Source organism: Benincasa hispida, chromosome 9 (assembly GCF_027475165.1).
Source record: "Benincasa hispida cultivar pf3 chromosome 9, pf3_genome.v1.1, whole genome shotgun sequence".
Classification (NCBI taxonomy): domain Eukaryota; kingdom Viridiplantae; phylum Streptophyta; class Magnoliopsida; order Cucurbitales; family Cucurbitaceae; genus Benincasa; species Benincasa hispida.
In genome coordinates, this window is record NC_143486.1 from 60,956,217 (window position 1) to 61,100,395 (window position 144,179).

At 37.9% G+C, this 144,179-nt stretch overlaps 2 protein-coding genes and 2 long non-coding RNA genes across 6 annotated transcripts; 2 read left to right on the forward strand and 2 right to left on the reverse strand.

The window, feature by feature from the left end:
* Window positions 1-5,529: 5,529 nt before the first annotated feature.
* LOC150033980 (uncharacterized) lies at window positions 5,530-7,356 on the reverse strand. Its single transcript, XM_090317165.1, has 3 exons — window positions 7,198-7,356; window positions 6,108-6,502; window positions 5,530-5,728 (listed from the first exon to the last, which is right to left on the reverse strand). The coding sequence occupies exons 1-3, from the start codon at window positions 7,354-7,356 to the stop codon at window positions 5,530-5,532; spliced, it is 753 nt and encodes a 250-aa protein (XP_090173291.1).
* Window positions 7,357-17,213: 9,857 nt separating this feature from the next.
* Window positions 17,214-36,678, reverse strand: LOC120086749 (uncharacterized). 3 transcript variants are annotated; one of them, XR_016532357.1, is made up of 6 exons: window positions 36,353-36,678; window positions 34,257-34,667; window positions 33,895-34,171; window positions 25,549-25,627; window positions 18,040-18,154; window positions 17,214-17,528 (listed from the first exon to the last, which is right to left on the reverse strand). It is a non-coding gene; the product is annotated as an uncharacterized LOC120086749 (long non-coding RNA). The 3 variants fall into 3 exon arrangements; XR_005484309.2 differs by having other exon boundaries at window positions 17,214-18,154; XR_005484311.2 differs by lacking the exon at window positions 36,353-36,678 and adding an exon at window positions 35,480-35,540 and having other exon boundaries at window positions 17,214-18,154.
* Window positions 36,679-58,515: 21,837 nt separating this feature from the next.
* LOC120085440 (strychnine-10-hydroxylase-like) lies at window positions 58,516-61,208 on the forward strand. The gene is made up of 2 exons (XM_039041401.2): window positions 58,516-59,596; window positions 60,427-61,208. The coding sequence occupies exons 1-2, from the start codon at window positions 58,622-58,624 to the stop codon at window positions 61,048-61,050; spliced, it is 1,599 nt and encodes a 532-aa protein (XP_038897329.2). The 5' UTR covers window positions 58,516-58,621; the 3' UTR covers window positions 61,051-61,208.
* A 947-nt stretch (window positions 61,209-62,155) lies between these two features.
* Window positions 62,156-62,642, forward strand: LOC150033981 (uncharacterized). The gene is made up of 2 exons (XR_016531870.1): window positions 62,156-62,284; window positions 62,397-62,642. It is a non-coding gene; the product is annotated as an uncharacterized LOC150033981 (long non-coding RNA).
* Window positions 62,643-144,179: the final 81,537 nt, after the last annotated feature.

Consider the following 144,179-nt stretch of genomic DNA (forward strand, 5'->3'; position numbering starts at 1 on the left):
TGAACAACATTATTCTCTTAATTTCTAAGTAAATAAAATGTTTATTTACAAGAATGGAGTATTAATTTTTTGTGCTAATCTTGAAGATAATTTTGTACGTGTTAAGACCGTAGCAACTAAAGCCCACCTTAATACCGAAATGCTTAAAACTACCGTAACACAAAATAAAAGACTGAAAATTTGTCCTAAAGAAAATGCCCGTCTTTGGCACCTAAGATTTGGACACATCAATCTCAATAGGATTGAAAGAATGGTCAAGAATGGACTTCCAAGCGAGTTAGAAGAAAATTCTTTATCTGTATGTGAGTCATGCCTTGAAGGAAAAATGACTAAAAGATCTTTTACCGGAAAATGTCATAGGGTCAAAGAACCCTTAGAGCTTGTACATTCAGACCTCTATGTTCTAATGAATGTTAAAGCAAGAGGAGAGTTTGAATATTTCATACTTTTATTGAAGATTATTCAAGATATGGGTATGATTATTTAATGCAACCGAAATCATAAGCCTTTGAAAAGTTCAAAGAGTTTAAGGTTGAATTTTAAAATGCATTAAATAAAACGATTAAAACATTTTGATCGGATCGAGGTGGAGAGTTTTTGGATCTTATATTCTAGAACTATTTGATAGAACATAGAATCGCATCCCAACTCTCAGCATCTGATACACCTCAGCAGAATGGTGTATCAAAAAGGAGAAGTCGAACCCTGTTTGACATGGTTCGGTCTATGATGAGTTATGCTTTCTTGCCTTACTCGTTTTGGGGTTATGCAATACAAGCTGCAACATATATTTTCAATTATGTTCCATCCAAGAGTATTACCAAAACATCTTTAAAATTATGGAATGGTCATAAAGTAGTTTATGCCATTTTAGGATCTCGGGTTGCCCAACACATGTTCTTGAGACAAATCCTATGAACTGGAACCTTGTTCAAAATGGTGCCCTATTTGTAGACTTACCCGAAAAGAACAAGAGTTTGTTACTTTTACGATCCTAAAGAAAATAAAGTGTTTGTGTTGACAAACGCTACATTTCTAAAGGAGGACCACATTAGGGAGCAAAAACCACATAGTAAGATTGTGTTGAATGAAATTTCCAATTAAACTACTGAACCTTAAATGAGAGTTGTTGAAGAATCCAATACCTTAACAAGAGTTGTTGACGTTGGTTCATTTAGTAGGTCATGTCTACCTCAAGCGTTGAGGGAACCTCGACGTAGTGGAAGGGTGTTAAACCCGCCTATCCATTACATGGGTTTAACAGAAATATTGGCTATTGTAGCTGAAGGAGATGTTAAGGATCCATTGTCCTACAAGAAGGCAATAGATGATGTTGACAAAAATGAATGGATAAAAGTTATGGATATCGAAATGGAGTCTATGTACTTCAATTCTGTTTTAGATCTTGTAGATAAACCTGATGGGGTTAAAACCTATAGGTTGCAAATGGATCTACAAGAGAAAACGGGGTGCTGATGAGAAGGTGAAAACCTTCAAGGCTAGATTTGTGGCAAAGGGATATACCCAAGTTTAGGGAGTCGACTATGAGGAGACTTTCTCATATGTTGTCATGTTAAAGTCTATCTGGATCCTTCTATTCCTTGCCTCATATTTTGACTATGAGATTTGGCAAATGGACGTCAAGACTACTTTTCTGAATGACAATCTTGAGGGGACCATTTATATGAAAAAGCCTAAGGGATTCATATCCCAAGGTCAAGAGCAAAAAGTTTTCAGGCTTAATCGGTCAATCTATGGATTGAAGTAAGCTTATCGATCTTAGAATATAAGATTTGATACTATGATCAAATCTTATGGCTTCGATTAAAATGTTTATGAGCCTCGTATTTTGATCAAAGCTCGAGATTTATCGTTGCTTATAAACCCTTAATGACCAAATAAAATTTATAAATTTTTGGACAAGACTAACAAGTAGTACAAGTGGAAAGTCCGGATCGATCAATAGATAGTTGGTTTAGATTTTATAATTTAGAAACTTATAGGAAGGGGAACATAACAATTATATTATAAAATAATGAAAACATGTATATCCATTCATCCAAACTATATATTATAACAATTATATTGTAAGATGATGCATGAGCATGTTATTAATGCATGCAGTCATATAATATAACAAACATATTTTGTACAATGCATAAGCATGCTTGATAAAATCATACAACTATATAATATAACACTTATATTAAAATTTATGCATGAAATAATATTTATCCTATGGTGGGATTTTTATACTATATGGCATATAAAATTTTATATAATTAAATAAATCATACATCACATGTATAGAATAACACAAGCAACATTGGATCGAAAATTGGCATCCTAAACATTAATTAAATTAATATAACCATTATATTAATTCAATTAATGAAAATACAAATAAATAAATTAATAATTAAATAAAGCAAAAATTGCCTCCAACTGCATGCCAGGAGACTCGAAGCCACGATCTGTAAACCATCTTATATGCGTGCAGACCATTTTTGAAGTGTAACGACGCTCAGTGCATCATCGTTATGCTTGCTTTTGCTTTGTCGCATAGTAGCCCTACGCTACATACAACATCGCTACACTAACTTTTGAGCTACCGTAGAGTAGCTTTATGCTACATGCAGCGTCGCTACGATTCGCATCAGCACTGCAATACTGCTACCGAGCGTAACTATGTTGGTCATTATGCCTTATAGTTTAATATACAATATCGCTACACTCCAAGGCAAAATGCTTCCTCCATTTTCATCTTTCATCCGTTTTGCTCCGCTCTTACTCCAAAAAACTCCAAATTGAAACCGAAAACTCACCCCGAGTGACACGAACTGTTATAGACTCAATCGCAATAAAAAAATGTCCAAAAAATACACCGACCTTTTACAAATCGACTAAAAAAAATAATAAAGCTAAGCCTATTTTCGAAACATCCAAGTGTCAAAACCAACATACATTCATATTCCGAATTCAATGGTTTATGAAGATGATATATGTATTTGCATGAAAATTAAAGTCTGCAAGTGAATTAAAATGTGTGGAGTGAGTTAAGTGAATTTTTTGTAAAAACAATCAATCGAACAAAACACCTAGCTTGGGTTAACTTCATTTATTCCATTCCCTTTCGATTCTATTGTGGACTTATACGAAAGATCAATGCAAGAATTTCCAATTAAAACTTAGCATACTCGATTAGAATCCTAACCGGTAGTCCTTACGAATGAGTTAATTAAGAGAATTAGCGAGAATCCTTTACTAATCAATAAATCAACAAGCATTAAGATTAAGGGAAATGCTAAGCGAAACAATCAATTTCCATCGTCTCATCAATTATTGAGCGAGATAAGTCTAGGTTAGAAAGTAATGTGTATTAAATGGGATCCCAATTTAACTTCACAATCATACTTAGCCTTTGCCTCTAGGTGATTAACTACCTAATGATTACAAATTAGGGCTAATCGAAGTAATCAATCAAACAATTATAGCTAATTTGTCAGATTGTCCATGAAATATCGATTGAAGAATTATTACAAGATAAAATCTCTATAAACTAGAACAATCCTCAGCAAAATACAACCAAATCTCAAGTAGGAATGGAAATAAACTACAATCCTAAGCTAAGTTCTTACCTGTTAGCCACAAATCATGCACTAAGTTTAGTAATACCCTTCAATAATGCTAAAAGTGGCAAAGTATTACCGGAATCTGAGGAAAAGAGAAGGAAAAATCGAGCTAAAAATGGAAAACAGTGTTATGACCAACGTTTCGGACGAAATTTTGATATATAGTAGCTATTACAGCATTGCAACACTGCACAAGGCATTGAAACACTGTGCAGCACAGTACCCATGTCCGCCTCAAATTCAAAGTGTTGCAACGCTACATATAGTGTTGCAACGCTGCCCTGTTGCTTCATGGAATAGGTCGCTTCTATCTTCTAGCATTGCAACGCTCTGGCTCGGGATAGTTTCATAATTCCTTGGCCTTCTTTCCCCTTTTGTGCAATTTAGCTCCTATCTTGGCTATTTTATCGTCTTTTCATCCTGAACGCTCCATTTGACCTCTTGTGTACTCGTGACTTACAAAATCATCAATTAGACACATTAAATAGCCTAACGATCTCGAATTAAGAAGTGGGAGATAGCACATTTTTGGTGCTATTAAACACCCCCAACTTAGCTCTTGATCATCATCGAGAAAGGTAGAACAAGTAATCATAGAAAAATAATTAGTTCACTATGCTACAATATTCCCTACTCAAGCTTTAACATTCAATTAGAATCATGCGTGCAATCCAGTAGGCAACCAAAAAGTATTCAACCATTCCAAAACAAATTTGGAAATTCATTTCAAGTTTTAATCATGCATACATAAGTACAAAGTTATCTATTTTGAACATGAGTCAACCCGTAACGACCTTATGAACACTCAGTTTTTTTTTCGCCTACTCTGGCTCGAAAGATACAGAACTGGGTTCCCTATGTTAAAAGTGATAATGTAAATAAATTTAAGTGATCAAAATCAATCCACTCCTCACCTTTTATTACATATCTTCTTTTCTTTTCTTTTTTTTTTTTTTTGTTCATCAACTCTCCTAGAGGGAAACTTTATTAAGGAAGATGGCTTTCATTTTGGCTTGCCCACACGGGTTACGTGAAAGACATCCAACTACGGGCCAACTTCCCTTCAAAAGTGCCAAAGCTTACTCATTCCTTTGTGGCAAATTAGCTAAAAGGAAAACTACAAGTGTCATAGTCGCCTTAAGTTAATCATACCCTTCAAGAAGAAGAGTAAACCCTTCCTTATTTCTACTTCTTTCATATATATATATATATATATATATATATATATTAAGGTGAATAGTGATGTCAATAAACTACGTTTCAAGACATGCATTACTAAATTGAACCTTGGAAAAACTAATATCTATCACTAAGGTCTTTCAAAGTGACAACAAACCTATGGCCTCATAATTCGATTCTAAGGATGCAAGGGTCAAGATAGACATGTAAAGAGCTTGAAGACGCATGAAACAAAAATCAAGCAAAATTTTAAAAAGTGCCAACAAAATCATGAATTCTTTCATCTGATCTATTTTCATGCAACATAGAATTCATACAAGTGTGTCATAGGCCGATCATAGCAAGGAACAAAACAACAAGGAAAACAACAACAAACAAGCTCATCATACAAGCAAAGTTTGACCACAATGCTCAAGGACCCCAATTAGTATCATCATCCAAAATCCAAAACACCCCATCCTCAACATTTAAATCACACATTATCCCCAATGTGATTGAAGTTAAAGCACAAGGGAATCATAATACTTCCCTGAACAACGGAGTGAAGGGGGGATCTGGGACACTCAAATTATCTCTTCTTCATCAACAATCCTAAGAAATTCAAGAATGATTGAAATTATTAAGCTTAATAATATAGGAAAAACCTACAGAAATGAAATCTAATCTAGGAAAGCGAATAAATTTTTAGGGTCGGTTGCTCAACTGTGATGGCTCATTGTCAGATGTAAACCGGTGAGTCCAATTGGTAGATGATGTCAAAGCAATCTAAAGACTCGTCATCGTGAAAGACCTTTAACCTATGGCCGTTCACTTTCAAAACTTTTCTTGTCTCAAGATTAGTAATGTCTATTGCACTATAAGGGTAAATGTCAGAAACGCCAAATGGCCCAAGCCACTTGGATCGAAATTTTCCAGGCCTAAATTTCAAACGTGAATTGTAGAAATACTTTTTTCCTACCTCGAACACCTTTGGTGCAATCATATGATCGTGCAATTCTTTTGTTCTTTCCTTATAGATCAAACAGTTGTCATAGGATTCTAACCTGAGCTCTTCCAATTCTTGGATCTGTAAAAGTTTAGCTTCACCAGCTATTTCAAAATCCTAGTTGCACTGCTTAACTACCAAATATGCGTTATGCTAAATCTCAACTAGAAGATGGCAACCTTTTCCGCAGACCATCCCATAGGGTGACATCCTAATAGGGGTCTTAAAAGCCGTTTTGTAAGCTCAAAAAGCATTGTCAAGATGGAGGCTCCAATCCTTCCTTCCTGGGTTAACCACTTTCTCTAAAATACTCTTCACCTCCTTCCTCCGCCTGCCCAATCTTCTGAGGGTGGTAGGGCGTGGCAATACGATGTTGTATACCGTACTCTTTCAGCAAGGAAGCAATGACTGGATTACAAAAATGTGATCTTTGGTCGCAGAAAATTGCTTTTGGGAAGCCATACCTACATAAGATGTTAGACTTCAAGAACCCTACAGCAACCTTAGCATCATCAATAATGGTGGCCTTTGCTTCCACCGATTTGGAAAAGTAGTTCACTGTCAGCAAAATATACTCAAACCCACAAGAGAAAGGACCTATAAAATCTATCGCCCATATATCGAATATCTCACAGGAAGGAATATGGACTTCTGACATTTCATTCCTATGGGACAGACCTTCTGACTTTTGACAATGTTCATAAGTCTTACAAAGAAAATATGAATCTCTTAACAAAGTGTCCCAATATAGACCATAATCTAAGACTTTTTCAAACAGTTCTTTTGGGATTAAAGTGTCTACCACATGCATGTTTATGAAAGAATTCTAAAATGGAAAAGAACCCATCATTAGGAACACACCTCTTATTAGCTTGATTTCAAAACAATTTCCAAAGGTAAGGTTCTTCTAAGACATAATATTTTGACATACCTTTGATTTTATCATGTCTATGCTTCTTCAGTCCATAAGAAAAAATCACCAATGGTCAAATAATTAACGAGGTCAGCATACCAGGGAGTCATGGAAATACCGTTCGCCTGCTTCACTGTATGGTCAAGGAAGTCTCCATTAGATTTGAGACAACCACCTTTACCCATGAGCTTACTTAAGTGATCGACAACAACATTTTCACATCCCTTTCTGTCTTGAATCTTCAAGTTAAACTCGTGGAGGAGAAGAACCCACCTCAATAATTTGGGTTTGGACTCCTTTTTTGACATTAGATACCGCAAAGTTGCATGATCAGAAAAGATAACTACTTTGGATCCAATAATATAAGAACTAAATTTTTCAAGAGCAAACACAACAGTTAAAAACTCCTTTTCTATCATGAAGTAGATGTATTAGGCCGGATTTAGGGTATTTGAGTTGTAAAAGATCACATGATGTTTCTTATCAACCTTCTGGCCCAAAATCGCTCCAACAATATGGTCGCTTGCATCGCACATGATCTCAAAGGGGAGATCCGAACGAGGAGCCTGAATAACTGGAGCACACAACAAAGTGTTCTTCAGCATGTTAAAGCTTGCCTTGCATTCATCACCAAATTCAAAAGCCATGTCTTTTTTAAGATGAGAGGTCATCGACTGAACAATTTTACGAAAATCCTTGACAAACCTATGATAGAAACCTCATACCTAAGAAAAGATCGAACCTCCCTCACTTTTGTAGGGTAAGAGAGCTTAGAAATAACATTAACTTTGGCAGGATTAACCTCTATACCATGCTAAAAAAATAATATGTCCTAGTACAATTTCATGCGAGGCCATAAAATGACATTTTTCGAAATTAAGCACGAGGTTAGACTCAATACATCGTTCAAGCTCTCTAGAAAAATTTGACAATCAATCATTAAATGAGTCTCCATAAATAGTGAAATCATCCATAATAACCATCATGCAATTTTCAATAAATTCAGAGAAGATACTCATCATGCCGCGTCGGAAAGTGTCAATAGCGTTACATAGCCTGAACAACATCATTCTGAAAGCAAAGGTGCCATAAGGGAATGTAAAGGTCATCTTCTATTGATCTTCCTGGTTAATCAAGATTTGATAGAAACCTGAAAGACTAAGAAAATAGAAGAAAGGCTTTCCAGCAATCTATGAATGGAATGAGGAAGTGGTCCTTTCTAGTGACAGCATTTAACTTTCTAAAGTCTATACACATTCTCCATCCATTTTGAACTAGCCATGGACCTGAAAATGGAATCTATGTACTTCAATTTGGTCTGAGAACTTGTAGATCAGTCGAATGAGGTAAAACTGTCACACCCTGCCCCAAGCCCGCACTTCTGAGCCTAAGGAGAGGCCTGAGGGACCGTAAATACCACCCTTTTGTGATACCTACTGCCCATCTGAATCTCTGTGTACTCAATAAACTTTAAGTCAAGGAGATAACAACAACTAACTAAGTAGGCCCATTTTATTACTTAAATGTAATGTTTATACAACTCCAAGACTTAACTACAAAGTTTACAACAATAACTATAAAACCCTAGAAGTGTAACTGTGGCTTGTGGCAGACCTTGACCTTAGCAGCACCCTGGAACTCCTCACCTTTCGCTACCTGGGAAGAAAAAAATTTGAAACGGGGTGAGGTTACTAGCCCAGTGAGTGACAAGAAAACTGATTCTTATGTAAAAGAAGTACCATCATGCCTTAGGTATTTTTGCTCAGATACCTTCTTAAAATGTCCTTCAGTATCGAGCTGCTCGGATACCTTCTCAAATGTCTTTCGGTATCGAGTTTCAAGTAAAACTAGTCATACAACGACTTTCTTTAAAAAAACATAGAAAACATGTCTTTATCTGAAAGATTTTTCTTTAGAACATGGTTTCTTAAAACATTGTAAATATTTAGTTACTCACCTTGATCGTTTAGGAACCTTTCTCTCTAGAAGTTCCTTGATCACCTCGGGCTCCCTTTTAAACCCTAAGATCCAGATTCAATTTAAAGCTCAGATTACTCTTAGTTCTAAGCCTTATCTCGAGATACTTCCTTCTACAAACATGCTATAATGTCTCAAGAAGCTTACCACAAAATCTTAGCTCAGAACTCCTCGTGGTTTGGCCGGAATCCTCAAAAAATCAAGATTGGCCCAAGCTTACCCGACAGCTCGACCCTTCTGCCTTTTCCTCATTCTCTAGCCCAATTCCTTGGAGTTTCTTCTCTGACAGCCCTACCCTGAAAACCAGACTCTCAGAGATTTCAAGTGGCTTTGAAATCACTCCAAATGCATGAGTATTCTAGAAGATATTCTCATCCCAAGTTGATGCTACTTCCAGACTTCATTGTCCGACAGCATCTCCTTCTCTTGGAACTTCATGACCGACGCATGATCTTCTCCTAACGCATGGTCTCTTTTAAATTCATCTTCTAATACTCTTCCATACACTTTTTGAAGAGGATTTAGCTTATGAATGGAAGAAAAATTTGCGGTGGTATTTATAGGCGAAAGGAAACGATCCTTGTCATCTTTACCAAGCCTCAAACGCATGACACCTCCTACTTTGGGGTATTTGCACCATGTTTTGCCACCACCTACTCCATTGACATTCACCTACTCTCATGCCATACACTTATTTGAGTTTTTCTCCTCATGCATAAGACTTCCTTTGCATGAAACTTAATTTGTCCAGCTCTTACTAACTCAAGTCTACCCATCTCTCATTATAGACATTTGTCTAGATGAGTTCATCAATCCTGCATAACGCAGGCCTCAGCACCATTCCATCGTTTAGTTCCTGAATCTATCGCTTAGCTCTAAAGGCCTATCGTGTAGCTCAATCATTTAGCAAACGATCTCGCTCTCAATGATCTCGCACATAGCCTATCGTTTAGCTACCGCACCCATCATTTACCTCCATCGTTTAACACTGACGCCTTATCGTCTAACACATCCGCCTATCGCTCAGCGTCATCGCTCAGCGCCTGCATCTATCGCCGAACGCCTATCACTTTGTATTCTGCATATCGTGTAGCACCTCTGTTCGTCGTCTAACGCAGCACAACTATTGTCTAGTGCTCACGCCCATCGCGTAGCGCCATCATGTAGTCTATCGCTTAACGCTATCTTCTGGTGCTATCATTTAACACTATCATCCAGCTTCTACGTTTATCGTCTAGCGCTTACACTAATCATGTAGTACTTTGCCTATCGTATAGCCCGATCGTTTAGTGCCTCACTTCTTATTGTTTAACGCCGTGCACATCTACACGATCGTCTAATACATCGCTTAGCTCGGCGCATTGCTACTCGATCATCTAGTGCCCGCCTACATGATCGCCTACCTCATCATGTAGCTCCCTGCTTTGCTACACGATCGTCCAGCGCTCGCCTACATGATTGCCTACCTTATCGTTTAGCGTCGCTCACTTACTATATGATCGTCTACCTCATCATGTAGCACTACTCATTTGCTACATAATCGTCTACCTCATCGTGTAGCATCGCTCAGTTGCTACACGATCGTCTGCTCAGCAACTTGCGCTCTTGCTCATACAAACTCAACGCATGAGCAACTCTTAACAACGCCTCTTGCCAATACTTCGGCCAATCATGCATCCAACCTCACAAATGCATGGTTTCCTTTCTACTCATCTTATGCATTAATGTCTCTCAATGCATGGTTCCTTTTTTACTTTACACTTAGCCAAATTTCACCAATTAAGGCTTAACTCAAAACTACTCAAGGAAAATCTATTCAACACATAAAATTTTCTTCTCTCCAATATAGGATTTAACTCATACTTAGTTAATTCCCTTAGTTTCCTATTTAAGTAGGAAAAATGGAAATCCAGGTTTCACAAAAAAATATTGGTTTTAAATGGACCTACAAAAGGAAACGAGACCAAGCTGGTAAGATATAGACATTTAAGACTCGACTAGTGGCAAAAGGTTATACCCAAAGAGAGGAAGTGGACTATGAAGAAACCTTCTCTTCTATTGCCATGCTAAAGTTGATTAGAATACTCTTGTCCATAGCCACATTTGATGATTATGAAATTTGGCAAATGGATGTCAAGATGGATGGTGTTGACATTCAATATGCAGAACAAATTAGGATCTTAAACACTCTAATTTCATCAATTTTAACAAAGAAGCATGCAAGATTAAATAAAAATATAGGTAGGGTTTCTGAAAATCATACTTATATTGAACTCTCCAATTCTTGAATTCCAACTCGAATTTCTTTACCAACAAGTTATAGACCACCACTTGATCTTCCCTACTATCCTCTAGGACCTTAGATTGGGTGGTGGAACCCAAAATGAGAGATCAATTGAAGGGATTTTATTGGAAGGTTATCTAAAAAAAAAAAAAAAAAATTAAAAAAAAAAATTAAAAAAAAATAAAAAATCTTATGAGAAAACACTTTTTTCATCAGAATTTCTATATAAGTTAGAGTTATAAACATATTGACACTTCGTCCCCATGAACTTTGAGTGGGCGAGGTGTTGAAATAGTGAGATAGGTGGGAAAAACCCATTATCCATTATTTCGTTATTTTTTAACTTTTTAAAAAATTGAAATCAAAATGAATTTTAAAAAAAAAAATCATGTCATTAAATTAATTTTATCTAAAGTTAATTTAAATAACTAATTAAACAAATTTAATTTATTAAAATAATTTAATATCAAATATTAAATTTTAGAAATACAAATTCCTTACGCATGAATCCCTATTTATGTAATTAATATTTAAATCAAATTTAAGTAGTATCCAATTATGCAATTTCATTTAGTTCGATATCTAAACGTATAATTATATCGTATATAATTATTGAATCACTTAAATCAAATTTGAATGTTTCAAAATTTCTCATCATACTATTCTAAGGTTTAATCCATTTGTGAGCTAGTAGGGGGACCTAATGGACCTACAGATCATGGGCTCCATCGATCCGAAGTTAACTGACTAAACTCTTTAACCTAATTAACCAACATTCGTTAACTATCGGGTATCTCCACAAAAGCCCGGTAGTTGCACTTCCTTCACTGTAGATATATTTCTGTCCACTCGATATAACCATAATCAGTAAGTCGACCCTTCACAAGTTGTTAGTAATATCAACTGAGTCAAAAGTTTTTTTACCCCTAAGATTACATCTTGTTTCTTAAGTCCCACTAATCCTCTAATCAACAATATGTTTGTGATCCAATCACCAAATCGAATCCTTTTTGGGCCAATGAGAGAGTGGGGTCCTTGTTCAAGACCCAGAGTCAGTACTTAAGGGAACAACCTCTCTATTATCCCTAAAAGCGGGTAGAAGTGAATTCCATCTTATACCCTATGTCCCCAACTATCTACCCGGTCTTACCCCTAAAATGGGAGGCTTACTGAGCTGGAGTTGTTGAGTAAACCTTTGTGCATACAAATCTAAAGATAATCCCGAATAAATAGGAGTACATAGTTAGGTCAGGATTAAGGTCAAGTTACCAAGATCATCGCTTTGAAATAGTCAATCTTAAACACTAAGCAGTGTTATTAAGTAAGACTGACTTATTTCTCAATCCGATCTTATGCAAAATCTTTGCATAGGATGCCCCCACTAGCATGTCTCCACATGAACAATTCAAGATCACATCGTTTATACTAAATACAAAGTGGGGCATACCCAATAGTGTTTTCAAAATAAGGTACCTAGCCTTATCTGTAAACTATAGACTGTTTTGGCTATCTACGAACTTGATCCACTCTTATGTCTCCATATAAAGTCCAAGTACTCATGTAATAGCCATGGATCTTAGTTTATTGGATTTAGTTTTTACAAGGGTAATTTACATATTCAATAACAGTTTTATTGAATAAACCCCAATAACTTTTTTATTACAAATAGAATATGTTTAATTTTACAAACCTCGAGTTTTAGGACATACAACCCAACAAACTCCCACTTTGACTAAAACTCAAGTGACTTTACATACATACAAATATATACAATGTCGAGAATGAGAGAATAAATACAATAAACTAGGGCATTAGATACTCATGAATTGTCCCACTTGCCATATATTTATCTACCTCATAGTCCTAGTTGTACTAGGTGACCCTAAAACACTTTAGTCAAGAGGGCCTTTGTAAAAGGATTAGCTAAATTTTGTTATGAGGCTACCTACGTGACAATCACGTTTCCTCGGTGTACTATCTCCCCGATGAGATGGTACTTGCGCACGATATGCCTTCCGCGCTTATGGCTTTTTGGTTCTTTGAAATTTGCCACTATTTCACTGTTATCACAATAGAGGTTGATCGATAGATATATATTTGGAACCACTTCCAAGTTGGTCAAGAACTTTCTAAGCCATATTGCATCATTGGCTGCTTCACATGCAACTACATACTCTACATCCATAGTGAAGTTAGCAATATAACTTTACTTTATACTCCTCCATTTAGAGTGAATACTGATCTTGAAGTTGATTTCCTAGAATCCACATCGGTCTGAAAATCAGTATCAGTATATCTTATAAGGATCAGATCCTTAATACCATACACGAGCATATAGTCCCTAATTCTCCAAAAATACTTTAGGATGTTCTTAACGGTAGTCCAATTATCATATCCAGGATTGGACTGATATTTGCTGACTATTCCAATTGCATAACATATGTCGGGACGTGTACACAACATGACATACATCAAACTACCAACTGCTGATGCATAGAGAATTTGTTTCATAACATATCCTCTTAAGGTGTCTTAGGACACTTTTCCTTAGACAAATGAATTCCATACCTGAAAGTTAACATACCTCTCTTAAAATTTTGCATTTTATATCTAGAGAACATCTTCTCTACATAAGATGCCTGAGATAATCCTAGTGTTTTGTTCTTCCCATTTCGAACTATTTGGTTTCCAAGAACATATTGTACATCTCCCAAATCCTTCATTTGGAATTGTGAAGCTAGCCATCTCTTAACGTCAGCTAAGGAATTCTATTTCATTTCCAATGAGTAGAATATCATCAACATATAAAACCAGAAAAGCCACAGTCTTGTTAACAATCTTCTTGTAAACACAAGGTTCGTCAATGTTTTGTTCAAAGCCATAAGATTTTATCACAATGTCAAATCTCATATTCTAGATCGAAATGTTTTTCTCAACCCATAAATGGATTTTAAGCTTGCAAACCTTTTGCTCTTGACCCTTCTCTATAAACCTCTCTAGTTGAAACATATAGATAATCTATTCAAGATAGCCACTCAGAAAGGTTGTCTTGACATTCATTTGTTATATTTCATAATCATAAAAAGCAACAATGGATAAAAGCATGTAACGATCAGGATTTTGAACAACCCTCTCACTATGTCGAGGCACTCTCAACTGTTGAGAAGGAATGAAGTACCATTTCGATCAACAATTCTTGTTGAAGGACCTGCTTGATCAACAACTTTTGTTGACTTATCTATAGCTTCTATAGATATTTCATTTAATACAAGCTTATTGCGATGTTAATGATGCTTTATGTGATCTTCCTCTAAGAAGGTCGTATTTTTCGATACAAAAACTTTATCTTCCTCTATAAATAGGCAAAATTTTAATGGCATTCTAATTTCGTTAGGTGTTTTATCAACACATGTGTTGGGCATCCCCAAATCCTGAAGTGACATAAACTATCTTTACGTCCTCTCTATAACATGTGAGATGTTTTCGAACCACTTTTCAAAGCATGTTCAAAATATACATAGCAGCCTCTACTGCATGTCCCCAAAAATAATTAGGCAATTGAGCAGTTTTGTTTCTCTTTTCCACTAACCCATTCTGTTGAGGTGTACTAGGTGCTGTAAGTTGCGACTGAATTTCATGTTCTATTAAATAGTCCTAGAATCCTAAGTTCATATACTCACTACCTCGATCTAATTGAAATGTTTTAACCTTTTTACCTAATTGATTCTCAACCTTTGTCTTATATTCCTTGAACTTTTCAAAGGTTTCGGACTTATGATGTATTAGGTAAAAGCAGTCAATATCTAGAATAATCATCAATAAAGCTGATGAAATATTCATACCCTCCTTGAGCATTAACATTCATTGGGCCACAGAGGTCTGAATGTATGAGCTCCAAGGGTTCTTTGGTTCAAAATCTTTTATCGTAAAAGATCTTTTGATAATTTTACCCTTAAGATAAGATTCACACAGTGGCAGAGAGTTGTCTCTAACTTGTTTAGGAGTCCACTCTTAACTAATCTCCCAATCCTATTGAGATTAATGTGCCCAAGTATAGGCATTAGGATAATTTTTTCGTTTTTTAATTTTAATTTAAGCTGTTTTAAACATCTCTATATTCAAAACATCTTTTACCTCTATTGGTTTTTAAACACGTATAAGTTATTTTCCAGTTTGTAGAACATATTTTAATACCTTTTTGAAATAATGAACACTTCATTATCTTCAAAAGAAATTTTGTACTTTTGTTCTAACAAATGTGAGATAGATATTAAATTCTTCCTCATGGAAGGAATGTAATAAACATTTTCAAGTAAAATGAATCTATCTTCAACAAATAACTTCTTATCTCTCACTGCTTTAGCTGAGACAACCTCCTCGGTCCCTACCTTAAAAGTTGTTTCACCTTCTGTAAGTTGCCTTCAAGAACTAGTTGTCGCAAATATGATTAGCGGCACCTAAATCTAATATCCAAGTTAATTTATCATTTTTCACTAATCATGTCTCAATGACATGTAAATCATATTTACTTTTTTGTGTTATCTTAGTTTCCTCATTTATGACATTCGTATTTATTACTTTTAACATATCCAGAGCTTGTTCATTAATAAAGGTTCTATCCTTTATGTCATGCTTTTAAACATCTTCAAGAATATCATTCCTGACAAAGTGTTCAAACAATGTATGTAACGAATCCATGATTTCTTTAGCAGAAACCATGTTCTTGAACTTCTTAGCTAGTATCTCTGAAATATTTGCTAAGATACGGATTCAGGCCTTTTCGTTTGCCTTAGTCCATCTGTCATATGCATTCTAAACTCTTTCGTTTGTAGATGAGCTGGGAGATAGAGGACATTCCTATGTTAAAACAAATTTTAAATCATCAACTTCTAGTATTGCATTTATATTTGATGTAGAAAAATTAAGACTAATAAACTTGTCAGAAGCGAGTAATTTAGAATAAATTGTCATGCTGAAAATATAGACGAATTCTAATCAGTAAATTACTTTTAAATCAAAACAAATTTGAGCAAAAGTAATAATGTACCCAAATTTCATTATTTATTTTCAATGATACTTTAGTGAGTCAGAAATGCTACCTAGGGGTAGTCAAATACTCTTTCACTAAAGCAAGACATTCTTGACTAAATACTAATTCCAGAATAACTCTTATTCTTATTATCATTTAGTTACCCTTTTTTTCAATAACTTAATAACATTTAGTAACTCTTATAAGTGTAACCCTCCATTTCCAGACATCAGAGGTCGGGCACAACAATGCTACCTAATTGGAAAGTCAAGGTTGGGAATAGGCCTAAGAAATCTTATCCATTTATGGAGTTTGAGTTATTCCGAATCCCATGTTACAACCCTCTGAGGGGATAGCCGCCATAAAATAACTAGCTTATTTTGCCTAAAAATGATAAGCAGTGCAACATAGGAATCTCACGGTCCAAACTAATGAAAGAGACTATAGGATACTTTGACACACATCCTTCGCCCACTTACTATGAACTACTTCCTCTACTTACCTTACTATTGACCCATGTAAACACTTTTTGAATGAAGGTCACTCCCAGGTTAACACGAAGCCGAGCATGAATGTCACTGTGTGAACTCCTAGGGACGTAAGAGCTACGGACAACATATCGTATATGTTATTAATCTCCCACTGAAGTGTTCTATTTATTTTGGGTAAATATTTACTTAGGTATATTCCGGCTAATAAAACAACCTAAGTCTAAGTGATTTTCCAAGTATAACGTTTATATTTGGATTTAATCTACGATGTCTAGGTGATAAACCAATTTTAAAACCTCACATCACTCATTCATGCTCATAAAATCGGGTTAATGACACTCAAGAACTGGCTAAAATCCCCAGGTAGCAGGTGTTCTGTAAACCGTCAACTTAAGTATCTTCAACCTTGGACAAGATTTTTAGCCCGGATGAGTTTGTAACCAAAGTTTTACAAGATATCGGCCTATTTTAACTCTTTAAAACAAGTTGTTATTTGTTAACCCTAAGTGAGCATGCATCTTATCTGTGTTATGGATTTTAAATGTCTAAACCATTTTTATAACAATTTATAAAACTGTAGACATGCTTTTCACCCATAACAAACACCAAGTATTTCAACATTTAATACAATTATTTATATTAAAAGTATAAAACCCTAAATCATGCATACTATATATTATAACAAATTATAACATACTTTTAATGCATGATACATGCTTCCTATAGTGGAATTTTAAATCAACATGTTATTTAATTATAACATACATTCATAATGCATAAATAATTAAGTACACACTGATATGAACCAATTTTGGCATCCTAAGCAAGCAAACAATCTAAATTATTACAATAATAATTAAAAAGAACCTCAAAAGCCTTTAGACTTCACGAACAGACCTAAACCAAACCTCCCGGGCTCCAAAATGGGTTGAATCGGTCTAAAACTGGCTGAACTAAGCCTCATTGACTCGAACTGGTTGAACCGGTCAACTTCAACCGTCGGTCTGTTCGCACGCCTGCCTTTTGGCTTGGGATAAACTGGTTGCAATGCTATAAACCCAGTGTTACAACGCTATAAGCTTTTGCTTCTTTTGAAGGATATCTGAAGAATAGCGCTGCAACGCTCTAAGGCTGCAAAGCAGTAGTTTCTTCTACTACAACCAACTGTTGAACTTACTTCGATTTTTATTCAATTACAACCTAATTTCAACTCTATCAACTCTAACAAATTACAGACACTTAATTACATATTTAGGCCCATAAAAAAGAGCCAATTACAACAATTAACATTGAATTGAATAGAAATCTAATGCCAAAATTGAAATTATCCATATCAGCACCCTTTTTCATACAACCTATGAAAATCACCCACCAAGCTAAAATTAACACGAACTAGGTGCCTAAATGATGCTCTGATACCAATTGATGGTGTTGACATTCAAAATGCAAAAATAATTAGGATCTTAACTACTCTAATTCTATCAATTTCAGCAAAGAAAGATGCAAGATCAAATAAAAATACAAGTAGGGTTATGATTGAAGATCATACCTTTGTTGTACTTCTCAATCCTTGAATTCCGTCTCGAATTTCTTAACTAACAAGTTGTCGATCACCACTTGATCTTCCCTACTATCCTCTAGGATCTTAGATTTGGTGGTGGAGCCTAAGATGAGAGATCAGTTGAAGGGATTTTATTGGAGAGTTATCTATGAAAAAACCTTATGAGAAAACACTTTTTTCATCAAAAATTCTGTATAAGGCTACTTTTTTTTTTTTCCTCAATTTTTTTTTCTTTTATTGAAGATATACATGCGAAGTGAGAGATATCAACCGATTGACACTTCATCCTCATGCACTTTGAGTGAGAGAGGTGTTGAAATAGTGAGATAAGTGGGAAAACCCCACTATCCTTTATTTCCTTATTTTTTAACTTTTTCAAAAATTGAAATCAAAATGAATTTTAAAAACAAAATTTATTTCTTTAAATTAATTTTATCTAAAGTTAAATTTAATAATTAATTAAATAAATTTAATTAATTAAAATAATTTAATATCAAATATTAAATTCTAGAAACACCAATTCCTTAAACATGAATCTCTGTTTATGTAATTAATATTCAAATCAAATTTGAATATTATCCAATGCTCTAATTTCGTTTAATTCGATAATTAAACGTATAATTATACCGTATACAATTATTATTTCCTTAATTCAAATTTGAATGTTTCAAATTTACTCATCACGATATTCTAAGGTTTAATCCGTTTGTGAGCTAGTAGAGCGACCTAATAGACCTATAGATCATGGGCTCCAACGATCCGAGTTTAACCCACTAAACTCTTTAACCTAATTAAAAAATATTTGTTAACTACTGGGCCACTCTACTAAAACCTAGTAGTTGCACTCCCCTCACTCTAGATATATTTCTATCCACTCCATATAACCATAATCAATAAGTCAATCCTTCACAAGTTTTTCGTAATATCGACTGGGTCAAAAGCTTTTTTACCCCGAGATTACATATTGTTCCTTAAGTCCCACTGATCCTCTAATGAATAATTGGTTTATAATCCAATCACCAAATTGAGTTCTTCACGTGCCAATGAAAGGGTAAGGGTGGGGCCCCTTGTTCAAGACTTGAAGTCAGTACTTAAGGGAATAACCTCCCTACTATCCCTAAAAGCGGGTAGGAACGAATTCCATCTTACACCTTATGTCCACAACTATGTACTTGGACTTACCCTTGGAATGGGAGGCTTATTGAGCTGACATTATTGAGCCAACCCTCACCCATGCAAATCTAAATATAATACCGAATAAATAAGAGTTCATAGTTAGCTCACGATTTGTTAGGGATGATGCCCTACACTCTCATTAGGTCCTTTAGTTTATAAACACAATTTTGAATAAACGCTTGTGTTGTATAATATATGTTATTTTCTTCAATTTTGTCTATGCAACATTGGATGTTTTAATTGCTTCACCACAAACCAATAAACTAAGATCCCTAGTTGTTATTTGTAACTTAAGCATGTACGTGGAGACATACAGGTGGATCATGTCTTAAGTGATAACCAAAATGGTCTGTAGTATATGGATATAGGAGGGAAACCTTATCCTGGTAATGCTATGGATGCGGCTCACTTTGTAGAATAGTTACAAGTGTTGTGACTTGCTACAGATGGTCTGAGCTTGATCATTCATGTTGAGACATGCGGGCAGGAGCGTTCTATACAAAGGAGTTTATATAAGACCGGACCACGAAATGTTATAGTCTCGTTAAATAACATCGTTCATGACAGAGACTTCACTTCACTAGGATGACCATAGGTAACATGACCTCAATCCTGAGTGAGTTGGGAACTCCTGCTTTGGAGGGCAGTCCTTTGATTTGCATAGGTGCGAGTGGCCAGATCGCCGACTAAAACCTATAACTTTGGGGATTCGTCTGATTTGAGAGTTGGGAACTCAGCTACACAAGATGGAATTCACTCCTTCCTCAAAGCAGGGGCAAGTAGATAGATTGCTCCTTTAAGGGCTGATTCCAGGGCTTGAACGATGTGGTGCTACACACCTTCTCATTGCCTGAGAGGTGTCCACACATAGTAGGACTATGTTGTATTGTTCATTAGAGGGATCAATGATACTTAAGGAGTTAGATGTAACTACATGGGCAAAATGGTAAATAAGCCCAACTATACTTACAAGCATCTATGAAGGGTTTTCGTATTGTTGATTGGTTATATCCGATGAAACAGAAATATATCTGTGGTGAAAAGAGTGTATTGTCGGTCTTTAGTAGAATTCCTGGTAGTTAACAGATGGTGGATCTCGTGGCTAAAGAGTTTAGTCAGCTATTCACGTACCATTGGGACTTCGAGCCATAGGTCCATAAGATCCCCTTGGTAGCTCAATGGATTCAAGTTGAGAATCAGTTTTTAGGTTAATTTGAAGTGTTCAAATTGACAAGAAAAATTTCGACTATATATGATATGATTGAACTGGTCAATTATATATGATATGGTTGACATGATGTATGAAATATATTAATTGGAGGAAAATTATATAAATATGATTTATATCTAATGGAGGAGAAAAAGACTATGGTTCATGTATTGCATGTGATGTGATATTAAACCATAGGTTATAAATATAATAAGATTATATTTATTTTTTAATTTAACAATTATGGGATAATTTTGCTAGCTTTTTCTCCGTAACCGAATGAGTTAGTGGGAGGTTGCATTCAGTTTTCATAAGTGAAGGATAAAATGAAAATTGTTCTCATTTTGCAAAAGAATCAGACATTGGCTCACCAAATTGTGTATACTGCCTATCGCATGGTAAACCAAGAGCATACATGATAGCTTAACGTTTCTAAACGATTATATACACGCATGCAGTTTACTAAACGATCGCATAGATTTTACTAAATGATTGTCTAGCTTTTTCCTACACGATCGCGCGCTTGAGCATTTAGTAAACGATCGTCTATATGATCTCGCCCCTTTTACTACACGATCGTGTTGGAAATGTCCTAGAACTCACAATTCGTGTTAAACATTCTATTTAGTAACTTATTCAATAAAGTTGTTGATTTTGCATTCTATTGTGAAAATCTAATAAATATATCCATGATTATAGTGTGAATACTTTAACTTTATGTGGTGACATACATAGGATCAAGTTAATAGTATATAGCCTAAATTGTCTAATAAGTAAAGGGATGAAATTAGGTATCTCATCCTGGTAACACTATTGGATGCGGCCCATTTTGTAGGTAGTACAAATGATGTGATCCACAAATCATTCATGTAGAGAGATGTGAGTGGAGGCATCCTATACAATGAGTTTGCATATAGACTGAACCACGAAAATAGTCCCTTTTCTTTATAATGACCGTTTACTGTTAAAACTAACTATTTCATTATTAAGTAACCCAGGATAACTCGATCTTAATCCTGAGCTAGCTATGAACTCTTGTTTGTTCAGGATTATCCTTTGATCTGCATGGGTGAGAGTAGTCCAATAATACTACCCAATAAGCCTTCCATTTTGGGTATAAGACCGGATGAATAGCTGGGGACATAGTCCTGAAAGATGGAATTCACTCCTACCTAATTTAGGGTTAGCAGATATGTTGTTCTCTTAAGTACTGATTCCAGGTCTTGAACAATCGGAGCCCCGCCTTCTCTTGATAAAGAAAAGACTTGATTCCTAACTATTATGAATCAAAATTGTTCATTAGAGGGTCAGTAGGAACTTAAGGAACAAGATGTATTCATATGGGTAAAACGGTGATCTTGACCCAGCTGTGATTACGAACGACCTGTGAAGGATCGACTTACTGATCATGGTTATATCAAGTGGACATAATATATCTACAGTGAGGGGAGTTGAACTATGGGCTTTAGTGGAGTGATCCATTAGCTAATGAATGGGGGTTAATTTGGTATAATGAGTTTAGCCAATTAATCTCAGATCGTTGGAGCCCATGATATGTCGGTCCGTGAGGTCCCCTTACTAGCTCGTAAATGGATTAGCTTTAGACTAGCATGATAAGTTGATTTGAAATGTTCAAATTAGAATTAAACGAAATTGGAGAATTTTTATTTAAATATGATTTAAATATATGAAGGTGGATTTGTGTAAAAATTAATTTAATATTTGATATTAAATTAATTGGAATTAATTGAATTATTTAATAATTAATTGAATAATTATTTATTAATTTTATTAGAAAATTTATTTATGAAATTAATTTTATAAAATTAATAATATTTTTAATTTTAAAATCAATTTGATTTTGAAATCATTTGATGAAAAATTGAAAAATTAGAAAATATACACAAAATGAAAAAATGGATTTTTCCATTACCATCTTCAACTAGCTCACACAGAATCCATGACGAAGAACAGCTGCATGCTCACTTAGGTTAACAACTAGTTTTAATCATTAAAATAGATTGTTACCTTATAAAATTTGATTACAAGCTCAAATCGTTTTGTAAAACTATCTAAGGCTAGGGGTACTTAAGTTGACGGTTTATGGAACACCTCCTACCTGGGGATTATGACCGAAAGATAGAGCATTGATTAATTGATTTTATGAGCTTATGTGAGCAGTGTGAGGTTTAAAAATGGTTTAAACACTTAGACTTCGTAGGTTAAAATCCAATTATAAGTGTCATACTTGTATAAACCATATAGACTTAGGTTGTTTAAATCTATGCATTTTATCCCTAAGTAACTACCCAAACATATAAAACACTTCAGTGGGAGATTAACAATATACTCGATATATAGTTATTAGCTCTCACGTCCTCAAGAGTTCACACCGTGAGATTCATGCTCGGCTTCGTGTCGCTTTTACCATGACTGCTCCATTCGAAAAGTATTTGCATGGGTCAATAACAAGGTGAATGAGGGGAGTTCATAGTAAGTAGATGAAGGAAATGTATCAACATTGTCCTACGGTCTCCTCCATTAGTTCGAACCGTGAGATTGCTATGTTATGCCTGCTGTCGTTTTTAGGCGGTACTAGCTAGTCGTTAACCACGAAGATCCCCTCAGAGGGTTGTAAGATAGGATTCAAAACAACCCAGACTTAAGTAAAATGAACAGGGTCTTATAGTTCTGTCTTCGGTATTGTCTTCCATTTCGGAGGCATATTCATACCGTTCTATAAGATTTGAAAATGGTAGGTTACACTTACAAGAATTACTAATTGTTAGTAAAGAACTTGACCGAAAACGAAAACCAAAAGAACTATAGGAGTAAAGAGTTATTCTGATATAGTATTTGGTCAAGAATTGTCTTGCTTCAGTGAAGGAATTCTTTACTGTCCCACGGTAGCAATTGTTCTAAATCACTAAAGTATCGTTGCAAATAGATAAAGATTTCTAGGTTATTTATTATTTTGCTAAAAATGGATTTAGATGCATAAATATTTAATAGAATTTGTTTATATTGTTTCAGCAATGTCGAATTCAATCATACAATTGCTAATTTCCGACAAATTTAACAGTGAAGGATATTCAAACTGGAAATCCAACATCAATAAGATAATAGTTATGGATGATTTGAGGTTTGTGTTGACGAATGAATGTCCTCTAGTTCCCAGTACAATAGCGAATCGAAATGTTTCGGACACCTATGATAGGTGGGTAAGGGCTAATGAGAAAGCTCGGGCCTATATCTTAGCAAGTATATCTGATGTGCTTAATAAGAAGCATGAGGTTATGTCCACTGCTCATGAGATAATGGCGTCACTTCAAGAGATTTTCGGGCAACCGTCATCCTTTGTTGGACATGAAGCCATTAAGTATGTTTACTTTACTCGCATGAAAGATGGAACCAACGTTAGAGAACATGTTCCCGATATGATGGTCCATTTAAATATTGTTGAGGCTCATGGGGCGATGATAGATGAAAAGTGTCAAGTAAGTATGATATTGGAATCTCTCTCGGAGAGTTATCTGCCATTCAGAACCAATGCTATTATGAACAAAATTACTTATAATCTGACCACGTTGTTGAACGAGTTATAGACATATCAGTCGATGATGAAACTGAAGGAAAAAATAAATAAATGTTATTTCTAAACCTAAGGAGTTTTTCAAAGGGTCTACGTTTGGAACCAAACCCACTGATAATGAGAAGTCTATTCCTTCTTCTTCGAAAGACAAAACCGTACAAATGAAGAATAAAGAAAAAGGGAAAAAGAAAACCACTGCTAAGAAAAACAAAAACAAAACTCCCAAAGGAAAATGTTTCCATTGCGGAGAAGATGGGCATTGGAAGCATAACTGCTCAAAGTATTTGGCTGAAAAGAAAGCGGAAAAGGCGAAACAAGGTAAACCACTGTCAAACATTTTGGCATATAAGCATCATACATCACATGTATAAATATAAATGTTGATGAACTGGGTAAAATTGCCTTAAAAACACAAAATTAAAGCTAACTATTACAAAGACAAGAAGTCTCCAAATCAAAATGGCGAACCGGGTCTTGAACCACTCGGACAAAGCATCGCATCTCCAACCATCGTGTACTAAACTCACCACAGTTGTCTAGACGATAAAACAAACGCTTTACTCCATCGCTTACCAATGCTTAATTACTACATGATCATGTATCTTTTACTAAGTGATGAAGCTTGAGGTACGAGATCGTTTAGCACGCTCCGCTCAACGCACGCCTTTCGCGATCGTCTAAACGACTACGATGCCACAAAGCACCATCGCCTAAGCGATTTCTTAGCTAGCGCCTTCGTATCATATACGCGCGATCTTGTAGGGAGTAACTAAGCGATGAGGCTTGTTAGCTATACAATTGTCTAGCGTGCACCTTTTACTAAACGATGAGCATCACATGCTCCCACTATGATCATCTACGTCCAACACCTATGCGATCAGACAACCAATGCTACACGATAGAGTAAACGATTTACCCCATCGTTTAGCATTAGCTAAACGATCGTTTAGTAGATCGTCTAGAAAAATCTACATGATCGCTTAGTTAAATCCCAATGATCATTTACCTGAGGCTACATGATACGACCAATGCTTGGTCTTCTTCTTCGTTGAGAACCGCATCTCCATGCTTCGAAACTTCATCATGAATGACTCGACTAACTCAAACTCTTTTAATTACAAACTCTATTGCAAGTTAATTACGCCCAAAAAACACAGGGGCTTTTACAAATTAACACTTTGTAATTGAAGAAAGCTTTAACTAAAGGAAATTAAACCTGCAACATTCATCAACTTCATCTACAAATGCACTTAACGATTAAACACAAATGCAGAAACCCACCTCCACTGTAAAATGGAGATCGAAATAGACTTGTAATTTGGAATATCAGAACAACTTGACTCTGATACCAATTGAAGGAAATCGATCACGAGGATTTCCATGAGCAGCGAAAAGATCATTCCAAATTACAATCATGTATGAACATTACAATTATAGTCAACCAGAACGATACAGTTATGCATTCATTATAGAAATTATAGTATGATAATACAATGAATAAAGGAGAAACTCTACGCACCTTGGTAAACTCATCGCCAATGCTCCTTGATCATGACCACTTAAGCAATGCAACCTCGAACACTCGAACAACTCAACCGCTACACAGCACGAACATCACATATTCGAACTCAGCAATAGCCTTGGTCACGAACACCCAAACAAAACGAACAACCTCCACAAAACCTCGTCGGTGTCGAGTTGAGTATGACACCACCAAGAAGGCTACCTTGGTATTCTCAGTGTGAGAATCCAGAGGATAGGCTCTGTGTCGACTTGGATTAAGGCAGAAGAATGGAGGAAACAACAATTGTGTAAACGATTGAGCAAGTGGGAGATGACTGAACCTATCGTATAGGTCGATGCCCAATCATTTAGAAAAAGCTAAGCAATTGTCTAGCAAAAGCTAAGCAATTGTTTACCTCAACGCCTAGTTATGTGTCTGTCACTTACAAAACACTACACGATCGTTTATCTTTGTAAAGTTGTTGCTTAGTAAATTTTATTTACTTGACAACTTCCGTGAGATTCTTTTTTTCGAGAGAGAGAGAATTCACAAAATCTCGAATTTCAACATTACTAAAATTAGGAAAACAATTTTTCTTTTATCTCACGGTTACCATGAACAACCGATAACCTCCCACTCAATTTGTTATTAGAGAAAAAGATTTTATTCTACAATAATTAATATTATTATAAATATGAATGTTAACCAACTTATCATACTATATTTATAAGCTATAGTTTTAATATTTCATCTCATGAAACATATAAAACATAGTTCTTTTTCTATTCCATGGTACTTAATGTAAATCTAATTTACATCAATCCTCCACTAGATGTATCTCATACATCATACCGATCATATCATATATAATCGAATTACCTCTTGTCAATTTGAACATTTCAAATCAACACCAATAACTGATCCTCAACTAAATCCATTGAGCTACCAAGGGAACCTTATGGACCTGTAGCTCGAAGCTTCAACGGTACGTGAATAATTGACTAAACTCTTTAGTCACGGGATCCACCATCCGTTAATTGTCAGGCAGTCCACTAAAGACTGACGACTGAACTCTTCTTACCACAGATATATTATGTGTTCATCTTAACTAATTAGAAGTGCGACAACCCTTCAAAGATCGCTCGTAAGTACAGCTGGGCCAATAACCATTATGCCCCTGTAGTTACATTTGACTCCTTTAGTACCACTGATCCCTCTAATGAACATAAGTCATAGTCCTACTATGACTAAGCCCTCTCTTCCAAAGAGAAGCTGTGGCCACTATGTTCAAGCCTTAGAATCAACCCTTAAGGGAGCAATCTCTCTACTTATCCCTGCTTCAGGAAAGAAGTGAATTCCATCTTATGGATTGAGTTCCCAGCTCCTAGATTAGACAAGTCCCCAGAAAGGTAGGCATGTTGGGTTAGCAATCTAGCCACTCTAACCTATACTAATCAAAGGACCGCCCTCAAAGGCAGAAGTTCCCAAAACACTCAGGATTGAGATCGTGTCACTTATGGTCGTTTAGGTGAGATGTCAGACTCTATTATCAACGATATTATATACAGAATCTAGTCATCATGTGGTCTGGGTCTTATACAAACTCTTTGTAAAGGACACCCTCGCTCACACGTCTCCACATGAATGGTCAAGATCTACCATTTGTAGTAGTTTACAACACTTGCAAATCTCTACAAAGCGGGTCGTATCCGTAGTGTCACCAGGATCAGGTATCTCACCTTAATCCTTATACTACAGACCTATTTAGGTTATCACTTAAGGTATGATCCACTTGTATATCACATATACATGCTTAAGTTCACATAAGATAACCAAGGAACTTTGTTTATTGGATATGAGTAAATACCAGAATGAAATAACAATTATTTTAGTCATTACTTAAGGTATGATCCACTTGTATATCACATATACATGCTTAAGTTCAAACAACGAGACTCCGGGAGAATTAGGACACCAATTCCAACAATCTTCCACTTGTCATAATTACTCGGGAGACTAATGTACAATACAATATAAAAAAGTACAATATACAATAACCTAGAGCATACCCCAGTATCATCTCCCACTTGCCCTGGACAAGATGCCGCATGTCTCGCAGACCTAGACTCTCTAGGTGATCCTCGAACACTTTAGCCGTAGGGCCTTTGTAAAGGGATCAACAATGTTGTGCTCTGATGCGATCTTCGTGACTATCACTTCACCCCGATGCACAATCTCCCTGATCAGGTGATATTTCCATTCTATGTGCTTACCCTGATGATGACTCCGAGGCTCCTTTGAATTTTCCACAGCCCTGCTGTTATCATAATAAAGAGTGATAGCCAAATCCATATTTGGAACAACTTCCAAATCTGAAAAGAATTTCCTCAGCCAAACAACATCCTTAGCTACTTCACAAGCGTCTACATATTCGGCTTCCATAGTGGAGTCCACGATGCATCCTTGTTTGTTGCTTCGCCACACTACAATCCCTCCGTTCAGAGTGAACATTGACTCCGATGTTGATTTGCGAGAATCTCTATTGGTCTGAAAGTTAGTGTCTGTATATCCTATAAGGATCAGATCCTTATCTCCATACACGAGCATATCGTCCCTCGTTCTCTGAAGATACTTGAGGATCCTCTTGATCGCTGTCCAGTGATCAAATCCTGGATTGGACTGATATCGAATGAAAATCCCTACTACATAGCAAATGTCGGGTCTGGTACACAACATTGCATACATCAAGCTTCCTACAACATAAGCATAAGGATTTCATCTCATCTCCTTAACTTCTTGAGGTGTCTTAGGACATTGATCCTTAGACAAAACGATTCTATGCCTGAAGGGTAACAAACCCCTCTTGGAATCTTGCATCCTGTACCTGATCAATATTTAATCAATGTGCAATGTCTAAGATAGGGCTAACCGTTTGTTCTTACGATCCCGAATGATCTGGATCCCTAAAACATAATGTGTCTCACCCAAATCTTTCATTTGGAACTGGGCAGTTAGCCATTTCTTAATATCAGTTAGATACCCTACACCATTCCCAATGAGTATGATATCATCCACACACAGTACCAGAAAAGCTACTGAGTTGTTGATGATCTTCTTGTAAACACAAGGCTCGTCAATGTTCTGATCAAAGCCAAACAAATTGACAGTAGTGTCAAATATGATGTTCTAAGATCTAGATGCTTGTTTCATCCCATAAATAGACCTATTAAGCTTGCAAACTCTTTGCTCTTGATCTGGAACTATGAACCCCTCTGGTTGAGTCATATAGATGGTCTCCTCAAGATTACCATTAAGAAAGGCAATCTTGGCGTCCATTTGTCATATTTCATAATCATAAAATGTGGCTATCGACAGGAGAATCCTGATAGACTTGAGCATGACAACAGGTGAGAAAGTTTCCTCATAGTCAACTCTCTCAACCTAGGTATAACCCTTTGCCACGAGTCTAGTCTTAAAGGTTTCCACCTTTCCATCTACACCTCTCTTTCGCTTATAGATCCACATACACCCAATAGATCTTACCCCATCAGGTGAATCAACAAGCTCCCAGATGTTATTGAACTACATAGGCTCCATTTCCTAGTTCATGACCTTAACCTATTCATCATTGTCACCATCCACCATTGCTTTCTTAAAAGACAATGGATCCTTGACCTCATCATTCATAATGATGTTTTGGGCTTCAGTCAAACCTATGTAGTGATCTGGTGGGTTCATAACCTTCCCATTACGTCAAGGCAGTCTCAACTCTTGAGCTAGTAAACTAGATGTTTCGACCTCAACAACTCTTGTTGATCTGTCGGCCTGTTCAACAACTCTTGTTGAACCCTCAGCAGTCTTAGTCTCACTAGAGATCTCATGAAAAACGAGCTTATTTCGTGGCTTATGACCCCTCATGTGGTCTTCTTCCAAGAAGATAGCATTTATATAAACAAACACTTTGTTCTCACTCGAATCATAGAAGTATCCACCTCTCGTTTTCTTGGGGTAGCCTACAAAGAGGCAAACCCTCGAACGCAGTTCCAACTTCTTTGGGTTAGTCATTAGCACATGTACCGAACAACCCCAAATCCTAAAGTAGCGTAAACTACCTTTACGGCCTCTCCATAACTCAAAAGGTGTTTCAGAAACACTTTTCGAGGGAACGTTGTTCAGGATATAACATGCAGTCTCCACTGCAAAACCCTAAAACGAGTCTAAAATATGAGCATAACTCATCATAGACCGAACCATGTCCAACAAGGTTCTGTTTCTCCTTTCAAATACACCATTCTGCTGAAGTGTACCAGGGGCCGAGAATTGGGATGCAATCCTATATTCTATCATATAGTTTTTGAATTGGAGGCCTATATACTTTCTACCACGATCAAATCGTAGTGTTTTTATCTTCTTACCTAACATGTTTTCAACTTCAGCCTTATACTCCTTGAACTTGTTAATGGCTTCAGACTTACGTTGCATTAGGTAGAGATACCCAAACCTTGAATAATCATCTATGAAAAAGATGAAATATTCATACCCATCCCGAGTTCTAACATTCATCGGGCCATAAAGGTCTGAATGTACAAGCTCCAAGGCTTCCTTGGCTCTGTAACCTTTTCCAATAAAAGGTCGTTTGGTCATCTTGCCTTCGAGGCATGATTCACATACCGGCAAGGAGTTTTCTTCTAAACTCTTTAGAAGTCCACTTTTCAACAACTTCTCAATCCTATTGAGGTTGATGTGACCTAACCTTCGATGCCAAAGATGGGCCTTTTCTTTAGGAAAAACATTTGGTCTTTTAGTTGTTGTTGCCGTACTGAACATTTCAGTGTTAAACAAGGCTTTTTAACTAATGACCTTAGTACATATAAGTTACTCTCCATTGAACCATAACCAATCTCTATTCCATTCTTGAAAATAAAAATTTTATTTTCAGAAAGGGAGACGGTATAGCTTTGTTCAATAAGACAAGAGGCCAAGATTAAGTTCCTCTTAATATGAGAAACTACAAAAACATTATTCAGCAACAGATAACATTTTTTGTCAACAAATAACTTCAGCCTACCAACAACAACAACTGAAACAACCTTACCAGTACCGACTCGAAGAGTCATCTCTCCCTGTGACAGCGTTTGCTAGGAACTGAATCTTTGGTAAGAAGAATTGACATGATTGGTACCACCTGAACCAAGGATCCTGGCAGAATCATCATTCTCTACCAAACACGTCTCAAAGCCCAATAAATCAGATTTACTGTCTTGTCTCCTTTTATGGAGAGTAGTGAGATCGAGGTCGTTTGCCACGAAATACGTTTCACATGATTATTTCCATTGTATGTAGTCGGTCATTTTAAAAGCACTAAACAGAAATACTAATGAGTTGCTTAAAAGAAAAGCACATTGACCTACGTTAGGTTTTAAGCAAATACCCGTTATAGAACAAAACAACATCCAATGAGGTTTTAGCAAAAATAGTATGAACCCCATATGACATCTAGTTTCGCAATGACACTTCAAAGGTTTAGGACAAAAGTTGTCAAAGGCAGGTCAGTTATCCCTCCTTTGAATTGAGAAGTTCTCAATCAGCCATTAATACTATAACAACTTTTGCTCCTATAACGACTAGCCATCATTTATTTGGCCAAGAGATCATTAACTTACTTAACAATCTCCCATAAGTGTGACCCACCATTTTAAGTCCTAGAGGTCTGCCCAGAAGGCCAATCCGAAGGAAAAAAATCCGATTAGGGCAAAACCTAAAGCGACCCTATCCATTTCTGGAGTTCACCTTGATCTTGACCAACTACACAAAACCCATCCAAAAGTGGACGCTCCCAGGGCACTACGAGGGAGTACATAATGATCTCACGGTGTGAACCAATGACAGAGACCATAGGACATGTTGACACATACCCTTCACCCACTTACTATAAACACTCTCTCCGTCCACCTTGATATTGACTCATGCAAACACCATCCGGAGAGGGATGTTCGCAGAGCACCACGAGGCCAAGCATGAATATCACGTTGTGAACATACAAGAGAAATGTGAGTGGAATCATAGACATATCAGATACATATCTTCCTCCCACTGAGTATTTTATAATCTAGGGTTTAGCTTACTTAGAAAAAACAAGGCTAGATATTTTAACTAAGTGACTTTTAGGTTTTCCAAAGATTAACTTTTACCTTGGATAGTTAAACAACTTTTGATCATCATCCATTAAACTCTTTAACGGAGTCTTTGACCAAATCGTCGCATGCTTATTGAAAATCTATCTAATTCACCTTTTTAGATAGGTTCCTAGATAGGGATGTTATGTTTCTGTTAACTTAAGAACCTCAGTCTAGCCAGAACCCGCCTTAGACAAAAGGTCCCTTATAGATAGATTTACAACAAATTTATTCTTTTATGCTAAACAATTTTATCCTATTAAGCCGATTTTAAAAGATTAATCTAGGTTACTAAACTCTTTAGAACCACTTGAACTTAGGTCTATCTCGATCCAATTTTAAAACCCTTTTAAAAAGCTTGAGTTCACCTAAGTCCACATGAAACTCTTTCTTATTGATTTTAGGTCTAACTTCCTTTATAACACTTATAAATGGAAACCAACACCACAATGCGAAGCTAACACATGCAAGGCATTCATAACGTTTATAAACAGCTTAAGTGTCATGCTCAATGCATTGTTCATTCATTGCTACTTCTTTTATGTAACATTTATACAAAACAGCAATGAAACAAGCAAAACATACTTCCATTCACCCTTAGACTATAACACTTATAACAAAAGAATGATGCATGATAATGCTCACTGCATGCAAAATATAACTCTTATATTTCATGATGCATGCATATGCTTTCAAGTAATTTCTTCATGCTCGATTATAACATTTATAATACATGATGCATTGCACAACCTAAGGTGGGTTTTAAACTATATGTCAAACACTTTGGCATATAAGTACCATACATCACGTGTATAAAAATAAATGTTGATGAACCGAGTAATGAGTACCATTGATCCCTCTAATGAACATAAATCATAGTTCTACTACTATGATTGAGTCCTCTCTTCCAACGAAAAGTTGTGGCCACTATGTTCAAGCCCCAGAGTCAGCCCTTGAGGGAGCAATCTCTCTACTTATCCTTGCTTCGAGAAAGGAGTGAATTCCATCTTTTGTAATGAGTTTCCAGCTCCTAAAGCAGACAAGTCTCCAAAAAGGTAGGCATGTTGAATTGGCAATCTGGCCACTCTCACCCATACTAATAAAAGAACCGCCCTCAAATGCAAGAGTTTCCAAAACACTCAGGATTGAGGTCGTGTCACCTATGGTCATTTAGGTGAGATGTAAGTCTCTAGTATCAACGGCATTGTATACGAAGTCTAGTCATCTCGTGGTCCGGTCTTATACAAACTCTTTGTATAGGACACCCTTGTTCACACGTCTCCATATGAATGGTTAGGATCTACCATCTGTAGTAGTTTACAACACTTGCAAAGCTCTACAAAGCAGGTCGTATCCATAGTATCACCAGGAACAGGTATCTCAGCTTAATCTTTATATTACAGACTTATTTAGGTTATCACTTAAGGCATGATCCACTTGTATATCACATATATATGCTTACATATGATAACCATGGAGCATTGTTTATTGGATATGAGTAAATTTTCGAATGAAATAACAGTTATTTCATTCCAAACAATGTGTATTATTACAAACAACGAGACTCCGGGAGAATTAAGACATCAATCCCAACATTATGGTCGTTTAGGTAAGATGTAAGTCTCAAGTATCAACGACGTTCTATAAAGAGACTAGTCATCTCATGGTCCGATCTTATACAAACTCTTTGTATAGGACACTCCCGTTCGTATGTCTCCACATGAATGGTCAGAATCTACCATCTGTAGTAGTTCACTTGATTTAAGGGAGCTCGAATCCTATATAGACAGAATGACCCTTCTAATGATGAAATGTATGGTTATGTAGATGTTGATTATGCAGGGGACCTAGGTAAGAGGCGTTCACTACCAGGATATGTTTTCTTATGGGGAAATAACCTAATAAACTGGAGGGCTAGCCTACAATCTATTGTGGCCCTATCCACAACAAAAGCTAAGTTTATAGCATTGTCTGAGGCAGTCAAAGAAGGCTTATGGCTGAAGGGATTACTAAATGATTTCGGCATTACACAACCTAAAGTGAGAATCTACTTTGACAATCAGAGCACTATCTATTTATCTAAAAATCAACAGTTTCACAGTAGAACTAAACACATTGATATTAAATACCACCTCATCAAACAAGAAATTGAGAAAGGGGAAATAGAGGTACTCAAAATACATACCTTAGACAACGCGACTGATATATTGACCAAGACCGTTCCTCAAAGCAAACTTTGTCATTGCTTGGACTTCCTTGGGTTCGAGTTATCTGAAAAGGGTTAGCTCAAAGTCAGCTCTAGAAGCAAAAGGGAAGGTTCTCTGGATGATTACAAAGGTGGAGATTGTGATAGAAAGAAATGAGATAAAAGAGTAGTAGATAGCTTATCTTTAATTCTTCTTTCTGTTTTGTTTGTTGTAACCACTAGCTCACTATGAGCTTTTTCCATTGAAAATGAGAACCTATAAAAAATGGGAAGAATCTGAGAGTAAGGCAATGAATTCATTCTGTAAAAGAAAATTCAAAGAAGAAGCAATAAAAATATACCCTCCCTTTACATAGTGGATGTAGGCCCTTAGCCGAACCACTTAAACTTCTTGTATTCTTTCTTCCTCATCTATCTTCTTCTTCCTCTTTGCATCTCCTACACAATTTTTCTCACATGCAGGTGAACCATTGAGATTTGAAGCTCAAGAACATCGTCTTCCCTTCTGAAACCCTCAAGTGTAAGTTGAACATAAAAGAAATGGTTTTCTCTCTCGTATAGCCTTCAGACTTCTCTCTAATTTTGCATTCAGAGTGATTGACAATCTAAATTGAATGCTCTGACCCAGCTGATACGTGGCACAGAAGGATCATCATCAGGCTAAAGCTAATCTTTCCTAATTCCACTGACTCAGCAATCATGGGCTGGTGTTTTTCCACCGAGTTGGGTTGTCTCCAACATTCAACTTGGGCCTGCTAATGAAGAATAGTTAGTCCATTGGACCTACAAAGGCCCAATTAAAGATTTGGATAACAATTAGACCAATTCCTCAAACAAACACAAAGAAACTCCACATAACCCCACATATTTTGGCTGCCTTCCAGTCACTTTTTTGACACTTCAGAATCAAAGTTTAGATAGGGAAGCAAATATTAACCCACCGTCTCACTCTCACTTACCGAAAACCCTTTTTCTATTATAAAAAATCATTTTCTATTGTTTTCAGAAACTCCATTAAAAAAAAAAAAAAAAAAAAAAAAAAAAAAAAACCTCTCCTCGCAGGCGAAAGATACCAATTGAAAAAAAACCAGGTTACTCTGACTACGTTTTACATAATGTTACAATACTTCCGAAGACATAGTAAATCACATAGACATAACACAAGGTGCTACAAAATATAGTTTCACTATTATAAATTCAAGCAATTAAAATATTGTACTTATCTGTAAACAAATGATAATTACACTGACACATGAACAATCTAACTTAGTGATTTGATCACTTTGATTTCCTATAAGTGTGAGACTCCGTCTCAACAAGAACTTCTATCTTTTCACCTTCAATTGAAGACCACTTTACTTGGAATACTTAAGTTTTCCTAAATAAGAGAATTTCTACTCAAGTTACAATAGACAATTCACTAAAATATAGAGAACCACTCAAGACCAATAATAGTAGAAACTTCACAGACAACACAATGAAAATCTTCGTAAGTAACACAAACAGCTCAAAGATGTCTTCAAAGTCATAACATCAAAACAAACAATACAACTCATATACATACACGACAGAAAAAGATAAACAACCCCAAGTCAGCTAGCCGAGCTCCTTGAAGGACAGAATCCTATAGGAATAATCTTTAAAGAAAAAATAATTAGACAATCAACATTTTGTGAAACATCTTGTGGGACATACCATACCATGGAAAAAAATATTAAACATATATCTCGTGGAACAAGGAGAACCACAAGATTACCAATAACCACAATACAATTAAAAAAATAGTCAACATCAAAGCTGTAACACCAATAATAGGGGAGCCGTTGTATATGATCAATACTTACAAAAAAAAGAAAAGTTGGATGGTTGAAAATGTGAGGCTCAAAATATTAACCGGTATAACACATAAATAAAAAAAAATAAAAAATCAAAACTTAGATTCAATTCTCGAAGTCAAGTATATGTCGCTAATAAGAGTTTATCATTAACAAAAGTCTATAATCGATATAGTCTATCATAAATAAATTTTGCTACATTTATAATTTTTTTTAAAATATTCATTAAAAATATAATTATTAACCCTAAAATACTAACATTACAATTACCCAAAAATACTCGCTTCCATAAATACGAGATTGTTAGGATACTAATTCTTGAAATTCTTTATTAACGTAACAGGTTGGTATAATCTTCCGGAAAAGCAAAAACGATAAAAGTCAAACAAGACTAAACGGTCGCTTATAGTTGATACCCGATCGCTTACCAAATACTAAACGATCGTTTACAAGTTCTACACGGTCGCTCAGTGTTACTAAACGATCGCTTACAAAATACTCCGCGATCGTTCACAAACTCCTACACGAATGCATACAATCTATTACACGATCATTTACTAGTTTCTATACGATCACCTACTAATTGCTATACGATCGCTTACCAAATGCTACACGATCGTCAAGTGGAGATAAACGATGAGCGGTACACTGCGATGGCTTCTTCACGGTAGCATCTTCTGAACTCCTACTCTCGAGAACTCTTCCTCATTCCTAATATTCAGAATTCACTATCATTTCTTTTCATTTCCTTCTTCTTTTAAACCTCCACTTCTCCCAACGGAATTGGAAGGCGTTCTTAATCAATTCAATCTCCTCTCCTCTATTCCTTCTTTCTTGATATTGCCACATAATTGGGTCCTATCATTACGAGATATATCTTGAGGTTTTAAATTTTTTTTTTAAAACAGTGAAACCGTCTCGACGGAAAATGTGAATTAAATGTTTGAAGAAGCTATCACCATCGATGGAAAATTATGTGCGAACAGAAATTTTGAAGAAAACGAAAGTCGTAAATAGGGACTGCGATATTTTTAAGAGAGAAGAAGAAACTCCCATTTCTATAAAATTATTCAAAATATATATATATTTGAAATGAGGGAGAAATATACCTTTTTTTTCAAGTTGTGTAAGTTTGGGTCAAATTTTGGTTCATATTTACGTAGTTACCATGTGTATTAATAGACGTGTGGTCTGCATAAAGTTCAAGTTGACATCTGCAATATTGATCGAAGGTGTTGGAGAAGTTCCGACCCATTACTATCTTCAACCATGTGATGCCTCGCGGCCTCTTCGATAAAGATGAAGGTGTTTGATTTCTTTTAAATTTAATATTATCTTTTAATCTGGTCCATGTACATTATCTATTATTTTATCGTTTAGTCTATTCTTTTATTAGACCAATTAATTAAAAAAGTAATTTTATTTAAATAAAAGATAATTTTTTAATTAAACACCCTAATGAGGTATCTATATAAAGATAAAACTCTACGGATTGGTCATCTCTCTCCCTCATTAAGTAGTTCTTTTCTCTCATCAACAAACCTAACTAAGTTCTAAAGAACGCCAAAAGAGAGAAAATTCAACCATTATTATGGATCAAGACATGTTATTCTAATTAATGTTATGAAAATCATCTAGTTTTAAGATCATTATTTTATACAATATTAAAATTTTATTGTATAATCATGAAGTTAAAATGCACTAAATAAATCATTGTTTGTTGCCGTCATTCCTACTTTAATCTATGAATTTAGATTTAATGTATCATTATTTTTTGCTGCAAATGATTATAGTTATTTTTCTTTAATGGATTTTTCAATTTGATTAAGGTTTAGTTTTGACTAACGTGAGAAAGAAGCGTTGGTTAAAAAAAAATCATTTTTATTTATCCTTTTGATAAAATTTATTGAAAATACTTTTCAAAAGTTTATCTGAGTTGTTGTCAAACGTTTTTTTAAATGATTTATTTTTTAAATTAAACACTTAAAATGTATTTCAAACATATAAAAATTATAAAATTTATGTACGCCAGCTACTCTTTTGAGAGTTCATCCATGAATACCTAAGCACAATCGTGAGGCAATTATTCTACTATCAGATTTTAGTGCCTAGGTTATCGTTTTGTTTATCAATTGAAAATTTTTTATATTGATATCGATATTATGTGTTAATATTATTATTTACCTAGAATAATCATGTTTCTACTAATGCTCCTTTAACAATTACGTTTTGTTTTTTAAAGCTTTTAAATTGTATATAATTGAGTTTTAATGTTCTTTCGGTAAGCTTCTTGATTATGGTATTAAGGAAGTGAAAGTTGAATCTATGATTGATCCTGGATAAATTTAAAAGTTATCTGCTATGAAGCATCCTTGATTTCATGAGTTTATCTCTTTATTTAATGTGTTGTGTAATATGTATATCATGACAATGTTCTAAAGCATGCAATTATTCTTGTGATTTTAATTACACAATTTTGAAAGTACGAAGTTTAACTTTCATAAATATTCTATTATTAATATTTTTTAAATTGTAAATTATTTGGGATCATTTTATTATGACATCTATAGTATGAATAATTTGTTAGTCACCAAAGTGACCAAATTAGTAAGTGTAAGTTCTATAGATATTAAATTAAAATTAATTCAATTACTCATGTTTATGATTGTTTTATTGTGATATACACATTACAAGAATTCTCGATTTTAATGTCAGTTTAAAACCGACATTAAAGGGTTTTAATGTCGGTTGAGTTGGTTTTATTGAGTTGGTTTTGTTTAAGTGATCTCTTGTTGGCTTGTTGACATTTGAGTAGTGATTTAGTTGAAGTAGGAGCTTTTTAATGTAGTGAATTCGTGTTGGTCATAATGCATCCCCCTTCCCCTTCCCCCTCTCTTAAATGAACTTTTTATTTTATTTTATTTTATGTTCAATGCTTTATTGGGTTGGTTTCGTTTAAGTTATCTCTTGTTGGCTTGTTGGCATTTTAGTAATGATTTAGTTCAAGTAGAAGTTTCTAAATGTTGTGAACTTGTGTTGGTTATAAGCCACCCCCTCCCCCCAATGGCTCATTGGCTTCTTGGCATTTGAACGATTTCATGCATTTTTTTCCTAGGAGCGTATTGAAGAAAATCGTGTTGGAACGTCTCGTTCAAATAGTATAATTGATGATGCAATTAGTAGAGTTTTCGGTACCAATCATGACCATGTACGAGGATTAGGATTCGGTGTAACTTTGTCGAAGTTGTCTACATCAACTCAAAAAGATGAAACTATTGCATCTCTTGAAAGAAAATGTAACAACCTAACAACAGATGTAGATGAACTGAAATACATGATAGCTTCCTTAATAAGGGACAAGGTAAATTTTTCCTAACTCTCTTTACCTATTGAAATTGTGTTTTATATAATAATTTGAATATGTTGTTTCTATAGGAAAGAATGAAGGAACGAGATTCTAATAATCTTGTTAGAGAATCAAGATTAGCAAATAATCCAGTTCCAGTCCTAAATTCCCCATAGGTAAATCCTATTTACTACACGACCATATACCTTCTTCTAAACGATCAAGCATTGTCTATATGATAGACTCTGCCCTTCTCCCACTAGCTTGGTCGTTGTATACGATCTTCTTTTCTCCTTCCCTCTACAAAATTCCAGTAGAGCCCATTCTTTGGATTCTCACATTGAGAATACCAAGGGTTCTAAGTGGTGGTGTCATCCCCATTGTTGCAATGTTCGTGTGGAGGCCGTTCGTGAGTAGACGACGGGAGTTTCGGTGAACGATTGCTTGGACGTTCCAGTGAGAGTGAGAGGATTCATTCCTTGGAGAGAGCGAGATTTCGATGAAAAAAGTTCTTCAACTGGTACGTATTCTTGTTCTCTTGTTATTTATTATTCTAAGCATGTCGGTAATTATTGTATAATGCATATCTGTTTTGTTTGAATGTAAATGTGGTAATTCTATCACAATGTATTTGGAACAATCCGCTTTCGCTCAGAGGTATTATTGTATAAGAGTTCCTTTAATTGGTATCAAAGCCAAGTTCTGATATTCCAAATTCATTGATGCAAAGAATTGCATTTACTTTCTCGGTAGATAAAAGCATGTCTACTCTCTGTTTAAGCATTAAATCGTTTGTGGATGTGGGATTAATTATGTTTCTGAGATGAAGCCTCAGATTGTTTAAAATTCTTTTACATTTGAAGTTAATTGTAAAGGTCTCTGTGTTTTTGGGCATATTAACTGCTATCGAGTCTATAATTTCGAAGAGTTTGAGTCTGTGAATCGTTTGTGAAGAAGCTTCGTAGCAAGGGTTGTTGTTCTTCGAGGATGAAGACGACCAAACGTTGGTCGGGTCGTGTAAACGATGGGGTAGACGATCATTGAGTATCGGATACTCGAGAGCTGGTTTACGCACACGCACTAGATGATCGTGTAGCTCAGCAAGCTTCATCGCTTAGTTACTGACTATACAATCGCGGGGTAAATCGTTTACCTATCGCGTGTTAAGTGATCATCTAGACGATCGGGCTTCGCAGCTTCATTCGTTTAGCACCCGCATGTTTTTGTCTTGTGCGCTAAACGATCGTATACCTGGCCGCGTTTACTAAACGATAAAAACTTTGCCCGGCGATTCAAGACTCGATTTTCCTGTGAACCGATTTGTTTAATGGAAAATGTAATAGATAGAATTTCCATTCTGTTTTTTTTAGGTGGTTCATCCCGGTCCATTAATTATTTCTATATGTACATAGGATGCATGTTTATTTATATGTCATATGGTATGCCATATAGATAAATCCCACCTTATGTTATGCATTGGTCATGCATCATCTCTTTATTATAAGTGTTATGATTTAGAGAAGTATGATTTAAATTACGTAAGAGCATGCCCATACATCATATAATATAAGAGTTATATTTATGCATGCATAAAGCATTGACATGCATCATCTTTATATTATAAGTATTGTAGTATAAGGGTGTATGGAGCATATTTGCTTGGTTCGTTACTTGTATGTAAAAGTTATGTATAGTAATGAACGGACATTGCATGAAGCATGACACATAGGTTAAATTTATAAGAGTTATAAATACCCATTTGCGTGACAATGTATGATTTTATTTGTTTTTTTTATAACAGTTATAAGGAAATTAGAACTAAAATTTATAAGAAAGACATGCATGCCAACTTAGGTTTAAACCATGGTTTTAAAAGTGTTTTAAAACTTGGTGGAGATAGACCTAAGATCAAGGTTCTAATATGATTAGCATCCTTAAGATTTAATCTTTTAACCAATTTAATAGGATTAAATTGACTAACAAAAAGTTAAAGTGTAGCAAATCTATCTATAAGAGACCTTTTGTCTAAGGCGGGTTCTGTCTAGGCTAGGGTATTTAAGGTGACGGAAACGGAACATCCCTACCTGGGAACCTACCTGGAAAGGTGAATTAGATAGATTTGATGCATGCATGCAAGATTAAGGACAATCCATTAAAGATTTAATGTGACGACTTGAACTTGTTTCATTTTAAAGACAAAAGTTGTTTTTAAGCGGATTAAAAATGATTTAGACTAAAAATCAGTAGCCGGATTGTCTAGGTTAATGAACCCCTAGGTAGAACATTCAGTGGGAGGTACTTGGGGCATCTGATGCTTCATTTAAACCTCTCGCGTTTCTTCTTTATTGTCCACACCGTGAGATCTATCCTTGGCCTCATGGCACCCTGGGAGTATCCCCCTAAAGGATGGTGTTTGAGTAGGTCAATATCAAGGTGGATGGAGAGAATGTTCATAGTAAGTGGGAGCGGGAAGTGGGACAACATATCCCATGGTCTCTCTCGTTAAGTTGAATAAAGTTTCCGCACATCGCCTCGAGGCACCCTGGGAGTGTCCCCTATAGAATGACAGTTTTGTACATTTCTTTATTTGATCTCCTGTATAGAATAAGGTTAGTCTCCTGTCCTAATCTACTTTTTTCCTACGGTGGGTGCATTAGGATGGGACTCTGGGGCCGAAAGTGAGGGGTTATACTTACGCGGAATTGTTAAGGGTTAATAGTTCTGGACGGAACAAATGGTGGCTATTAGGTTCAGTTCAAAAAGATGGTTTTGCCTAATGGTTGAGAGTGTCTCATCCCAGTAAAGGGGCATCTGATCACCCCACTGGTGACGTTTGTCCTGCCTCGTTGGGGCATCATTACAAAATAGAATTCTTAATCACTTAGGGTACTTGGTAACTGTTTTGCTAAAACTAATTAGTGTTAAAATGTGGTTTAGCAAAAGACATATAAAAGTTTGTTCGTTTTTCAGCAATGGTTTTAAAATGGCTACAACCACTATTGCTTTACTAAGTGTTGACAAATTAACTGGCGATAATTATGCTAGTTGGAAACATATGATCACGAAATACTAATCATCGAGGATCTTATGTTCACCCTTACAGAGGAGCATCTTCCTATTCCAACTCCAAATGCCGTTTGGAATGTTCGGGAGGCGTACGAGTGATGGACACATGCGAACGAGAAGGATAACTGTGTCTGGCTTTGTATGTTAGTTCTTTCTATCACAACTTTTAAGTCAGATATAGAACAATGAACCTAAATGTTGGGAATTTAAAATTAAATATAAGTAAAATGTGAAAATTAAATTGTATCTAAAATTTACAGGAGCCAAAAAAGATAAACCATCATAAATTACTAAAATAATTAAGAGGAGAAAAAAGAATAGACACCGAAAATATTATAGTTTGCCTTAAACTTGAGATTACGTCAAATCTTCTATAACTACCTACTATGATGAAGATTGTAAAGTTCCAAAACTTATGTTACAAAACTCTCTCAAATAGTCCAACACAAACTATTTGATTCTTTATACCACATTTCGGTATTTTAGAATTAACAACGAAAAGAAATAAAAACCAAAACAACACTAACTTTCAAAATATTCTCACTGCTGCACACGATTTGAAAGGATTCTTCAAAACTCTTAAAGTAACCGCTTCTGCCGCAAGAAATGCACCGCCGATTTTCCATTTTTTCAATTTGCCGTCAGCGTTCTTTTTCTTTAAAACCAATCCGTCACCCAAAATCATAGACATATATATATATATTATTATATATGTGTGCGCTTGGAGAAAACCTAAGGCAAAGAAACAATAATTCCCTTCAATTTTGACTTTGGTCAAAATTGATTAAAATTAATTAATTAATTCATTATATTTTTATCATGGACTTCTATGATTGGGTCTTATGGGGTTTTATCTATACAATCCCGACACTAAATTGATAATAGGATGGATGTTCCCACTTCAGTCTATTATTTAGTTAATTAGTTGAGTGACTGAACATTAATTGTATTTTCTTTTACGAACACATATTTTTTCTCACTTTTTTCTCACTGTAAGGAAATTAATTAGATAAAAAATATACAGTATGGAAACATTACAAATGGATGGGTATACTAAATATAATATGTTTATTTTTGTTATATTTAATTTGTAATTTTTTTTATTTTTTATTTTTTTGGTAGATAGGGGGAAAATGGGTGGTAGATAGGGAAGAAATGGGTGAAAATATCTGGAGGCATTTAAGAAGAAATTCAAATCATGATGATAAAGAACATGAGATGACAGATCTCAAATCATGATGATAAAGAACTCCTGATGATAAAGAACAAGAGATGACAGAAGGGTACATATAATACCGACCACACATTTATTTAATATATATATCTCGAAAGCTTCGTAAATTTCGACTATATAACCCTTTTAATTCATCAATATATCGGATAGAGTTTTTTCACAAGTGACCCCACAAAAAATCCAGTCTATATTAGTTCTGTTCTCAAGTTGTGTTGAGTTAAAACGATTTTTATTTTTATCGGGTCGAGTAAGGTCTCATGTTGAATAAATTTTTTGACTTCCTATCCATATAGTCTAAATAAATAGACTCAATTACATAATTATCTAAATTTTTTCCGTTTATTACATAAATCGCTAATGAATCTAGGGGTGATCATTGAAATCGTAAAAATCGAATAATTTCTAAAAATCGAAGCGAACCGAAAATTTAGTAAAATTGAAAAATGCGGTTTGGTCCGGTTGAAGAAATTTTGAAACTTAATTAATTTGGTTTGGTTCGATTCGATTTTAATTTCGAAACCGAATTTGAAACCGAACCTAATCATTTTTACCTAATACATATATATATTTATTTATTTATATATCTATATATTTTTTTCAAAAAAAAAAAGGAAAAATCAAATTTAAAACCCAATGGTTTTTAATTTAAAGAACGAAACTGTATTTAAACCCGAATTGTTTTTAATTTTAAAAAATATAATATGGAACTTTTTGAATACCAAAATCGAATTTAAAACTGAATCGAACCGCATATATGTGGTTATGCAGTTCAGTTCGATTTGAGGTATGAGTGAATTATATTCTGAGAGGCTGGTCATCGCAAAAGAAAGTCAGAGGGTGAATATTGAATTTCTTGAGTATAAAGCATGCTTGAGGACAAGCATGATTCTAAGTTTGGAAGTGTGATGACTGGCAGAAATGTACATCATTATAGGTCTTTTATTTAGAATTATGAGGGTTGTTAAGTAGAAGATACGGCGATTATACTTATAATTCATGAGAAAATGAGTTTGCGTCTATCGACATTAAGAATCTCGGCTAACCTACTATTATGCATTATTATGCATTCAATTGTTTATTTTTGTAGCTAACGCAGGGATCGATCGCATGCACAGGAGCCATGCTATCGCAAGGATGGCCGCATGGGAGGAATCTCTCCATCGTAGAGGCGAACGCATACGTTCGACGCATGAATATTGCGTCCATTAATCGCATGCGGTGATCGCATATGTTAGTTGTATGGGTGTTGTAGTTATCAAGCGAATGCGATCATCGCAGGGAGATTGAGGCTACAAATTAATAACCATAATAGAGGGATGAACGCAAGGTTGGTGGAATGCAAGCATGAACGCATACATGGAATTATAAAAAAGATGATGTTGACATTTCACCTACCACGCCGTTAGCAGCAGAGATTCAGAAAAGGACTATCACGTCGCGAGTGTTAGATTTAGGGCAGGTTCATTAATACTGTCGGCGATTAAGCTCTATAAATTGAAACCGTTGAGCAGAACTTCAAATTGTCCAAGGTTTTCCATCCAAGGTGCTCTGCCTTCGGGTATATCCTTGTGATCCAGACGAAAGCATGAGAAGATAGCCTTGAGAGTTCTTCATCCCCTCAACAATTCTGAGTGACGATTGGAGCCTTCGTCGGAGTTAAAGCTCGAGAGAGTCTACTCCACCGCCCATCCTTGGCACCACTGCGAGCCTTGACACACATCTGATGGAAGCAAGACATTGGTTCCATCCACCCCTCCATATCACTTTTATCCTTGTATTGTATCGTATTTTGGCTTAAGGAATTAATACATTTTGTGATCAATGCATTTCTATATTTTCCTTCGATTCCATCTCCATCTTCATTTACTTAGCATCCTTCACTTTTATTGCATCACTAAGTAAGACTGCTAGAGTATTGCATACTCAGTCATACGGCATAGAGATATGAAGCATGTGGCAAACCACCGGGAGGTGTGCGTTGCGTGAGTGTTGTGAGAAAACCGTATTTGTAGTGTGAAGTTGTAGCAACGCTTGTCTATAAGCAGTCGCAATGCTTGTCTATGAGTAAAATCAATGGCAACCAGCTGCCCGGGAGGGTAAGTAGTTGATCGCATTAAGCAATGTAAGCAAGTGTTCACTAGAGATAGGAATAATCTTACGTCAACTATGTTTATGTGATTACTTTGTCTTATGAGCACATCATTCATCATTTGAACATACTTGGGAGAGTAGTCTAAAAACCAAATCTAAGACTCGAGAGAGCGGATTGGATCGCATAAGTAAGAACGGGGAACTTAGGAATAAGCTCCGTTTGCTACTATACAGCGTATGCACCCTTTAAGTAGGATATGGTGGTATGTGGTCATCTTTCTTATGTTTGAGAGCACGTGAGCGGTAATGTAGAGGCTTAGAAATAGGCTTCTCGACACTATCGCATATACATCGCATGTGTCTACGTCAAGTGTGTATAGTATGATTGCATAGCTTGTGTTGGCTGGGGTTGCCCTTGCGGTCAAGCTTAGTGTTGCAGTGAAGACATCCTCGCCTTTTCATCTATTTTTCCATGCATTTTACTACACGTTAACCGTTGTCGTGTCTCTACCTCTCGGTCATACTTCCACTGCTTAATCTGTTAGTTAGGAGTAGGAGTAGTGCGTAAACCTTTCAACCTCAAATTCTTTTATTCTTCGCCGCAAACACATTACCGCATAACATTTAGCTACAAGTCCCTGAGTTCGACCTCGGATCACTCGACAAACTTGCGATCTCGTTATACTTGCTGAGAGCGGAAGAAAACTCGTGATAGGAACGCATGGTCATTGCATATAAGATTAACACATACTTTCCATTCCAACGCATGACCACCGACGCATGAGACCAAATGCATAACCTAAGACATACATCGCATAAATTGCGCTACCAAATTCCCGTCACCATGGATCATGCCTTAAGATATTTTCTTCACTGATGCCTATGAAATATGAGATATTTTATTTGCATTTACCACAAACCAATAAACTAAGATCCCTGGATGTAGTTGGAACTTAAGCATGTATGTGGTGACATACAAGTAGATCATGCCTTAAGTGAACCTAAATGGTTTGTAGTATATGGATAAAGGAGGGATACCTTATCCTAGTGACACCATGGATATATCTGGTGACATACAAGTGGATCATGTATGTGGGGACATACAAGTAGATCATGCCTTAAGTGATAACCTAAATGGTCTGTAGTATACGGATAAAGGAGGGAAACCTCATCTTAGTGACACTATGGATACGGTCCGCTTTGTAGATGTTACAAGTTTTATAAAGTGCTACAGATGGTCTGATCCTGAACATTCATGTGGAGACATGCGAGTGGGGGTGTCCTATACAAAGGAGTTTATATAAGACTGGACCACGGAGTGTTTAATCTCGTTATATAACATCGTTCATGACAGAGACTTTCATTTCACTAGGATGACCATAGGTAACATGACCTTAATACTTAATGAGTTGGGAACTCCTGCCTATGAGGGTAGTCCTTTGATTTGTATGGGTGCGAGTGGCCAGATTGTCGACTCAAATCTACCACTTTGGGGATTCGTCTAATTGGGGGGCTGGAAACTCAGCTACAGAGGATGGAATTCACTCATTCCCCAAAGCAGGGGTAAGTATATAGGCTACTCCCTTAAGGGCTGATTCCTGGACTTGAACGATGTGGCCCCACACATTTTCTCATGGCTTGAGAGGTGTCCACTCATAGTAGGACTATAATGTATTGTTCATTAGAGGAATTAGTGATTCTTAAGGAGTTAGATGTAACTACAGGGGCAAAATGTTAAATTGGACCAACTGTTCTTATGAGCGATCTGTGAAGGGTTATCATACTATTGATTGGTTATATCCGATGGTCTCAGAAATATATATGTAGTGAGAAGAGTGCAGCTGTCGGTCTTTATTGAGTGCCCGACAGTTAACAGATGATGAATCTTGTGATTAAAGAGTTTCGTCAGTTATTCACGTACCATTGGAGCTTCAAGCTATAGGTCCATAAGGTCCCCTTGGTAGCTCAATAGATTCAAGTTGAGAATCAGTTTTTGGGTCAGTTTGAAGTGTTCAAATTGAAAAGAAGGAGTTTGATTATATATGATATAATTAAACTGGTTCAATTATATGTGGTAGAATTGATATGATGTATGAGATACATTAATTGGAGGAATTTGATATAAATATGATTTATATTGAATAAAGGAGAAAGGAACTATGGTTTAAATGTTACATATGATGTGATATTAAAATTATAGGTTAAAATAATATGATAAGTTGGTTATTATATTTATTTATAATTAAAAAATTATATGATAATTGTGGGTGGTTTCTCCTTTAACCGTGCGTGAAAGTGGGAGGTTATGTTCAGTTTTCATAACTAAAGGATAAAATGAAAAATGTTTTCATTTTGAAAGGAATCGCTTCATTGAGTGCATCACTCATCGTTTAGCTCAGAGAGACTGCATGATAGCCTTCTAAGCGAGACTCTAAACGATCGTGTAAAGTGCATTTGACTAAACGATCCTGTAGACAATCCAGTGTGATTTACTAAGCGATTGCGTGCCAAGCGAGATTCTCTAAATGATCGTGTAAACGATTAAGCCTGTTTTACTAAACGCTCGTGTACCTCTAAGTTTTACTAAACAATCAAGCACACAAAGTCTATGCGATAGACAGTTCATTCTCTCACTTGCTTGATCGTATAATTCGATCATTGCCTTCGTTCAACCCTCTACCAAATCCAATAGAGCCCACACATCTTGGATTCTCACTCCGAGAATACCAAGGTTGCTGAGTGGTGGTGTCTAAGATGTTGTTTGTTCGGGATCTAAGCGACAACGAGAGATTGGGTAGGCATGCTAAGCGACAACAAGAGGTTGCTGTTCGAGTCTTCACGAGAGCGAGAGTTCAGTAGAAGAAGAGTTCTTCAAAGGTATGTCTCTCGTTCCTTTTGTATTTAATTATGAAAGCATGCTGTAATTTGTTAGAAGGTGCAAAACTTTTCTATATGTTTGTGAACAACTTTAATTCTGTCACAATGGGCTTGGAAAGATCTTGCTTCCGCTCATGGATTCTCTTGAATAAGAGTTTCTTCAGACACACCTTAACCTAGGAAGGCATGAGGAAGACTAGGTGAAGTAATGATTAAAGGTGACACACCTTAACCTAGGTTAGCATGAAGTAAGGTGATGGACAAAGGTGACACATCTTAACCTAGTATAGCAATAGGAAAACTAGGTGAAAGGTAGTGGAAAAAGGCGACACACCTTAATGTAGAATAGTATGGAGAGTTGGACAAGAGGATTCCTTTTCTTAGCTAAATAGTAAAGCAATTAAGCAGTTAAGTACAGTAGAGAGCGGACAAGATGGTTCACACTCAGATAAGAGGCTAGGTATTGGGAGTTGAGCAAGAAGGCCACTCTTAACTGAGGAATAGTCCAGCTATGTACAAATATTATATGTGTAATGTTTTATGTGAATAATTTATGAAACCCTGTAATGGAAATGTGTTAAGTTTGATTGATCAATTCAGTATGTATTTAAGAATGTTGTTTTCCAAGGTTGAAAGGTTCCACACCTTAGCCTTGGTTAGAGCGAGAGTTGGACAAAAGGGTTCCCTCTTTCAACCTAGCATCAGTTTAGTTATATTTCCAAGTATGACATGTTTTTAAAAGGTTTTATATAAAGGCAAGGTTTACAGTTGGGGAATTGAACAAAAAGGTTCTTTCTCAACTGAGGATCAAACCAGCTATGCTCCAGAAATATCATGTTTTTAAAAGTTATACACGAATGTTGCTTGACTAGTTTTCAATTACAAGTTTCCAGTTCAAGCATGAGACTTATGTTTTAATTTAGTCACTCACTAGGCTTCTTGAAGCTCATTCTTTTTCTCTATGTTTTTATTCCCAAATAGCGAAAGAGAGAAGTTCTAGGGTGTTGTTAAGGTCAAGGGGGTGCCACACCACAGCCACACTTCCAAATTTAAGTTGTTGTTGTAAACAGTTGCAGCTAAGAGTCTGGAATTGTTAAGTTAAGTCTGAAGATTGTATAAACATTATACTGTTTGTAATAAAATAAGTTGACTGCTATTGTTTATACTTGGCTTAAAGTATAGAAAGAGAAAAAGGTTCGGATGGGCAGTAGGTATCACAAAAGGGTGGTATTTGCCGTCCTCACTTCTCCTTCTGAGTAAAGGTAACAAAGCTTAGAGGGGATGTGACAAAAAAACTGCTCTATTACCAAGTTCGAACACGTAACCAATAGTTGATTGTCGTGTAACGTGATCTGTAGCATAATTAGCATCGTAGAAGCCTTCTAACTTGTAATCCTCACATTTATTGCATAAAATGCCATATTCACTTGTTCCTTTTAGATATCTTAAAATTCTTCGAACTGCTTCAAGATGAGGATTCTTTAGATACTGCATGTAACGACTCAAAACTTAGACCAAATATGAGATATCATGTCTTGTTAAGGTAAGGTAGATTAAACTATCTACCAGTTCGCCATACATTGTTGAGTCTACAATATCTTTTCCTTCATGCATGAAAAACTTTTTATTAACCTCCATCGATGTAGATATTGGTTTGCAGTCACTCATGCCATACTTTTGCAAAAGATACTTTGCATACTTCTGTTGTCCAAGGAACAATCCTTTCTCTGAGCACTCTATCTCTAATCTAAGGAAATGCTTTAGTTCTCCAAGCTCTTTCATTTCAATTCGGACTAGTAGATGCTGCTTTATTTTTCAAACTTCTTCTATGTGGTCTTTTGTTATGAATATATCATGTACATAGACTAATATGATTGTGATCTTTGAGTCTTGAGCTGTGACAAATAAGTTGGAATCTGCTGGAGTTACTGCAAAGTCACTTTCAACTAGAAATTCTGCAATTATTCCGTACCAGGCTCTTGATGCTTGCTTCAAACCATATAAGCCCTTCTCAACTTTCAAATGTAGTCATGATGAGCTTCACCCTCAAATCCTTTTGATTGCTCCATGTATATTTCTCGATCTAGCTCTCCATTTAAGAAAAAAAACTTAAAATTCATTTGTCGTAACTTCCAATCTTTACTAGCAATAAGTTCTAATAACTTCCACTACGGAACTTCACCATTCCTTTAGAGAAAACCCTTGAGCCACCAGTCGAGCTTTATATCTTTCTACCATCCCATCTACTCGAGTTTAATTTTGTAAACCCATTTACAAGATATGAGTTTAACATCTTTAGGCTTCAACATCAAGTTTACGTTTGATTCTTTCTTAATGCATCAACTTCTTCTTCCATGGCTTTTCTCCATTGAATATTCTTTGATGCTTCTTCGTATGTTGTTCGCTCTTCAAATGTTGCTAATTCGCATTCATGTATCTGGAATTAGGTTTTCTTAGTCTTGTTGATCTTCGTAATTGTGGCTCTTGATTATGTACTCCACTTTGCCAAGGACTTGGTGTCCTCAATTACTCTTCTTCATCTTCGTCGTTTTCTTCTTCTCTTTATATTGGAGCTTGTTGTACTTGACTTATTTCTTCTTTTGATGCTTCTTTGAAAAACTTCTCATCTTTGGGTGCCTTTTCTAATTCGGGTGCCTACCATAATGATACTTCATCAAATATCACATTCTTTGATGTATAGCATCGTCCATTGATAGGATCAACGCACCTCCACCCTTTTCTTTGGTTATCATATCCAACAAAGATATATCTGATTACTTTCTTGTCAGACTTCTTTCTCAGATGATCTAGTACAAACACATAATACACACAATACTTTGGTTATCATGTCACTTTTTATAAGGTGACTTGAACACAAGCCTTTGTTGGGGAAGTTGTTAACCACATGGGTTGTTGTTCCCATGCATTCAACCCAAAATCTTCCTGACACATTATTTGTATGTAACATGCTGCAAAATACTTCTACAAGATGTCTATTTTTTCTTTCTATCACTCCATTTTTTGTTGTGTAGTGTTTGGACATATCAACTTATGACGTATCTTATATTTTTGCAAGTATTGAGAGAATTCATTAGATGTATATTCTCCCCCATTATTTGTATGTAGCCATTGAATTCTCTTTCCTAATTTTCCTTCAACTTGTTCTTTGAATTCTTCAAACTTTATAATTCTTTCAGGCTTCTCTTTCATAAAGAAAACCCAAACATACCTGTAGAAGTCATCAAGAGGTCACCATGTAGTGCATACCACGTTTTAAAGATTGCTTCACAGGACCAACTACGTCAGAATGCACCAGCTTCAATGGTTGCTCTGCACTAAATTTGGACTTCTTGAATGCAGTTGATGTGTCTTTCTATATTAGCAACCAGCATAGACCATGTCTTCTTTGACATCAAGTTGAGGTAGCCCCTTAAGCATAGACTTATTCATCATTATCTTCAATTTTCTATAGCTAAAATGACTAAATCTTGCATGCCACATATCTACTATTTCACTCTTTCGTGTTTTATTCACGTAGGTGGTCTCTGATGACATGACATAGATGGAGTCTATTCTTCGCCCTTCCATCAATGACATACCACTAACTTTGAGATTATGGTACACTTTGACACTTCCAGGTTCAAACACGACGAATTTGCCTACTGATAGCAATTGAGATACTGACACAAAATTCTTCTTCATTTCAAGAACATAAAATACGTTCTCCAATTTCACGTGATTGGAATTGAAGTGAGGCATTATCATAGTTTGCCAACGTGGCTATTGGCAACTTCGAGTTGTTTGCAGTTACAGCAACTGACTTCCTTTGTACTCAGATGTGTTTTGTAGCTTCCTTTTATCTCTTATCATATGGTTAGAGCAACCTAAATCTAAAATCCAATCATTTTCATAATATACCTCTTCTACATAGAGAGCCAACACTTCGTTCTCCACCATATTGGATGTGGATTGGGGATTGGGATCTGCTATTGCAAAGCATGCCTTTGCATCCAACTCTTCTTCACTGATTCTCTCAGTCTGAGAGGTGACTGTGTTGCTTTCTGCTGCCTTTTTCTTTTGATGATAATCTCTAACATAGTGGCCTATCTTGCCACAGTTATAACATTCACCCTTTTCTATGCTCATGATTTTGATTAGTTTTACTAGCTCCCCCTACTTGAGAGCATTTTGGGATTTCTTCATCTCCTTTTGATCCTACTTTATTTTGATATTTTTATTGGCCTTTTCTTTGGCCACTAAAGAGAGCTTCTTCGTTATTGTTCTTTATTGTGACCTCCGACATTTGCTTAGCCAATGCTTCTTGACTCCCAAGTATATTTTCTATGTCAATTAGAGAAGATTGGATTGCCTAACCTTGAATAGCAGCAATAAAGCTTCTAAATTCAAGTTTAAGTCCATGAATAATAATTCTTCTCACCCTTGATTCTAAAATAGCAGAAGTAGGATCTAATTAAGAGATTTCACGGCATAGAGTTTTTACCTTGGTGAAGTATTGGTTGATAGTCATCTCCCTTTGACCAAGTGACAAGAGCTCGTTCTCTAGAAACTGCAATCTTGTATCATTTTTCTTCGAGAAAAGTGTGGCCAATATGTACCATGCGACTTTGGTGTCTCCTTTGTATTGAGGTGCTCCAACATTTCTTCATCAGCTATAGTTTTGATTGCAAACATGGCCTTACCTGCCTTAATATTCCATTTCTTCAAAGCAGTAATATCCTCAGGTAAACTAACTTCAGTGCCTTCTACAACATCTCACAAGTATTTGCCTTGGAGATTACGACTTCATGCATGTGGTGTCACACCCCCTCCCAAATTACTGTCTTATTCCGGAAGAGAATGTGATGCCAACAGTTACCAACCATTTGTAACACTTATTACCTTTTTGATATCCTTAACCTGCTTAAAAAACCCTGGAAATAAAAACTCAACAATCAATATGCTAAAAGAACCTAAAACAACTTTAGTAACCTGGGGTTCAACAAACAACATAATTATAACATATATATATAGAAACAGAGGTCAGTGGGTCTTGACATTTATCACTAGTTCCTAACATGAACACACATATGTACAGACATTTACATGTAAACACCTAAAACTTCTCTTTATCTTGTCCTTTAACTGGAGTCTTCCAGTGGCGAAGCAACAGTACAGTTAACTTTTGGGGAAATGATCACTACCTAGGAAGGAAGAAAACATTTAAAACGAGTGAGCTATTAGCCCAATGAATGACCAATTAAACATAAACATCGTGCTTTAAATTGAAAACTGCCATGTAAACTCGTACTTAAAACTTTTAAACATGAAACTACTAGAAAATATTAATCATTTGTATCCTTAATCGAGAGAGAACTCTTTTGCTCGATCCCTCAACGTCAATCCTTGGTTGGTGTGGAGTAACCTCAACACTACTAATGTCAACTCTACCTACGTGCACGTGGTAATAATTAAGTATCGTCATACCTTAGGTACTACTACCCAGATACCTTCTCATAGTCCTTCGGTATCGGTTCAAGATATACATCATAAAACCTTAATCATTTAAGCATGTCTACTTGGAAGCATAATAACATGGAACATGAGATTTAACATCTCTATCATATAAACATAACTTCAAATGCATGCTTGTGATCATAAAGCACATATCTACTTAAGACATGCTTCCATAAACTTCCTTTAAAACTTGCACGTGTTAATAGCTCTTTAAAACTTAGTTTTCTTGGAAACTATCTTAAACATTCTTTTAAAATAAGCACGCATGAGTCCAAACTTTTAAGTAAAGCATGGGTTACTTAAAACATTTAGAAAACTCTTAGTCTTGTCATTCACAGTCTTGAGTATTCTTCCAAGGGTTGATAAGCCTTTCCTATTTGGGTTAACCCTATGGACATGAATAACATGTTTAGCTATTGTCAATGGTCTCCTTGTGAGACTTATCTCTCATAAAGAAGCTTAACATTTAACTTTGAACATCACATTTTAGCTCAATGCATAACTCTCTTCTGCGTTCAACACTTAGAATTTTCTTGAGTTATGATTCTATTCTATGTGGCCATAAGACCATCCATGTGCCCATCGCATGCCTCATGTACTCGCCTAGTTGCGTGGCAACGCATGCTCTGTGTGGCCGTTGCACCCAGCGCCTTGCACTTAGCGCCTTGTGCGCACACGCACTAGTGCCTCTGCCTAGTTGTTCATGCTGCTTGCTTGTTCATCCTAAGTAGTTGTCTGCTTATTCAAACCAAAATTCTAGATTCAACTTTGAGCTCGAATAACTTATTTTCCAAACCATATCTTGGAAAATTTCCATGTACAAACTTATTTAAAAATGTCTTAACTTACCTTAAAATTTGAGCTGTAAACCCCTCTTAGTTTGTCCGAAAACCTCCAATTTTCATCACTGACCTAGATTCAACCGAGAGCCTTGTTAGAGTACATTAACGTGCGGTGGAGGAAAAATAGAATCAATAAGCACTCTAATCATACTTAATTTTAGTTTAAAACATGTTTCAAAGTAACTTTTACATAAGAGGGTTTGTTGAACACAATACCTTTGAAGTATCCTTTTCACACCAGCTGAGTTCTACGTGAAACAGCTTTAACCTTCAAGTAGACAACCAACAAGATCTTCTCTACTATTCTCTTGTAAGGATTGTGTGGTGGAAACACTAAATTGAGCTGAATGTATATGAGATTTTAAGAGGGTTTGGTGATTTTTGTAGAGTTCCTTTTGAAGTTCTTGTAAGCATGAATCATTATTCATTTCAGTGCTTCAATTTATAGAGCATTCACATGAATATTCATGGCTTGTATGAAGGGTAGCTCCTACTTCATGGAGAAAATGGAGTTGTGAATAAGGAAGTTCCATACATAGTGGAGATTTCCATCTTTTTGGAAATCTCCACTTTGAAAAATGATTTTCAAAATTTTTTTCCAAAAAATGATTTCTAAAACCATTTTTATATTAAACTTATTTAATTTCATTTATTAGTTCTATAAAAAAATCAATTAATTAATTTTTAAATAAAATTAATTAATTAAACCTTTTAATTAATTTTGTTAATTTAATATCTAATATTAAATTAATAATGAAATTAATATTATATAATTAATATTTAAATCATATTTTAAACATTAATCGTTTAACCAATTTCGTTTAATTTTGATAAAATTAAACATTTTAATTGTACGAATTCAATAGATAGAAACCCTAATTGAATTTGAACATTTCAAATTCTAAACTCTATTTTCAAATCTTATCAAGATTACTTAATTTACTAATCCAAATTATGAGCTTATAGAGAGACCTTATGGACCTACAATCATGAGCTCCAACGACTTGTAATTAATTATTAAACTCTTTAAACCGAATTACTTACTATTTGTTAACTACCAAGACATTCCACTATAGCTCCATAGTTGCACTTTTCTCACTCTAGATATATTTTTGTCCATTTTAACCATAATCGGTAAGTTAATCCTTCACAGGTCGTTCGTATTTACAGCTGGGTCAAAGATTACCATTTTACCCCTGTAAATACATCTTGCTTCTCAAGCTCCCATTGATCCTCCATTGAACAATTGATTTATAGTCCAACTTATAAATCAGAACCCTCTCTATCATGAGAGGGTGGGCCTCGTTGTTCAAGACAAGGCATCAACGCTTAAGAGAACAACCCATCTGCTAACCTTTAATCGGGTAGGAGTGAATTCCATATTGCAAGGCTATGTCCTCATCTATCAATTTGGTCTTATCCCTAAAATGGGAGGCTCATCGAGCTGTTGGACTACTCTCACCTATACAGATCAAAGGATAATCCAGAATAAACAGGAGTTCATAGTTAGCTCAGGATTAAGATCCAGTTACCCTATGTCATTGAGTTTGAGATAGTCAGTTTTAATAGTCAACAGTTGTTATAAACAAAAATGACTATTTTGAGGTTCGGTCTTATGCAAACTCATTGCATAGGATGCTCTCACTCACATGTCTCTACATGAATGAGTTTTGGATCACATCATTTGGGCCACATCCAATAGTGTCATTAGGATGAGGTACCCAATCTCATCTGTATACTTATAGATCATTTTGGCTACATACTAAAACTTGATCCATTCTTTTATGTCACTACATAAAGTTAAAGTATTCATATTATATCCATGATTCGTTTATTAGACTTTCGTAGAAGGATGTAATATCAATAGTGATTTATTGAATAAAAAAGTCAACAACATTTTTATTGATAAATAGAATATGTTAATAACATTTACGAACTGCGAGTTTAGGCCATTCCTAATCATGACAGCTGGCCCACTCAAGTTAGTGGTTAATCTATGATCATCCCTTAACCCAACGCATGGCTCATCAGCTGCTTGCCATCGCACAATAGCCTTTTGACGCATACACCTCTCGGCCAATGCATGCCAACATCACCTCGCGCCATTGCACAATGAAACCCCATCACCTAGACACCCTTGCCATGTTGCGTGCGTCCTTGCCTCTCTAGTCTCAACATGGGTTTGGTTGGTGCATTGCCCATGCCAATGCATGACATCACTTTGGCCTAGGGGTGCCCATTCAAACCGCAAAAATCGAACCATTTCTAAAATCGAACCGAACCGAACCAAAACTCTGTGAAATCGAAAAATGTTGTTCGGTTCGATTTGAAGAAATCTTGAAACCGAATTAATTTGGTTCGATTCAATTTCAATTTCGAAAACCAAATTCGAAACAGATTTGAATCGTTTTTAACTTATATATATTTATATATATTTAAAGAAAGAGTAAAACCGAATTTAAAACTGAACCATTTTTAATTTAAAGAACAAAATGGAATTTAAAACCGAACAGAATTGTATATATACAATTTGGCTTGGTTCGGTTTGAACCAATAAATCAGTTCGGTTCACTTTCACATATTAGAAAATCGGTTAGGTTTGGTTTGACTACCAAACCGAACCCGAATCGAACCGTTTCCACTCCTACTTTGACCAACACTTAACCTTATGGCCAATGCCTTTCATGCGCCTAAATAACCTCAATGGACATGACTACTGCACAGTAGGCAACATCCTTCAACGCATCTAGGCTTCCAACGCAAGACTTCCATACTTAGCCAAATTTTCCTCACTCCATGCCTACATACTTTGCTACCCAAGAGCACCATTCTCAACACTTAGAACATTTTCTTCTTCTTAATCATCCTCAATAATTTCCTACTAACATAACATTAATTTATACTTAAACTTAATTAACGTACTAATTAACATACTTAAGTAGGGATAGTAGGGTTTCAAATTTATATGTGGACCGTGTTTTGTAGTTCTGAGTGTTGAGCTTCTTGATTCCTCCAACAACTTGAAGCTCTACCATCATCTTGTAGTGATGAATGCACTCCACGAGTAATTGTGTTCCAGATGACAAGTTTCACAATTCCACACTATACTCGATCTTTAGAAGCTCCACCACAGCAAGTTATGGTTGTTTGGCTCTGATACCACTTGTTGAAGAAAGACACTTTTTTTAAGAAATTTATAAGGATGAATACTTAGTAATTACACTTTCACTCTCAAGACATTCACTCACTTTTCTACACTAGCTCTCTAGCTTTGATTGGCTCACATATGAGATAACACCTCCTATTTATAGGTATGGGATCCTTGGAGCCCAAGTAAAATGATTTTTTCTAGGCTATTGTTGGATCCTACAAAATTCTAAATGTTTAGATTATCCTTAATCTAAAGGTGTTATCTAGAATTCCTTGAATCTAAGAAAAATCTATGATATTTCTAGATCTTTTATTTTGAGATATCTATTTTACATATTACAACATGCCTCTAGAAAAAAATCTAATTTACATTTTTATGTTATATAATAGATACTTCAAGTATCTTTTAGTCTAGTTTATGTTGTAAAACATATATATATATATATATACCTTCTAGAATCTTCTACAAAATTGTCCCCAACGCATTCGGGTGCTACAGGAAAGGGGAGTTCAATAGAAATTAATGATTGGCACAAAAATGTTTTCAAACAAATTATAATAAAAATATCTGAGTGCCTATGCACGTGTTCAATACAGGTTGTCAAAAGGCTTTTCTGTCTAAAAAGAAAGCGTGTTTTTCATTTATGTGCTTCGTGATTAAAAGATGAATGGAGATAGATGTTGAAGTGTTACCAAATATTAGCATAAAAGGAATCGATCATCTCATTCATTCGAAACACCATAAACAACAATGGAGTTGGCTGTCGCTTCTTTGAGCCCAATATCGATCGCAACACTCTTCATTTTTCTCTTCATTTCCCATTACTTTTTTCAAAAATGGCGGCACCACCAGAAAGTTGGCAACCAGCAGAAACAAGCCATTTCACCGCCAGGTGCATGGCCCATAATTGGGCACCTCCATTTGCTCCGCAAAGCAAAGCTTCCCCACCATGCCCTCGCCACCATGGCCGATGACTACGGCCCAATCTTCCGCCTACAGCTCGGCACCCGGTCGGCCCTAGTAATTAGCAATCGGGAGATGGCCAAAGAAGCATTATATCACAACGACGCCGCCGCCGCATCCCGCCCCTCCTTTTATGGCATGAAAAAATTCTCATACGATTACGCACTCTTTGGGTTGGCCCCTACCAGCCACTACTGGCGCGAGATGCGTAAAATCATCATCTCCCACCTTCTCTCAAACCAACGTGTAGACATGCTTAAGACCGTCATGTTTTCCCAAATCGAAATGTCGTTGAATGAGCTGTACGACGCTGCCCGACGGAGCAATGAGTCGGGCGGGGTTTCTGTGGAGATGAGGAGGTGGTTTAGAGATGTGGCTTTGAACACGGTTCTGAAGATCATAATGGGAAAACGATGTGTCGGTCCAAATGGTTGTGATGAGGATGCGGCGAAAGAGCTTCAGAAGACGATTACGGAGTCGTTTCGCATTATGGATGGAGGGTTGTTGAGTGATTTTTTCCCTTTATTTGGATGGTTGGGATTAGATAGGGATGTTAAGAAAATTGAGAAAATAGCGAAACGATCTGATCGGGTTCTTCAACGTTGGCTGGAAGAGCACAGGCGAAAGAGATCCGGTTGTGGGAGTTTGAGTTTGGATACAAAAGAAAATGGAGATTTTATGGATTCTCTTATTACATTACATGATCGTAACAAGCTTCCTACTTGCTTCGATGGTGATACCATTATCAAAGCCACAATTCTGGTACCCTTTTTCTTTGAACCTAAATTCAATTGAATGTTGAATGAAAACTGATATATGAATAACGGTAGTTTCTTAAATATTTATAAAAGGTTAGTAGATAGTATTTTAACTTTTTTCCTAAGATAAAATTGAGATATTTTTAGTTGGAAAAAAATACATTTTTTTTAAAAGATTTTTTACTTTAGTTTCTATTTAGATATCTAAGTTTCAAAGTATTACGCTCAGTCTTAGTCTTGAATTTCATTAATCTTACCCTTGATGGTTGAGTTTTTCTCTCTTTTTCAATTTAGTATGGGATTTATACTTTTTATCTCAATTTATTACTAATTATTTACTTTTAATCTTTCATGTTAATATCTATTAATTTTAAGTAATTATGGAGTAAAATTTTAATATTAGTTTTTAAAATTAATGAATAGTCTTTAACACTAAAGACCAAAAGAGAGTATTTAGTGAAAATTTGAGATTAAAATTGCAAATGATCTTAAAATCTAGAGACAAAATTAAAACAAAACTCATATCTCAAAGATAAAATTGTGATATTTTAAAACCTAAGAACTAAATTGAAATGAAATTCAAAACTTAAGGACCGAAAGTTTAACATTTTGAAATCTAAGAACAAAATAAAAATTAGACTCAAAATGTAGAGACTAAAAATATATTTTATTTTTTTCTTTTTAATAGAAAGGGACTAAAATAGTCACTTTTGATAGTATGGAAACCAAAATGTTATAAGTCTTTGAATTTCAACTATTTGTTTAAAAGTTAATTTCAAAATTCTAGTAAATATGCTTTGTTAAATAAACAAACATACATGTGTGTACGTGTAGAGTATGATTTCAGGGGGAACTGAAAGCACGATGGTGACACTAACATGGGCAATATCACTAATGCTAAACAACCCACATACCATAGAAAAGGCACAACAAGAGCTGGATGAAATAGTTGGGAGAGAAAGACGAGTGAATGAGTCAGACATAAACAAGCTTGTTTACATCCAAGCCATAATCAAGGAGACGATGCGATTGTACCCAACAGCCCCATTGATAGGACCACGTGAGTTCCTTCAAGATTGCATGGTCGGAGATTACTTCGTCTCGAAAGGAACACAATTGATTCCAAATGTTTGGAAGATCCAAACTGACCCTAAGATTTGGCCTGACTCATTCGAGTTCAAGCCGGAGCGGTTTTTGACGACCCATAAGGATGTGGAACTCAAAGGGAAGAACTTTGAGTTACTTCCTTTTGGGACTGGACGAAGAGGTTGTCCTGGAGTTGCGTTTGCACTTCAAATGGAACAATTCATTCTGGCTGGGTTTCTACACTTGTTTGATGTCAAAAACATGACGTCTGAATTGATTGATATGTCGGAAAGGTATGGATTGGCGAATGAGAAAGTGACACCTCTCTATGTTTTGGTGTCTCCTAGGTTGCCTTCTCATATTTATGCCTAAAATACATGAATAGTATTGAGATGCATTAGAAAAGAGAAGTAATAAGAATTTGCTATATGATAAATTATGGTTATGTAATTAGTATGGATGCACAAAGGTAGATATGTAGTCTAAGTTCCATCATATATTTTTATTTCAAGTTTAGTTTGTTTGCTCAATTTTCTATTTTCTTTTTACTTTGTGTTGGATGTACATAAATGTACAATGATGTGTGTTTGGAAATGTTTTTATTTGAAGTTATTTTTATGGCAATAATAAAACTCACAACCCATATCACAAAATATATATTTTCTAATACAACCCATATTTGAGATTTGAATATTTGATCTTTTGATCAAAGACAGTACATAAAGTAATTGAGCTATGCACACGAGTTGGTGATATATACAAACTTTTTCTACTTATAATTACAACATGAGGGAAGGAGAATCAAATCTTTAATTTTTAGATTGATAGTATATATTTTATGTTACTTGAGCTATATTCATTTTAGCACAAACTTTTTTCAATTTTATTTTTATGTTTAATAACATTTGGGTGCAGAGGTTTCAAATCTTTCACTCTTTGTCTAGAGTATACGTGTTAAACAAATTGATTTATGTGTATACATCGTATTTGGTCCGATTTCGTTTTTTTTTTTAATGATTTGTATTTTTTTTCCCTTCATATCACTTAATTAATAATTTTCTTTTACCCGTTATAAGGAGGCAATGATGAAATATGAAACACTCTAACTTAAAAAATGGAGAAAAGGAAAGAAGGAAGAAAATTAAAAAAAAAAAAAATCTTTTAACTAAGATAACCCTCATCTCGTTATTTTCTTCTTCACTCTACTACAAGAAATTAAACCATTGATGTCGGTTGAAATAATAAAGCACCAAAGTATAATATCGGTTGGAGAAGCAAAAAAAAATAAAATTTTAATGTCGGTTTTGAATTGATATTATAGGTAAGTTTACAAGCTTCGGCATTATAGTTAAAAATAGAGTAGAGTGTTTAAGTAATTATGTCCAATGGCAATTCTGAAAATAAGATGTTTCATTCATTGTGGGGCTTCACGGTGGAATACACTTATAGAAAGAGATCCAACCGCATTTCACCTCTCGAATCTTCGCATTCGTCCGCCTGTCACCACAACGTCGCCTCCCAGCCGATCGTCGATCCGTCCAGTCCTTGCGCCACCACAACCGCCAGTCTTTGCCGACCTCTGCGCCGTCGTTGACAGCAGCCTCAGGTAAGCCCTTCACGTTCTGCGTTCTTCCTCTCTCTGTTTTTTTTTTTTTGTCTTTTGCTTTCTGATTTTTTCAATCCTTTTCTTCTTCTTCTTGTATTTTGTTTTGAACAAGAGATGTTCAATGGATGTTTTAATGGTGATCGTCGGATCGGAGGCACCTTACTGTTAAGGATGTCAATACAAAAATTACAGTTTTGCCTCTCTACCAAAAGAGTAAGGGTTACCAAAGGAATAGGATTCTAACAATTTGTTTTGTTGAGTTATTTTTGTATTCCCAAATTAGGGATTTCATATTGTATAAATACATCACCTATGTACATTTCAATGCACAAGAAATTATAAAGGAAAAGTTGGCTTGCCACTATCGTGTACCGTTTGAGTTATCGTCTGCCTGATTGAAACTATCGTCTACCTCCTGACGCTATCGTCTACACGATATCGTCTATCTCTTGAGCTATCGTCTACCTCTTGATGCTATTGTCTACCTCCTGACGCTATCGCCTATTGTCTATCTCTTGAAGCTATCGTCTACCTCCTTCAGACGTCATCGTCTACCTCCACCAAATGCTATCGTCTATCTCTTGACACTATCGTTTGCCTTGTCTAAGTACTATCGTTTGCCTTGTCTAAGTACTATCGTCTGCATCTTGACACTATCGTCTACCTCTCCAGCACTATCGTCTACTGTCCAGTTATATACCTCTTCAAACGACAACAAGCACTTCGACTTGCCGCGTGAGTCAGCCATATCCTTCAACCTCACACTTTAACTTGGTATCAGAGCTAATAATGACCAACATCAATCAAGGAAACCTAGGAGCCACCCTCGACACAACCAACTTCAGCGGCCCACCCTTGAACCAACTCCTCAATCAAATAACCTCCATTAAACTTGATCGCAGCAATTTCTTCCTATGGAAAAACTTGGCGCTTCCAATCCTTCGGAGTTCCCGACTCGAAGGACACCTGACCGGACAAAAGGTTTTTCCCCAATGTTTCTGCAACCTGCAGTCGGTGAGAGCATACCGACTAGATCGACTGGAGTAGAAGCTGCTTCGCATAGCACAGAAGGAAACTCTGGTAGTGGTGCCAGCTCGTCGACAACACTTGAGGTAAATCCTCAATACGAAGCGTGGATGGCTGTAGATCAACTCCTCCTCGGCTGGCTGTATAACTCCATGACACCAGAGGTTGCCATTCAAGTGATAGGATGTGAATGTGCAAGGGATTTGTGGACCAGCATTCAACAACTCTTTGGTGTTTAGTCCAAGGTTGAAGAAGATTATCTAAGATATGTGTTTCAAACAACCAGGAAAGGTAATTTGAAAATGGAAGAGTACCTTCGAACAATGAAAATGAATGCTGACAATCTCGAGCAAGCTGGTAGTCTTGTGGCACCAAGAGCTCTTGTTTCACAGGTACTATTAGGACTTGATGAAAAGTACAATGCCATCGTGGCCATGATCCAAGGGAGAGCAGAAATGTCGTGGCTTGATATGCAGTAAGAACTTCTCCTGTATGAAAGGAGATTGGAACATCAATAAAACCAAAAGACGATAGTAGGCTTCAACCAAGTTAGTAATGCATCAATGAATATGACAAACACTAGACATGTCAACCAAAATAACAAAACCAATAGCAGCAATTAGTCTACTTGGGGAGGACAACAAGGTGGTGTGGTCATGGCAGAGGTCGAGGCAGGGGAAGAAACAACAACAAACCTGTGTGTCAAGTCTGTGGGAAGGTAGGACACATAGCGTTCTACTACTTCAACAGGTATAACAGAGATTTTGTTCCCAATTCTCCTCAAAACAAGGGATAACCCTTCCCCAACAATCAGAACAAAAACACAACCTCACCCAACAGCCCTAGCCACTGCTTATGGAAGTAACCCCTTTCTAACAAGACAAGATAACATGACTGATGCAAATTGGTATGCTGATAGTGGTGCCTCCAATCATGTTACCTCAAACTTCAACAATCTTGACAATCCAACTGAATACTCAGGTACTGAAGCAGTCACTGTAGCTAATGGTAATACTCTACAAATTTCTCATGTTGGAACTGTATGTCTGTCTAGTGATGGCTGCAATTTGAAACTGAATGATATGTTATGTGTGCCTGCCATAGCAAAAAATTTGGTCAGTATATCTAAGCTAACAAAAGACAATAATGTGTTTATTGAATTTCACACGGATTATTGTCTTGTTAAGGACAAGGGTACGAGACAAACAGTAATGAAGGGAATGCTTAAAGATAGACTATATCAGTTAGAGGGTGCAGAAGTCAGCTCAAAGTCAGTAGGAAACGAAGTACCATCGCAACCAGTGCACAAGAATAAAGATCTGTCTGCTCTTAGCATATCTTTGAAGCATAGGGTGTCTAAGGTTACATGCCATAAAAGGCTTGGCCATCCTTCGTAAAAAAAACTAGAGTTTATTATCAAATTTTGTAATCTCCCTATGTTATCTAATGAAGAGCTCAAATTTTGTGATTCTTGTAGCTATGGTAAATTGCATTCTTTAGCCTTCCCTAACTCTAACTCAAGAGCATCTGCAACCTTTGAACTTATACACACTGATTTGTAGGGTCCAACTCCTTTCTCGTCTACAGATGGGTACAAATATTATGCTATCTTTGTTGATTATCACAGTAGGTACACATGGATCTATCGTCTGAGGTTAAAAAGTGACACACTGGCAGCTTTTCAACACATTCTCACCATGATACAAACTCAGTTCAATACACTGATCAAGTCCCTACAGTCGGATAATGGTGGAGAATTTGTCAAGATACACAAAGTCTGTCATTAGCTTGGCATTGCCTCTAAGTACACCTGTCCATATATGTCAGCACAAGATGGAAGGGTTGAGAGGAAGCACAGACACATAGTGGAGACGGGGCTAACCCTACTAGCCCAAGCACATCTTCCCTTACATCATTGGTGGGATGCTTTCTTATACTCAACTCTACTGATTAATGGCCTTCCCACCCCTGTCCTAAATGGACAGTCTCCAATGGAAGTTATGTTAAAAAAGAAGCTCAGGTTTGAGGAGCTTCGAATATTTGGGTGTGCATGTTTCCCCTGCTTGAGAGCATAAAATTCACACAAGTTGAGCTATCGCACAGAGAAGTGCATCTATATCGGTTCGGCTGTGAATCATAAAGGCTATAAATGCCTCAACCCCAGTGGTAGGTTATTCATCTCTCGGCATGTTGTGTTTGATGAAACTAACTTTCCGTGCCAGGTGTCTCATTCAGCTTGTAGACCAGCCAAGGAAGTAGTTGCTGTCCACCTGGTTTCCTGGCTGCCCCTCAGTCAGGACACACCGCATAGTGACTCTATGCCCTCTACGTCCATAACCTCACCCTCACTAATTATCAGAACAACCCACACCCAATCACCAGCTAATACCTCTACAGACAGCCCAACCTTCCCACCTTCTTCTTCTTATCGTCCACCCACCATTTGTGTACCCAACGATCGTTTTCCCTCATCGTCTAGTGTCAAGTCCACTGATCGTCTATCCACCAGTTACTTACCTAGCGATCGCTCACCCAACGATCGTTCACCTACCGTTCAATTACCCAGCGATCCTTTACCCTCAACGTGTAATGTCCAGCCCAAGGATCGTTTACCCACCGATAATTTACCCATCGATCGTTTACCTAGCGATTGTTTACCCAGCGATCGTTTACCCAGTGATCATTTACCCAACGATCGTTTACCCAACACCCACTTACCCACTGATTATTTACCTTCCGATCGTTTACCACCTGACTCACCATCGCCTACCACCTAACCCACCGATCGTTTACCTTCGTCGTCCACTACCTAGTCTTCACTCGATACTGTCCCATTCCCTGTACCCGTATCTACTCATCCCATGATTACCCGAGGAAAGGCAGGCATCTTCAAACCCAAAATACTGTCCTCCCAAACCCAAAAAGACTAGTCCCTAACCGAACCCACCCCAGTCAGTAATGCGCTCAAAACCACGCAGTGGAACAAAGCGATGAGTGATGAATTTCAAGCATTGATGCAAAATCAGGCCTGGACATTAGTTCCTCCTTATGGGTTTTATGTCCTAAAAACTCGCAGTTAGTAAAATGATAAACATTTTCTATTATACTTGTTATTGATCTCATAAATTGTATGAAAGTCTAAATCCAATAAACTAAGACCCATGCCTATTGTATGAGTACTTCAACTTTATGTGGAGACATAAGAGTGGATCAGGTTCGAGTAAATAGTCAAAATGATTTATGGTACATGAATGAGGTTGGGTACCTTATTCTGGTAACGCCATTGGATGTGGCCTACTTTGTAGTTGTTATAAAGACTTGTAAAGTGCTACATACGATGTGATCCTAATTCGTACATGTTATGACCTGAGGAGTGGGGGCGTCCTATGCAATGAGTTTGCATAAGATCCGGACCAAGAAATAAGTCACTCTTACTTTATAACGTTGTTTACTGTTTAAGACAAACTTTTTCACCTAGATGACCTAGGTAACTCGATCTTGATCCTGAGCTAATTATGAACTTCTGTTTATTCGGGATTACCCTTAGATTTTCATAGTTGAAGGTTGGCTCAACAGCGCTGGCTCAATAAGACTCCCATTTCAAGGGTAAGACCGGATAGATAGCTGGGGACATAGGATGCAAGCCGGAGTTCACGCCTACCCGATTTAGGGATAGGAGAAAGGTTGTTCTCTCAAGTACTGAATCCAGGTCTTGAACAAGGGGCCCCACTCTCTCACTGTGCTGAGAGAGTTTGGTTTGGTGATTGGATCACAAACCAGTTGTTCATTAGAGAATCAGTAGGGACTTGAGGAATAAGACGTAATCTCGGGGGTAAAACAGATATTTGACCCAGCCGTTATTACGAACAACCTGTGAAGGGTCGACTTGTTGATTATGGTTAAATCATGTGGACATAATCTATCTACAGTGAGAGGAGTGCAACTATGAGCTTTAGTGGAATGACCCATTACTTAACGAATGAAGATTAATTTGGTCTAATGAGTTGAGCCAATTAATCTCGGATCGTTGGAGTCCATGATCTGTAGGTCCACGAGGTCCCCCTACTAGCTCCTAACGGACTAGTTCTAGAATAGCGTGATAAGTTAATTTGAAACGTTCAAATTAGAATTAAAGGAATTAGTAATTATATGAGATATATTTATGTTTAATTTCAGAATTAAACGTTATAGGAGAATTTATATATTTAAATATGATTTAAATATATAAAGATGGATATGTGTTAAAATTAATTTAATATTTGATATTAAATTAATTAAGTTTTATTTAATAATTAATTTATGAAATTAATTAATTTTTTCATTTTTTAAAATCAAAATTTGATTTTTGATTTTTAGATAAAATTGAAAAAGAAAACAAAAAAACAAAATGGAAAAATGGTTTTTTCCATTATCCATCACTTAACTAGCTCACACATAAGCAATATATTTGCCTTGTCTTCTCCAAGCATGAGCTGCAACACATGCAAGCTCTTCTCTTTGCATGTTGATCTGCAATATAATGAGAAGATTGGAGTGAAAATCGGGCATGCAATCTACAGAATTTTGAGAGAAAACTTGTTTGAAGAAAGGTTCTTCAACAAAGGTTGTTGCAGTGAGCTATTCTCCTTCATCCCTTGATTCAAGCTTGTTTTGAGTCCCACAACTCAATCTAGAGCACCAAGAGAATAGTGGGGAAGATTTTGAGGTGGTCTACAACAAGATATATGGAGAAAATTATAGCTAGAGATGGAGTTTTGAAGAAGTTCTTCAAGAAGTATGTCTTGAAACCCATTTTTCTGTAGAAGCATGCTTTATATTATGCCAAAATTAGTGAATTTGAATGCTTAGATGATCCTTGTTCTTCCGCTGCAATTGATAGAATGCTACAATTAATTTTTGTTTGGTGAGTGTTTTATATGAGAAATATGAAACTGATGCACTGATATGATTTTTTGAGTTTTGGCTGTTTAATTTTCTGTAATTTCTCATTTAAATTTGTAATTGGCTCTTGCTTGATGAGTTTTAATGTGTTCCCAAGAGTCTGTAATTTATTTGGAGTCATTGGAGTAGAAACTAAGTTGTAAATCGAAGAAAAAAACGAAGAGGCCGAGTTGTCGTTCCAGAAAAATCAGCCTCTGTTCTTATCGTCGTTATGGTTCCAGTTGCCAAACGATTGTCTAGCTCTAGACGCTACACAATGTGAAGAAAATCTAGACAATCGTATAGCAATGGGCCCTGGTCGTTGTGATGTTGAACGCTAGACGATCGTGTACCTGCGGGAGCTAAACGATGCGTTCAATTTTCTATACGATAGCATTAAGCGATCGTTTAGCTTTGGCGTGGGAATTAAACGATACGTTGAATTTACTATACAATGGTACTATACGATCGTTTAGCAACAATGCACTCTAAGAGATGCAATGAAGTGCTACGTGATAGCGCTGAGCAATTGTTTAGATGCGGAGCTAAGCGATCGTATAGACGAAGTGCTAAGCGATGCGTTGAAGTTTCTATGCGATGGAACTAAACAAATCGTTTACCTACGCTGAATGACACAATGATGCTCTACACGATGGAGTTAAGCGATCGTTTAGCTACTCGGTGGATGCTGAACGATGACATGCAGTGCTAGACGATTGTGGTAAGTGACCGTTTGGTTCTATACGATAGAACTAAGTGATAGTTATAAGAGCTATATGATAGCCCTGAGCGATCGCTTACTTCAATCGTTTATCTTTGATCGGTAGCTAAGCGATGCGTCGAGTTGCTATGCGATAGCACTATACGATCGTTTACCTCTATGCGGGAGCTAGGCGATGCATTGAATGCTATGCGATGGCATTAAATGATCGTTTACCTTTTCGCGCGCTAAACGATATGTTGAACATGTGCAAGGGATGCCGGTTCAACTGGTTCTCTTGTGGTCTTGTCCGGTTTAGCTTCGAATGGTTCTTGGCTGGTCCGGTTCAGACTTGGCGGGTTTGGTTCAGATGATTCGGGTCCGGTTCAAGCTACTTGAGTTCGTTTTGGAGCGGTTCGAGCGGTCCGGGAGCGGTCTTGAAGCTGTTTTGTAATAATTAGGTTTTGTTTGCTTGTTTTTGCCAAAACTAAAATCATATCAGTCTGTGTTTAATTATTTATGCATTTGATGTATGTTATAATTAAATAAATCTTGTAAGTGCATATAGTATGCCATTTAGATTTAAAATCCCACCATAGGAAGTATGTAACATGCATTGAAAGTATGTTATAATTGTTATATTATATAGTATGCATGTTAGGGTTGTATTTAATATAAATGTTATATTAAATTTGAATGTCTCATGTATGTTGTGGATGTTTAGCATGTCTAAAGTTTTATAAGTTATTATAAAATTGGGATAGACATTTAAAATCCATAAACAACAGCTGCATGCTCATCTAGGTTGACCACCTGTTTTAATTGTTAAAACTTATAAAACCTAGGTTACAAACTCAACTGGTATATAATCCTATCTAAGGCTGGGGGTACTTAAGTTGACGATTTACGAAATACCTCCTACCTGGGGATTATGGTTGAATTATTGAGCGTTGGTAACCGATTTTATGAGCATACGTGAGTGATCTAAAATGGTTTATCACCTAGTCATCATAAGTTAAAATCCAATTATAAGAGTTATACTTGGATAAACCACATAGACTCAAGGTTGTTTTATTAGCCGAAAAGAACCTAAGTATAAATATACCCAAATAGAACACTTAAGTGGCAGTTTAATAACTTCTATATGATAGAGTTATTAGAAAACTTTAGTGGGAGATTAATAACATATACGATATGTTATTTTTAGCTCTCACGTCTCTAAGAGTTCACAATCCAAATTTAAGCGGTACTTCGTGTCACCCTGGGAGTGACCTCCATACGGAGAGTTTTATAGCTTAAATCTAGATTTCGGTGAATAAGAGGAAGTTGTTCAAATATAAGTCTAGATAAATAGATTTCAACTGCCACGTCTCCATATAGTTTACATCGTGAGATTCATATGACGCTTTGTGTCACCCTGGGAGTGACCTCCCTACGGAAAGTGTTTTATATGAATCAATATCAAGGTAAACGGAGGAAGTAGTTCATAGTAAGTGGGTGAAGGATATGTGTGAATATATCCTGCAGTCTCCTCCATTAGTCTGAACCGTGAGATTCCTATGTTGCGCCTGCTGGTTAGCTTTAAGCGGCCCTTTGCTAGTCGTTTAGCGATGGCTATCCCCACGGAGGGTTGTAACATAGGATTCGAAACAACCCAGGCTTCAGTAAAATGAATAGGTTCTTATAGTTTCGTCTTGGATGTTGTCTTCTATTTCAGAGGCAAATTCATACCGTCCTATAGGATCTGAAAATGGCGGGTTACACTTACAAGAATTACTAAGTTGTTAGTAAAGATCTTGACCAAAAATGATAACTAAACGACTATAGGAATAAGAGTTATTCTGGAGACAATAGGAATAAGAGTTGTTCCGGGGATAGTGTTTAGTCAAAATTGTTTGTTTTAGTGAAGGAGTATCTGACTGCCTCATGGTAGCACATATTCTGACTCACTAAAATATCGTTGCAAATAAATAATGGTTATGGGTATATTATCATTTTTGCTAAAACATGACTTTGGATATAGTTACAATTTGCTAATTAGAATTTGTTTGAATTTTATCAGCATGTCGAATTCTAGAATACTCGCCTCCGATGTACAAAACAGTAAAATCAAATCAACAAACAAATTACTAGCGGTTGATTATACCAAAAGAGTTTTAATAGAGGATTGTCCTCTATCTCCTAACTCATCTAAAATTATGAATCATGTAGATGAGAATGCTGAATTCGAGCAACAAGATAAATATGATTTACTTGTTATCGAAGCATGTTTAGTGGAAAATGATAAAATTTGGATAATTGATTCAGGTGCCGGTAATCATGTATGTACTATCTCACAGGAAACAAGGTCCTGGAGACAGTTGACAGAATGTGAAACAATCTTTAAGGTAGGGACCGAGGAGATTTTTTCAGCTAAAGCAGTGGGAGATATGAAGTTATTTATAGGAGATAAGTACATTTATTTGAAAAATGTATATTATATTCCTTCTATGAAAAGGAATCTAATTTCTATCTCCTGTTTGCTAGAAAAAAAATTATAAAGTTTATTTCGAAAATGGTGAACTGTTCATCAAAATGGGAAATAAACAGATTTACTTTGCAAAATTAGAAAATAACTTGTACATGTTAAAACTAACTGAGGTCAAAGCTGTTTTGAACATAGAGATGTTTAAAATTGTTGAGACTCATAAGAAGAGGAAGATTTCTCCAAATGCCTATCTTTGGCACTTGAGACTAGGTCACATAAATCTCAACATGATTGAGAGATTGGTTAAGAATTGTCATCTAAATAAGTTGGAAGACAGTTCATTACCACCATGTGAGTCTTGTTTTGAGGGTAAAATGACAAAAAGATCTTTTTCTGGAAAAGGTCTTAAAGCCAAAGAACCCCTAGAGCTGATTCACTCAGACCTTTGTGGGCCTCTAAATGTTAGAGCAAGAGAAGGGTTTGAATATTACATCACTTTTATAGATGATTATTCAAGGTATGGGCATATTTACCTAATGCACCAAAAGTCTGAAATTTTTGAAAAGTTCAAAGAGTATAAGGCTGAGGTTGAAAACTAATTAGGTAAAAAGATTAAAACACTTCGATCGGATCGAGGTGGTGAGTATATGGACATATAATTCTAGAACTATTTAATAGAATATGGAATTTAGTCTCAACTCATAGCCCCTGTCACACCCTAGCAGAACGGTGTGGCAGAGAGGAGAAACAGAACCTTGTTGGACATGGTTCGTTCTATGATGAGTTACGCTCAATTACAAAATTCTTTTTGGGGACACGCAGTTGAGACTGTGGTGTATATTTTGAACATAGTTCCCTCAAAAAGCATTTCTGAAACGCCTTAAGAGCTCTGGATGGGACGTAAAGAAAATTTACATCACTTCAGGATTTGGAGTTGTCCAGCATATGTGTTGGTGCAGAATCCTAAAAAGCTGGAACACCGTTCAAAAGTATGTCTATTTGTAGGCTACCCAAAAGAAACAAAAGGTGGTTTCTTTTATGATCCTCAGGAAGATAAAGTACTTTTATCGAAAAATGCAACCTTCATGGAGGAAGATTATATAAAGAACCATCAACCTCGTAGTAAGCTAATAATAGAAGAAATGTCCAAAGAAATGACAAATGTATCAACAAGAGTTGTTGATCGAGCAGGGCCTTCAATAGAAGTTGTTGATAAAGCAGGCCCGTCAACAAGAGTTGTTGATGAAACTGATACTTCACATCCTTCTCAAGAGTTGAGAATGCTTCGTCGTAGTGGTAGGGTTGGTACATGGGTTTAACTGAAACTCAAGTCATCATACCAGATGATGGTTTAGAGGATCCATTGTCTTTTAATCTAGCAATGAACGATGTGGACAAAGACCAATGGATTAAAGCCATGGACCTTGAAATGGAATCCATGTATTTCAATTCTGTCTGGGATCTTGTAGATCAACCGGAAGGGGTAAAACCCATCGGTTGCAAATGGATCAACAAGAGAAAACGAGACCAAGCTGGTAAGGTACAGACCTACAAAGCTACACTTGTGGCAAAAGCGTTTACCCAAAGAGAGGGGTTAGATTTTGAAGAAGCCTTCTCTCCAGTTGCATTGATAAAGTCTATTAGAATACTCTTGTCCATAGCCACATTTTATGATTATGAAATATGACAAATGGATGTCAAGAAAGCTTTTCTGAATGGCTATCTTGAAGAGAGTATCTATATGTCTTAACCAGAAGTGTTTATACAACAGGGTCAAGAGCAAAAAGTTTGCAAGCTTAATCGATTCATTTATGGATTAAAACAAGCTTCTAGATCCTAGAATGTGAGATTTGACGCTGCGATCAAATCTTATGGCTTTGAACAAAATATTGACGAACCCTGTGTCTATAAGAAAATCGTCAACAAAACTGTCGCTTTTCTAGTGTTGTATGTTGATGATATTCTACTCATTGGGAATGAAGTAGAATGAGGTAGAATATTCTACTCATTGGGAATGAGGTAGAATATCTAGCTGACGTTAAGATATGGCTGGCTTCAGAATTCCAAATGAAAGATTTGGAAGAAGCACAGTATGTTCTTGGAATCCAAATAGTTTGGAATCGTAAGAATAGAACATTGGCATTATCTTAAGCATCTTATATAGACAAGATATTATCTAGGTATAAAATTCAAAATTCTAATAAAGGATCTTTACCTTTCAGGCATGGAATTCACTTGTCTAAGGAGTAGAGTCCTAAGACACCTCAAGAGGTTGAGGAGATGAATCGAATTCCATATGCATCTGCAGTTGGGAGTTTGATGTATGCAATGTTGTGTACTCGTCCCGACATATGCTATGTCGTAGGAATTGTCAGCAGATTTCAGTCCAATCCATGTCATGACCATTGAACTGCTGTTAAAAACATTCTCAAGTATCTTCAGAGAACGAGAGATTATATGCTTGTGTATGGTCCTAAGGATCTGATCCTTACTGGATACACTGATTTTGACTTTCAGACCGATATTGATTTGAGGAAATCAATTTCGGGGTCAGTATTCACTCTGAATGGAGAAGCAGTTGTGTTGAGGAGCATCAAGCAGAGTTGTATTGTGGACTCCACAATGGAAGCTGAGTATATAGCTGCAAGCGACGCAGCAAAAGAAGCAGTATGGCTCAGAAAGTTCCTGACAGATCTGGAAGTAGATCTTAACATGCACCTGCCTGTCACTCTCTATTGTGGTAACAGTGGCGCAGTTGCAAATTCAAAGGAACCACGAAGCCATAAAAGGGGAAATCATATCAAACGGAAGTACCATCTCATCAGGGAGATTGTACACAGAGGAGATGTCATTGTCACTAAAATTGCTTCCTAAGACAACTTTGCCGATCCATTTACGAAGGCCCTTAAGGCTAAAGTTTTCGAGGGTCAACTACTAGGACTAGGTCTACGAGTTTTGTATCACTAGGGCAAGTGGGAAAATTGATGGGTATTGTAATGCCCTAGTTTATTGTATTTGTACATTTTATTCTCTCCATGTAAACTCAACATTGTATATATTTGTATATATTGATCCACTGGAGTTTTAGTCCAAGTGGGAGTATTATTGGGTTTTATGTCCTAAAAACTCGCAGTTTGTAAAATGATAAACATTTTCTATTATACTTGTTATTGATCTCATAAATTGTATGACAGTTTAAATCTAATAAACTAAGACCCATGACTATTGTATGAGTACTTCAACTTTATGTGGAGACATAAGAGTGGGTCAGGTTCGAGTAAATAGTCAAAATCTATGGTACATGAATGAGGTTGGGTACCTTATTCTGGTAACGCCATTGGATGTGGCCTACTTTGTAGTTGTTATAAAGACTTGTAAAGTGCTACATACGATGTGATCCTAATTCGTACATGTTATGACCTGAGGAGTGGGGGCGTCCTATGCAATGAGTTTGCATAAGATCCGGACCAAGAAATAAGTCACTCTTACTTTATAACGCTGTTTACTGTTTAAGACAAACTTTTTCACCTAGATGACCTAGGTAACTCGATCTTGATCCTGAGCTAATTATGAACTTCTGTTTATTCGGGATTACCCTTAGATTTGCATAGTTGAAGGTTGGCTCAACAGCGCTGGCTCAATAAGACTCCCATTTCAAGGGTAAGACCGGATAGATAGCTGGGGACATAGGATGCAAGCCGAAGTTCACGCCTACCCGATTTAGGGATAGGAGAAAGGTTGTTCTCTCAAGTACTGAATCCAGGTCTTGAACAAGGGCCCCACCCTCTCATTGGGCTGAGAGAGTTTGGTTTGGGGATTGGATCACAAACCAGTTGTTCATTAGAGGATCAGTAGGGACTTGAGGAATAAGACGTAATCTCGGGGGTAAAACAGATATTTGACCCAGCCGTTATTACGAACAACCTGTGAAGGGTCGACTTGTTGATTATGGTTAAATCATGTGGACATAATCTATCTACAGTGAGGGGAGTGCAACTATGGGCTTTAGTGGAATGACCCATTACTTAACGAATGAAGATTAATTTGGTCTAATGAGTTGAGCCAATTAATCTCGGATCGTTGGAGTCCATGATCTGTAGGTCCACGAGGTCCCCCTACTAGCTCCTAATGGACTAGTTCTAGAATAGCGTGATAAGTTAATTTGAAACGTTCAAATTAGAATTAAAGGAATTAGTAATTATATGAGATATAATTATGTTTAATTTCAGAATTAAACGTTATAGGAGAATTTATATATTTAAATATGATTTAAATATATAAAGATGGATATGTGTTAAAATTAATTTAATATTTTATATTAAATTAATTAAGTTTTATTTATTAATTAATTAATTTATGAAATCAATTAATTTTTTCATTTTTAAAATCAAATAGATTTAATATATCAAATTTTGATTTTTAGATAAAATTGAAAAAGAAAACAAAAACAAATTTAAATGGAAAAATGGATTTTTCCATTATCCATCACTTAACTAGCTCACTCATGAAGCAACAATTTGGCCTTATCTTCTCCAAGCATGAGCTGCAACACATGCAATTCTTCTCTTTGCATGTTGATTTGCAATATAATAAGAAGATTGGAGTGAAAATCGGGCATGCAATCAAAAGGTTTTTTAGAGAAAAACTTGTTTGAAGAAAGGTTCTTCAACCTTGTTGCAGTAGTGAGCTTTTCTCCTTCATCCCTTGATTCAAGCTTGTTTTGAGTCCCACAACTCAATCTAGAGCACCAAGAGAATAGTGGGGAAGATTTTGAGGTGGTCTACAACAAGATATGGAGAAAATTATAGCTAGAGATGGAGTTTTGAAGAAGTTCTTCAAGAAGTATGTCTTGAAACCCATTTTTCTGTAGAAGCATGCTTTATATTATGCCAAAATTAGTGAATTTGAATGCTTAGATGATCCTTGTTCTTCCGCTGCAATTGATAGAATGCTACACCTCCATCACCGTCAATGAACGTTGTTGGCAATAAATGGGTATTCAGAATCAAACAGAGTCCTAATGTCTCTATTCTACGCTACAAGGCATGCCTCATAGCAAAAGGCTTCCATCAAAACCCGAGCATTGATTTCTTCGAGACATTTAGTGCAGTGGTAAAGGCATCCACCATCCGGATTGTCATTAGCCTTGCTGTATCCAAAGGGTGGCAGCTGAGACAGTTAGATTTCAATAACGCCTTCCTTAATGGGGTCCTCGATGAAGAAGTTTACATGTGCCAACCGTAAGGATTTGTTGATCCTCAACTACCAAATCATGTTTGTCGCTTACACAAGGCCATATATGGCCTCAAACAAGCGCCAAAGGCTTGGAACAACACACTGAAAACAACACTATGTAACTAGGGCTTTTAGAATGCTAAGTTTGATACATCTCTCTTCATATATCGGAGCACTCCTGCCTTGATACTCTTACTGGTATAAGTTGATGATGTAATTATCACCAACACCGATCTGTGGGTAATCAACAAGCTTGTAACAGCCTTGGACTCCAAGTTTGCTCTAAAAGATCTTGGCCAACTCCATTACTTCCTTGGAGTCCAACTGCACACTGTTCCGAATGGAGTTCTACTGAATCAGGAAAAGTATGTTGAGGAGCTTCACCGCCTTGACCCTTGAGATCTAAAACCAGCACCCTCTCCGAGTGTTTTAAACAAGTAACTCTCCATCTTCGATGGCACTCCTCTTGACAACCCATATATCTATCGGAGCACGATTGGTGCCCTATAGTACTTAACCACCATGAGACCTGACATTACACATGCTGTTAATCATCTAAGTCAGTACTTAAAGCAACCTACGGACGTTCACTGGCAAGCGGTGAAGAGAGTACTAAGATATGTGAGTGGCACTCGCCACTTTGGCCTCTATATTCAACCTGGGTCCGACCTGTCTGTTTCGGCCTTCTCTGATGTCGATTGGGCAACCAACATAGATGATCGAAAATCAATTGTTGCTTATTGCATCTTCCTTGATGGTAATCTTGTCTTCTAGTCCTCAAAGAAACAATTCGTTGTCGCCCGGTCCAGCACAGAGTCTAAATATAGAGCGTTCACTCATCTAGGTGTAACAACTACTGTCTAAGATTGGTGTCAAACATAAGTCAGCTCCAATCCTATGGTGTGACAACCTCAGCACCGGTGCTCTAGCCGTCAATTTGGTGTTTCATGCGCGGACCAAGCACATTGAGATTGACGTTCACTTCGTTCGTGATCAAGTCTTCAATGGTCAGCTTGATGTTCGTTATGTACCATCCTCCGACCAAATCATTGACTGCCTCACCAAGACCTTAACACACTCACAGTTCTTCCACTTCGATCCAAACTTGGTGTAGTAGAACTACCCTCTCGTTTGAGGGGGGATGTTAAGGATGCCAACACATAAATTATAGTCTTGCCTCTCTACCAAAAGAATAAGGGTTACCAAAGGAATAGGATGGTTACAACAAAGTGTCTAACCATTTTTTTTTGTTGAGTTATTTTTGCATTCCCAAATTAGGGATTCCATATTGTATAAATACATCACCTATGTACATTTCAATACACACAAATTATAAAGGAAAAGTTGGCTTGCCACTGTCGTGTACTATCTGAGTTCGTCTGCCTGATTGAAACTATCATCTACTTCCTGACGCTATCGTCTACACGATATCGTCTATCTCTTGAAGCTATCGTCTACATCCTGATGCTATCGTCGACACGATATCATCAATCGTCTACCTCCTGACGCTATCGTCTATCTCTTGAAGCTATCGTCTACCTCCTTCAGAGGTCATCGTCTACCTCCACCAAACGCTATCGTCTATCTTTTGATGCTATCATTTTCCTTGTCTAAGTGCTATCGTCCACCTCTTGACACTATCATTTACCTGTTGACGTTATCGTCTATCTCTCCACACAATCGTTTACTGTCCAGTTGTATACCTCTTCAAACAACAACAAGCATTTTGACTTGCTGCGTGAGTCAGCCATATCCTTCAACCTCACACTTTCACTCTTACACGACAGATCGACATAACGGCACATATTTGGATTTGTCACATATGTCGGATCCCTGAGCTTGGTCAACGAATAAGACGGTGGTGAGAAGACTAGTGAGAAAGAAACCGATTATTTTCCATCCATACTTTTATTTTACTGGCTTTGGATTGTTTTAGGCTTCTTCCTCCAATCCTGTTTCATCAAGGAAAATGATAAAGAATGATGGAGTCCAGTCAAGAGAGAGTGTGATTTGGGAGAGTAAGAAAACAGAAAAGTGAGGGAAAGCGTTGGGATTGAATATGCCTCTATATTGTATGGTAAATGATACAAGGCTTGTGATTGTATTGAATATAGCCGTTGGAGAAGAAGAATGTAAAAAATGAATAGAATATTTTTATACAGATGTACACTTTGATTGGTTGAATGAAATATTCCTTCTAACTAATTAGTCTTCTAGAAGAGGTGTGATTTTGTAATGGTGCAGCTGACTTGGAGGTGCCCTTTGTATATGTGTAATGTTGACTGAGCTGCTCACTTGGTTTTCTCTAACATCCCCCCTCAAACGAGAGGGTACATCAAGTACACCGAGATTGGAATGAAGAGACTAGAAATGAGAGTGTGTGAGCGATTTTGTGAGACAGTCGGCTAGTTGATTTGTCAAAGGAACATATCGAACCTCTAAGGACCCCCTGAAGAAGGGATCTGTTACAAAATGAGTGTCAATCTCGATGTGTTTAGTTCTGGCATGAAAGATAGGATTGATGGCAATAGCACCAGCACTTAAGTTATCACACCAGATGATAAGTTTTATAGAGGATAACATCCCAAGCTCCGACATCAGTTGATTAAGCCAGATAACTTCAGAGGCAGTGTGTGCTAAAGCCTGGTATTCAGATTCAGTACTCGACCAAGCTAAAGCCATTTGCTTCTTGAATGACTAAGAAACGAGATTGTTGCCAATAAATACACAGTATGCTACCACTGATTTTCGGTCATTGATGTTGGAAGCCCAATCTGCATCGGAGTATGCAGAGATTGACAGGTCGGAGCTGGGTTGGAACAATAGGCCGAAGTGTTTAGTTGCACTGATGTACCGAAGAACACGTTTGACAGCCTACCAGTGAATATCAGTTGGTCTTTGAAGAAATTTACTTAAGTGATTAACACTGTATGCGATGTAAGGTCTCATTGTGGTGAGGTACTCCAATGCACCAACTGTGCTTCAATGGATAAGTGTTTGCCAAGCACACTGGGGGATGGGGTAGGTTTGAGATTTATAAGTTGTAATCTTTGTAGGAGATCATCCACATATTTTGCTTGATTAATGATGAGACCCGAATCAAGGTAGTGCACTTGAAGACTAATAATGTATGTGAGCTGTCCCAAATCATTTAGAGCGAATGCTTTGTCGAGCGACCAAATAAGATGACTGATGGTCAGAGGATCAGTGCCAGTGATGATTACATCATCGACATACACAAGGAGAAAAATAACAGGGGATTATTTGTTATAAATGAACAAGGGTGGATCTAACCTAGAGTTGATGAATCCCCATCGAAGGAGTTCCTTTATTAAGGCGGCATTCCAGGCCCTTGGGGCTTGTTTTAATCTATAGAGCGCTTTGTCAAGCTTGCATACATAGTGTGGATAGGAGTGATTTATGTAGCTAGAGGGCTATGTGATAACTTGTAGAAATACAAGTTATTTATATCGCTTTATTTAGATATTGCGGTTAAAGAGAGGAAAGTTGGGTCAATTGTATGGAAATTGGCTAAGAAATACAATAATTATAAATTTTCATCAATACACCCACTAACACCATTGAGATGGTAGAGAAGAATATTTCAAGTCTGTTTTGCAGGAAATCTAGTCACCGTATGCATTCATGGCTCAAGAGAAAAAGATTAACGCATCTACTTCGCATTGCGCCCATTATTTAGGAATGAATAGACGATCAACGCAACGATGGTGCATGCGACAATCGATCAAGAGCTGAACTTCAACTACATGCGGTAATAAAAAACAACACCGCATGCGGACAAGCGATCAAAGATGCCAATGAGCAACGCAATCACGGAGGATTTTGACACGTGTACAACTAATCGTTGTGCATTTTCGATGGATTTATTGCATAACAGAAGGAATATTTATTCCACCATTCTCGAAATTTCCATGACAATAAAGTGGGGACCTCAAGTCAGAGAGTCAAAGCTTTCATCTATAAATACCCTCAAAGAATTCACTGAAAAGATATACTTTATACGGGGGATAAATGATACGAAGCTATTGAGAGACAAGGCCAAGAGGTGAGTCTCAGGGCGAATCATTCCAAATCCCTACCGTGAAGCTTTGTACCTAGATCAACTCTACCGGTTGAGCAAGCCTGAGAGGGAAGCTCATCCTTCCATTCACTCCATTTATGCCGACAAGCAATCTCTCCATCCAGATCGGTGTTAAGACGTTGGCACTCTTCTGTATCTGTTTCTAACTCTTATTCATCAATTGTATTTCATCTTCTTAATCTAAATCATTCACAACCATGTATCAGACACTTAATTTTATAATTAATTGTCATGATCACTTTCATTTCCACATTCCTGGCTATTTCCGTTCCTTCATTAATCGCTTTCTTCATGATGTTTTCTTAATCCCGTGGTGATTAATATGAATTAAACAAGTAAGTTCATTTGTGCTAAAGAAATAAAAATGTTTAGCTAAAGCATACTAGACGGCATCTTCACCTGTGAGAGTAGAAGTGAAGATGCCATTCTGATCTGTCGAGAGAAGATTAGAAGAATGCGTTAACTAAAGCAAGAAGTACTTTCAGAGATGGAAGCAACCTTGCATTCACTACGTTCGTTCCTGTTTCACCATAGAGATATGGAAAATGCGGCCGATCACCAAGAGGTGTACGCCAAGGGAAAGCGGAACCGTACTTATATCTTTGACGCAATTAAAGAACTTGCGATGTTTATATTAACTATACTTTCTCTTTCTGCTTCGCACATAAGTCTTGCCACCGCATAACACGACCTTTGTATAATCTTCACAGCCAGTCTCAACCTTGGTATCTTGTATCATATAACTTGTATCTTGTATCATCATGGCTTAGGTTTATTTTATCGCACTTTACTTTTATTGCAATTTACTTTATTATCGCATCTTTATTGTTTGTCTTTACTTTACTACACAATTTACTTTACCGCATGTACAAACTCAACTTTTATTGAATTGAAAAACCCCCGATCGCATATATCACGAACGTAACACAATCAACCTAAAACAATCCCTGTGTTTGACCTCGAATCACTTCGAGAAACTTGCAGTGAAATTATACTTGGTTTCAACGCAAGGAAACTTGTGACAATGCATAGCATACTACAAGCATATCGTTAATAACGCATACATCTAGAAGTAGTATTGCGTATCATTGCAATCATCCATGCGTTGTGTGACATAAGAAGATAAATTTTATTCATTCATATTCATATTTGCCCACATGCTTAAAATAGAAGCATCAATTTTTATGTCAACAAGTTTATGGATTAAAATTTTATGTGTGACAAGTTTATGGCGCCGTTGCCGGGGACATGGACTTGTTCATTCATTCACATTTAAATTTTTTGTGTCAAGTTTATGGTGCCGTTGCCATTCATGTATACGCTTTCTTTTAGAGTGCCATTCAAGAAGGCATTGTCAAAGTCGAGTTGCCGAAGACTCCATCCGTGAGAGGTGGCGATACTGAGAATAACTCGAACAGTCGATGGCTTTACAACCAGACTGAACGTTTCAAAGAAGTCGATGCCCGGGCTCTGGTGAAACCCTTTTGCTACAAGCCTCGCTTTGTAGCATTGTACGGAGTTGTTTGAGTTTCGCTTGATTCTGAATATCCATTTGTATCCCACAATATTCATCTTAGGGGTGGGAGGCACAAGATGCCAAGTGTGATTCTGCATTAGAGTAGCATATTTGACGACCATGGCTTGCTTCGAAGGAGGAGAAGCAATGGCGTCTTGAATCCGAGTGGGTTTGGTTACAGACCAGTCAACTGGGAGGAAGTAGTGAGAATTTTTGGTTTAAAGATACCGACTTTTCCTCGGGTTATCATGGGATGGGTGGGTAAGGTGAGAGGTCTTGTTGGTGGGGGATTCGGGCTAACAGGTTGAAGGGGTCGAGTGGAGAAACCATAGGTACACAATCGGATGGTGTTGATATAGGTACACGATCGTGTAAACGATCGGGTGTAGGTAAAGGACAGGTATTAGGTGAGCAATCATTTAGAGATGAATTTGGTAGACGATCGGGTGAGGAATGGATAGGTAAATGATCGGATGGGGTTGATATAGGTATACGATCGGGTTTAGGTAAATGACAAGTATTAGGTGAGAGGTCTTTTAGAGATGAATTTGGTAGACGATCGGGTAGACGATCAGGTGAGGGTAAGCGATGGGCAGTAGGTAACCGATCAGTATTAAGTGAATGATCGTTTAGAGATAAATTTGGTAGACGATCGGGTAGACGATCAGGTGAGGGTAAGCGATGGGCATTAGATAAGCGATCATTTAGGGATGAATTTGGTAGTCGATCGGGTACGAGATCAGGTAAGGTTAAGTGATGGGCATTAGGTAAGCGATCGAAATTGGGTGAGCGATCGTTTAGGGATGAATTTGGTAGGCGATAGGCGTTAGTTGAGCGATCAGGTAGTGAATTTGGTAAGCGATGGGCAGTAGAGGAGCGATCGTTTAGAGATGAAGTTGGTGAGTGATGGAGGTGAGGTAAATGATCAGTTATAAGGTTGTTTTGTGGGCAAGGATTTGGAGTGTTTGAGGTGGTCCAAGGTGGAAGGACAGGTCGGGTGAGGGTTGTCAATTTTTCAAAATTGAATATCTAAAATAAGAAGTCTCTAAATTTTTCAAAATCGAGTTTCGACAATAAAGTTTGAAATAAAATAAGTTTCATACTTTTTAAAACAAATTTCTGAAATAAGAACTCTTCGTTTTTTAACCTTAACTCGAGTTTACTTCTTTCAGTTTTAAAATAAAAATTTACTTGTAATCGAACTTCTAAATTTGGAATAAAAGTATTATTCTCTTTTTGGACTTTTCTGAAGTTCCAGAAGTACATGAAACCACTAAAACGATTTCTTTAAGCAAATAATTATTTGATAAAATTTTATAGTATTTTATTTTTGGGATAATAATCCTATAAATACATGAAATTTCCCTAAAAGAATATGATGATGAAATATTAGGACACACAATTTTCTAATTTTTTTCAGTGAGGATATTATCTTCAAAATCAGGATACATTCCAAAAATTTTCTAATGGTCTCAAGCCATTCATAATTATCTATTCATATTTTGTTACGAAGTGTGAACTAATATTATTGGGACATTCAAAAGTAAACTCAAAAATATTTTTTTAAGACCAAAGAATAATAGGAATATGATAATTTTGATGAGAGTATCTACATGAGCCAACCAGAGAGATTAATAAAATAAGGTCACGAGCAAAAAAATTTGCAAGCTTAAAAGGTCAATTTATGGATTAAAACGAACATTGAAATCTTGGAATACAAGGTTTGACACTACAGTCAAATCTTATTGTTTAGTCAAAATGTTGATGAACCTTGTGAAAGAATGGAATTCCTTGCGAAAGCGTGTGAATGTTGTGCAATTGATTATCATTTTTGAAAAACATCAAAAGTATAGAGAAGGAACATACAATTTTATAGGATAAACAATTAAATTCGATAAGCATGAAATTCCACTTGAGGGAAAGAGGAATAGAAGAACCTCCCCTTGTAGAACACTTTCTTCACGAAATTCCTCGTTTCAAATCATGAGCCAAAAACAGAAACACCAAAAGCTAAAACACATAATGCAACCACGCAGTGACCTTGCTATTCTCTGGTAAGAAATGAAATGATGGGACTTCTTTAGAGTTTTTGGAAAGGGAAAAGAAAATTTTGCAGAAAGAGCTTTCTTTAGAAACATTTTTCTAATGAAATCACATTCCACTTTTTGAACACTTCTATCTTCTATAGTCTCCAATACAGATTAAAAGGAAGAGGGAGGGCGTTACAATAACTCCCACCAACGGGAAATGAATGACTCCCCTATAATAGAGAATTATATATAAAAAAAAAAAACTAATAATAACAATACTATATTATCATATAATACTTTAAATGATTAATTAACTAACTTAATTAATCAATCATATAAAATGCATTTTATCACATTAAAATGTAAATCTCTCTTTTAATCTATAGTTGTTAATATGTATCTTATTCACATTAAATTTTAACGTATAGTATTTATATGAATCTCATTCATATAAATAATATTTGAATCTTATTCAAATATTTATCTTTCACATATTATATAGTTTTAATTATAAATTATATTTACAATTAACTATATATTATAATGTATCAATGTACATTATACTTTATATTAATAACATTAATACAACTAATACCTTTAGTTCCCTTAAATAATTTAAACAATTCAAATTTTTCAAAAATAATTATTCCTTGTTTTATCCTTAGTGAGCAAGCAAGGGGAACTTAGGGATCTACAGATTAGAAGATCCAATAATACAAGATTAATTAATTAAACTCTTTAATTAAATTATTAATTAATCAACATTCATTACTTGCAGGTCACTTCACTAAAAACCCACGGTTGCACTTTTCGCACTGTAGATATATTTCTGTATCCATGAATATAACTCATCAACAGTAAGCCAACCTTTCATGAAATTGTTTGTAACTATAGTAGGGCAAAATTACCATCTTCACCCTATAGTTACATCTAACTTCTTAAATACCATTAATCTCTCTAATGAACAAACAATTTATAGTCCAACTATAAATTAATCCCTCTCAGGACAGTGAAAGGGTGAGGCCTCATTGTTCAAGACCCCGAACAACTATTAAGGGACAATTCATCTACTTACCCTCAAGATGGGAAGGAGTGAATTCCATCTTGTATAGTTGTGTTCCAAGCTCTCCACTTAGACAAATCCAAAATGGTAGGCTTATTGAGTTGACGAATCTGGGCACTCTCAACCATACAAATCAAAGGATTGCCCTCATAGGCATGAGTTCATAACTCACTCAGGATGAAGTAGAGTCATCTTTTGTCATCATAGTGAAATGTTAGTCTCTTTAAGTAACGAAGTTATAAAAAGAGACTAATCATTTCGTGATCTGGTCTTATACAAACTCTTTGTTAAAAAGTAAAAGTGACTACATGAACGAATCCAATCTGGGCCGCCTCCAACAGTGTTACCAGAATGTAAACTCTTTCTTAATCCAATCTTATGCAAACTCATTGCATAGGACGCCCCCATTCCTCATGTCAGTACATGAACGAATCAAGATCACTTTGTTCGTACCACTTTTCAATCAAATATAACAAGTACAATGTGGGCCGCATCCTATAGTGTTATCAGAATAAGGCACCCAATCTTATTCATATACTATAGACCGTTCTGGCTATTTACTGAATTTATTATTGGGGTTGATGACTTAAATCTCGTAGGGTCTTGTATTTTGTAAACACTTGTATGAACAAACATTCTGCGATTTATAATATATGAATTTTATTCACTTCTGTCTATAAAATATATGTTATTTTAGTTGCATTAACCACAAACCAATAAACTAAGATCCATAGTTATCGTTGTAACTTTAACATGTATGTGGAGACATACAAGTGGATCGTGTTTAAGTGATAACCTAATAGTTTGTAATATATGGATACGGTTGGATACCTTATTCTGGTGACACTATGAGTATGGCCCACTTTGTAGGTTTTATAAATGTTGTAAAGTGCTACAAATGATCTTATTCTGATCATTCATGTATTAGACATGCGGTAGGGATATTCTATATAAGGAAGTTTGTATAAGATCGGACCACGAAATTCTTAGTCTCGTTATATAATGCTGTTCATAATTGAGACTTTCATTTCACTAGGATAACCATAGATAACATGACCTTAATCTTGAGTGAGTTATGAACTCTTGCCTATGAGAGCAGTCCTTTGATTTGCATGGATGAGAGTGGCCAGATCATCGACTTAACAAGCCTACCATTTTGAGGATTCGTCTGATTGGGGAGCTGGGAACTCAGCTACACAAGATGGAATTCACTCCTTTCCCGAAGTAGGGGTTACTCCCTTAAGGACTGATTTCGGGTCTTGAACAATGTGCTGCTACACCCTCTTTTGGTCCTGAGAGTGGTTTAGTCATAGTGAGACTATGATCTATTGTTCATTAGAGGGATCAGTGGTACTTAAGAAGATAGATGTAACTACAAGGGTAAAACGTAATTTGGCCTCATTTCAGTGATGGGGCACCTGATCATCCTATGGTGGCTTTTGTCCTACCTCACAAAACATCATTGCAAAATAGATGTCACTTAGGGTACATTAGATTATTTTACTAAAATTTATTGGTTTTTCTAAGTGGTTTAATGAGAATCGTCTAATATAAATAATTTGTATGGTTTCAGCAAATTTTTTCATAATGACTTTCCAATGCTTAATTTACTCGCCTTTGACAAATTAATGGGTGAAAATTACACGTCTTGGAAAAATACGATCAACAAAATCCTAATCATCGATGACCTCCGTTCTGTTGTAATAAAGGACTGTCCTCCCACTCTAGCTCCAAATGCTACTCGAAATGTTCGAAAAGCATATGAATTTTTGACATGGGCAAACGAGAAGGTTCGAGCGTACATCTTGGCAATCCTTTCTGAAGTCTTGGCCAAGAAGCATGAGCCCATACTTACGGCCCATGAGATTACGGAGTCCCTAAGGGGAATGTTCGAACAACCGTCTGCACAGCTTAGGCATGACGTTCTCCAACACATCTTCAATACTCGTATGCAAGAAAGGGTATCTGTTCGAGAACATCTTCTCAACATGATGGTCCACATCAACGTGGCGGAGATGAATGGGTCTATCATTGATGAAGCCAGTCAGGTTAGCTTCATTTTAGAATCTTTACTTGGAACTTTCCTTCCGTTTCGTAGCAATGTTGTTATGAACATAATTGACTACAACCTAAACACTTTGCTCAATGAGCTTCAGACTTTTTAGTCCTTGATGAAAAACAAGGAACAAAAGGGAGAGGAAAATGTTGTTTCATCCTCAAAGAATTTCTACAGATGATCATCCTCTAGAACTAAGTCTGTACCTTCTTCTTTCTGCACCAAAACGTGGAAGAAGAAGAGAGGTGAAAAGGGGAAAGCTAACCCACTAGTTGCTGCCCAAAAGGACAAGAAAGCCAAGGTTGCAAATAGAATCTGTTTCCATTGCAATCAGGAGAGAAATTGGAAGAGAAACTGTCCCAAATACTTGGCTGAAAAGAAGAAGGCCAAACAAGGTAAATATGATTTGCTTGTTTTGGAAACCTATTTAGTGAAGAATAATGATTTGGCTTGGATAATTGATTCGGGCGCCATTAACCACGTTTATTCTTCATTTCAAGGAATTAGTTCCTGGCGGCAACTGGAAGCTGAAGAGATGATGATGTGAGTTGGAATTGGGCACATCGTCTCAATTGTGGCAGTGGAAGGTCTCCAACTGACTTTACAGAATAAATATATTTTACTAGAAAATGTATATTTAATTCCTGGTTTGAAGGGGAACTTAATTTTTGTAAAGTGTTTGTTAGAACATTCATATTGTATTAACTTCTCTATAAATAAATTGTTTATTTCAAAGAATGGTGTTAACATTTGTTATGCAAATTTGGAAAACAACCTTTATATGCTAAGACCGTTAGAAACTAAAGCCCTCCATAACATTGAAATGTTTAAAACTACAGTAACTTAAAATTAAAAAAAAAAAAGAAAATAAAAAAAAAGAAATCTTAGAATTTCTCCTAAAGAAAATGCCCAACTTTGGCACTTGAGATTAGACACTGTTGGGGTTGATGCCCTAAAGTCTCGTGTCCTGTAGTTTGTAAACAATTTGTACGAATGTTTGTGATGTATAATATATGATATTTTACTTCACTTCTTGATTTTGCTCATCTGAATGTTTGATTTGCTTTACCATAAACCTTTAAACTAAAATCCATGGTTACCTTTATGCAACTTAAGCATGTATGTGGTGACATACAAGTGGACCATGTCTTAAGTGATAACTAAAATGGTCTGTAGTATATGGATATAGGAGGGAAACCTTATCCTAGTAATGCTACGACTGCAACGCACTTTGTGGAATACTTACAAGTGTTGTGACTTGTCACAGATGGTCCGATCCTGATCATTCGTATAGGGGACATGCGAGCGGGGGCGTCCTATACAAAGAGTTTATATAAGACCTGACCACAAAGGGTTAACGTCTCGTTATATAACACTGTTCATGATAGATACTTTACTTTACTTGGATGACCATAGGTAACATGACCTCAATCCTGAATGAGTTGAGAACTCCTGCCATTGAGGGTGGTTCTTTGATTTGCATGGGTGCGAGTGGCCAGGCTGCCGACTCAAACCTACCACTTTAGGGATTCGTCTAATTTGGGAACTGAGAACTTGGCTACACAAGATGGAATTCACTCCTTCCCCGAAGCAGGGTTAAGTAGATATATAGCTCTCTTAAGGGCTGATTCCAGAGTTTGTACGATGTGGTGCCACACACCTTCTTATGGCCCGAGAGGTGTTCACACATAGTTGGACTATGTTGTATTATTCATTAGAGGGATCAGTGGTACTTAAGGAGTGAGATGTAACTAGAGGGGAAAAACGATAATTTGGCCCAGCGGTACTTACGAGCATCCGGAAGGGTTATTATACTCATGATTGATTATATCTGATGGACACAGAAATATATCTATGGTAAGAAGAGTTCAACTATCGGTCTTTAGTGGAATACCTGGCAGTTAACGGATGGTGGATCTCGTGGCTAAAGATTTTAGACAGCTATTCGTGTACCATTGAAGCTTTGAGGCATAGGTCTATAAGGTCCCCTTGGTAGCTTGGATAAAAGTTGAGAACCAGTTTTTTGGTCAGTTTGAAATATTCAAATTGACAAGAGGGAGTTCGGTTATATATGATATAATTGATCTGGTTAATTATGTATGATATGATAGACTAAATGTATGAAATACATTATTTTGGAGGAAATTGGATATAAATATGATTTATATCAAGTAGAGTAGAAAACACTAAAGTTAATATATGATATCAAACTATAGGTTAAGAATATAATATGATTATATTCATTATCTTATTAATTAGGCAGTTATGAGATAATTGGTCGAAGTTTTCTCTGGATTCTAGCGAAAGTGGGAAGTTGAATTCAGTTCTTGTAACTGAAGAATAAAATAAAAATAGTTTTCATTTTGAAAGTGATACGAAAAATTTGTTCACAGTGTGAAAGCATTTGATCGCTTAGTGTTGAGAGCCTATACAATAGTGTTTGCCTTCCTAAACGATCGCACACCCGCGTCTCTAAACGATCGCCCGCGATTGTTTAAACGATCTCTTACCCTTCATAGACAATCACTTAGCATGTCGAGCAAATCTAAACGATCGCTTACCCTTTGATAGATGACCGCTTAGCATTTTACTGCATGATCGTGTACCTCGCTCTAAACGATTAAGCACACCCGAATATACGATAGTCTTCCCTCATCTCCCATTTGCTTGTTCGTAGTACACGATCACTTTTCCTCCTCCCCTCTACAAATTCCATCAAAGTCCACCCTTTGGATTCTCACTCCGATAATATTGAGGGCTTCGAGTGGTGGTGTCATCCCCGGTTGCTTGTTGTTTGCGCGCTACAAATCGTGTAAATGACCGTGGTGCTGCTGAGCAATTGCTTGCTGGATGAGCAGGAACGAGAGGAGTTCGTTCACCGTTGGACCGAGTTTATTGAAGAAAGTCTTCAACTCGTACGTTTCTTTTGTATTTTTATTTTAAGGCATGTCAGTAATTAGTGTTTTCAATGCTTATCTGTATGTTAGAACGTATATGTGGAAATTATGTCACAATGAAATTGGAAAGATCCACTTCCACTCATGGGTACTTTTATATAAGAGTTCCTTCAATTGGTGTTAGAGCCAGGTTTCTGATATTCAAATTTCATTGAAGCAAAGAATATCATATACATTCTCGATGGGTGCAGCATGTATGTCTTCGTTTTAATAGTTACATTTGTGGATGTGTGGATTCATGGAGTTTTCTGGGAATGAAACCTTGGTTTGATTATTCTTTTACATTTTCGGTTAATTGTAATGTGAAACCCGGATTTTCATTTTTCCTACTTAAGCAGGTGGAAGTTAAATTCTATGTTGAAGTGAAGGAAATTTCTAAGTGTTGAATAGATTTTCCTTGAGTAGTTTTGAGTTAAGCATTAATTGATGAAATTTGACTAAGTATAAGGTCAAAAGGACCCATGCGTTAAGAGTTAGGAGACATTAACGCATAAGTTGAAAAGGTAACCATGCATTTGTAGGTTGGACGCATGATTGGCCAAAGTATTGGCAAGAGGCATTGCCAAGAGTAACCATGCGTTGGAAGCCAAGGAGAAAAATGACTAAGTAGTTGACAATGTGTTAGTGTGTGCCATGCGTTGGCCATTAGACTTTGAAAGGCTATTTGGGAGGTTAGTAATGCATGCAGCAACCATGGTCTTAAAGAGGTTAGAACAACACATGCGGCAGCCTCAAGTTGCACATCCAAGGGTGCTGGGCGTTGGATGTTGGATGTGTTGGATGATGAATGCGTTGGATGCATTGGATGATGGATGCAGCAGTGCAATACTATGCGTTGGTAAAGCACTATGCGTTGGTGATGTGCTATGCGTTGGTGATGTGCTATACGTTGGTGATGTACTATGCGTTGGTAATGTGCTATGCATTGCACATCCAAGGGTTTGTGGGCGCATAGGACAAGTTAGTGGTATGCGTTGAAGGAGTGTTGGCCATTATCCTAGTTGAGCACATAGAGCAAAGGTAAGCCATGCATATGCAGTCAAAGATGAGCTTGCGAGCATCTAGCATTTGTGACTAAGTTACGTTGATTAGATGCACAAGGAAAGAGTGAATGGACGCATTGCACTGGTTGATGGTGTCCAGACATGGGTAGGTTACGGAAATTGGATGGGCGCATTTGTGGTTAACACATATGTGGTTGGATGAACGCATATGAAGGACGAACGCATATGGAGGATGGACACATTCAAGGACGTCATCCGGACATGTGGCTAGTTAAGAGGAAATCTTAGACCTTAAGCAATTTAGGTGGATGCATAAGAAGACATGTAAAAGTTGAGGGCTATGCATTGGTGAAAAGAGAGAAAGACACCTTGGTTTGCACTAATGCATGATTGCGTTGATGGTGTAAGGAAGAGACACTTGGACATGCGGCCAAGAAGGAGGTGTCGGCTATGGAGCGATCTTGGACGCCTATAAATAGAGCCAAGGACTTTAGATGAGAACTCAAATTCTCTTAAAAGGAAATAAAGAAGAGTGTGTGAGGACTAATTGGGAGAAGACTATGCATTAATGAAAGAACGCATGCGTTGGTAGCAAGACCATGCGTTGGTCAAAAGGTTCCAAGAGGGGAGATGCTGTCGGGCAGAAAAGACAGAAAGTAGCATCAACTTGGGACAAGGAGTTCTCCCAGGATACTCGTGCGTTTGGAGTGATATAACCATTTGAAAGCTAGGAGAGTCTAGTTTTCAAGGTAGGGCTTCCAGAGAAGAAACTCTAAGAAATCGGGCTGGAAAGTGAGGACAAGGCAAAAGGGTTGAGCTGTTGAGAAAGCTGGGCCAGTCTTGATGTTTTGATGATTCCGGCCAAACCACGAGTATTTCTAAGCTAAGATTTTATGATAAGCTTTCTGAAACATTTTGAACATGTTTTCAGAAGGAAGTATCTTAAAATAAGGTCTAGAACTATGAGTAATCTGAGCTTTAAGTTGAATCTGGATCGTAGGGTTCAAAAGGGAGCCCGAGGTGACCAAGGAACTTCTAAAGAGAAAGGTTCCTAAACGATCAAGGTGAGTGGTTATTGTGTTGTTGTATTATTGATGTAATTTCTATATATAGGCAAATATATATAGGGTATAATGTTAAATTGTCATGATCAGGGATATAAGTTTATCTCGTTACTATGCTTGTTAAGATATTGCTTGTATGTTTGTGTTGGAAACTAGAAATGTACCCGGGATATATAGTTAGCATGCTTGAAAAGGTACTTGGCGGGAAAAGATAGTTAGCTTCGCTTGGTAGGAAAATATAGCCGGCTTCGGTCGGCGGGAAAATAGTCGATCTGCCACTCACTGGGCTTTATAGCTCATGTTTTCTATGTTTTATGTTTTAACCCCCACCCAGGTAGTGGAAGGTGAGGAGTTCCAGGGTGCTGCTAAGGTTAAGATCTGCCACAAGCCACAATTACACTTCTGGAGGGTTTTACAGTTGTTGTTATAAACTTTGTTATTAAGTCTCGAAGTTGTATAAATGTTACGTTGTTGTAATAAAAGGGGCCTACTTAATTAGTTGTTATTGTCTCTTTGACTTAATCAGTTGGTTGTTGAATTTTTTCATTGGTATCAGAGTTATTTCTGCAAGAGTTATTAGGCAGTAAGTATTAACAAAAGGGTTGATAACTACTGCAGTCATGCCCTTTCTCAAGCTCAGAGGGTAGTTTGGGACGGGGTGTGGCATGTAAAGCCCCCTGCATTTTTGGGTATAATTAATTGCTATCGAGTCTCTAATTCAAAGTTAGTTTGAGTTTTGAGTCGTTCATGAAGAAGTTTGGAGCAAGGGTTGCGGTTCTTTGAGGAAGAAGATGACCAAGCGTTGGTCGAGTTGGGTAAATTATGGAGCTTTGCCTAACGGTTCAAGACCCAATTCGACTGTGAACCGGTTTGCACGATGAAAAAATGTAATAGATAGAATTTTTTTATTCTGATCCATTAATCTTTGGTATAATACATGAGTTATATGTTTATTTATTTGTGATATGGTATGCACATATAGAAAATCCCACCTTAGGTTATGCATTGGTCATGCATCATCTATTTATTACAAATGTTATAATTTAGAGAAGAACGATTTAAACTACGTAAGAGCATTGATAACTTGTAGAAATACAAGTTATTTATACCGTTTTATTTAGATTATGCGGCAAAAAGAAGGAAAAGTTGCGTCGACAGTATAGAAATTGGCTTAGAAATACGAAAGTTGTAAAGTGTCATGAACACACCCGCTGACCCCATTGCGATGGCGAAATGCAATGTCCATGTCTTTGTTTTGCAGAAAATAGGTCACCGGATGCGACAATCACTTGTGGAAAAAATGTACAATGCATCTACATTGCATGCGGCAATCGATCAAGAACGAAAAAGATCAACGTAATTGCAGCGCATGCGACGATTGATCATGGATTCAAGCGATCAATGCATTTCCACCACATGCGAAAATCGATAAGATATCAAAACAATTACACTGCATGTGGCGATCGATCGAAGATGAGAAGAGCAATGCATTCGCAGGGAAATCTGACAATTGTACAAATTTTCTGTTGTATGATTCTGACAAATTTATCGTGGAGTAGAGCGAACATTTTCATTACGCCATGGCAGGAATTATCAGATTTTCAAAGTGGGACCACTAATACAGAAGGAGCCAAGGTGTATAAATAGCTTCCTCAAATTCAATATTAACTAGGCGGGTCTGAAGAGAAAATCCAGAGTAAATCTGGGAGAATGACAAGACAAGACTGAAAGATAAGTCTCCGAGCAAGCAATTCTTTCCATTCCCGAACAAGAAGCTTTGTGCGAGAGGTCACTTCTTCCTGGAAAGAAAGTCTGAGAGGGAAGCTTTCCACTCCATTTCTTCCACGTGCCGGCAAGCACAACGTCTCCGATCGGGATCTGTGTCAAGACATTGACACTCTTTCCGTATTTGTTCTTATTTTTCCATTCATCTACTGTGTGCATCTATCTTTAATCTTTCGTTCACGATTTGTAACAAATGCTTATCCTTAGATTTAATATCATTATCATAATCATTATCATCTCTTTGTTGTTCTCCACACATTCATCATCCATTTTCTTCATCATGTGTCACCAATCCCCTGGGTAAAAGGGAAGGATTAAGCGAGTGAGTTAATCCTTGTTAAGGAGATCGACTAAGTTTAGCTAAAGCATGCTCGACGGCATCTTCACCTGTGAGAGCAGAAGTGAAGATGTTATTCAGCCTATCGAAAGAAGATGGGAAGAATGCATTAACTAAAGCGAAAATTATTTCCAGAGATGGAAACAACCTTACGTTCATCATGTTCATCCCTGTTTCACCATAGACATATGGGAACGCGGCCGATTACTGAAAGGTGTAAGCCAAGGGAAAGCGGAACCTTAGTTGCATCCTCAACAAGATTGACGAACTTGCGATATCCTTTCCCTCAACCCATTCTCCTTTTGATTCATTTCACAAGACTTGCCACCGCATTCACCAGACACTTTTGCACAACTTCACCGCCAGTCCTCGACCTGTTTATTAATAATTTAGTCATTTATTTTATCACCAGAATTTACTTTATCGTAATTTATTTACCATCGCAATTTATTCTTTAACGCAATTTACTTTTCATCACAATTTACTTTTACCGCATTTTACGCATTTAAACATCGCAATTTATTTCCCATCACAATTTTCAACGCAATTTACCTTTCATCACACCCAATTCATTATTCTTTATTTTAATCGGTCGAATTTACCACATTAGTATCACATTTAAACATAACAATCCCCGTGTTCGATCTCAGGTCAATCTGAGAAACTTGCTTTGGAATTATACTTGGTTCCAGCGCAAAAAAACTTGTGACACGTACTACACGAACACATACTACGAAAACATATCATCATCATTGGATACATTTAGAATGTAGTATCACATATCTTTATCGCAAAGCAACTTGAGCGCATAGAGCCGTCAACCATCATTCATTTTCATTTATTTACAAGTTTTTGGTGTCGTTGCTATGGATTGGCAATGTTTAGTGTTGAATATTTTTGTGGTATTTTGTAGGACAGATCTCTGTTGTACTATCTGTTTAATGCGAAGAACAAGCTGACGATTTACAAGTATTGGGACTGAACCAGAATTCGAAGCCGACCCAGAGATTGAGCGTACTTTACGCGCACGAGCATGCTAGAACGGTACAAGGCGAAGGAGAAATGTGAATAACAATGATAGGCCTAGACAGATCAACGCAAGCTGTTGCCGATGCCTCCGCGGCAGGAGGATTCATGGACAAAACGTACACTGAAGCCAAGGTCATCTTGGATTGCATTTCACAAAACACAGATGACTGGGTAGACGACGGGTACGGGGGAAGAGGCCCAGAGAGAAGAAAAGCAGAAAGCGACATTGTACCTGTAGATACAATGACCACTTTGGCCGCACAAATGGCCGCAGTAACCTCTCTCCTCCAAATGATGGAGATTAATCAAGGAACCCTCTCCTAGGGTGTAGTGCAAGCCAATGCGCTGGTACAAATGGTAGCGATAAGCTATGCACAATGCAAAGGGGGTCATTCAGCAGAAATATGCCCATCAAACCCATAGGCAGTGTACTCCATTCAGAATAACTCGCACAGCAACACATACAACCCGGGTTGGCGGAATCACCCCAACTTCATTTGGGGAGGTAATAATGACAAGGGAGGCCAGAGGAATTCACAGAACAATTTTGGGAATCGAGGAAACCCTCCGGCTTTTCATTAAAGTCTGAATCAGAGTCACCACCAACAAAGGCACTCCCACAACCAACCGTCCTCATCAAACACCTCTACGAATACATCGTCCTTGGAAGCTCTGCTGAAGCAGTATATAGAGAAAAATGATGCGGTTATGTAATCACAAGCATCTTCCGTAAGGAATTTGGAGGTCCAGGTAGGGCAACTGGTAGCCAAGCTTCGAAATAGAACACTGGGAACGCTGCCCAGTAATTCAGAAGCCCTCGGATCTCATGGGAAGGAACAATGTCAGTTGTGACATTGTGCAGGCAAGTCTGACCGCCTACGGGGATGCGGATTACGGTAACCTTGAAGAACTTTTTTCTCAATCAGCATCCCTTACATCTATCTTTACTGCTTTCTTTATCGCTTTCTCTACTACTTTCTTTATCGCTTTCTTTACTGCTTTCGTAAATTAGTTTATTGCTCTGTTATTATGTTATTAAAATTAGTTGATTGCTTACATTAATTTAATTTCTTGCCTAGTTAAATTTATTTTCATCCAGCCTTAGTTTGTGTTGATCTCAAAATTTATGTGAATGAATATTAAAAAAAAAATGAACATTGCAACGTCTCATCAACTTGGTTTTGAGATAAGCGTTGCGATGTTGATAATACCATAAAAAAAATAAAAAATAATAACATCCGATATGCATTGTGATGACGGGTGTATCTAGCTTTAATAGATACACTTTGTGCTCGTCTCCACAAATGCATTGCGTTGACAGATGAGTTGCGTGCGTATGTACACTGTGCCCATCCTTAGCAAAAACGCACTATGTCGATGGTTGTGTTGCGCTGGTAGAAATACTGTGCGCCCATCCTTCAGAAATGCGTTGCGTTGAGGGGTGTGTTGCACTAATGCATACGTTGTGCCCGTCCTTTGCAAATATGCATTTGCGATAACAGAAGCATTGCGTTAAACATTTAACATTGCGCCCGTCCGATTAAAGAAAAAATGATAAAAAAAATGATAAAATATTCACAGAGAGGGGAGTCGAATCGCTTCAGCTTCCGAGGGAATTATGACTTAGTAGATGAAAGGACGTCCTTTCTACTAAATCATAATGGGAGGGGCGCGGCGACAGGCTTTTTGGAATACCGAGGCCTGCCACGCAACGATTGTGTTGGGCCCATCAAGGCCCAACCTATAAATCGTACATCTTTCAACCGAGGAGCTCATTTGCATCTCTAGCGAAAGAAAACCCTAAGAACTTTCCTCTACATACCCAACCCTTCAGATTTTCTTCCTAAGACCAAAGAAATTTCCAACTTCTTTCACTCAACTGAAACTATGGCCAGACAATCTTCCCACTCATCTTCCCTACCATCATACCCTTCCTAAACCCCCATTATCGTACGGTAAGCATCTTTCCTCACTGCCAGCTACTGCCTCGCCACTCAACCTAATCCTTCCCTAAGAATCGCCCAAAAACCCCAGCGAAAGACTTCTGTAGCAGCCAAACCACCCACCAACCGAGAGGGGCCGAGCACGGAGGGTGCCTCTGCAACTAGATCTGAGGTGGCACTCCCAGTAACTTCGAATGAAAATGAACTGAAGGGAAGGGACGACAAGGAGGTATTTGGGAGCATTTTGAGCAATCTAGAAAGAGAGGGGGGTTACCAAAGGCAAGAGTTATGAACCAGACCCTGCCATTAGAGGAGAAGTTGGCGGAAGCTTCACGGAGAATGGCCCTAGCCGCTTCGGATCCTAAGAAGACTGTTCCAACAGACTCCAATGAGAGACCCATCAGGGTCGTTCTGGAGGTCGTAGAGGTGAAGAAGTAGCCAGGGACGGCCGAAAAGATGGAGAAGAGAAAAAGTAAAGAAAAACAGGCAGAAGTTGATGAAGCAGCCCGGTTGAAGAAGGAGAAGAAAGAAAAGAAGAAGAGTGAAAGAAAACATCGCAGGCGATAAGAGAAGCGCCTGAAGAAAGAGGAGAAGAGGAAGAGGGCGGAAAGCCTATATTTTGATGGAGAATCAACCACCATAAGGGTGGAAGAGGGGATGTCAACGCAAGTTAGAGCATCAGTGCAACCATAAGTTTCATCACCGCATACCAGATTGGTTGCGTCTGAAGATAGAGAAAACCCTGACATCACACCTCTTAGGCGGCATCGCAAGGAGAATGCGCCGCAAGGGTTCACAAGTGACCCATTATTCTTTCAATGCATAGCAGGGGAGGATGGAAAAAGAAAAAGAAAAGTAGAGAAGAAGCAAGAAAAGTTGTCACGTGCATGCCAAATCATCGCATCCGGCGATTTGGCAAGAAAACTTCACGATGAAGAGGTTAGCCGTGACAACGCAATAGCGACAGAAGAAGAAAGAAGAAGGCTCGAGGATGAGCAGTGCATTTTGCTTGCCTCGAAGCAATTTGAAAGAGAAATGAGAGAAGAAGAAGAAAAAGAAAAGAAGGAGAAGGAAGAGAAGGAAAGACGCCACAAAGAAAATGTGCAGCGCGTCAGAGAAAGTAAGAGAACAGAAGTATAGGAATGGAAAAAGGAAAAAGAAGAGCAACGCAAGGCAAGGGAATGCAAACAAAGACAACAATCCCGCCTTGCATCCGCTCAGACAAGGGCAAAGCGAAAGTAGAGAGCAATGAGCTTACGTCGACTAGAAGGCACCCAGCAACCAAGAAAGAAAATGATTATCTGATGATGGAAACGGGTTTCTTCCCTGCATCGATGCCACTACCGGATCTAATCATGAGCGTTGTGGTGGAACATAGGTGGGAAACTTTCTGCCAATGTCCATCCATCGTTATTCCTGCAGTAGTGAGGCCTTCTATCACGGCCAGCTCCTTGACACCGAAGATGCGGTGATCATAGAAGGGTGGGTAGTGTTATTCAACACAAAGGACATCAATGAACTCTATAAGTTGAAGAACCTCCCGGAAGCACTGGGTAATAAGTTGATTGATGATCTTGAAAAAGAGCATATGGATGATGCGCTGAAGGTATTAACGCAATCGGGCACCAAGTGGTCGGTGTCATTAACAGGCATAAAAACCCTCGCCTCCAACAAGCTGCTCCCAAAAGCGCAACTTTGGATTTATTTGTGAAATGGCGACTTATCCCAACAACGCATGACAAAAAAATTCAAGGGATCGAGTTATGGCCGCATACTTTATAGCGCGCAACATTCCGATCGATGTGGGCCAGCTCATTGCGAAGCAGATTCGAGGTTTTGTTGGCCATGTGAGAGGTCAATACTTCTTTCCATGGACAATTTCGAGCCTATGCCTCTTTAAGCATTAACGAAGAGCCCATGCCAGAGGTTCACGGCATCATCCACACAAAGATTCTGAGAATTCTTCTCAAGGATTCACCACATTTCCCTGAGCTTGCAACAAAAAGGCCCCTTATTGATCTCAATGCGCCGCAACCACCAAAGCCAAAGAAGCAGCGCCGCAAAGGAAAGGAAATAGTCTAAGAACGTTCACCGTAGAAGCAAACCCAATTACCTTGGACCCTTTGCCTTTAATCATTCGCCCACCAAGCCCTCCAATCAAACCCCTTTCCCCTTTTTCTGAACACTTCACAAACCTCCTCCTTGCCCCCGACTCAAACACCGCATCTCCAGCAGTGTCCCCCCACCATCCATCTCCACCTCACTTTTCACCACCATTGTCGCATGTTGACGACCCACACGGTTTGGGAGCCGGCCCTTCCGCTCAACCTCAAACTGATGCTGGTGAAACATCGACAGCGCAACCCACCACTGCATCCCTTGCTGTTTCCTTAGCCGATATACGGGTCTTCTTATCTCAATAGCTCAACTTCTTCCATCATGCATTAACGGAGTTGTAGGAGAGCAACGTAGAGTTGCAAAACAGCAATAAAATGGTGCGACAGGCGATGGTCAATATTCAATGCAACATCTTTACCATTCGCCTAAACCAACGACAGATGGTCGAGCACAACCATGAGTACTTCAATTTCTTAACGGCATATCTACATGGTCCCGTGGTGCCTCCACATCTATAGAACCCTCTGCAGTTCCAAGAAGCGCCACAATGAGCTCCTTTGCAACATCCTTCTCATCAAGAGCCTCCGCCGCAACTTTAAATTTGGGTGTGTACCTCCTTCTCCACAATTTTGCATTTTTTCTTTTCGACCATTCAGTTTTTATAGAAAGCTATACCTTGTATTCTTTTGTACATACTTACAATTTTGTGTTGCGATATTTATAATTCTTTGTGTATTTAGATAAATTTTATACAACTCAATAATTATTCTTTTCATATGTGTTGGCCTATTTATTTTTATCAGCCTTTGTCAATTTATTGCGGTAATTCTTGTCTTTTCTTTTGCATTGTTTATTTATGCTGCCATGATGAGTAGTATGCATATCCTTAGCAAAATTTCTTTATACATTGCATTTTCTGCCTTACACTTGGACAATTCATCGCAATAGCTCTACTTTACCTTCTCTATTACAAGATTCTGCTCAAACCTTCTTTTCAAAATTTTGACTAAGTGTTTTGTCTTTTCTATCCAAAACAACGCAATGACGACCTTGTGCATCTCAAAATTTGGGGGTGGGGAAGGTCTGAGCAGATACGATCAAGGGATGCGGTAATATTAGGCAAATTCATTTATCATAAAAAAAAAAAACTCCGCTGTTAGCGCAAGGGAAAATCCCAACCTGATAAGAGTTAAGTTGTGAAAGGAACCTGCTCGTAGTTGGATGTTCGCATGACACCTGTGGGAACAAGCCAAAACGAAGGTAGGTTTCCAGGATCGACACAATAGAAAAAAAAAAGAGAGAGAGAGAGAAAATAAGGATAAAAGAGACAACTCCTCTGACCAGCAAAAGTAAAACTTGGATGAGGATCAAGAGTTGAAGTTGAAATTGGTACACAACCGAAGTTGGATGCTCGCATGACACCCGTGGGAGCAAGCCAAAACGAAGGGTGTAACCATGATCAAGATTCTCTATACGATGACGCAAACTAGGCCACCGCATAAAAGATGCACTTCGTTGTTTTCAAAAGAAGAGTTAAACATTCTTCTCAAAACTAGAAGGGAACTTTGGGTAGAGGTTTGTCTTAGATAAGAATAAAGTAGAACATGTGAAGAATTGTTAAAGGATAGAAGGAACTTGTGGTGTTGAGAACCGATTGACACAAAGTTAGGATAGGATTTGAGCTGAATTGCCTTAGTTGAAGATATGCTTGAGGACAAGCATATATCTAAGTTTGGGGGTGTGATAACTTGTAGAAATACAAGTTATTTATATCGTTTCTTTTTTTAGATTATGAGGCAAAAAGAAGGAAAAGTTGCATTGACAGTATAGAAATTGGCTTAGAAATATAAAAAATTGTAAAGTGTTGTGAACACACCCGTTGACCCCATTGTGATGGCGAAATGGAATGTCCAAGTCTTTGTTTTGCAGGAAATAGGTCACCAGACGTGACAATTGCTTGTGGACAAAACTTACAATGCATCTACATTGCATGCGAAATTTGATCAAGAACGAAAAAGATCAACGCAATTGCAGTGCATGCGACCATCGATCATGGATTCAAGCGATCAACGCATTTCCACTGCATGCGGCAATCGATAAGAGATCAAAACAATTACACCGCATTTGGCGATCGATCGATGATGAGAAGAGCAACGCATTCGTAGGGAATTCTGACAATTGAACAGCTTTTCTGTTGTACGATTCTGACAAATTAATCATGGAGCAGAGCAGACATTTCCACTACACCATGGTAGGAATTATGAGATTTTCAAAGTAGGACCACTAATACAGAAGGAGCCAAGGTCTATAAATATCATCTCAAATTCAATGTTAAGTAGGCTGGTCTAAAGAGACAATCCAGAGTAAATCCGGGAGAACGACGAGACAAGACTGAAAGGTAAGTCTCCGAGCAAGCAATTCATTCCATTCTCGAAGAAGAAGCTCTGTGCGAGAGGTCACTTTTACCTGGAAAGAAAGCCTGAGAGGGAAGCTTTCCACTCCATTTCTTCCACATGCCAGCAAGCACAACATTTCCGATCGGGATCTGTGTCAAGACATTGACACTCTTTCCGTATTTGTTCTTATTTTTCCATTCATCTATTGTATTCATCTATCTATAATCTTTCATTCACGATTTGTAACAAACACTTATCCTTAGATTTAATATCATTATTGTAATCATTATCGTCTCTTTGTTCTTCTACACACATTCATCATCCATTTTCTTCATCATGTGTCAGTAATCCCCTGGTTAAAAGGGAAGGATTAAGCGAGTGAGTTAATCAATGTTAAGGAAATCGGCTGAGTTTAGCTAAAGCATGCTCGACGACATCTTAACCTGTGAGTGCAGAAGTGAAGATGTTATCCCACCTATCGAAAGAAGGTTGGAAGAATGCGTTAACTAAAGCGAGAAGTATTTCTAGAGATGGAAACAACCTTGCGTTCATCACGTTCATCCCTGTTTCATCATAGACATATGGGAACGCGGTCGATCACCGAAAGGTGTAAGCCAAGGGAAAGCGGAACCTTAGTTGCGTCCTCAACAAGATTGAGGAACTTGCGATGTCCTTTCCCTCAACCCATTCTCCTTCTGATTCATTTCACAAGACTTGCCACCGCATTCACCAAACACATTTGCACAACTTCACAGCCAGTCCTCAACCTGTATATTAATAGTTTAGTCATTTATTTTATCAGCGCAATTTACTTTATTGCAATTTATTTACCATCGCAATTTATTCTTTAATGCAATTTACTTTTCATCGCAATTTACTTTTACCACATTTTACGTTTCTGCACACCCAATTCATTATTCTTTATTTTAACCGGTCGCATTTGCCACATTAGTATCGCATTTAAACATAACAATCTCGTGTTCGACCTCAGGTCAATCTGAGAAACTTGCGTTGGAATTATACTTGGTTCAAGCGCAAGAAAACTTGTGACACGCACTACACGAACGCATACTACGAAAACATATCATCATCATCCCATACATTTAGAACGTAGTATCACATATCTTTATCGCAAAGAAACTTGAGCGCATAGAGCCATCAACCATCATTCATTTTCATTTATTTACAAGCATGCTCATTCATCATATAATATAAGTTATATTTATGCATGCATAAAAAAGCATTGACATGCATCATCTTTATATTATAATTGTTATAGAATAAAGGTGTATAAAAAATATGTTTTCTTGGTTATTACTTGTATATAAAAGTTATGTATAGTAATGTGATAACGGGCAGAAATGCACGTTATCATAGTACTAAGTTGTTAAACAATATTGGATTGCGTTGTTGAAATATGTTAAATTGTGTCCATTAAGCATAAATTCTATAATATTGCGGTCGCACGCATCCAACGCATTACAGCAGTTGATCTTTATATTTTTGTGTAGAATATGCGTTCACACAATGCAAAAATTGCGATCATAGAAATACATTGGTCGAGCGCAACTTCACCGCAAGACTTTGCGTTGATCATGCTCGCAAATATTCGCCCAAGAAGAATCACCGCAACTTGGTCGGCGCAGCATGGTGTGCGCATCTGGGTGAAAGGATAATTAAGATCGATGGGACAGAAAGCTGACGGCAGTCGGATGCAAATTAAATTGACAACCGATAACGGTCACAAAGTACATTCAGCTTTATCGGTGACAATTATCCGGTGCATTAGTCAGGAATTAAAGTTGTCCCATCTGTACAACCAGGAGAGAGAAGTCGCCTTTCACCATGGAAACTCTATAAATACCAAGTGCATTCTTCAGAGAAGGGGTTAAGCAGTCGATTACTTCATCACTTTACAAGTTCACACCTCTGTCCATAGTTTTCTTCCATTTTAAGGCAGACACGAGGAAAAAGGTTTGCCAATAGATCGTTCCGACAAGCTTGGGAAAGCACCAGAAGCTCCAAGATAGAGAGAGGGCCGACGCCTGCAGAAGCGGGAACATTTGTAGATCAGAATAGAGATTCAGTGTAAAAAGCCTCGGTCAGCAAGGAATTGCTACAAGGCTCTCTACCTTTATTTTCCATTATCATTTTGTACTCAACTCAGTTATAAGAATGGAATGTCTTTCTCTATATCTGTTCACTCTCTGTTATTTAAGCATGAGTAGCTAAATTAGTTGAATGGGTTGAGAAGTAGTTATCTAGCATAACGAGGGAATATTCATCTTTGCGATTATCTTGTTTATGTATGCTTCATTCGTCTATTAGAGATACTCAGGAAGGTAGTCTAAAGATAGGATCTGGACTTGGGAAGGTCAGGTCAGAATCTAGGTTTGGAAGAACTAGATTAGAACGCATAAACGGGAGATAGGCGCTTACGAATGAGCCCTAATTGTTATTAACGCAGCGCATGCATCTTAGCAATAAGGTATGATTGTATGCGATCACCTTGCTTTCATGCATTTTGCATCAATGCATAGGACAAGAGTAGGGACTTAGAGATAAGCTCTATGGACATTTTGAATTCAACACATGCGTCCTAGATTTAGAAGCATCACATTTACATTGGGAAATGACTTGTTGTGCATGGTTGTAACATGATCGCAAGGTTTGACGCATTCCCGAGTAACGCTAGCTAAAAGACCTTCTCAACCCATTCATCGCATACTCATTGCATCTATCAATGCAACTATCTTTCTCAAATTCGCCGCCTTTATTTACTTCTTTTTTTTTCATCAACGCAACAACACACCAACACTTTATTTATTTACTTGGTTACCACAAAGTTTTCACAACATTACCAATGTAACTATTTTCACAAGTCCTTGTGTTTGACCCTAGACTTATCAGGAAACTCAAAGGAATTTACACTTGAATTCCGCTGGGGAAACTTGAGTGCACAACACAATCCATCAACATATATCATCCATATTTCCATTCAATAAAATAACTCATGATAATGACCGAACATTGCATGAAGCATGACACATAGGTTACTTTATAAGCATTATAAATACCTTGTTATGTGCAATGTGTTTTAGTTGTTTCTTTTTAAAGTTAAAGAGAAATTAGAACTAAAAGCAATAAGAAAGACATGCATGCTCACTTAGGTTTAATTGATGGTTTTAAAATATTTAAAATTGGGATGATATAGACCTAAGATCAAGCTTCTAATATGATTAGCAACCCTTAGGCTTTAATCTTTTAATCAGTTTAATAGGATTAAATTGACTAATAAAAGGTTAAAGTGTAGCAAATCTATCTATAAGGGACCTTTTATCTAAGGAGGGTTCTGTCTAGGCTGGGTTATTTAAGTTGACAAAAACGTAATACCCTTACCTGAGAACCTACCTGGGAAAGTGAATTAGATAGATTTTATGCATGCATGCAAGTTAAGGACAATTCATTAAAGTGTTTAAATGTGACTATTTGAACTTGTTTATTTCATAGACAAAAGTTGTTTATGAGCAGACTTAAAAAGAGGACTTAGACTAAAATCAGTAGCCGGATTATGTAGGTTAATGAACCCCTAGGTAGAACATTTAGTGGGAGGTACTTGGGGCATATGATGCTTCATTTAAACTTTTCACGTTTCTCCCATATAGTCCACACCGTGAGATCTACCCTCGTCCTTGTGGCACCATAGGAGTGTCACCATAAAGGATGGTGTTTGGGTAGGTTAATATCAAGGTGGATGGAGAGAATGTTCATAATAAGTGGGAGCGGGAAGTGCGATAGTATATCCCACGGTCTCCCTCATTGGATTGAATAAAGTTTCCACGCACCGCCATGAGGCACCCTGGGAGTGTCCCCCTATAGGATGGCAGTTTTGCGTGTTTCTTTATTTGATCTCCTGTAAAAGGATAAGGTTACTTAGTCTCTTGTCCTAATCTACTTCTTCCCTGCAGTGGGCTCATTAGAGCGAGACTCAAGCGTCGAAAGCGAGAGGTCACACTTACGCAGAATTGTTAAAGGTTAACAGTTCTGGTTGGCTGTTAGGTTCAGTTCCAAGAGTTGGTTCTGCCTGATGGTTGAGGAGGTCTCATCCCAGTGAAGGGGCATCTGATCACCCCACTGGTGACATTTGTCCTTCCTCGCTGGGGCATTATTGCAAAATAGAAGTCTTAAACACTTAGGGTACTTGGAAACTGTTTTGCTAAAATGTATTGGTTAAATTGTAGTTTAGCAAAATCTTATAAAAGTTTGTTCACTTTTCAGTAACAAGTTTTAAAAATGGCTACAACCATGTTAGCTTTGCTTAGCACCGAGAAACATACTCGCGACAATTTTTCAACATGGAAACATATGATGACGACTATTTTAATCATCCAGGATCTCATGTTTGATCTTATGAAGGTCTGTCCTCCTATTCCAACTCCCATTGCCGCTCGAAATGTTTGAGAGGCATATGAGCGATGGGCACGGGCAAATGAGAAGGCTCGAGCCTATATTCTGGCATGTCTTAATGACATATTGGCCAAGAAGCATAAGCCCAGGGTCTCAGCGCGTGAGATCATGGAGTCCTCGCGGGGGATATTTGGACAATAATCTAAACAACTCAAGCACGAGGCTCTTAAATACATATTCAAATCTAAGATGGAGGAAGGCACCTCTGTTCGTGAACAATGCTTAACATGATGGTTCACTTCAATGTGGCAAAGTTGAATGGGTCTACTATCGATGAGGGCAGTTAGGTTAACATAATCCTGCATTCTTTGCCAGAGAGCTTTCTGCACTTTGTTAGCAATGTGATTTTTAACAAAGTGAAATACACCCTCACAACTCTCCACAATGAGTTTTATACATACCAATCTTTACTGAAAAGTAAGGAGATGAAAACGGCTAAGGAAAATGTTGCTTCATCCTCAAGGACATTCCATCGAGGTTCGACCTCAGGAACGAAGTCTGCACCTTCTACTTCTAACTCTGCAATGGGGAAGAAAAAGAAGGGTGGTAAGGGCAAATGGAAAGCACCTACTAACCCGCCACCTGTCGACCCAAGAAGGCGTCTGCCGCCAATTGAAAAGGGAAATGTTTCCATTGTAACTAGATGGACACTGGAAGAGGAATTGTCCTTGTTGGTTGAAGGAAAGGAAGGCCGCCAAGGTTAAGGCCAAGGCAGATAAAGGTAAATATGATTTACTTGTACTAGAAATATGTATAGTGGGGAATAATGATTCTGCCTGGATAATTGATTCAGGCGCCACTTATCACGTTTATTCTTATTTTCAGGGAATTAGATCTTGGCGACAGATGGAGGCTGGTGAGATAACGATGCAAGTAGGCACCGGGCACGTTGTCTCAGCTGTGGCCGTGGAAGGGATCCAGTTATTTTTACAGAATAGGTTTCTAGTTTTAAACAATGTATATGTTGTTCTTGAACTTAAGAGGAACCTTATTTCTGTAAAGTGTCTGTTACAATGTAAATGACGCTTACTTTTAATGTGGATAAAGTGTTTATTTATAAAGATGGTGTTCAAATTTGTACAGCTTATCTGGTAAGTAACTTGTATGTGTTAAGACCGTTAGTCTTAAGTTCCCTCTATAACACAAAATTGTTTAAAACTGTCATAACTCAATCTAAACGTCAACGAATTTCTCCAAAAAAAAATGCTCAACTTTGGCACCTTCAATTAGGGCATATCAATCTCAATCAAGTTGAGAGATTGGTGAGAATGGACTTCTAAGTGAGTTAGACGAAAATTCTTTACCGGTGTGCGAATCTTGCCTTAAGGGTACGATGACTAAAAAACCTTTTACTGGAAAAAGTTATCGAGCCAAAGAGCCTCTTACGTACGTTACTTTCCTGAAGGAGGATCATATTAGGGAGCACAATCCACGTAGTAAAGTCGTGTTACGTGAGCTTTCCAATGAAACTACTGAAACTTCAACAAGAGTTGTTGAATGACCTACTTCATCAGCAAGAGTTTTTTATGATAGTTCATCTAGTAGTTCGGTTCCACCTCAAGAGTTGAGCGAAACTCGACGCAGTGGGAGGGTTACGAACCTGCCCGTTGCTACCTGGGTTTCACAGAAATCCTAACTATGGTAGCAAATGGCGACATTGAGGATCCATTGTCTTATCAGCAGGCAATGGAGAATGTTGACCGGGATGAATGGGTCAAAGCCATGGATCTCAAGATAGAGTCGATGTACTTCAACTCAGTATGGGATCTTATAGATTAGCTTGATAGGGTAAGACCTATAAGTTAGATCTACAAGTGCAAATGGGGTGCTGATGGGAAGATGCAAATCTTCAAGGCTCGACTTATGGCAAAGGGTTATACCCAGGTAGAGGGAGTTGACTATGAGGAGACTTTCTCGCCTGTTGCCATGTTAAAGTTGATCTGCATCCTCCTGTCCATTGCAGCTTTATAATTATGAGATATGGCAAATGGACGTCAAGATGGCCTTTCTGAATGGCAATCTTGAGGAGACCATTTACATGGTGCAACCCGAGGGATTCATAGCCCAAGGTCAAGAGAAAAAAGTTTGCAAGCTGACTCGGTCCCTTTATGGGCTGAAACAGGCGTATAGATCTTGGAACATACAGTTTGATACTGCGATCAAGTTTTATGGCTATGACCAAAACATTAATGATCCTTGTGTCTACAAGAAGATCATCAATGCTTCAGTAGTTTTCTTAGTGTTGTATGTAGATGATATACTACTCATTAGGAATGATGTAGGTCTACTGACTGCAGATAAGAACTTGCTAGCGACCCAATTCAAAATGAAAGATTTGGGAAAGGCTCAGTTTGTTCTGGGTATACAGATCTTTCGGGATAGTAAGATCAAAGTGCTCACTGTCTCAAGCATCGTACATTGACAAAATGTTGCTCAAGTACTCGATGCACGACTTCAAGAGGGGCCTACTACCGTTCAAGCATGGAGTCACTTTGTTTAAGGACATGTGTCCTAAGACGCCTCAAGAAGTTGAGGAAATGAGACGGGTCCCATATGCATCTGTAATTGGCAGTTTTATGTATGCGATGCTCTGTATTAGACCAGCCATCTGCTATATTGTGGGCATAGTCAGTAGGTATTAGTCTAACCCAGACCAGGGTCACTGGACAACAGTGAAGAATATTCTCAAGTATCTTCGAAGAACGAGAGATTACATGCTCGTGTATGGATCTAGGGATTTGATCCTTGCTAGATACACGGATTCTGACTTTTAGACTATAGGGACTCTGAAAAGTCCACGTTAGGGTCAGTCTTTACTTTTAACAGAGGAGCTGTAGTATGACAAAGCACTAAGCAGGGGTGCATCGCCGACTCCACTATGGAGGCAGAGTACGTAGCGGCTTGTGAAGCTGCTAAGGAGGCCGTCTACCTCAGGAAGTTCTTAAAAAAATTTGAAGTTGTTTCAGATATGTCTAGGCCAATCACCCTCTATTGTGATAATAGTGTGGCAATGGCAAACTCTAAGAAGTTAGGAGTCATAGGCACGATAAACACATAGAGTGGAAGTATCACCTGATCCGCGAGATAGTGCATCGAAGGGAAGTGATTTTCAGGAAGATCGCTTCCGAACATAATGTTGCTGACCCGTTTACGAAGGCTTTCATGGCTACAGTATTTGAGGGTCATCTTCAGAGCATCGGTCTACAGAACTGCCCGCATCTGGACTAGGGCAAGTGGGAGATTTTCTTGTACTGGGCTTTTATGCCCTAGTTTATTGCTTTGTACTTGTTTTTGTACACCCCACTTCACTTTAAGACAAGTGGAAGATTGTTGGGGTTGATGCCCTAAAGTCTCATGTCCTATAATTTGTAAACAGTTTGTACTAACGCTTGTGATGTATAATATATGATATTTTACTTCACTTCTTGATTTTGCTTATCTGAATGTTTGATTTGCTTTACCACAAACCAATAAACTAAAATCCCTGGTTATCTTTATGTAACTTAAGCATGTATGTGGTGACATACAAGTGGATCATGTCTTAAGTGATAACTAAAATGTTTTGTAGTATATGAATATAGGAGGGAAACCTTATCATGGTAACACTACGTATGTGGCCTGCTTTGTGAAATACTTACAAGTGTTGTGACTTGTCACAGATGATCTGATCCTGATCATTCGTGTAGGAGACATGCAAATGGGGGCATCCTATACAAAGAGTTTGTATAAGACCTGACCACGAAGTGTTAACATCTCGTTATATAAAATCATTCATGACAGAGACTTCACTTCACTAGGATGACCATAGGTAACATGACCTCAATCCTAAGTGAGTTGGGAACTCCTACCATTGAGGGCGGACTTTAAATTGCATGAGTGCGAGTGGCTAGGCCGCCGACTCAAACCTAAACTTTGAGGATTCGTCTAATTTGGGAGCTGGGAACTCAGCTACACAAGATGGAATTCACTTTTCCCCGAAGCAAGGGTAAGTAGATAGATGGCTCCCTTAAGGGCTGATTCCAGGGTGTGAACAATATGGCACCACACACCTTTTCATGGCTTGAGAGTTGTTCACTCATAGTTGGAGAATAATATATTGTTCATTACAGGGATCAGTGGTACTTAAGGAGTGAGCTGTAACTATAGGGGCAAAACAGTAATTTAGCCCAGCTGTACTTACGAGCATCTGTGAAGGGTTATTGTACTCATGATTGGTTATATCTGATGGACACAGAAATATATCTGTGGTAAGAAGAGTTCAACTGTTGGTATTTACTGGAATGCCTAGTAGTTAACGGATGATGGATCTCGTGGCTAAAGAGTTTAGTCAGCTATTCACGTACCGTTGGAGCTTCGAGCCATTGGTCCATAAGGTCCCCTTGGTAACTTGGATAAAAGTTGAGAATCAGTTTTTGGGTCAGTTTGAAATGTTCAAATTGTCAAGAGGGAGTTCGATTATATATGATATAATTGAACTAGTTAATTATATATGATATGCTTGACTAAATGTATGAGATACATTATATTAGAGGAAATTGTATATGAATATGATATATATCAAGTAGAGGAGAAAACACTATAGTTAATATATGATCTCAAACTATAGGTTAAGAATATAATATGATTATATTCATTATTTTATTATTTTGGCGGTTATGAGATAATTGGCCAAAGTTTTCTCTAGATTCATTCGAAAGTGGGAAATCGAAGTCAGTTCTTGTAAATGAAGAATAAAATGAAAATAGTTTTCATTTTGCAAGTGAAATTGAAAATTTGCTCACGGTGTGAAAGCATTTGATCGCTTAGTGTTGAGAGCCTATAGGATAGTGCCCACCTTCCTAAACAATCGCACACCTACGTCTTTAAACGAATGCCCACGATTTCTTAAACGATCGCCTACCCTTACTAGACGATCGCTTAGTGTACCGAGCAAATCTAAACGATTGCTTACCCTTTGATAGACGATCGGTTAGCATTTACTGCACGATCGTGTACCCCGCTCTAAATGATCAAGCACACCCGACTATATGACAGTCTTCCCTTATCTCCAACTCCCTTGTTCGTAGTACACAATAAATTGTCCACCTCCCCTCTGCTAATTCCATCAAAGCCCCCCCTTTGGATTCTCACTCTGAGAATACTGAGGGCTTGAGTGGTGGTGTCGTCCCCAGTTTCTTGTTGTTAGTGCGCTATTGATTGTGTAGACAACCATTGTGCTGCTGGGCGATTTCTTGTTGGACGAGTAGGAACGAGAAAAGTTCATTCACCGTTTGACCGAGTTTATTGAAGACAATCTTCAATTGGTACGTTCTCTCGGTCTTTTGTATTTGTATTTTAAAGCATGCCAGTAATTAGTGCTTTCACATCATATTTGAATGTTAGAATGTATGTGTAGAAATTCTGTCCCAATGAAATCGGAAAGATCCACTTCCGCTCATGGGTACTCTTGTATAAGAGTTCCTTCAGACACATCAATCTCAATAGGATTGAGAGGTTGGTGAAGAATGGACTTCTAAGCGAGTTAAAAGAACATTCTTTACGGGTGTGTGAGTCATGCCTTGAAGGAAAAATGATTAAAAGTTCTTTTACTGGAAAAGGTAATAGGGCCAAAAAACCCTTAGAGCTAGTACATTCAGACCTTTATGGTTTAATGAATATAAAAGCAAAATGAGGGTTTGAATACTTCATCACCTTTACTGATGATTATTCAAGATATGGGTACGTTTATTTCATGCAACATAAGTTTGAATTCTTTCAAAAGTTAAAAAAATTTAAGGCTGAAGTTGAACATGTATTAAATAGAACAATTAAGACATTTCAATTTGTTTGAGGTGGAGAATTTTGGATCTTACATTCCAGAACTATTTGATAGAGCATGGAATTGTATCCCAACTCTTAGATCCTGGTACACCTCAGTAGAATGGTGTATCAAAATTGAGAAATCGAACCCTATTGGACATGGTTCGGTCCATGATGAGTTACGTTTCCTCACCTGACTCATTTTGGGTTTTTGTAGTACAGACTACAACGTATATTTTGATTTATGTTCCATTCAAGAGTGTTACTAGAATGCCTTTGGAGTTATGTAATGGTCGTATAACTAGTTTACATCATTTTAGAATTTGGGGTTGCCCAACACATGTGCTTGAGGCAAATGCCAAGTAACTAGAACCTCGTTTGAAACTATGCCTATTTGTAGGCTACTCCAAAAGAACGAGAGGTGGTTACTTCTTCGACACTAAGGAAAATAAGGTGTTTGTGTCGACAAACGCTACTTTTCTAGAAGAAGATCACAAGGGAGCACATGCCCTACAGTAAGCTTGTGTTGAATGAACTTTCCAAGGAATCTATTGAACTCTCTGAAGGGAAACTCAACATGAGGAGTTCCTTAAGCGGAAGAGGATCATCCAAATTTCATTGTGATTGAACGCATACATTTATAGTCATACAAGAAGATTATGAAATCAAAGTAAATTACAACATGCTTTTGAAATGAAACAAAGGTTGAGAGATTATACTTTTGAAGAACCATTCTTCAAGTAATCCTTCGATCCAAATTGTTCACACATGCTTTGAACAAGTCACGAATACTCCTCTCGAAGAAGTAGCAAACAACAGCTCGATCCTCGAACCAACAGGGACACTACCACTCGGATTCCTTGGTATGCTCAGGGTGAGAATCCAAGAGTAGTGGGCTCTAACTATTTTGGTAAAAAGGATATTTGTGAGTTTGAAGAAGGAAGACGATCGAAGAAGCACTATCGCATAAGAACTGCTTCAATCGTTTAGGCTATCGCATAGCAAAAGTCTTCTAATCGTGTAGACTGTCACATTGTCTCTCTTTTATCACATAGACAAAGAGCCTATCGTATATGCTCTCTTTTTGTCATGTAGACTATCCCATAGCCTCTCCTTTGTGATCTTGTTGTTCTTTTTTTTTTGGTATATCATAGTCTTTTTTTTTAAAGTAAAATGAAAAACTCATTTTCATTTTATTCCAATTGCCATAAAATTTTCATAACCACCTACTAAGGTAGTTTTTGAGAAAAAGAAAAATAATAAATAATATAAATATATATGGTAACCAATTATCATATTATATTTATAACCTATAGTTTTAATATTGCATCACATACAATATAAACTATAGTTCTTTTTCTCTATTTTATAGCATTTAATATAAATCATATTTATATTAAATTAACAACTATTTGAATCTCATTCAAATATTTATTCCTCCAATTAACATATCAAATACATTATATTAATTATATCATATCTAATTTAATTAATTTAATTATATCATATATAATTGAATTTCCTCTTATTAATTTGAACAATTCAAATTAACCCAAAAACTAATTCTCAACATAATCCTTTCGAGCTACCAAGGGGACTTTATGGACCTGTAGCTTGAAGCTCCAATGGTACGTGAATAATTAATTAAAATCTTTAATTACATTATCCATCATTCGTTAACTGTCGGGCACTCTACTAAAGTCCGATAGTTGTACTTTTGCACTACAGATATATTTCTGTGTCCATTGGATATAACCAATCAACAATGTGATGATCCTTCACAAATATCTCATAAGTACAGCTGAGCAAAATTACCGTTTTGCCCTTGTAGTTACATCTAACTTCTTATGTACCACTGATTTCTCTAATGAACAATAAGTCATAGTCCCACTATGACTGAGTTCTCTCTGAGCGAGAGAGGGTATGGCCATTATGTTCAAGACTCGGAATCAACCCTTAATGGAGCAATTTATCTATTTGTCCCTGGATCAAGGAAGGAGTGAATTCTGTCTTGTGAAGTTGAGTTCCTAGCTCCCCAATCAGACGAATCCCCAAAGAATCGCCTTCATGAGTAAGAGTTCACAACTCACTCAGGATTCAGGTCATGTAACCTATGGTCATCCTAGTGAAATGCGAGTCTCTATTATCAACGGTGTTATATAAAGAGACTAATCATTTCGTGGTCCGGTCTTATACAAACTCTTTGTATAGGATACCCCCGCTCACATGTCTCCACATGAATGATCAGGATCAGATCATTTGTAGCACTTTACAAACATTTTTAACACCTATAAAGTGGGTCGTATCTGTAGTGTCACCAAGATAAGGTACCCAATCTTTTCCATCTTCTATAGGTTATCATTCAAACAAGATCCACCTGTATGTCTCTACATATTTGATTAAATATACATAAAATAACCTTGGATCTTAGCTTATTTGATTGAGTATATGCTTATAAAATAAGACTTATTTTACAGAGTTTACAAACTACGAGATTACAAGGAGATTTAGGACACCATTCCCAACACCTTCAAAAAAAGTTGTTGAAGAACCTAATACCTCAACAAGAGTTGTTGAAGTTGGATCATCTAGTAGGTCAAATCCACCTCAAGTGTTAAGGAAGCCTCGACGTAGTGGGAGGGTTGCAAACCCACCTGTCCATTATATGGGTTTAACAGAAATCCTAACTATGGTAGCTGATGGGGATATTGAGTATCCATTGTCTTACAAGAAGGTAATAGAGGATGTTGACAAAGATGAGTGAATCAAAGCTATGGATCTCGAAATGGAGTCTATGTACTTCAATTCTGTTTGGGATTTTTTAGATCAACCTGATAGAGTTAAACCTATAGGATGCAAATGGATCTACAAGGGAAAACGGGGTGCGGATGGGAAGATGCAAACTTTCAAGGCTAGACTAGTGGCAAAGAGTTATACCCAAGTTGAGAGAGTTTACTATGAGGAGACTTTCTCACCTGTTGCCATGTTAAAGTCTATTCGAATTCTCCTATCCATTGCCTCATAATATGATATGGTAGTTACCGTGTATTTATATATTAAATTATTTTAATTTATTTTGAAAATGGTTTTGAGAGGGACTTGTAACTCTCTTCCTCTTATTTCTCTCTATTTTAGTGCATGTGTGGAGGGAGTTCTCAATAGACTTACAGAATTCCAAAAAGAGATAGAAGTTTTTCTCTAGAAAACTAGTTTTTCCTCTCAATCACTTACTCTCTTCCAAAAACCTAAGAGCCCACAACTCCTTAGTGATTCTCATCCCTTAGAGAACACAGGAGGTTCTTTTCGTGGTGGTGACCATTTGGATCGAGTTTGTTCGTGAAAGGCCTGAAGAAGGAAATAAGTGAAGAAGGGTTCTTCAAGGGTAAGTTTTCTCTCAAACTAATTCTCTCATTTCCTTTTTGTTTACATGTTGTAAATTTATGATATGCATAACATTTGTACTCTGTAATTTTGATTATGTGAAAATAAAATTTGGATCGATCTCCACGCTTCCGCTCAAGGACCTTCAAAGGTTCCTTTAAAAAGTTCTAACAATCACAGAGACAACAAGGACAGACAGTAAATCAAGAGAAAAATACTAAGACTTAGGTAACTTAGTTCGGTGATACCACCTATGTCTAAGGGTCAGTGCATCCAACAAACATAAATTCACTAATATGAAAAAGTCAAGCATTTACAATGTTGTACTTATTCGCTAAGTACTTGCTATTACATTGACACACTGATGGTAGTGATTCACTGTCGCCTATAAACCCCTACTAATCAAATGAAATTTATAATACTAAACTATACAACTACTACTGTGATGGCTTAGCAACAGTGGTAAGTCTAGGTCGATACATAGGGAAGTGCTAGTATGAGTTTCATAAAGTTAATCAACTAGTTAGAGCGATAGATTGGAGGGGGGAGATTTGGTGTAGATAGCGTGATAGGTGCATGAAAAATAAAAGCAAGCAAAGAAAAGCATTAGGTAAATATAACCCATGATAGAAGAATCTAGTTTCAAGAGCAAAAGGGGTTCCTAAATTTGATTATTGATTTTCGTTGATTAAACATGCATTTGATCATGTGTGAACAATAACTTACTTAGCCTAACCTAACGCAATGACGATACAGACAACCGAATTGTTCGATTAAACCAAGCAAGCACCCTAATTATCAATTAAAGCTTAAACTCTAATTAAACTACATGTTTAAATTCTATTGGGTTTGTAAGCATCCATCTAAGACTAAGAACATGTACGTTACGTTCTAGAATTCCTCAAGTTCCTACTGAAGGAACCTTTGAAGGTCCTTGAGCGGAAGCGTGCGGAATGGTCCAAAATTTATTTTCACAGAATCAAAATTACAAAGTACAAATGTTATGCATAATCATAAATTTTACAACATGCTAATAAAAAATGAAAGAAGAACCCTTCTTCACATATTTCCTTTCTCCAGATCTGTCACGAATAAACTCTATCCAAATGATTACCACCCCAAAAAGAGCATCATGTATTCTTTAATGGAATGAAAATCACTAAGGAGTTGTGGGCTCTTAGTTTAATGGAAGAGAGGAAGTGATTGAGAAGAAAAACTTCTGTCTCTTTTTAGAATTGTGTAAGTCTAAAAACTTCTGTCTCTTTTTAGAATTGTGTAAGTCTAACTACATCAACACATGCAATAAATAGAGAAATAATGGAAAGTATGTGCCAAAAACTTGATAATAAAAATTTAGAAGCGCATATATGATGCATGTCTTAGGTTATGCGTTCGTTCTCATGCATCGGTGGTCATGCATTGGAATGGAAAGTTTGTGTTAATCTCGTATGCAATGACCATGCATTCCTATCAAAAGTTTTCTTGAGCTCTCGCCAAGTATAACGAGATCGCAAGTTTCTCGGATGATCCGAAGTCGAACTCAGGGACTTGTAGCTAAATGTCATGAAGTAATATGTTTGCGGCAGAGAATAAAAGAATGTTGAGGGTTATGGGCTATGCACTACTCCTACTCCTAGCTAACAGATTAAGCAGTGGAAGTATGACTGTGAGAGATAGAGACACGGAAACTGTTAACGCATAGTAAAATGCATGGGAAAATAGATAAAATGGTGAGGATGTCTTCACTGCAACACTAAGCTTGACCGCAAGGGTAACCCCAGCCAACACATGCTATGCAATCATGCTATACACACTTGACGAAGACACATGCAATGTTTATGCGATAGTGTTTTGAGGCCTCATTTCTAAGTCTCTATTCCCGCTCATGTGCTCTCACATATAAGCAAGATGACCGCATACCATCATATTCTACTTAAAGGGTGCATACACTGTGTAGTAGCAAACAGAGCTTATTCCTAAGTCCTCATTCTTGCTTAAACGATCCAATCTACTCTCCCAAGTCTAGATTTGGATTTTAGACTACTCTCCCGAGTATGCCTAAATGATGAATGATGCGTTCATAAGACAAGGTAATCACATGAAACATGGTTGATGTAAGATTATTCCTGTCTCTAGTGAACACTTGCTTACATTGCTCAATGCGATCAACAACTTACCCTCCCTAGCAGCTGGTTGCTGTTGACTCTACTCATAGACAAACATTACGTTCGCTTATAGACAAGTGTTGCTACAGCTTCACACTAAGCAAATAGGATTTTCTCACAACACTCACGTAATGCACACCTCTCGGTGGTTTGCTACATGCTTCATATGTCTATGCCGCATGATTAAGTATGTGATACTCTAGCAGTCTTACTTAGTGATGAAATGAAAGTAAAGGATGATAAGTAAATGAAGATGGAGATGGAATCAAAGGAAAATACAGAAATGCATTGATCACAAAATGTATTAATCTCTTAAGCCACAATATAATACAATACAAGGATAGAAGAGCATAGAGGGCCAGGTGGAAGTAATGTCTTGCTTCCATCAGATGTGTGTCAAGGCTGCCGGCGGTGCCATGGATGGGTGGATGAGTAGACTTTCTCGAGCTTTAACTCCGACGAAGACTCCGATCGTCACTTGGAATGGTTGAGGGGATGAAGAACTCTCAAGACTAACTTCTCACGCTTTGGTCTGGATCACAAGGATCAGCCCTCAGGTAGAAAACCCTAGATAATTTGAAGTTCTTCTCTCCGACTTTTATTTATAGAGTTTGATCACCGATAACATTAATGGTCCTTCTCTGAAATTCTACAGCTAACGGCGTGATTGTCACACCCAGCTCCAGATTACCCTCTTAACCTAGATGGTGTGATGACTGCAGCAGTTACCAACCCTCTTGCTGGCACTTACTGCCTATTTAACCTGTTAAATTTGCTCAAACCCTGAATATGTACATTTCACCAATATACGAACAAATTAACTCAGAACTTAACACATTTATATTACAGGGTTTCATAGCACTGTTTTACATGAATATTACAACTTAGTGAGCCCCATTTGGAATACTAGTTCCTATCTGACAGACACATGTGTACTAACTAATACAGGTCTTCAATTAAGCTTCCTTCAACCTGACTCTTTGAGTGGCAGAGTAACAGCAGATACGTCTTTTTGAGAACTGACCGCTACCTGAAAAGAAAACATTTGAAAACATGAGCTAGAAGCCCAGTGAGTGACTAGCATTTTAAGCATAACGTTCATACATAAATTTAATATTAAAACTGAAAGCTTTAACTGAAAACATAAGCTTGGCAACTATTATTTATGTCATCATCAACATCATATAGAACTATTTTATGCTTTGTTGGACTATTCCTTAGTCTATCAGTCTAGAGTCGCCCTCTTGCTCACTCTTTATCATCCTTTACTACATTACTACTTAACTAGGAAGGAAACCTTTTGTTCTCTTCCTAAAAAAATAATTTGCAATCTTAGTTGAGAGAGAACCTTTACTCAATTCCTCAAGATCAATCCATAATTAGTGTGGAGTGATCTCTTTACTTCCAATAACAACTTTTCTTACATTCATGTGATTCTAGTTTAAGTACAGTCATACCTTACGTACTACTGCTCAGATACCTTCTCTGTGTCCTTAAGTATCGAGCTATTCAAATTCTAGGACAAAGCTTCAGTACTTTCTCATCTAGTCCTTCAGTACTGAGCTATTTAAATTCTAAGACTGAGCTTTAGTACCTTCTCATCTTGTCCTTTAGTACTGAGCTACTCACACTGAACTTGCTTATCCTTATCTCTTAATGACTTAGTTGCCCAAAAGCTTTCTATACTAATGCATCCTCTTGTTCATTGAAAAGCATGGCATAAACATAACACTAATGTGAGATGTGTTGTCTGGTAACTATTAAAGAATAGTTGTCATAAATAGCTTTCAGTAAATACATTGCTGAACATTCATAAGCATTAACAATTTACTTAAAACATTTAAAGCATTTAGAGTCACTCAGCTCGTCGGGGCTCCTAACGGTTTATATGCCTCTCCTAGCTCCTCTTGGCCTGAAAGGACATAATCATAATCCCCGGTTAGATTCCTTTGAATTCTCAGAAAAATGCTTCAGGTAGCTCGCTTACTATTGGAACTTTCACCTACAAAACAATATTACTAGTAAGATGATCATGATGAGTGAGATCATCCTCATCAGCGAGACTTACCACTTCCAGTGAGATTTGTGACTTTCAAGCAAGATTTATGACTTTTCTAGTGAGATTTGTGACTTCTAGCGAGATTTGCATCATTGGTGAGATCCTTCTCTTCCTTTATTCACTCTTACTCTCACTCATTTTCTTATCTCTCACTCGCCCTCGCTCACTATGGTGAGCTGCCTGCTTATTCTTCCCAAGTAGTTGCCTGCTTACGCACCGACTCCCTACTCCAAATTAAAAAATTCATAACTTAAAATCCAAAACTCTTTTTAAGAAACTTTCTTCTAAAGACTTGTTTAGAATTGAATTAACTTTCTTATCTTAAAATATCGGCCCCAAATTTCTTGTAATTTGTCTTGGAGCTTTCAATATTCACTTCGAGCCGTGATTAATCCGAGAATCTGCCTCTTCTGCAAATTCTTCATTTTTTTCTATTCTCCGAGTGAGATCTTTCTCTGGAAAAAAAACATTGAAACTAGATTCTCCTTGCTTTCGAACGACACCAACCTCACTTAATTTGCTCAAGTCATTTTCTCAAGTCATTTTCTAAAATCGAGCTTCTGAAGTTCCTCTTTCCTTTATACTTCATTCTGCCTCCCCGGCCAATTCCCATTAGTGAGTTTCTTTAATTAATTATTTTTCCTTTCATTCCTTCATAACCCATGTGATAACGGACAGGAATGCACGTTATTGCAGTGCTAAGTTCTTAAACAATGTTGGCTTGCATTGATAAAACATGTTAGATTGCGTCCAAAAAGCATTAAATTCATAACATTGCGGTCGCATGCGTTCATCGCATAGAAAGAGTTGATTTTTGTATTTTGATGAAGAACATGTGTTGACACAAGGCGAAAAGAGCAATCATAAGAAATCAGCGGACGAGCACAGCAATACCACAAGCCTTTGCAGTGATTTGTGTTCGCAAAAATCTACTCAAGAAGGGTTACCGCATACAGCTGGTGCAACTTGGTGGGCGCATCTAGGTGAAAGGCATAATTAATCACGATGGGACAGAAAGCTGATGACGGTTGAATCCGAATTAAGTTGACAGCCGCTAATGATAACAAGTACATTCAGCTTTTCGACGAAAAATATTCGGCGCATCAGCCAGGGAATTAAAGCCATCCCATCTGTGCAATCGTAAGAAAGAAGTCGCCTTTCAACCTGGAAGCTCTATAAATACCGAAGGCATCCTTCAGAAAAGGGGTTCACCAGTTTTAAAGTTTCGAGTTCACAAGTTCTGTTCATAGTTTAGCCTTGTTCTTAGATTTTCTTTTATTTTAAGGCGGAAGCGAGAGAAGGAAGTTGTTCCGATGGATCGTTCCGTTAAGCTTGGGAGAGTGTCGGAAGCTTCAAGATCAGAGAGAGGGCCAGCTCCTGCAGAAGCAGGAATGTCTTTTGAACAGAATAGAGATTGCCAGTGTAAAAGCCTCGGTCAGCAAGGGATTGCTACCAGGCTCTCTACCTTTATCTTCCATTGTTATATTGTATTCAAACTCATTTATAGAAATGGAATTTACTTCTCTATATCTGTTCACTCTCTATTATTTACGCATGAGTAGCGAAATCTGTTGAATGGGTTGAGAATCACTTAGCTAGCATAACTGGGGATCTCCATTCTATGCGATTATCTTGTATTATGTATGTTTCATTCGTCCATTAGAGATAATCGGGAGGGTAGTCTAAGGACAGGATCTAGGCTTGGGAAGGTCAGATTAGAATCTAGGGTTAGGAGAGTCAGATTAGAATGCATAATCAAGAGATATGAGCTTAAGAATAAGCACTGTTTGCTATTAACGCATCGCATACATCCTAGAGATAGGATATGATTGTGTGCGGTCACCTTGTCTTTGTGCATCTTGCATCATCGCATAGGAAAAGAGTAAATACTTAGGAATAAGCTCTATGGACACTTTTGCATTCAACACATGCGTCCTAGACTTAGGAGCACCGCATTTGCATTGGAAAATGACTTGCTGTGCATGGTTGTAGCATGATCGCATAGTCTGATACATTCCCAAGTAACGCTAGCTAAAGACCTTCTCAACCCGTTCATCTACATACTCAGTGCATCTATCACACGATTAAACTTTTCTTAAATCTACCGCATTTATTTATTTTCGTTACCGCAACAAACAAAACCAATAACTATTTGAGTTACCGGTTGCCACAAAGTTTTCCTAAAAATTACCACCGCAACCTATTTTCCCAAGTCCCTGAGTTCGACCCTGGACTTACCAGGAAACTCAGTGGGGTTTACACTTGGATTCCTCTGAGAAAACTTGAGTGCTCAACGAATTTCATCATCGCATTTCATCCATAATTGGACATCACAAAATAACACATCAAGTTTTTGGTGCCGTTGCCGGGGACTTCGGCAAAATAGTGTGCTAACGCTAATTTTTCTGATTTCTTTGTAGACCCTCAATCTCTGGCGAATTACGACCCGGAGATTAAGAGGACGTTCAGATAGAGATTAAGAGACTACCAATAACAATAGTCAGATAAAGAAGATATGGCGGAGCAACCTGGAAACGGAGCACCAAACGAAAATAACGTCATGGCGAATCCAATCCTTCTGGCTAACGATCCCAATATGCCTATTAGGGACTATGCATCGCCAAACCTCTATGATTTCTCTCTAGGAATCATTAGGCCTGCCCTCGACGAAAGTCGACTCGAAATGATGACAGTGATGCTGCAGTTGATCCAGACTGCAGGACAATTCAGAAGACGGCGTGGCGAGGACCTGCACACCCACCTCCGTAGCTTTATAGAAATCTGCAATACTTTTGTGCTCCCAAACATCTCTGCCAAAGAATATCGACTAACTTTGTTTCCATTTTCTCTCTGTGATCAAGCAACAAAATGGGCGTATTCCCTCGAGCCGGGAGAGATCACTTCTTGGGAACAGGTCGTAAAGAAATTTATGAAGAAATATTTTCCACCTACTGGGAATGCTAGACGAAGGAAACTCATAACAAATTTTGAACAAGACATGGATAAATCGCTCAATGATGACTGGCCGAGGTTTAAGAGGTTGGTCTGGGACTGTCCACACAATGGATTGTCAGACTGCCTTCAAATGGAAATCTTTTAACATGGTTTAAATCCCGCTTCGTAGACCGCTGCCAATGCGGTAGCCGCTGGTAGTCTGATTGACAAAACGTATGATGAGGCTAAGAATATCTTGAATCGCATCTCCAAAAACCACGAGGATTGGAGGGAAAGTGATCAAAGACTAAGAATCAAGGATAACAAAGCAAGTAATGGTGTTATTGCTTCACTATAGAATCAGATGACCGCAATGATGAACTTAATTCAGGGAATTGTGATCAGTAGTCCAACACTGCAAAATGGGCAAGTAAACGCAATTAGTCAAAAACTCCGCAAGGTGTGCAGTTTGCGGTGATGGGCATGCAATGGAAGAATGCCTGCATAATCCACAGTCGCTTTACTTCGTGAAAAAAAAATTCATTTTCAAATACCTACAACCTCAGGTGAAGAAAGCACGCCAATTTTGCATGGAAGAATCAGCAGCAGAATTTCCAATCTGTGGCACAGAAAGAAGGGCCACCTGGATTCTTTCCGCACAATAACGATCAGACAAGCAATCAAGCTAGTAGCTCGCAACTGCCGCAATCCTCCTCCCTGGAAAGCCTATTGAAGCAATATATAGAGAAAAATGAAATTGTGCTTCAAAGCCAGGCTACGTCCATCCGCAATCTAGAATTACAGATGGGCCAGATTGCAAGTGAGCTAAAGAACAGATTGCAAGAGGCTCTGCCGAGTTCAACATAACTCCCACGAAACCCAGGAGGATCAGGTAAAGAGCAATGTCAGGTTGTGACATTGCGGAGTGGAAAAATTGTGGATGGAGAAAGAAAAGAGCCTAGTCGGACTCCTCCCATTGCGCTGGAACCTGAAATTGCGGTAACACAAGAAGAAGAATGGGAAAAAGAAGCAATAGAACCGGAAGTTGTGTTCACTTCAAAGCCAACAGAGAAGGGGACCGTGAGAGTGCAATTACCACCTTTTTCACAGAGACTAAGAAAGAAAAAGAATGAAGAGGTACAGTACAAACGTTTTCTGACTATGTTAAAATAATTACATATTAATATTCTATTCAGTGAAGCGATTGAGGAGATGCCTGCCTACGCGAAGTTTCTGAAGGATATGATAACCAAGAAGAGGGGAGCTGATGAGTTTGCCACTGTGGCTTTAACACAGAGTTTGAAATCAATCATTCCACCGAAGATGAGCGATCCTGGGAGCTTTACTATACCTTGCTCCATAGGAGAACTGTACATCAGGCAGCCTTGTTTGAACTTGGAGCCAACATCAATTTGATGCCTCTGTCGATCTTTAAGCAGTTGAATGTGGGGCAACTTACACCCACGACCATGACTCTCCAACTTGAAAATAGATCTCTGGTGCATCCAAAGGGGAAGGTGAAGTGTGAACCCCAAATCCTAATTTCTCTACTTGAGTATGTTCCCTACTAAGACTAGTGTGGTGAGTAGGTTGATGTGGAAACTAGTGTGTAATGGTAGAGAGAAGAGTGGAGATTTGAAGAAAAGAGGAAATTTGGAAGTTTAACTCTTAAGGAAAATTTGGAAAATTTGGCTAAGTATAGAATTTTGTGTGGGATGCGTTGGAAGGGACCAATGCGTTTGAAGGGTGTGTTGATGATGGCATGCGGCTGAAGAAGGAAAAATGGAGATGACACGTTGGAAGGTACAAGGGTAGATAAGGCATGCGTTGGAAGGCAGCCCATGCGTCAAGCAGCCTCGGCCAGTGCCTTTGCCCAATGCGTCGAGCGGCCAACCAAGCTCCCTAGCCATGCGTCGAGCAACCTCAACCAGATGCCCTGCCCATGCATCGAGCAACCTCGGCCAGACACCTGCCAATGCATTGAGTGACCACGCCCATGCATTGAGTGCACTACCGAGCGGCCACGCCCTTGCATTGAGCGCCCTGCCGAGTAGCCATACTCGTGCGTCGAGGTGCCCTGCCATACAGCCAAACGCGCAGCTCATGTGACCGAACGAGCAAGCGATGGCCAGCCTATGTCGCATGCCCATGCGTCAAAGAAGCAGCCTATGCCACATGCCCATGCATCGGTGGCCAGAACATGCGCCCATGCCAAGCGAGCCGTGCGATGCTGCCTAGTGAGTCATGTGTCAAGGATGGATGGTCACCCTATGCGTTGGTGATGGTTAGCTCATTATGATGGCTAAATTGGATTACGGTGGCTAAGTTGAATTGTAATGGTAGTGAATTGGCTTGTTATGCGTTGATGATAGGCTAGGCATTGAGTATGGACTATGCGTTGAACATCCAAGAGTTGGACACATACAAAGGATGAGATCACCTGAGAAACATCATCAAACCATCTGTCTTCTTGGGAGGAAAGCCTTAAGCCTTAAGAATTTGAGGTGGTGGCATCAGATTGGAAGCTCATGCGTTGGCTACACAGGAGGAAGACACTTAGGTTGCGCTGTTCAAAATGATGTGTTGGTAGTGTGTGGGAGAAACACTTGGCCATGCAGCCAAGTAGGTGGTGTCAACTCTGGGGAAGGTTTGGACGCCTATAAATAGAACCAATAGACTTCATTTTTAGATCACAATTCAAAAATACCGTAAAAAGAGTGGGAAAGTTGAGCAAACCTTGCGTTGGAGCCAAAATCCATGCGTTGGTTATAGTATTTCAAAGAGGACGCATTGGACAGTGAAGTCTAGAGAGGATGCATCAAATTAGGACGAGGAGTTCTCCCAATTTACTCGTGCGTTTGGAGTGACCAAATCCTCTAAAGATAGCTCTGCATCTGCTCTGCCACTAAAGGATAAAGAGATTTGTAACCCGTCTGTTTAGGTGGTTACTGTTAATATTTTACCCATGTTACTGTTGTTCATATAGGGACTAGGGTTTTCAGGTTTTTGGACTTGTGAATCTAGTGTTGTAATGACTTTAAATATGTTATGTTTCTGAATTAATAAATTTTGGCCTAAAGATATTCCATTGTATATGAGTTATATATTGGTATTAGAGTTATTTAGCAACAGTTAGTAGGCTGTAAGTATCAGCCACAGGGTTGATAAATGCTGCAGTCACGCCCTTTCCTAGGCTAAGAGGGTAGTCTGGGGCAGGGTGTGACAGCTTGGTATCAGAGCAAAGGTATACGTAAACTTGGGAAAGGTTTGAGCTAGTTTAGTATTAAAGCATAAGGTATTGGGTGAAAGAGAGAGAGTTCATACATTAGATTAAGTCCCATAGATAAGTCCCTAAATGTGTACCTAATTATTAGGCAAAGATGCTAAGGAGAAGTGGCAAGCGAAGCAAGAAAACTGAGGAGAGGAATGTTTACCCTACTAGCGGAGGTTCTGAAGTTAGACGGGACCCAGATCCAAAGGGGAAAAGAGTTAGAGACTCAGTAGAGCAGGAAGCAACTTCTGCAAACAAGTCGAGTATACAAAGGTAGATATAGAGCCCCAGATGGAGGTTTGATTATTTGATAGAATCACTCAAAGATTGGCGACGAGTGTATGATCGATTTAGAACGATCCAGAAAAGAAATTTGGCGTCGAGAGGCTGAAAGCTTTAGGTGCCACGACGTTCGGTGGAGCCACAGATCTAGTAGATGCTGAGGTCTGGTTGGATTTGATTGAGAAATGTTTTAAGGTTATGAGGTGCCCTGAGGATCGTAAGGTCGAGTTAGTGGCATTCTTGCTGCAGAAAGGTGCTGAAAAGTGGTGAAAAGTGATACAGGCTAGAAGGAGTAGTTCAGAAACTATGACTTGGTCTGAATTTAGACAAGTATTTAAGGATAAATACTACCCTATTGCTTTTAAAGAAGCAAAGAGGGAAGAGTTTCTTAGGCTAACTCAGGGAGTGATAACGGTTGCTGAGTATGAACAAAGATTTACTGAGTTATTTCAGTATGCCCTTCCGATCATCGCGGAAGAAAAGGAGAGATGTAGGAGATTTGAGAATGGCCTAAGAAGAAAAATACGAACACCCGTTACCTCTACATCCAATTGGGTGAATTTCACTCAGTTAGTTGAGACCGCTATCCGAGTAGAATAGAGTGTAGCGAGGGAAGATGTACTCCAGCTAGGTGAAGGACAGTTTAGGATGCCTGAAAAAATAAGAAGTAAGAGGTTTAGACCCCCGTTCTATAGACAGTCGGTTATGAGAAGTTTTGGGGGCACGAACCAACAGAGTTCAGGTCGAAAGAGGTCAAAACCTGTAGTTAGATTGAGTGGTGGATCAGTATCGGGTCGTGCTAGCAGTCAGTAGCTAGTATAGGGAGAAAACCACTTTGTGTAAACTGTGGTAAGCCTCATACAGAAGTATGTTATGGCAATAGGAATGTGTGCTTCCAGTGCGGCCAAGCTGGGCATTTCAAGAAAGATTGTCCTCATCTAGGTCATGGAGCATAGAGTGAGCAAAGAGGAGTTACACAGACTGTAAACTAAGCTAGAGCGATCGAAACTAGAGGTGAGGGATCCGGTGTAGCTAAGCAGAAAAGGGTAGCTGGATGACCTGAACAATAACAGCAACAGTAGCAGCAGTAGGGTAGAGTATACGCTATGACACACCAGGAAGCGGAAAAGGCTTCAGATGTCGTAACTGGTACGATAACTTTATGTAATCAATCCGCTTATGCATTATTTGATCCTGGTGCTATGCACTCATTCATATCTAGCATGTGTGCATTACATATAGATAGAGTGCCTGAACGTATGAATGAGGATTTATTTATCTCTACGCCTGTAGGAGATACTCTAGTTGTACATGAGTATTACAAGAATTGTGAAGTAATTCTTGGAAATCAGAGTTTTTGGGTTGACTTGATTCCATTAGAATTACTAGAGTTTGATGTTATCTTAGGTATGGATTTTCTAAGTAAACACTATGCCACTATGGATTGTTTTAAGAGAGAAATAGTGTTTAGGAAACTAGGTGAAAAAGAAATAGCCCTGGTGGGAAGTAAGAGAATATTTCCAGGAAGTTTAATATCAGTAGTGAAGGCTAGGAAATTGTTGAGTAAAGGATGCGAAGCCTATTTAGCCTATGTAGCAGTTTCACAGGATAAGAAACTGAAACCTGAGGATGTACCTGTGGTACAAGAATTCTTAGATGTGTTCCCTGAAGAGTTACCAGGCTTACCTCCTGACAGGGAAATAGAGTTTACTATTGAGTTGGTTCCAGGTACAGCACCTATATCCTAGGCATCATATAGGATGGCACCAACGAAAATGAAGGAACTAAAAGTTCAGTTACAGGAACTTGTGGATAAGGGGTACATTAGACCTAGTGTGTCGCCTTGGGAAGTGCCAGTCTTGTTTGTTAAGAAGAAAGACGGTACTCTTAGATTATGCATAGACTATAGACAGTTGAATAAGGTGACCATTAAGAATAAGTACCCATTGCCTCGTATAGATGATCTCTTCGATCAGTTAAAGGGAGCCACGGTGTTCTCTAAAATAGATTTGAGATCAGGTTATCAACAGTTGAAGGTGAAGAACACAGATGTTCCAAAGACTGCATTCAGAACTAGGTATGGACATTATGAGTTCCTAGTAATGTCGTTGGATTGACAAATGCTCCTGCGGTATTTATAGACTTGATGAATAGGATATTTCATCATTATCTAGATCAGTTTGTGATAGTTTTCATAAACGATATACTAGTATATTCTAGTAGTGCAGAGAAGCACAAAGAACATTGAGGATGATGTTATAGATTCTAAGAGAAAAGGATTTATATGCCAAATTTAGTAAGTGTGATTTTTGGTTAAATCAAGTCGTATTCCTTAGACATATAGTTTCAGCTGATGGAGTTAGCATTGATTCCCAAAAGATAGAAGCAATAGTTAATTGGGAACGACCCCTGAATGTAACCGAAGTATGCAGTTTTCTAGGTTTAGCAGGTTATTATAGAAGATTTGTGGAGGGTTTTTCTAATATAGCTCTACCATTGACAAACCTGACCAGAAAAGATGCGAAGTTTGAGTTGTCGCCAGAATGCGAGCATAGTTTTCAAGTATTGAAATAGAGGTTAGTATCAACACTAGTATTAACTCTACCTACACCAGGTAAAGAGTTTGAGGTCTATTGTGATGCTTCCCGACAAGGGTTAGGATGTGTGCTAGTGAAGGAGGGAAAGGTAGTAGCTTATGCTTCTCAACAATTAAAGAAGCATGATTGTAACTACCCTATACATGATTTAGAGTTAGCGGCAGTTGTGTTAGCTCTAAAGTTGTGGAGACATTACCTGTTTGATGAGCAATGTCATATATTCTCGGATCATAAGAGTCTAAAGCATATCTTTGAGCAGAAGAAACTAAACTTGAGACAGAGAAGATGGCTCGAGTTGATCAAAGACTATGACTGTATCATTGACTATCACCCAGGTAAAGCAAATGTTGTAGATGATGCTTTAAGTCGAAAAACCAGATCAGCTGGAACTAGTATCAATTCAATGAGTTGTATAATGCTAGGGTAACATTATCAATCGGTCAAAAAGGAGGGTTGCTAACTTCATTTCAAGTGCGTCCTACGCTCGTAGAAGATATTCTACTGATCTTCAGAAGTTTGCTAAGGAAGTAGATAAAGGATGGAGGACGAACTACCAATTAAGAGCTGACAAAGTGCTATTGAAAGAAGGTAGGATATGCGTACCAAAGGACTTAGCACTTAAACAAGCCATTCTAGAAGAAGCACGTAGTTCGGCCTATGCTATGTATCCGGGAAGTACAAAGATGTACAAAACATTAAAGGGATCGTACTGGTGGCCTGGTATGAAAAGAAAAATAGCGGAGTATGTTGACAAGTGTCTAATATGTCAACAAATTAAACCAGAAAGACAGAGGCTAGCAAGATTACTTAATCCACTCTCAGTATCAGAGTGGAAATGGGAGCATATCACGATGGATTTCCTGTTTGGATTACCTAAGACACTAGCGAGCTATGATGGTATATGGGTAATTGTGGATAGATTGACAAAAACAACTAAGTTTTTACCTGTTAAAATTACTTATACCCGAGACCAATTAGCCAAGTTGTATGTTGATCGAGTCGTAAGTCAGTTTGAAGCTTCAGTTTCAATTGTATCAGATCGAGACTCTAGATTTACATCAAAGTTTTGGCCTAGTTTACAGAAAGCTATGGGAACCAAGTTATATTTTACTACTGCTTTTCATCCTCAGACGGATGGTCATTTTGAACAGACCATCCAGACATTAGAGGACATGCTAAGAGCATCTATATTGAAATTGAAGGGCAGTTGGGATACACATTTGTTGTTAATCGAATTTTCGTATAACAACATTTACCATTTGAGTATCGGGATGGCACCGTATGAGGCATTATACGAAAGACCATGTAGAACTCTGATATGTTGGAATGAACTCGGTGAGACGAAATTACTAGGTCCAGAACTCGTGCAACAGACATCAGACAGCGTTAACATTATAAGAGATAATCTTAAGACGACTTGAGATAGGCAAAAGAGTTACACTGATAAGCAGAGAAGAGAATTAAAGTTTGAAGTTGGTGACAAAGTATTTCTTAACTTATCTCCATGGAAAGGAATACTCAGGTTTGGTAGGAAAGGGAAATTAAGCCCAAGATATATTGGACCTTACGAGATAATAGAAAGAGTTGGCTCAATGGCATATCGATTGGATTTACCTTCAGAGTTATCTCATATTCATGATGTGTTTCATGTGGCAATGCTTAGAAAGTATGTGCCAGATCCTACCCATGTGTTGCTTGAGCAACCGGTACAGTTGAAAGAGAATTTGTCTTAGGAAGAGGAACCAGTGGAGATTCTTGACAGAAAAAAAACAGGTTTTAAGGAATAAGACAATCCCATTGGTAAAGGTACTAAGGTGAAACCATAGCACGGAAGAAGCAACGTGGGAAGTCGAAGAGAAAATCAGAAACAAGTATCCGCAGTTGTTTAATTTACAGACTTGTAGCAAAATTTCGAGGACAAAATTTTTATAGGTGGGAGGTAAATGTGAACCCCAAATCCTAATTTCTCTACTTGAGTATGTTCCCTACAAACACTCAAGTGGTGAGTAAGTTGATGTGGAAACTAGTGTGTAATGGTAGAGAGAAAAGTAGAGATTTGAAGAAAAGAGGAAATTTGGAAGTTTAACTCTTAGGGAAAATTTGGAAAATTTGGCTAAGTATAGAATTTTGTGTGGGATGCGGTCGAAGGGACCAATGTGTTGGAAGGGTGTGTTGATGATGGCATGCGGTTGAAGAAGGAAAAATGGAGATGATGCATTGGAAGGCACAAGGGTAGACAAGGCATGCCTTAGAATGCAGCCCATGCGTCGAGCAGCCTCGGCCAGCGTCCTTGCCCAATGCGTCGAGCAGCCAGCCAAGCGTCCCAGCCATGCATTGAGCAGCCTCGGCCAGACGCCCTGCCCATGCATCGATAGCCTCGCCAGACACCCTGCCAATGTGTTGAGTGGCCACGCCCATGCATTGAGCGTCCTATCGAGCAGCCATACCCGTGCGTCGAGGTGCCCTACCATGCAGCCAAGCATGCCCATACGGTCAAGCGAGCGAGCGATGGCCAGCCTATGTCACACGCCCATGCGTTGAAGCAGCACGCCCATGCCTCAAAGCAGCAGCCTATGCCGCACGCCCATGCGTCGATGGCTAGCACCATGTGCCCATGCCAAGCAAGCCATGCGATGCTGCCTAGTGAGCCATGCGTCGAGGATGGATGGTCACCCTATGCGTTGATGATGGATAGCTCGTTGCGATGGCTAAATTGGATTGTGATAGCTAAGTTGAATTATAATGGTAGTGAGTTAGCTTGCTATGCGTTGATGATAGGCTAGGCATTGAGTATGGACTGTGCGTTAAACATCCAAGAGTTGGATGCATACAAAGGATGAGATCACCTGGGAAATGTCATCAAACAATCTGTCTTCTTGGGAGGAAAGCCTTATGCCTTAAGAATTTGAGGTGGTGGCATCAGATTGGAAGCTCATGCGTTGGCTACACAGAAGGAAGACACTTACGTTGCGCTGATCAAAATGATGTGTTGGTAGTGTGTGGAAGAAACACTTGGCCATGCAGCCAAGTAGGTGGTGTCAACTCTGGGAAGGTTTGGACGCCTATAAATAGAGCCAAGAGACTTCATTTTTAGATCACAATTCAAAAATACCGTAAAAAGAGTGGGAAAGTTGAGCAAACCTTGCGTTGGAGCCAAAATCCATGCGTTGGTCATAGTATTTCAAAGAGGACGCATTGGACAGTGAAGTCTAGAGAGGATGCATCAAATTGGGACGATGAGTTCTCCCAATTTACTCGTGCGTTTGGAGTGATTTTCAAGCCATCTAAAAGCTCTAAGAGTCTAGTTTTTAGGCTAGGGCTTCCGAAAGAAAAGCTCGAAGGGATCGGGTTGGAAACTGAGAAGAAGATAGAAGGGTCAGGCTGTCAGAACAGTTTGGGCCAGTCTTGAAGATTCTGTGATTTCGGCCAAATCATGAAGATTTCTGAGCTTAAAGTTTAGGGTAAGCTTTCTGAGACATTTTAGAATATGTTTGTAGAAGGAATCATCTCAAAATAAGGTCCAGAACTATGAGTAATCTAAGCTGAAAGATGAATATGGATTCTAGGGGTGAAAAGGGAGCCTTAGGTAGAAAAGGGATCTACTAGAGTGGAAAGCTCCTAAGCAATCAAGGTGAGTGACTAAAATGTTTGACAAAAATGTTTGCTTAAAATGTTTGATTTACAATTCTTTATAGAAAGCATGTTTTAAAGAAGATCATTCTCATACCAGCTAGTTTTACAAAGTGATTTCCAGGCAAACCCTGAGTTATGTTTTAAATGCATGCATGTGTGAGAAATTGTTGAAAAGCTATTTATATGTGTTAAATATGCTCAGCATGCGTTAATACCTTTAAATTCATGTTTTTATATGTGTTATACTTTACATCCTTTAAAGAAAAAGTCATTTAAGACTAGTTTTACTTAAAACGCGATACTGAAGGACGTTTGAGAAGGTATCCACCCAACTAGATACTAGAGGACATTTGAGAAGGTACCAAACCAACTAAATATTGAAGGACGTTAAGAAGGTATCTGAGCAGAAATACCTAAGGTATGACAGTACTTAGTATGGCCACGTGCATGTAGGTAGTTAGAGTCAGAGATTGAGCAAAGGGGTTCTCTCTTGACTATCAGTTGGTGTTGGGATTGTTTTTACCCACAATGGGGTTATTCTCAACTGAGAAACGGTTTTACTGTTTTATGATTAAAACAGCTTTACATGTTTTATGCTTGGAAAATGTTTATACTACGGTACCAGTACTGTAGAAGCTTATACTCCATTTAAACTCTTTATTGAGATTTTTGCATGAGAATCAATTATCTTTCTAAGTCACTCACTGGTCACAAGTTCACCGCATTTTCAAATGTTCCCCCCCCCCCCCCCCCCCACAGGTAGTGGTCAAATCCTTTGAAGATAGCTCTACATCTGCTCTGGCACTAAAGGATAAAGAGATCTGTAACCCATCTGTTTAGGTGGTTATTGTTAATATTGTACACATGTTACTGTTGTTCATATAGAGACTAGGGTTTTCAGGTTTTGGGACTTGTAAATCTAGTGTTGTAATGACTTTAAATATGTTATGTTTCTGAATTAATAATTTTTTGCCTAAAGATATTCTGCTGTATATGAGTTATATATTGGTATTAGAGTTATTCCGCAACAATTAGTAGGCAGTAAGTGTCAGCCACAAGGTTGATAACTGCTGCAGTCACGCCCTTTCCTAGGCTAAGAGGGTGGTCGAGGGCGGGGTGTGACATGAAAGACGTGCTGATCACCATCAACAAATTTATCCTACCAACGAATTTCATCATCTTCGATTACAAAGCCGACAAAGATGTGCCCATCATCTTGGGGCGACCAATTTTATCAATTGGTCTTGCCCAGATTGATGTGCATAAATGGGAGATCACTTTGAGCATAAATGGGAGATCACTTTGAGCATAAATGGACAGAATCTCAAGTTCAACATCAACCGTGCCATGAAGTTTCCTGACGAAGAAGACCTGCCTGACTCAAACGATGACCAGAATTTGATTGAAGAAGAAAAGCTTGACGAAGAGAATGAAGACGAGGATGCAAGTGCATCCATTGTTGCCTGTAATGCGATCATAACAAAAACAAGCAAGGAATAAGAGATTATCGCAATCCAAGAAGAAGAGCCAACAGAAAAAGAAGAAAGATAAAGAAGACAACTGTCCCTAGTAGAGCCACCAACAATGGAATTAAAGACCCTGCCGAACCACCTAAAGTACGCATTTTTGGGGCAGAATCGGCCAGTAATTATTTCCTCCGAGCTTAAAGAAGACCAAGAGAATGCATTGATGAGCATTCTGAGGAAACATGTGCGAGCAATTGACTGGACGCTCGCCGACATTCGAGGAATTAGCCCAGCGAGCATTCTGAGGAAACATGTGCGAGCAATTGACTGGACGCTCACCGACATTCGAGAAATTAGCCCAACGTACTGTATGCATCGAATTCGTCTTGAAGAAAACAACAAAAAACCGATCGAACATCAGTACAGACTCAACCCTGCAATGAAAGAGGTCATTAAAAAAAATCATTAAATGGTTAGATGCGGGCATTATTTATCCGATAGTAGATAGCATGTGGGTCAGCCCCGCTCACTAAACGAAAATAATGAACTAATACCACAAAGGACTATCACTGGGTGGCGAATTTGCATGGACTACCGCAAGCGGAATGCGGCCACGAAGAAATATCATTTCCCTCTACCATTCATTGATCAAATGCTAGACCGTCTAGCAGGAAATGACTTTTAGTACTTTTTGGATGGCTATGCCGAGTATAACCAAATTATGATTACTCTAGAAGATCAAGACAAGACCACATTCACCTGCCCATATGGGACCTTTTCTTTTCGCCGCATGTCGTTCGGTCTCTGCAATGCGCCAAGCACGTTCCAAAGGTGCATGATGGCCATCTTTTCAGACTATCTTGAGAACTTTATTGAAATCTTCACAGACAACTTCTCTGTCTATGGGCACACCTATGAAGTCTGTCTAGACAACCTGGAGAAGATACTGAAGAGATGCAAGGACATGAATCTCATTTTTAATTAGAAGAAATGTCATTTTATGGTAAAGGAGGGCATCGTGTTGGGGCACAAGGTTTCCCGGGATGGGTTGGAGGTGGATAAAGCGAAAATAGAAGCAATTGAAAACCTTCCACCTCCAACAAGCGTGAAGGCTGTACGAAGTTTCTTGGGGCATGCTGGATTCTACAGACGTTTTGTCAAAGACTTTTCAAAAATAGCACGACCACTGAGTGTGTTGTTGGAGGCTGATAGAAAATTTGATTTTGACGACAATTTCCTCAATGCATTCAGAATTTTGAAGCATGCACTGATCACCGCACCCGTGTTAATCGCACCTGATTGGACACTTCCTTTTGAATTAATATGCGATGGGAGCAGCTTTGGCACAGAAGAGAAAAACAATCTTACATCCGATCGCATATGCGAGTAAGACGTTAAATCCTGCTTAGACCAATTACACCACCACAAAGAAAGAGCTACTTGCGGTAATTTTTGCGTTGGAAAAATTTCGTGCATATCTGCTGGGAACAAAGGTACTCATCCATACTGATCATTCGACAATAAAGTATTTAATGATAAAGAAGGATGCAAAGCCAAGGTTAATCAGATGGGTTCTTCTAGGTGAGTGCGGTGTTCCCAGATGAGCAGCTATTCCATATTGAAGAATTACCGTGGTACGCTAACATAGTCAACTATCTGGTTTGCGAACAATTTCCTGAAGATTATACCTACCACCAACAGAGGAAGCTCAAACATGAATGCAAATATTATTACTGGGATGAGCCGAATCTGTACAAAAGGGGGGCAGATCAAATTCTGCGACTATGCGTACAAAATGCTGCTCAACAACGCATATTATCGCAATGTCATGACTCAACATATGGTGGGCACTTTGGAGGACAACGCACCATAGCTAAGGTTTTACAGAGTGGATTCTTTTGGCCAACATTGTTTAAGGACGCAGCTGACTACGCCATGAAATGTGATCGGTTCCAATGCACAGGTAACATTTCATGGAAACATGCAATGCCGATGAACATCATTTTGGAGCATGAGTTGTTCGATGTATGGGGTATTGACTTCATGGGACCATTCCCTCCCTCGAAGGGTAAACATTATATTTTATTAGACGTCGACTATGTATCCAAGTGGGTAGAGGCAGTGGCATGCGCCGCAAGCGATGTGGCAGTAGTCTCTCAATTTCTGAAGAAAAAAATTTCACTCGTTTTGGCACTCCATGTGCCATCATAAATGATGACGGGTCCCACTTTGTCAATCATACTATCAAGGAACTACTGTGAAAATATAACATTCTCCACAAAGTGGCCACCGCATACCATCCGCAAACGAATGGTCAAGTCGAGGTGTCCAATCAGAAGATCAAGCTGATACTTGAGAAGGTGGTAAGGCCTTCGCGAAAGGATTGGGCAACAAAACTCGACGTTGCATTGTGGGCATACCGAACTGTATTTAAAACACCCATAGGTATGTCCTCGTATGCATTGGTATTTGGTAAGGCATGTCATTTGCCTCTGGAGCTAGAATACAAGGCATTGTGGGCGGTGAAGAAGCTAAACATTGATTTGAAGAAAGCAGGAGAAGCGAGAAAACTTCAACTGGTCGAGCTAGAGGAATGGAGGATCAACGCATATGAAACTGCAAAGATTTACAAGGAGCGCACAAAGCGCTGGCACAACAAACACATATGCGGCAAGAACCTCCAAGTCGGACAAAAGATCTTGTTCTTCAATTCACGACTACGACATTTTCCTAGCAAGTTAAAATCGCGCTGGTTCAGACCCTTCATCATTAAAAAAATATTCCAACATGGAGTGGTGGAGCTGATTACTAAAGATGGGAGCCATACGTTTAAGGTTAATGGGAAGCGAGTTAAGGCATATTGCGGGGGTGATTTTCAGCAAGAAAAGACCTCTATAGACCTGAAAAACCGGGAATATAGAAAAATGGAATGGCCCCTGCACTGACAAGCAACATCATCTGAAACGCAAGTCTTATGGAGTATTATTTTTTTGGTTCTTGAACTCTAATTTCTTCGACACTTTAATCATCATTTATCTATCCGCATTTTACTTATTACTTCTCTAAAAAGAAAGAAAAAAAAGGAAAAAAAAAAAGAGAATGTTGTTTTGTTTAAAATTATTTGACCCTCTCACTATTTTTCTTGCAACGATCAAGGCACAGGATTGCGGCGGTGTTACACGAAGAAGTAACTTATCTTATTACATCACCGCAATCCAAAGAAGATAGATCGCTGCAAAGAGGGATGCATCAATACGCAATGCGGGCGACAATGCAAATTTGGGGGTTGTATTCTTCCTTATCTTTATTTCAAATTTTGCACTATCGCATTGCATTTTTTTTAAAAAAGTTTTATCACCGCATCCTCTTTGATTACCGCAATCATTTGACATGGATAAATTTAGTAAGTTACCGCATGCTATCTCTTTGCCAATTATGATTTCAATGATGAAAAACATACTTCTATTCATTTCGTATATACTAGAGTCAACTTAATTTTAAGATGGTCACCTCATGAAATATTTCTAGAAGTTAGGAGTCTGCTAGCTTTCTTTCAAACCCTCTTTACGAAGCCTTCTAAGAACATCGCATGACTTCTTTCAATCCTTTGGCAATGAGGACATTGCCGCATTTTAAATTTGGGGGTGAGGTATTTATTTTTGACCTTGCTACTTCAAAAAAATAATAGTAAAATAACAACTCCACCGTCAACGCAATGGGGAAACTCATATTGATAAGAGTTAAGTTGTGAAGGGTAGTTACCCATAGTTGGATGTCTGCATGACACACGTGGGGGCAAGCCAAAATGAAAGTAAGTCGCCAGAATCAACGCATAAATAAATGACCGCAACTCCGCTGCCATATAGGTATGAGTTTAGTCTGAGAAAGAACGTATTGCTCATGGTTGGATGTCTGCATGACACACGTGGGGGCAAGCCAAAACGAAGGCAAGGCACTTGGATTAGCGCAAGGTCAGAAAAAAAAACAATAATGTCAAGAAATATGCAAGGATAAAATCATTTGACCCCCCCGGTGGAAAAGTTTTCTTTTTGAAATAAATCATGCGATGTCCCAAAATCGAGTAAAGTTCTTTTGAAGGTTAAGCTTGCGATCCTTGGGGCTTAAAAATATTTTATGAAGTGACTTGAATAAGACTTGAGGAAACTTTGGTATATAGGAGTTGAATGAAGTATCCTTGAGAAATCTAGGAAAAGAACGTTGTGGTCGACTTGCTAAAGGAAAACTTTAGCTTAAGCTTAAGGACAAGGATTGTTTAAATTTGGGGGTGTGATAACGGGCAGGAATACACGTTATTGCAGTGCTAAGTTCTTAAACAATGTTGGCTTGCGTTGATAAAACATGTTAGATTGCATCCAAAAAACATTAAATTCATAACATCGTGGTCGCATGCGTTCATCGCATAGAAACAGTTTATTTTTGTATTTTTATGCAGAATATGCATTGATGCAAGGCAAAAAGAGCGATCATAAGAAATCCGCAGATGAGTGCAGCATTACCGCAAGGCTTTGCAGTGATTTTTGTTCACAAACATCTGCTCAAGATGGGTTGCTGCATAGAGCCAGCACAACTTGGTGGGTGCATTTGGGTGAAAGGCATAATTAATCACGATGGGACAGAAAGCTAATGACGGTCGAATCTTCAGTTGACAGCCGCTAATGATAACAAGTACATTCAGCTTTTCAGTGACAAATATTCGGTGCATCAGTCAGGGAATTAAAGCCATCCCATCTGTGAAATCATAAGAGAGAAGTCGCCTTTCAACCTGGAAGCTCTATAAATACCGAAGGCATCCTTCAGAAAAGGGGTTCACCAGTTTGAAAGTTTCGAGTTCACAAGTTCTGTTCATAGTTTAGCCTTGTTCTTAGATTTTCTTTTATTTTAAGGCGGAAGCGAGAGAAGGAAGTTATTCCGATGGATCGTTTGTTAAGCTTGGGAGAGTGTCGGAAGCTTCAAGATCAGAGAGAGGGCCAGCTCCTGCAGAAGCAGGAATATCTTTTGAACGGAATAGAGATTGCCAGTGTAAAAGCCTCGGTCAGCAAGGGATTGCTACCAGGCTCTCTACCTTTATCTTCCATTGTTATATTGTATTCAAACTCATTTATAGAAATGGAATTTACTTCTCTATATCTGTTCACTCTCTATTATTTATGCATGAGTAGCGAAATCTGTTGAATGGGTTGAGAATCACTTAGCTAGCATAACTGGGGATCTCCATTCTATGCGATTATCTTGTATTATGTATGTTTCATTCGTCCATTAGAGATAATCGGGAGAGTAGTCTAAGAACAGGATCTAGGCTTGGGAAGGTCAGATTAGAATCTAGGCTTGAGAGAGTCAGATTAGAATGCATAATCAAGAGATATGAGCTTAAGAATAAGCACTGTTTGCTATTAACGCATCGCATACATCCTAGAGATAGGATATGATTGTGTGCGGTCACCTTGTCTTTGTGCATCTTGCATCATCGCATAGGAAAATAGTAAATACTTAGGAATAAGCTCTATGGACACTTTTGCATTCAACACATGCGTCCTAGACTTAGGAGCACCGCATTTGCATTGGAAAATGACTTGCTGTGCATGGTTGTAGCATGATCGCATAGTCTGATACATTCCCAAGTAACGCTAGCTAAAGACCTTCTCAACCCATTGATCCGCATACTCGGTGCATCTATCACACAATCAAACTTTTCTCAAATCCGCCACATTTATTTATTTTCATTACTGCAACAAACAAAACTAACAACTATTTGAATTACTGGTTACCGCAAAGTTTTCCTAAAAATTACCACCGCAACCTGTTTTCCCAAGTCCCTGATTTCGACCCGGGACTTACCAAGAAACTCACTGGGGTTTACTGTCACACCCCGCCCCAGACCACCCTCCGTGCCTGGGAAATGGCATGACTGACAGAAGTTATCAACCCTTTGGTTGACACTTACTGCCTAATAACTCTTGCGGAAATAACTCTGATACCAATGAATAAATTCAACAACCATACAACAATGTAACGTTTATACAACTCAAATACTTAACAACAAAGTTTACAACAACAACTGTAAAACCCTTTGGAAGTGTAATTGTGGCGTGTGGCAGACCTTGCCTTAGCAGCACCCTAGAACTCCTCACCTTTCGTTACATTGGGGGGGGGAGGGAGGTAAAACATAAAACATGGAAAACATGAGCTATAAAGCCCAGTGAGTGCTGCCTTTAGATAAACAAATAACTTTGTCAACAGAAATATATTTTTAGGAAGGCAATACATAGTTAACAAAAACATTACCACAAGTTCATTATTATTTTCCAACCAAACCGCTGGACAATCCCCAGCTTGACCGCTGGTTAAAACAACCAACCCCAACTTGACCGCCGGTTAAAACAACCAACCCCAGCTTGACCGCCGGTTATCACATAATATAAACATCCCCAGTACTTTCACACGTATACTAAGATAACAACAATTTCTGTGGAAACTTTCCCTATACCCCATTATCCTGCCAATGTGCACATTGACTATTTTTCCGCTAGCTATGCTTAGGTAACTTCACTATATTTCCCGCTGGTCGTCACATACTATAATTTTCTGCTGACCAAAGCCGATTATATTTTTCCGCCAAGTACCTTTTCAAGCATGCTAACTATATATCCCGGGTACAATTCCAGTTTCCAACACAAACATACAAGCAATATCTTAACAAGCATAGTAATAAGATAAACATATATCCCTGATCATGCCAATTTAACATTATCCCCTATATATATTTACCTATATATAGTATTCATATCAACAATAGAACACACAATAACCACTCACCTTGGTTGGTTAGGAACTTTCTTTTCCGAAGTTCCTTAAGTTTCATTCCAAATTCAAATAAGATACTTCCTTCTACAAACATGTTCTAAACTATCTCAGGAAGCTTACCATAAAATCTTAGCTCATAACTCCTCGTGGTTTGGCCAGAATCATCAAAACATTAAGACTGGCCCAGCTTACCCGACAGCTTGACCCTTCTGTATTTTCCTCATTTTCCAGCCCGATTCCTTGGATTTTCTTCTCCCACAGCCCTACCATGAAAACTAGACTCTTTTAGCTTTCCGATGGCTTTGGAATCACATCAAACTCATGAGTATTCTGGGAGAACTTCTCATTCCAAGTTGATGCTACTTCCTGTCTTTTCTGCCCGATAGCATCTCCCCTCTTGGAACCTTTTGACCAACGCATGGTCTTGCTACCAATGCATGCGTTCCTCCATCAACCATAGTCTTCTCCCAATTAGTCCTCACATACTCTTCTTTATGTCCTTTGAAGAGAATTTGAGTTCTCATATGAAGTCCTTGGCCCTATTTATAGGCGTCCAAGATTGCTCCATGGCCGCCACCTCCTACTTGGCCGCATGACCAAGTGTCTCTTCCTTACATCATCAATGCAATCTTGCATCAGCATAAGCCAAAGTGTCCTCTTCTCCTTTCATCAACATATAGCCCCCATTCTTTACATGTCTTCTTATGCCTCCACCTAATTTTCTTAAGGTTTAAGAATTCCTCCTAACAAGCCACATGTCCAGATGACATCCTCCATGAGTTCATCCTTCTTATGCGTCCACAAACCCTTGGATGTTCAATGCATATTAGGCCATCAACGCATAGTCCATACTCAATGCATATCCTATAATCAACGCATAACAAGCCAATTCACTACCATCACAATCCAACTTAGCCATCGAAAGAGCTAGCCATCACCAACCTCCAATGCATCGCAAGGTCGCACGACTCCAATGCATTAGCTTAGCATCCATGCATAGTATTGCACTGCGCATCCAACGCGTCCAATGCATCCAACGCATCCAACACATCAAACACATCAATCTGGCCTAATGCGTTGGTCTAACCTCCAAGGCATGCATCACTCACACTTCAACTTCTCCATTGGCCCAAATAATCTCTCCACAATCTTATGGCCAAACATGGCAATGCCTCGTCCAACACTTATTCAATTTTTCATCAATTTAAGCTTAACTCAAAACTACTCAAGGAAAATCTATTCAACACCTAGAAATTTTCCTTCACTTGAACATAAGATTTAACTTTTACTTAGTTAATTTCCTTAATCACCTGCTTAAGTAAAGAATAATGGAAATCCGGGTTTCACATTTACACTTGGATTCCACTGAGAAAACTTGAGTGCTCAACGTAATTTCATCATCGCATTTCATCCATAATTCCACATCACAAAATAACGCATCACCCAGCGTCTATCGTCTAGCATTCAATGTATATCATCTAGCATTCAATGTCTGTCGTCTAGCATCCAACGTCTATCATCTAGTGTTGATGTCGATCGTGCAGTGCCAATGCCCCATCGCTTAATGCTATCGTTTAGCAAATGATCTCGCTCTCAACGATCTCGCTGATCTCGCTAATCTTGCTCTCAGGGATCTCACTGATCTCGCACATAACCTATCGCTTAGCTACTGCAAGCATCGTTTACCTCCATGCAATTACCACACAATCGCTCAGGGCCTGCCTACACAATCGCCTACCTCATCATGTAGTGCCCCGCTTTGCTATACAATCGTCCAACACCTGCCTACACGATCGCCTATCTCATCGTGTAACGCTGCACACTTACTATACGATTGTCCCCATCATCTTGCGCTGAACATCTCGGCTTCTCCGATCTCGCTCACACACTTGAGGCTGCCACAAGGCTTATCAATGCATCATGCCTTTCAATTCATGCATTCATCCTTAGTACTAATGCATAATTTATCCTTTCCTTCAACACTTAGCCTCTACAAGCCTTGGTTGCTACACACACAACCTCATGCATCCACACTTCTCCATCAACGTATGCCTACACTTTGCTTCCATACTTAGCCAACTTTCACTTGTTATATTATCTAAAACTCACCCGACTAAGTATTTCTAACACTTAGAATTTTCTTCCTCCATCTTCCTACTTCCTTTACCTCCTTTCATAATTTTACTTAACACGCTTGTTACTCACTTTTGTAGGAAAAAATGGAGTATGGGGTTGACAGTGATGGAAGTGATGGACCTGCTCTGAATGTCTGCTGCTAACGGCGTGGTAGGTAAAATGTCAACATCACCTTTTTATGCTCCCGAGGTATGCATTCATGCTTGGTTTTCGAAGTATCAACACATTCCACCACTCTTGCGCTCATCCCTCTATTATGGTTATTACTCTGTAGTCGCAACTTCTATGCGATGGATGCATGCGGTTAATGGCCGCAACATCCATGCGTCGAACATATGTGTTCACCTTTGCAATGGAGAGATTCCTCGCATGCGGTCGTCTTCGCGATAGCCTGGCTTCTGCGCATGCGATCGATTTCTGCATTTTCTACCAAAATAAACAATTGAATGCATAATAACGCATAATAGTGGGTTAGCCAAGATTCTTAATGCCGATCGACGCAAGTTCATTTTCTCATGAATTCTTAGTATAATCACCGCATCTTCTACTTAACAGCCTTCATAATTCTAAATAAAAGGACTATAATGACGTGCATTTCTAGCCGTCATCAAATATCTAAACTCTCCTCTTACTTTAACATTCATCAAACCACAGAGGTCTGAATATACAAGCTCTAAAGGTTGTTTGGCCCTATGACCATTTATAGTAAAAGATCTTTCAGTCATTTTTCCTTTAAGACATGACTCATACACGGGTAAAGAATTTTCTTCTAACTCGAAGTCCATTCTTGACTAATCTCTCAATCCCATTGAGATTGATATGTCCTAATCTTAGGTGCCAAAGACAAGTATTTTCTTTAGGAGAAATTTTAAGCCTTTTATTTTGAGTTACCGTAGTTCTAAAAATTTCAGTATTAAGGAGGGCTTTAGTTGCTAACGGTCTTAGCATATAAAAATTATCTTCAATATTAGCACAACAAATTAATACTTCATTCTTGTAAATAAACACTTTATTCACTTGAAAGTTAAGAGAGTAATGTTGTTCAAGAAGACATTTTACAGAAATCGGGTTCCTTTTTAAACCTAGAACCACATATACATTATATAATAAAATATAAGATTTTTGTAAGTAGAGT

Excerpts from the sequence above, each read along its gene's own strand:
- LOC150033980 (XM_090317165.1), bottom strand. The coding sequence starts at position 7,356 with ATGGCTTTTGAATTTGGTGATGAATGCAAGGCAAGCTTTAACATGCTG. Across the intron at positions 6,503-7,197 it reads GAGCGATTTTGGGCCAGAAG|ACTTATGAACATTGTCAAAA; the intron begins GTTGATAAGAAA and ends TTTCTTTGTAAG. Across the intron at positions 5,729-6,107 it reads GCGGAGGAAGGAGGTGAAGA|GCCTGGAAAATTTCGATCCA; the intron begins GTATTTTAGAGA and ends TTTGAAATTTAG.
- LOC120085440 (XM_039041401.2), top strand. The coding sequence starts at position 58,622 with ATGGAGTTGGCTGTCGCTTCTTTGAGCCCAATATCGATCGCAACACTC. Across the intron at positions 59,597-60,426 it reads TTATCAAAGCCACAATTCTG|AGTATGATTTCAGGGGGAAC; the intron begins GTACCCTTTTTC and ends GTGTACGTGTAG.